This window comes from Hippoglossus hippoglossus, chromosome 18, assembly GCF_009819705.1.
Source record: "Hippoglossus hippoglossus isolate fHipHip1 chromosome 18, fHipHip1.pri, whole genome shotgun sequence".
Lineage (NCBI taxonomy): Eukaryota > Metazoa > Chordata > Actinopteri > Pleuronectiformes > Pleuronectidae > Hippoglossus > Hippoglossus hippoglossus.
This window is the reverse complement of record NC_047168.1, coordinates 495,523-609,316: the sequence shown is the minus strand read 5'-3', so window position 1 is coordinate 609,316 and position 113,794 is coordinate 495,523. Positions and strand designations below refer to the sequence as shown.

The following is a 113,794-nucleotide window of genomic DNA, read 5'->3' as shown; positions in this document are numbered from 1 at the left end:
CCCTCCGTGCCGCTTCAGCCGCTTCAGACTTTTGAGGAAACTCCTAAGGTCCTTTACCTCATATGACATATCTGTTGCAAAAGTGTGTGCATACTGCTACTGGAGTCGTCGCTCATAGCTAGACAACTTTGATTACTTTGCATTAGCAAGCCAATTGGCTTGTGTGGGAAAGCGAAAGATGGGAGGTGAGGTGTAGGTTGGGTTGTCGAGACTGGTTTGTCAACATCCCAAGTGGCCCGAATCCGACACTCCCAGCCAAGCACAAATAACATGGAATCTGCTTTGGGCCACTTCGATATGTGGTTTTTTAAATGTGACCTCAGTCTGAACAGCCATGTGACCCATATCGGAATACAATGCGACTTTTACGTCACTGTAGATCAACATTCCTCACAATTTTGAGTAGGAGAAGGGGCGAGGGGGAGTCACTTGGCGAAAACAAACATGGGACTCAGCTGCTACTGAGGTATTCAGTGGAGGGAGATATATATATATATTTGCAATAATCATAAAATATATATATATATATATATATATATATATATATATACACAACTTGTGCACTCCACATAGATGGATAGGGTGTGAACTGGACACAAATGATGTAAATTCTCAGGGGCAAAACTGTAGAGAGGTCAATGAGAGTGGACTTGAACCTGTCCGTAATTTTGATTTCCGGCTTATCAATGGGAGCCCTCTTTCCATCAAAGTCTGATGTTGTCAAGCATAGCTGAACGTCCTGGATATAGGCCTTGACGAGGTCTGCGAGGGCCGCTGGGAATCTGAAAAAGGCAGTCCAGAGGATGTTGGCAAGGTTCAGAAACACCACTTGAAGATCTGTCCTCTCCTTCCCGGGGACCTGGATCTGATGCCAGATGGTGCTAGTGTGTTCCAGACAGTCGGAAAAGCCTGAGACCCCTGCTTTCTGGATTCACGTGCCAATCAGATGTTTTTTTGGCAGGTTACGCCATAGTCTTTGAGCCACCACGCTGACGAAGATATTTCCCTCAACCTTACAGATGAGTCCTTTTCCTTGGGAATCAGGATTCCTCTTCCTCTGGCTCTCTGCCATGACACTGGGATCTCCTGCATTTCTGTTAAAACCTGTACGGAACTCCATTAGGACCTGGAGCTGATGAGGCCCTTGTTCTATGCACAGTTTCCATCTGGTATCTAGCTGGTGCTCTGGTGGGGGGATTGGAGGCATGGCAGGTGGGAGGGTGATCTTTCCGTGGCGTCTGTTATCTGCCTTTTTCAGATGTTTCTCCAGATCTGTCTTTGACATCAAGAGACTTCCACTCTTCTCCTTTGTTAAGAGTCCCTTTACAAATTTGAAGGGGACCTCCTTGACATTCAGCCTATGTCTGAGACATTAATATCTGTTTATGTTTTTAGGAGACAAAACAGCTCTCTTCTTCTGTAATATGTACCCAGAGAACAAGAAAAGCCTCTCTCACAGCACTCATGCATGACAGCAGGTTCCAATTCCAGCCAATACCCAGCAACTTGTCTTGGCCATTGAAGAGGAGTGGACCAATATTCCACAGGCCACAATCAATAACATGATCAACTATATGCAAAGGAGATGGGTTGCAATCTGTGAGGCAAATGGGGATAAGCCCCTTTGTTTGCATAGAGGAAATGTTACATCTTATTATCATATGGGCTCACTCTTGAGTTTTTATACCAGGGCAGCTGGCAGGGAAAACTCCAGAGAAAATACGAAGCCTCTGACTCTTTGATTTGCGTTCTTAAATTCATAATTTCAGGAGAGTATTTGGAGTTCAGCGCATGTCTGAAAGCAGTTTAAATCTACAATGAGAGATTGGCAGTTCTCACAAGAACACCCCTACTTCTTGAGTACTTGCCTGAAAATATTCAGTCCAGTCTATACTTGGAAATGTGTAGATAATTAAAAGAATACTAGAAAGGGATCAAAGGGTTACAGAGTGATGAGGAATCCAGATGATTTAGCTCAGCTCAGCAATAAGAGGAAGCTGTTTCAGCTCCGAAATGGCTCTGCGTTTAGTGTCACTTCTGGTTTTCATTTATACATCCAGATTCAGCAGTGTGTGATGGTGTGTGCACAAATATCATTTAGAATTATTCAAAAATACTATATACTAAAATATATAATTTACAGAATACATCTTATGTCATGTTCAGTATAAAAACATTAGTGTCAAACATCAAACACATGCATAACTTTATTTTTTACATTGAATATTGTATATTAGATAAACTAGTGCGAGTGCTTGTTTTTGGCCTGATGCCTGTTTGGAATGGGTTGTTTGCTTGGCCTGTGATAATGCATGTTCTTTCTGTAACTGTAAAAGCCCTGGAAATGATCTTATTGTTTTTGTTTATTGTATATCTATTTGTGAAAGTCAGACAGTGGTGGAGGCAGAATTCAAACATGTTCCTGTAGTAAAAGGACAAATAAATAGACAAACATATACTCAATTAAAAGTGACACACATCAACCTTTTTAGTTGAATAAAGGCCACTAAGCACTTGCTCCTAAACTTACTAGTAATAGAATTAAAAGTAAAAGTACTTGAGTACTGAGTGGAGCCTGTTCCCCAAAGGTCTACTCCATCGTTATGGCTGAGTGATGCTGCTGCAGGAGGCGGGGTCTAACGTTACCTGCCAACTTGGATTGGAGAAGTGGACCAGTTCCTCTCTTACAGCAAGCACTAAGTAGACTTCCTGTCCTGATCAGGTCCTGATAATTTGTGATGAGTGTCTGTGTTTATTAGTTAAAGTGACTGCATGTCAGCGGAGAGTGGAGGAGGACAAATGAAACTCCAGCTCGGTACAAACCAACCTTCTGATCATTACGCCGCTGTGGACCAGAGATAAACGGTATTTTAACTGTTTGTTTCCTATGGCAAGCCGTTTGAGCATTTATTCCATATCCTTGATATCAAATGTCAGTCCCCTCCACTAGTTCGGTCTTTGTCAGCACTAGTTGGACATTTGGTCGCACTAGTTCAGCATCTTACTGTACTAGTTGAACAAAAAATCTTACTAGTCACTCTTTTTCAGCAACTAGTGGCACTTTTGTTCAACTAGTTACAGCAGAAACTGTACTAGTAACACTGTGCGCCACACTAGTAGGCTCAAAATGTGTACTAGTTAACTAGTGGGGTCGAAATACCCACTAGTTTACTAGTAAACGCCTATTTTGACCAAACTAGTGAGGTGCAAAATAGTCTTTTACTAGTAAACTAGTGGGTATTTTTGCCTGCACTAGCTTACTAGTGTGCATTTTGGCTCCCACTAGTTCAACTAGTGCAGAAAAGGCCTAGTTTACTAGTGAGCTGAATCCATGTTTGACTAGCTTACATGTCAGAGCTTTTGCAGCTCACTAGTTAGCTAGTAACACTTTCAGCATTACTAGTTCAGTCCAGAGGGCCACTAGTGCGGCAATAAGCCAACTAGTAGGGACTTTGGTGCTACTAGTGCGGCGCACAGTGTTACTAGTACAGTTTCTGCTGTAACTAGTTGAACAAAAGTGCCACTAGTTGCTGAAAAAGAGTGACTAGTAAGATTTGTTCAACTAGTCCAGTAAGATGCTGAACTAGTGCGACCAAATGTCCAACTAGTGCTGACAAAGACCGAACTAGTGGAGGGGACTGACATTTGATGTCAAGGATATGGAATAAATGCTCAAACGGCTTGCCATAGTATCCACTGTTCTTCAACAGACCGGCTGCTTCACGTGAACGCTCCTCTGATCGCACTGTGTGCGGCTCTGAGCGTGTGAGTGGGGGCGGGGCCCCGGGGCCTGTGTGTGTGCGCGCGCGTTCCTCTCGCGTTTACAACCCTGCTCCCGGGATGTTAACACTCCTCTGTTTTTGGAAAGTCGCCTCTTGATTTATTCGCAATAACTTCGGTCGGTCAGACATGCTGCAGTTTCATCTCAAGACCTTTTGTTTTTCCTCTCAAAGCCAATCTGTGGACCTTCCTATGAGTCTGATATCCAGTGGAATTAAATGGAACCTGTCTCCTGAGAGCTGGGGGCGGGAGGTGGTGAACGAGGCGGCTGCAGGTGAACCGTGATTGACACGTTCATCAGCATTTGACACTTCGCCGCCCTAGTCAATTGTCTGGTGCGCCTATGGTCGCGCCGGCAGAGCAGAGCAACACAGACGGACGGAGCGTGTCCACGAACACACCGCTGGGACTTCACTACCGTCCGCACCGATGGCAATCAGCTCCAGGAGGTGAGTCCGCTCCACACCGTGAGCACATGCTGGGAACAGCACATTTACCTGGAAACAACGCGCCTTTCCACAACATTAAAAGTCGAAATTAAGTTGCGTCTGAAATGAGGGCAAGCTTAACTCATGCGTTTCCACTCAAAATAAGTCTTGATACAACTCATCACAAAACTGTTTGTGTAATAATGAAACGCCGAATTTAAACGAGGCTACACAAAGTCAGTGGAATTGTTACCATGAAATGCCAACCATGTCATTTACATGTAAATCAATAAAATAAGAGTAACACAAATATGACGAAAGAAAATTACATGTCCCTTACTGCTGTCCTTCATTTTTTTTCATCTAAATAATACTCAATAACTGAATATGATTTACTTTTTTCACCAGTTACTCGTAGTGAACACTAATGTAGCCTATAGGCCAACACAGGAGGGGTTTTGTTTGAATCACATAAAATGTGAGCCTGACTGTTACACTGACACCTATCCAGGAAGTACCACACCTCTTGCCCAATGTCAGCTGGGATTGGCTCCAGCTCCCCTGTGATCCTTAGGATAAGCAGTATAGATAATGGACGGCGGGCAGTTACACTGGCAAACGTTGGTTAGTACGTTTATCATTAATAAGACCGCATAGCATGCTGGTTGTTCAGGGCACAGTATAATATTTGCATGCAGCCTAGAAATTGATTAATCTCCTCTCCTCATGTTTTGCAAAAGCCAGACTACTTGGTTCTTAATTGCCATTGGCCTGTTTTTGTCTTCCTGTAAACCCAGTGGTATATTCTCAAGCACACAAAGCTCTTGTCGGCTTATTGTCCAGGCATTTGGTCCGACAGTTTGGAGTAATCTTGTTTGACTGATCCTTTTAGCATTAACCCGGTCTGACTGGACCAGGTTTTAGCCAATAGGTTACTGGATGAGGGCCCTAACGGGGGGGGGGGGTACAATCATAGGATCTGTCATTGGGAGTCACGTCTCTCATTGTGCTGGTGATAGTTAAGTTAAAAACAGTCAAACCTTTATGTAGGAAAGCACTTGAACACATCTCCACAACATTTAAAAAAAAAAAGCATGTTCATTTGGATATTTTTGGAGCAATCTTGCTTAAATCCTCATTAAGCTTTAAGAGAGTATAAATGTTAGCCTTTTACCTCAGGTACAGGCTCCACTGAAAACATTTACACAGTGCTTTTAAAAAAAAATGTATTCTGACTATATTTATTTACAATATAATTCAATTTTTCAAATGTTTGTTTTTCAAAAAATAGAGATAACTGTCTGGTGCTCTCAAATGCAAACAATATAGTGTCCCTTTTACTTGAGGTTTACCAGTCTGAAAAATAGAAAGGAAATAATCTCTAATATTTTATATATATATATATATATATATATATATATTTATATATCATTATATAACCTTTTGTCATCGGAAACGTTGTCTACCTAGTATCAGTTCGTAGACGCCTCCTCCTGGAAACTGTCTTTTTTTCATAATTTCAAAATGTGAGCTGAATGTTTGAGGGGACGTTTACTTTGCGTTGAGCGACTTTTTCCCTGGACACAGTGTTGTTGTAGTAACAGGTGGTGCCACTAGATGGTAGTGTCTCACCTGTTTGGTGGACATGGACGTATATTGATTGAATACTTTGCTTTCATTCATTATACACTACAGCAGAGAGTGATGAATAATAATTACATTAATTGATTTAATGTGAAATACATAATTAACACAATATATTTTTTTCAGTGATTCAGTGTTATTTAATTTTGTTATTGGTTTATTTATATATTTATTGAGACATTTATTTATTCATCAGCACACTCCGACACTATACAACCAGTTGGAAGTGCACACTTCTTCCTGTCTGCTGTGGTCTCACACCCAAACACACACCTGTCATTAGAATGTGTCACCTTTGAAGATTTGTTTGTTTTCTTGTGTGACTTTCAGCTGGATGATTCCATTATTTTTTGTGGGGGTTTGTGCATGAGCTGGATGATTCAATAACAATTTGGAGCGGATCTGGATAAAAGGGCAGATCCAGGAATATCTTTTACTTTAACATTAAAAAAGATAGTATGTTCGCCTTGCCTGAAGTATGTGTTCTCCGAGTGACCTTCTAGTTACTAAGGAGGTTACGTTTTGACTCTTGTCCATTGGTTTGTTTGCTGGTTGGTTGGTTTGTTTGTCAGCAGGATTTTGCAAAAACTACAGTTTTTTTTTTTTTGTGGATTTCCACCTAAATTTATGGAAGGATGGTTCATGGGCCAGAAAGAAGCCATTACATTTTGGTGGAGATCTGGACAAAAGGATGGATCAAGGAACTGTGGGAGTATGTTGATCTGTCTGGGGGTTATACACACTGCTTTTAATTTGTTGCATAGTAAGGAAAATTGGGCACAATACTCAGCAATTTTGAGGGTGCAGACCTAATTGCATCAGTTGAGATATACCCCGAAGCTGTTTTAGAGGGGCCTATAGAGACAGTAGATTTGCACACTACTATGTCATAGAGCATTCCATGCAACTGTGTGGTCAAATGGCTGCAGACAGTGTACATAGGAGATGGTGTGCAGGTTGGTGTGAGACCATGTGAAGAAGTAAGGAGAAGTGTATGGCAGGAATGGTCAGTGATATGGTTATATTGTTTGTTTTATTGCATCTTTTTCCTTGTTTTAGTTTAGCATCATGCTAAGTTAAATATTCAAATACATATTCCAGGTACAATATCTTGCAGCATATCTAATCTTTATTGTGTTTTGGTCCGATTTTTGCCCGAAGAGACAAAATTGTCACTGCTGTGAAAGATTCCAATGAAATCTGTGAAATGCTACCTTATTCTGTACAGAGTGTTTACGTTTGATGGTGGTTCTGTCCCCTCACTGGTACCTGCAGCAACACACCATGCAGCCCCTTGTTTTTTGGACACAGTGCTATTGTCTGAACTGGGCCATATGGAGGAGGGTGAGGAGGGGAGGAATAGGACACTGGTCTGGAGCAGCTGGTGCCGCCTCCTTGACAAAGGCAGTGTTTAACCAATTAGAAGATTTATTCTAAATTTAGAGCCAGAGCTGGCTCCTGCTCTACACACTGACTCTGAATCAGAGCTGTTCGGGTTTTTAAAGTTGTTTAAATTCTTTGCGATTCAGGTAAGCAACCTCAATTTTCATATGCCACCAGGACACATTAGAAGGGCCCCCTTTGGCAAAAGCCTTTTACCTGCAGCCATAGTATCACTTATTGAGAGATCCTGTCCCTAACTAACTAACTAACTAACTAACCCTAACCCTATTTACCCTCAGCAAAACTAAGGAAAAACTACAAAAAACTGAAGAACATTAAAAAAACTCTTCCCCAATCCACTGTCACTGGGGGCTTTGGATCGTTGTTCATGATTTTAGTTGAGGTAAGTCAGTTCTATCACATATTTGTCTCAGTTAGTCTCTCTGTACATCATTTTATCTTTAGAACCTCAGATTGTCAGTATTCCGCTCCATTGTGGGAGGCTGTGGCTCAGGAGTTACGGAACAGGGCGTCCACTGTCAACTGTCACCGTCCAGCGGTTGGCAGTCCGGTCCTAGTCTCCCCATTTCGTGTGCTGAAGTGTCCTTGGGCAAGATACTGAACCCCAAATTGCCAGTGACGGCTTTGTGTATGGTTGATGTGGGATAGAGAAGGAGCTATACATAGATGTACTGCATGGATGTGTGTGTAAAAACTGTAATTTAAAGCACTTTGCATGGTCATCAAGAGGAGTGCTATGTAAATACAGACCATTTACCATTGTTCATTCTCTTAACCCTGAGCAATGTCACAGTTGCTGCTGTCAGGAAGCTTCCTCCCCAGCATGCATCCCTGATGCCATTAGCATCGGCCAAAGACTTTCAATTTAGTGTCTCATAACCCCAAAGACAATTTTAGTAATATGCTCTGATGTCCCGGTTCTCCAGCAGTGTGGCATGTGGTCAGGCGACACCTTAAGGGCCTGATTCAGCATATTTACTTTTCAAATTTGGTTAATGGTTACCTGGACTGCAGGGAACCGTGTTAGATGGTTTCCTGTTTAAGAGCAGATTAAATTCTGAATATCCGTGACATTATTGGTGTAAAGAGAAAGAAGATGTAATTCAGAGGAAAGAAAATATTTTCTGATCACAAAGACAGGATTTTTAACTAAAAGTATTTCAAACAGAAAAAGGTTGTACCTATTTTGACAGGAATGTAGGAATATGGTGAGAAAAATCTGTACATGTACAGGAAAATGTATATTAATAATGAAATAGATTTAGTAAAATACTCTGTATACACATTGACTATACACTACCGTTCAAAAGTTTGGGGTCACCCAGACAATTTCGTGTTTTCCATGAAAACTCACACTTTTATTTATCAAATGAGTTGCAAAATGAATAGAAAATATAGTCAAGACATTGACAAGGTTAGAAATAATGATTTTTATTTGAAATATTAATTTTGTTCTTCAAACTTTGCTTTCGTCAAAGAATGCTCCATTTGCAGCAATTACAGCATTGCAGACCTTTGGCATTCTAGCTGTTAATTTGTTGAGGTAATCTGTAGAAATTTCACCCCACGCTTCCTGAAGCACCTCCCACAAGTTGGATTGGCTTGATGGGCACTTGTTGCGTACCATACGGTCAAGCTGCTCCCACAACAGCTCAATGGGGTTGAGATCTGGTGACTGCGCTGGCCACTCCATTACAGACAGCATACCAGCTGCCTGCTTCTTCCCTAAATAGTTCTTGCATAATTTGGAGGTGTGCTTTGCGTCATTGTCCTGTTGTAGGAGGAAATTGGCTCCAATCAAGCGCTGTCCACAGGGTATGGCATGGCGTTGCAAAATGGAGTGATAGCCTTCCTTATTTAAAATCCCTTTTACCTTGTACAAATCTCCCACTTCACCAGCACCAAAGCAGCCCCAGACCATCACATTACCTCCACCATGCTTGACAGATGGCGTCAGGCACTCTTCCAGCATCTTTTCACCTGTTCTGCGTCTCACAAATGTTCTTCTGTGTGATCCAAACACCTCAAACTTTGATTCGTCTGTCCATAACACTTTTTTTCCAATCTTCCTCTGTCCAATGTCTGTGTTCTTTTGCCCATATCAATCTTTTCTTTTTATTGGCCAGTCTCAGATATGGCTTTTTCTTTGCCACTCTGCCTAGAAGGCCAGCATCCCGGAGTCGCCTCTTCACTGTAGACGTTGACACTGGCGTTTTGCGGGTACCATTTAAAGAAGCTGCCAGTTGAGGACCTGTGAGGCGTCTATTTCTCAAACTAGAGACTCTAATATACTTGTCTTCTTGCTGAGTTGTGCACCGGGGCCTCCCACTTCTCTTTCTACTCTGGTAGAGCCTGTTTGTGCTGTTCTCTGAAGGGAGTAGTACACACTGTTGTAGGAAATTTTCAGTTTCTTCGCAATTTCTCGCATGGAATAGCCTTCATTTCTAAGAGCAAGAATAGACTGGCGAGTTTCACATGAAAGTTCTCTTCTTCTGGCCATTTTGAGAGTATAATCGAACCCACAAATGTGATGCTCCAGATACTCAACTAGCTCAAAGGAAGGCCAGTTTTATAGCTTCTCTCACCAGCAAAACAGTTTTCAGCTGTGCTAACATCATTGCACAAGGGTTTTCAAGGGTTTTCTAATCATCCATTAGTCTTCTAAGGCGATTAGCAAACACAATGTACCATTAGAACACTGGAGTGATAGTTGCTGGAAATGGGCCTCTATACACCTATGTAGATATTTCATTAAAAACCAGACGTTTCCACCTAGAATAGTAATTTACCACATTAACAATGTATAGAGTGTATTTCTGATTAATTTAATGTTATCTTCATTGAAAAAAACAGTGCTTTTCTTTGAAAAATAAGGACATTTCTAAGTGACCCCAAACTTTTGAACGGTAGTGTATATGCATACATTAGGTTGATTGTCATTGTCTTTCCAGATGCACTTTCGCTGCACATGAGTGAATCCATCCCACATACAATTCACACTGTTGAGCAGTAAGAACAGCTGAGTGGTAAATGAATGGTACTTGCAGGCTGCTGGTCTGTGAAAGACGGTGAGTTATTGGTGGATAGAGCTGATGTGTTTTTAACAGCTGCAGCACTGAGCGACTACTGAACAGCAGCGATGTCCTGCGGAGCTTGACTACATTTTCCAAATTAACAAGATAAAATAAAAACTTAGGAGCTCATGTTAAACTCATCATCTTAATTAATTCAGCTATCTGAAAGACTGATCATATTTTGTCACCTCCTTGGGGCTGTGGCTCAGAGGTGCACATAGTAACACTGTATGACTGTGTTGACAGAGTGACCTCTATTAGTGTTATAACTGACCCGACTGTGCAAACAGTCATGTAGCTGTTTTGTTTCACTCCCACCCCCCCACCACCACACGTCTTCAATGTCTGAATGTCAACTGCTGACGAGTAGCCAAGGTAGAAGAAGTGCTCCGATCCTTTACTTGACTGAATGTACAAGTATCAGGTTAGTGTACTGTATTTGACCTCTTTGGGCTTTCACCTTTCAACTGTTTTTTTTTTTTCTGTTGGAACCCTTGTTTGACAGAAGGGTAGAGGAGAAGTAAGTCAGATAGGACAGCTACAACTAGAGTGTTTTTGTGTGGGGATCACAAGTTGGGAACCACAACATGTTATCTTTGTTAAGTCTTAATTACTTAACAACTAGAGGCTATATTTGTCATATAAATGTAGTTGAGTAGAAGTAAAGGTGATATAAATCAGGAAAACACTTTTGGAGTCTCAGGGGTAAACAGTGTTTATGGAACCCCTTCTTCAGACATAATAAAACACGTGGTGTAAATGACACCGTTTCGAGTTGAATATGAAGGTCGGGGCTTGCGGATACTTGAAGCTGATAACAAGGAATTACAATAATCAAGTCTGGATGGAACTCTCTCTGCATCCTTTTGAGACAGGACATGTCTGATTTTTGAGATGTTGCGTAAGTGAAAGAAGGCGGTCCTAGAAATTTATTGTAAGTGAGAATCAAAGGACAAATCGGGAATCAAAGTTGACTCCCAAATTCCTGACTGTTTCATTAGAAGCACGGGTAATGTCATTGAGTGCAGCTATATCATTAGATAATGTATCTCTAAGGTGTTTAGGGCCAAGTATAACAAAATTGTGGGTCATCCAGTTTTGTATGTCCCTTTCAGCCTGGCTACAGTGCTTAAGAGGACCCTGTCTTCTTTTCTTCTCTTAATGTGGAGTAGTAGGCAGCTTTTGCTTTGTGGAGGGCCTTCTTATATGCGTTTAAACTATCCCTTTCCACCACTGACATAATTAGTTCATGGCACGGATAAATCTTTCGTTTATACATGTTGTTGGCACCTAAAACTGTTTTTCACAGTCAAATTATAAACATTATATTATCTTCCTTCCAAGAACAAGTCCCCATAATGTAAATCAATCAATTTTAAGTGAAGACATTTAGGTTTTGGTCAGGATAAGGGTCAGGTTTAATCAAAGAATAACTATAGTTAAGTAGTAAGTCTCCAAAACAACTGACACAACTGTGATTTGTGTGCGTTCGTGCGCGCGCGCGCTCACGTGTGCAGACCAGACTGGTTTTCCCTGAATGCCTTTCTGTCGGCATCGGAGGGTGACGTCAGATTCAGATACCCGTTTTTCAAGGTCGCAGAAGTGAACCAACCCAGACCGGAAACTTACCCATGTTACGTTAGAATAAAAGCACGGACTTGAACGCGCACACATACGTCTGTGAGATAAAAAAGTATGATGAACATTTTTTTGTTTGATTTACAATTTGTGCGATACGGGTTCCAGTTCCACAATAAAACATTGAGAAATAAGCTCATTACATAGTTTTGACTTTTAATTCTACCAACAAAAATAATATTAAAGTCAAGTTCTCTGGATTGATCTAATATACTATCATTTCTATCATGTTAGAGAGTGAGTCATTAAATATTCACCCTATCCTGTTTCCACTGTATTTGTAAAATCCTGGTTTGCCTTTCTGCGCGCCTGTCCAGTCGCTCTTATTTTGGACGTGTCCGGATGAAGAATTCCATGTCCTCGCTCTTTTTCTGCGCACCCCCCTGTTACAGTCTGTGCCTTGGCCATCAGCAGTTTAGGCGCTCTAGTTGTCGGTGCACAGAAAGGGGATTTGGTTAAAGACCCGGCCCGGGACCGAAGGACCGAGCAGTGTCCCAGGGAATGACCCAGGATCCGTGTCGGCGGGCCCGCTCCGGCTGCATGGCCTGATCTCCACCGGCGGCGGGGAAGCTGCGGTTGAAGCCTCCGAGATGCTCCGAGCTCTCCGCAGCTGCTCAACAACACCGTCACCGATACCGGCCCGGGGACTCAGCTATGCTTTTCAGACGGAGAGCCAGGTAACGTTAGCTCGCTAGCGGGGGCCGTCAGAGGGCGAGGGGGGGGAGAAGCGGCTCCGGGCGTACGTCGGAGGCGCCGAGCGGCGGCGGGGATGCGGTGGTTGTGTGGCGAATAAAAGGGCGGCGCTGGGCTGTGATCCTGCGGAGAGGGGAGAAGGTGTGGGTGGAGGAGCTCCTCCACACGCAGCGGCCTCTTTCTCTAACATTTATCCAGTCCAGCTGTGCGTGTGTGTGTGTGTGTGTGTGTGCGTGTGCGTGCGCGTGTGAGACATAGGCTCCTTTTGGGGACTTCCTTCAGTGTAAAGACCAGTTAAATTGAGGATAGTTTGTCCAGTAAGGGACAGAAGCTGTGTTTTTTGTTTTGTCCCGGTCTGGGTAAAATGAGTGAAATACAAGACAATGCAACGTCCTCAAAAAAAAAAAAGAACCATTACAACGTTTGTGTTATGAACTAAATTCTCCCTTTGTGTTGTGGGGGCTACAGATTCCTCTGCGTGGATCACTGCTCTCACTATCACGTAACCATTGTACGTCTGCTTTACTGTGTCCTCGCCACATGTTTGGTGTTAAATGGTGACGGACAGGAGGCTCACCGTGATCACTGTTACTGATTACCCCGAGGCCACGGTGGAGAGACCTGGAGAGAAACGCACTCAGAAGGACACACAGCTTGTGTGTCCTTCATACTCTGTTTCGGCTAGGACCACACTGTCAGCACATTGTCTCTTATGGCCACTCAGGTTTGGTTCCACAGCAAAGAAAGCCCTTCTTTTTTTTTTTTTTACAACACATTCCACTAACAATAAGTGGAAAACAACCCATCACAGGTTTCCAGAGCCTATAGAGCAGGGGTCTTCAACTCAAATTGCAAGAGGTCCAGACATCGACCCTCCTCCCCTTCTGGGGTCCGGATAATCAGAGACGTACAAATATGGCCTCTGACTGAATCGGCTTGGTTAACATTTTTATTGCACAAGGTTGCTTCTGTAACATTACAAAATCAAACACAAACTGGCAAAAATACAATGCCTATTCTGGACAAACATGAAACAACGCGCACTTCACATTCCGTCTTGGAATTTGCATATAGGCCTACATTCCTTTTAACCATAAAGATGTAACATCCTCAAAGACAAACGTATAAAGTGCTTTAGGTGGAACTGAGCTTAACCACCACTTAAAGATTGAAGCAAAAACTTCTTAGAAAAAGTAACAAGAAATAATTTTCATAGGTTCATTCACATTTCATTCGCCTGTTGTCTGTAGGCCTGCTTCCCTAATTCAGTGGGAGAAATTTGCTTTGGCTTTCTCTGCTAGTATTTTGAACCTTGGGAGGAATGGGGTCAGTGCCATTCTCAAACAGGAATATACATGTAAGAGAATGTCATTCTTGAACGGTATTTGGTCTTAAAAATGTTAAGTGTTGTGGAGCCAAACATTGTCACGGTTGTGTGTACTGCCACTTTAGTGAGACCAGGGACAACTTTCTCAGGTACAGTCTGTAGCCAGAAGCTGGCAGCATCACTAACTCCACACTGCTCTTTCAGTGCTACATTCGCTTGCAGATCAACAAGTTCCATCTGTAGAGATGCCATATCTACCCACTTGAGGGTAATTTTAGCCTCCTGTGAAAACGTGGTCACATTTTTGACCAGAAAAGGATTCTGAACGAAAAGAAGGACCTGTTCTCCCAGGCTGAAGTCCTCAAAACGATCACTGAAGTTTCCAATCAGTTTTTGTAATGAACTCAACGTGAGAGGAAATATCTCTCTCACCCTGAATTTGCTTCATTGCTGAAAAATGTGTAAAGTTCTCTTGGAGATCCACTTTGAAAATCTCCAACTTCCGCTGGAAAGACTGGACAGCTGCTACCAAATCACACACAGTTGTTCCTGCCCTGCAGTTTTAAGATGAGGTAATGTAGGTGTGGGGTTATGTCAACTAAGAAGGCCATAAAATCATTTTTTCTCTCATCTTCCAAAAACTGAGCAAACTGTCTGGCCTTGCGATTCTTCTGTTGTTCCAGGAACACTTCTATTTCATTTCGAATTGCCCAAACGCGTGCTCGAACTCTGCCTTTGCTCAACCGTCTAACATTGCAGTGCAGCAGTAGGTCATTTGAATTTGCACAACTTCAGTCAGGAATTCTCTAAGGAGGCGATGTTTATGTGATGACGATGCCCTGAGAAAGTTGATAAGTTTCATCACAGTATTCATAACCTCTGCATACTCTTCTGAAAGAGTAGAGCACAGAACAGACTGGTGGATAATGCAGTGATATGAGGAGAGGTCTGGGTTGTCCTCTCTCATTCGAGTTACTGCTCCTTTCTCTTTACCCATCATGGAGGGCGCTCCATCGGTGGTGATGGACACAACATCTTTCATACTGATACCTCTCTGTGTTAACATTTCTTTTATAGCTAAGTATATGTCTTCCCCTCTGGTGTGTGTTGTACGTGCTGTGATGCCTAAAATGTCCCCACAGAAATCTTTCCTCTCTGCGTGGTAAAATCTGACCAAAAGTTGAGCATTGTCACTAATATCAGTTGAGTCATCAACTGCTAAAGCTATGCACGGTGCACTCTTAATAGCAGCAGTGAGCTGTGACTGAACATCCTCTCATAATATTTCTGTGTGTCTTGTGGCTGAGAGGGGGGGGGATTTGTTTAATTTTTTCTGTCAGTTCACGTCTTTCTTTTCCATCCAGAAGTGTTTCGGACACAGCATTCATGCACTCTTTGACGATACTCCCATCTGCAAAGGGCTTTTTATGTTGTCCCAAAATCCACTGTATTCTCAGCGAACACTCGTATGTCCGCTATTGTCCGGAGAGGGAACGAGAGAGGACCTGCGTAGATCGCTCACACTGGGCTTTGAGCTCATTTATTTTCTGCGTCCTTACCTCGGACTGCTGCGGGTAGGAGTCTTCAAAGTGTCTGTGTTTGGTTTAATAATGGCGTTTTAAATTGCCGCTTTTGACAACCGCAACACACTCGGAGCAAATGAGACGCACCGGTCTTGTTGAGCTCACTGCAGAAAGAACAAACGCATACTTTTTCTGTCCACTCTGCTCGGAAGACTCGGTTTTCAACGTCAACTTTCCTAACTTTTGATAACGCCATATTTCGGGTCTGAACTCATTTGAGCTGTATATTGTAAAGCAGCCAGGAGCAGTGCATCAAAGTATAAAATATTTCACTTCCTGTCGCCAGCAGGTGGCGCTGTGATAATGAGTCAATATTGGCGTATGGATCTGTTCAGGCCCGGACTGTGATTGTGTGTAAGAGGTTTGAGGCTGATTGGACTATTCCCAGAGCCCGCTTCTCCTCGGTGAGAGACTGTAGTACGTGCTGTTCCAGCGGGTCTGCACGTCTTGCTGGAGTCTTCTTATAGGCATGTTAAGCTACACCTGAATATCTTCTGAAGCTTTTCCTCAAACGCACCTGCTGTGGCTTGGCTAGTGTGCGAACCCCGAAACTGCTTTGCTTGTAGAGCCACTCTCTGGAGAGTAAAATCCTCACCAATCCACTGTGCAGTTGAACTGATGCGAGACAGTGGGCTGACGCTGCTAGTCCACATATCAGTGGTGAAGCTGAAGGCTGAAATGTCCTGCAGCAGGCTGTTGACGTGCTTTTTCACCAAGTCATGCAGCTTTGGTAATGCGGTTTCTGTGATGTGGTGATGGCTGGGAATCTCATAGTTCGGCTCCAGTAAACTGAGAAGACAGCGAAATCCTGTATTATCTTCAACTGACAACGGCTGGTCATCAAGAGCAGTGAACTGGGTAAGAGCTTCTGTTATTGTTACTTCTCGTGGGTTGTCCCTGGACATTTTTTCTCGCTTCTCCAGCGTTTGCTGCAAAGTTGGTTGTTGCTGTTTGCCGCTGCTAGCATTACCAAACTCCTTCAACTCTGCGTTGTGTTGGTTCTTGAGACGCTTTATCAAATTGCTTCTGTTAAAGGAGCTACTTTTCACCCCTCCTCTTGACAATTTAGCAGAGCATAGTTTGCAGTCTGCTCTACTTTTGTCATCGTTTATCTTGAAGTATCTCCAAACTGCTGACATTGCACCTCCTCCGGCTACCTGCTCAACTGACATGAGGTTGATGTCAAGTTGCCGTAAAGTGGTATCAGGTGCGGTTGTATCGGTGTAGTTTTATGCATCCCTAGTCACCAGGGGGCGCTGTGATTTTTAAATCATGATTTCTGTGTAGATGTCATCAGGCCGGGACTCTTGTCATACATGTCCAGTTTGGAGTAGATTGGACCATGTATGTCCGAGATGCAACAACCTTGTGTTTTGATGGCGAATCATCTAAATTTGACGCCACGCCGTGTGACAAAAACTCACAATTTGAGTTAGTTTAAACTTCAAGGAGTCAAGATGACACTGAATTTGAAGTTGATCTGATTATCCAATTGGTGCCAGGGACCTCCCCCCCCGTCCGGTCATGATACACGTGTGTACCGAATATAAATTAACTTTCACAAATTTTTAATTAAGTGTTTAGTATAAAATATGACTGTGAATTCAGATCAACATGAAAACTGTTCTCACACCAAACTGAAATCAGAAGACTGAGATGATCTCAGCAGTGGGGCAAAACGCCAGCAGCTCTTTAATTTTTTTGCAGGAAATGTACCTATTGTGAGTTTAATGTCTTTTTGCTAAAGATGGCAGGTTAGAAAGTTTCAAAGCTTAGAAACTGACATAATGTACTTAGCTACTAGCTTTCATACTGTGACTACATTAGACAATACTGTGGTTTGCTTGTGGTTGAATGAGGTTGGTCATTGTAGCTGCATCCTTGTGTGTAAAATTAATTACAGCAGACTGTTCACAGTGACTATACTTACTAAATGTGATAACGGCTGTTGGTCTCTCATCATCAAATTTATTTCTGGACCACTGAGAACACTCCCAATTCAATTTCATTCCGCAAGTCTACCATCGATTAATTACAGATCTATTCAAGCAGATTGGAAACTTGATGATTCTGTAACTTTGGATAAATATTAAATTGAGTGCTCCTCAGAATTCATATCTTTAAGCCTACATGTGCAAAATGCTTGAGTGGGAATTATAATAAATAACAGCAACAGTTAAATGGGTCTCATCATTGATCTCCATCTTTCCGTCTGCCAGTCCGTCCGGGCTTTCCATCCATCCATTTATACTGCTTTTCCTTTGAGAGTCGCAGCGGGACCAGCCTATCCCAGCTGACACTGGACGAGAGTGATCATTGATATTCATAAAAACAATAAAAAAGACTTCTGTCTTATACCACTTACTGTCAGCAGCAGTTAAATCACTATCTACCATCTGTCATGGGGCTTGAATGAATCAGGGAGACGATGTTCTACTACAGCACCAGACTTCATCCTTATTTCAGGGTTTCCATGCGTCCTAAAAAGTTCTCCATTCACCTGAATTTTAAATTTCTTAAATATAAAAAGCAAAAGGTTGGCTTGTGAATATTATACTTTTATGACATTGCATTAACTTCAGTCTCACTTTTAAATGTATTTTCAGGAAAACTTTGCATTGACATGACTAACATAGATCTAGTGGTTGGCGGTTTGATCCCAGTCTCCTCCATTGCGCATGCCGTAGTGCAGTGGTCACCAACCTTTTCGAGCCCAAGAGCACTTTTTAATTCCAAACGTAAGCCGAGAGCTACCACCCTGATATCTTCCAAAAAACCCACTTAGGAGGGTCATATTCATTATTTTTTGCAATTTCTGTTAAATATTCAAATTAATATCAATTCATATTTACAATGCAAAATATGTAGCTTCTGTTCCACATCATGTTCTGCAGAGGAGATGCTACTGCAGCACAATGTTTTTACTAATAGGCTTTGATTTGAATATGGCCACAAATATGATTATTGCCTTGTATGAAAGAAGTCCCTTGTACTCAAATAAATACCAGTACTACACAGTATGAAGCCGTGCATCTTTCGGCTCCTGCAAATATTTCACAATAAAAAAAACTTTTTAAACAAGGGAATGGATATCATTAACAAACTCTGGAGTGCTTTTATTTTGAAAAGGCTTACAGAAAGTGTTGCAACCATTTGTTTGTGACATAAATTCATCAGATAAACATTAAAACTCAGGTGAAAGATAATTTTCTCTGTTTATACTGCTGTGAACCAAAATGTTTATCTGTCTATGACACAAATGTATTTACAACACTTTACGAACCCGTTTCAAAGTAAAAGCACTCCAGCGTTTCACCTTCTGAATCCACTCATTTGTTCCAACGGGGCTTTGATTGTTATCGACAGACCGAAAGATGCGCATCTTCATACCGCAGAGTCCTGACATCTAGTCTCGTACATAATCCAACTTGTATTGAAGGAAATGCAGGAGATAAACCAGCAGCTCAGACGCCAGTAGTGGACACACAGCGCGTGTGAAAAACAGACAACCGACACACAGACAACCGACACACAGCTGATCTGCGGCGCGACGACAGCCAGTGAGTCCAGAGAGTTCGGGGATCGACAGTGAAGACTGGCAGATCGACCGGTAGATCGCGATCGACGGGTTGGCGACCACTGCTCCACATTGTGCCGCTTTGCCGTCGCAACAGTTGCCCCGCAACTGAGACACACACATTTTTCTTTCACTGTCGTAAAAAAGAACTCTTCCTCCCAATCATTATGAAAATAGTATGTTTTCTTTCGCTTTTCTGCCATGTTTTCTTTAGTTTGGGGGTAAAAACCACATCTAGCTCGCCATCGTTGCTGCTCCCGCCAGCTTGTCTCAGCATAGAGTGAGATGGCGGTTTGACTTTTTTTTTAATTTCAAATTTCAGTTTCTTTTTTTTTCTTCATTTTAAAATTTTTTTTTCTTTTTCTTTTTTTTCTTCTTTAGAGCATGCCTTGCGGGCGACTTGCGGGGTCCCTGCGGGCGACCAGGTGCCCACGGGCACCGTGTTGGCTACCTCTGCCGTAGTGTCTTCGGGCAAGATACTGAACCCCAAATTTCCCCTTCTTATTGAGAAAGTGCTGCACATAGACGCACTGTATGAATGTGTGTGTGAATGACAAAAACTACTGTAAAGCGCTTTGAGTGTTCATCAAAACTAGAAAAGGACTATATAAATAGAGACCCTTTACAGACCATTTAACTAATAACAACTGACACAAACTATGCAGCTTGGCCACAATTTATCAGAGCACACTCGATTGAGTGTGTCACCAACATTGCATCTCCTGTCATCAAAAAGATATCTATCTATTCTAGAAGTAGAAGTTACATTGGTTTGTATTATCTTTCATATAGAGTTCAACCAGATCTAGGTTGAGAACATTGAGTGCTCGGCTGAAGCTCGATGAAAAGAATGAATTTGAAACTTGCTGCACCTCGTGCAAGAAAACACAATCATTAGAGTCACATGGGAGGAAAACCATACTGCAGCCTTAAAAGGTCACCAGAATGCAAACACACACGCACACACACACACACACACTATTATTCTGTTCACAATGTTCTGTGTAGTCATGCTCAAATGAATATGAAAACATAATTTACTGATACATTTGCTTTGTATGTAATTCTGGCACAATTTTCCCTATATCCTTTGTAGTTTTTTTGGGCCAGTATGGAAGTGAAAAGTGTTAAATCAGACTTAAAATGATCCTAAAATATCTAAATTGAACCCTTTTATTTGATTCATCACCTACTCTCTGTTCATGATGTACTAACTTAAAGAAAAAGTCTAGAAAATTTAATGTAACTATCAAATATATTGTATTGATCAGAAAATGTTATTCTGAAGTTAGTATTGATAAACAGCATCTTAATGATGAAGATGCCCTGTTGTCTCTGGATGTTTCCACGCTGCTCACGTGTCTGTAACGATGATGAGTATGATGCATTAGTCATTTTTGTTTTATGAGTCACTCCGTTGTCTCCCTCTCTCTGACTCTCTCCCTTGACCCATCCTCCCCCAGGATGTTGCGATGGCTGGTTTGTGGTCGCTTGGGTCCAGTGTGGATGTGGAAGGCATTGCTGCTCTTCGTGGCAATTGCCTTCGCCAGCCAGCTGTTGGGGGTCATCTTCAACAAGAGGTAAGTAGTTTCATTAATTGTATTTTATCAGGTTCTAATTGTAGCTGTGCCTCTAGTTCATACGACAAGACACAATCATTTTTGTGGAATCGCTACAAACAGCAGATTTGATCATGCGGCTGAGAAATCTTACCAAACCGAGTTTAGCCTTAGTGAACTTGGAAATGGGCCCAGTTTACCAATCATTGCACTTCCTGTGACTTCGGGCTGCTGCACACTAGAGGAATTTCAACTCATGACCTATTTTTAAAATGTGGGAGATCACAGAAAGACTGATTTAACCGTTTTTTAATCGTATAATCTTCAGAACGCACACACTAGATGATTTGGCCAGAACGTAAGACCACACACTTGCCATTTGTCGGAAACAATTTGACAGTCGGGATTCCAGAGACTTGGAATCACACAGAAACTCACAAGTTTTGTTTTCTTCTGTGTTTTTACTCACCGCTGTACAACTACGCAAACATCCGGTTGGTGGTGCTTCTCGGTCAGCTCGCTCTCATTGGCTACTGCGGGTTTCTGTCAGGGTCGATTATCGTGAATATCAGACATGTTTGATATTAACGATTAGAAATTGGGGAGACTATCTTTATAACCTCCCCACACTTTAGGACTATTGGGGCACTGACTCACCTCGAGTCGGGAATGCCCCCACGATTGTTGGAAGGGGCGAATTGGGTCGGTGTGCAGCAGCCTTTCTTCATATTTTAAGTCAACTATGGGTTCACCAGTTAAATGCTTCTAATGTGAAGCATAAAAGGAAATGATGTTTTCTGAGGATGTAATAATGGTCACATAACTGCAAATGTATTGTAAAACTTTGACCAGTGGGCCATGAATATATCAATATTCTATTGAAAAAGTTAGCACAAAGAAGCACATTTCTTTTTAAACCAACATTATGAGAATTTCCTAAATGTATTTCTTTTAGAAAATTGTGACCAGCATCTGTGGTTTTTGGACATTTGACAGAGTCTGTTTGTTCTGGACAAACCTCTTAATATTTTTGACAATTCTCTCCTGACATTAAGTGTTATTTATTGGGCATCATTCCCGGAGATACTAATATGGGCTGATATATCAGCTTGGGTGATGTGTTCTTTGGGCTGTACAAGATAATGGATTAAAATGATTAGTTCAGGAGATGTGTTTGTACCATCCATGTCTCAAACCCGCCATACTCCTACTAGCTCTATAAACAGATGCTACATGTTTATATGCCGATTCTGTAAGTGAGGGACATTTTAGGGACATAAGCTTCTGAGTTTCAGTTTCTAGTTTGACCAATCACGTTTGAGCAGTCTTTGATTGGCAGCAGGTAAACAGTCCATGTGGAGAGTGAAAGAGGAGAAACGCATTGACCAAAATACATTGGCTCCTGCCTTTTTAATGAATCTGCATTCATAGCTCGCTCTGCTCTCCTAAATAGCAAACAAAGAGTTAAGGAAATGTGATGGGGCTTTTCAGCATATAGTTACCATAGACACAAGTGTATGTTATGCAATTGAGGCACATGTTCGTCCATTCTACAAATCTACCATTTAAAGAAAACAGCGGAAGCTAGGGCTGCTGCTGCTGCTGCTTCCGTTTTTTGCTTCATAACTATAACCACAGCAACACATGTTGACTGATGTTCAGCATGCAGACGTCTGCAGCAACCACAAGACCCACACTGACAGACAGTGACTGACAGAACTACAGTGACCAAGTCCTATGACGCCTCTTCAGTGTGTTTTGGTGTGGGAAAACAGGCTGGGAGCAGCATTAGCTATAAAGCAGGATTGTTTTAGTTTATCAACTAATTGCATGTCCACTTCCAAACCATACTATTCTAGCTACAGCTTCAAGTAAAATAGGTGAAAGGCAGTGAGGTGAGAGATGAGTGTCGATGTAACACACAATGGTAGCCCCTGACTGTTACCACTGTCTCAGCAGTGTGGACAGGCACCATGTCTCTAGATGCCCAGTGTGTGCAATAATATTGTGTAATGTTTTTTCTTCTTCTGATAACCCTGCTAGAGCTACATTTGTGGAGTTTTTTTCTGGAAACAAATATGCAAAGCCACAAAGATTGTAACGGCCTAACAATTACAGTGACCCAAAACTACTAGGAGCAGGAATATGGAAACAAGCAAAATGCCAGTTTCAACATGTTTTGTCAAATGTTGGCTATTTGGTTTGATAAAAGTTACATGATCACATACACTGTCAGTTTATATATTTTAGATCAGTAATTTATCGTTGTCAGGGCTGCAAATAATAAATCTGTTCATATCAAAGATCAAGTTCGTTTGTCAAGTACAATGACATTTACTGCCTGATGATTTAGCAGGCGTACACGCAAACTAATTTATTATTCCAATAGTTTTTTTTATTAGGTGACTTTGAAAATATTAACAAGCATTTGTTTGCCTATTGACACAACCAGCATGTACAGAGCAACATTAGCATTTGTCCTTTTTTGTTTCCTTCTTTGACCTCTAGTTTTGTCTCCACCAACACCTGAGAAGATTTGTTTTTGTCTTTAGCTGCTCAGTGCTCCACTGTGTCCTGCTCTTTTCACTGCCTTCTGCAGCTGGGACTTTATACGATGGCAAAACCGCAGCAATGAGAGAGGCTATAAAAAACACACAGAGCTGAGGGAGAGTTGTTGAAAATTCTCTAAGGATCCATCACAAGTAACACCTTCCACATTACATAGATTGATTTCATCCATTGTTGATTTATACAGCTTTAAGGGACTAAGCTTTAGGATTATAAATGTGCACTGTTTGATCAAATGGTAAACATAGTTTTTTTTCCTCCACCTTTCCTCCAGCAGTGTCCACCCAGCTGCTCACTCCATCTTCTCGTCCCCTGATGCTCAGGGGCCCTCTTTGGGCTCCTGTCAGCCCCACACCCACATCATGTTCCTGAAGACCCACAAGACGGCCAGCAGCACTGTGCTCAACATGCTGTACCGATTTGGAGAAGAGCGCAACCTTCGCTTTGCCCTGCCAATGGGCTACCAGCTGGGCTATCCACTGCCCTTCAATGCTCACAGGGTCAAAGGTTATCGGGGTCCTGGAGCCATGGAGTTCCACATCATGGGAAATCACATGAGATTTCACAAGCTGGAGGTGAGTTATGCAGAATAGCAATGTAAGCTTGACATTTGGACAATGATGATGGGATATGTGATGTGGATGCATTGTGTTATAAAGAATGAAAGGTTAGATCGTGTATTTGCTTGGTTAGTGCATAGAAGGTATCAAAATTTGATGCGCTGAGGCACAAAACCGGACTGCTGTGGAAACTTCTATTGATCACGTATGTCCCAGGTCAAATTCATCCCTATGAGCAGTTGATTATGTAAAAGAAATGTGCAGCTTATTTATGATAGTCCCAGAACCTGAGGGAAAAGACGCACTGTCTCTCTCTCGCTCTCGCTCTCTCGTTTGTACTTCTATCTTAGTGAGGACACTCATTGACATAATACAATCCCTAGCCCCTCACCCTAACCTTAAACATCCACACTAAATGCCTTACCCTTACCCTTAATCTAACCTAAACCTAATTTTAACCCCAACTATAAAGCCAAGTCTTAACCTTCAAACAGCCCATTGAAAAAGTGAGGACTGTTAGAATGTCCTCACTTTCCGAAAATGTCCTCACTCTGTCGGGTCTATGCTTAAAATGGTCCTCACAAAGATATAAGTACAGGAACACACAGTGTGATTGGACACACGTGTAAACTGACTCACACTGTATGTATGGAGAGCTGGAGGAGATGGTGGAGATCGGTTTGGCTTGACGCGGTTGGGGAAGAGCACAGCGCGAATGATAGAGACACAGAGGGGAGCAGTAAATTACTGACAGTGCAGCTAAAACTGTAAATAAATAACTTTTCACTGTCCAAACATGAGCTCAAATTAACACTGTAACTGGACAACCTGGGTGTCTAACCCGGACTTGGTGGTGCTGTGGACAGGCTGTGTGCCCTCTCCATCGGGCTATGGAGCTGTCCGTGGTCCCTGCGTCAGGGATCGACAGATTTCTTCTTAAAGCGGTTGACTCGTATCTGGTGATCATTTGACAACTACGAAAGGATTCTGTGCAAGGCATCTGTTGCTCAGGGAAACCAATATACTACTGCTTTAGTTGAATTGCATCATATTAATTGCACATTTTTGTAACCACATGTCCCTCCTCTATCTCTTAGGTGGAGAAGGTGATGCCGGAAGACACCTTTTACTTTTCTATCATCAGAGACCCAGTTTCCCTGGCTGAGTCCTCCTTTGCTTATTACAAAGAGGTAGCACCTGCCTTTCGGAAAGCTAAAGGCTTGGGCGACTTTGCTGATGACCCGAAGAAATACTACGACCCTCGTCTACGCAATAATCACTATGCCCGTAACCTTCTGTGGTTTGACTTTGGAATGGACCACAATGCTAATTTCTCTATGGCACTGGCTCAGCGTGGTGAGGCCATGATCCGCCGGGCCTTCAAGCTGATTCTGGTGTCTGAGTACTTTGATCATTCCATGATCCTGTTGAGGCACGCCCTCTGCTGGCCACTGGACGCTGTTGTCTCGTTCAGCCTTAATGCCCGCCAGCAGAAGCCCAGTGGCATTGGGGTGATGAGTGGGAGCTGGGTGGGCAAAGCTGTGGCTGGTGTCGGTGTTAGAGGAGGACATTCTCAAGCCAAAATGCCGCCCAATCTGCCACTCACAGAGGAACAGCGCGAGAGGCTGCGGCAGTGGAACGCCTTAGACTGGTACTTATACAAAGCCGTCAACCAGACCTTCTGGGAGGAAATTCAGAGGTTTGGTCTCACTGAGATGGAGCAGGAAGTAGCTCTTCTCAGGACACGGCGGGAAGAACTGGCCCGGGTTTGTCTCAGGGATGGTGGGAAACCTGTGGAGGCATACCGGATCCGAGATAAAACCATCCGGCCATTTCAGAGTGGATTAGTAAAGATTCTTGGCTATGAGCTTCATCCGGGGCTGGACAACACCACCAGAACAGCCTGTCTGAGAATGATCAGGCCAGAGATCCAGTACAAAGACGTGCTTGATGCTAAACAGTTCCCACGGGATTCAGCAGCTCAAGTCCAGCCAGGGCAACAGGGCCAGGGACGGATGGTCTCAGCCGGTGGCTCTTTTTTAAGACAAGACTCCTCGAGAACAGGAGAGACGCTGGTGGTGGGAGAGGTTGGGGGGAGGACAGTGGAGGAAGGGGAGAGAGACTGGGATGCAAGCCATTCAATTCGGACCAACCAGACTTTGATGCGAGGAAAAGAAAAAGGAAGGTTGAGATAGTTTGAGGTGAGTCTCCTTCTCAAATATGGTACCTTTGGACTTTGGAGAAAACAGAAAGATCCTTCTTTGCACTTCAACTATTTGGTCATTTTCCTGTATTCTTATAAACTGTCCCTGCTCTTAGTTGGTGTAATCCTTTTGGACTTGACTTTGAACCACCGAGCGCCTGTGATGCTTTCATGGCTGCAGTAAGAAGCAAAAAAAAATTGAAAGGCCAACTTTGATTTTTTTTTTTTTTCTAAGGAGAAGCAGTTGTGGTGTTAGTGGGTACTGGCTGCTGTTCATCACACATCCATGTGACAGCAGACACACGGACGCTTGTTTTCTTCTCTCCTCATATTCATATTTTTTAAGAGTTGTGATTTCCATGTTGACCTCAGTGCCCGTGCTTGAAATTTCTCAACATAAAGGTAAGCGTGGCCCCAGTTTGTGCCTCTCATGCAGTTCCATTACAGTGCATGAGTGAACATCGTTTTTTTTTTTTTTTAGATAAATGCCTGATGGTCTTTCAAACATTTGGGTCATGTTTCCAGAAGCCCTCAGAGACTCTGGATGATGAAATATCCTCACTGCTGCTCAGTTTAAACGTGTTTAGCTTGTTTCTATAGTTGCTTAATCAATTTTCACATTTCCCAAAGGGGCACACAAAGGATGAATTTGACGTTCCTTTCAATTATTTTGTATTTTCATGCAAACTAATATCAATCAAATTTTATTTGTATAGCCCATATTCGCAGATTACAATTTGTCTCATAGGATTTACAATGATTCTGTATATAATCCACAAAATGAGCAGGGATATATTGGCCGTTTTCAGACATTTTTGTGAAGGATCTCCGGCGCATTGGGTTTGGACAACTCTACAGGTTTCCTTTCACACATGCACACCCCAGCGGGAGATTCTCTGCACAGACGTGTTCGCAACATCAAATTCTCCACAGGGTTCGGACGAGGGGTGGAGCAGTAGGCAGAATCTAATATATTAATTCTGCTGCAGAGATCACATGATTTTGTTTACAGCACATTGACACATCATCACAAACTCTCTTGACATCTTCTTCGTTGTCTTCTACATGTGTAGCAGCAGGAGGTCCCCTGCAGGGAATCCAGCTGGGGGATCTCCTGCTGTGTTCTCACATTGACGTCTGCTGACTTTTTTCTGATCTCATACTATGGGGTCTGGTGGAGAAGGTCTTCAGAAACTGCAGAGGCTCTCACCTGGACATTTGCATTCACACATACACCTCCTCTGGAGAAATTGCGTAGAATCTCTAAAGTTCATGCATGTCTGAAAGCAGCTATAGTACTGTGTGTAATTTCCATCCACCTGAAATATCATGTAGTGGATTTAAATGATTTTTATTCCGACGGTTGGAAGAGTCTTGTGACAACAGTTGCTAAACCCCCTTCTATGTCTAAGAGTATCTTTCAGAAAACCTCTTTGAATCCAATGTAAGAGTAACGCATCAGATTGCAAACTAGGGTCAGAGTATGTATCGAGCGAATTTTCCATGCCTGATATAGTTTCAAGTCCGTGCGGGTTGGTAGTTGTTCAGGGGTTCAGCCTCGGAGAGATAACCTGAATGTCTTATCAAATATCTCTGAATAATACATGAGTGGAAAAGGATCCGAGGCCTGCACTTCTGTTCTGAGCTGCTTGATACTCACCAGTCTCACCATCTCGGCACATTGGTTTCTTCCACTATCCGCTAAAATAGATGAAATGTATCCATTGTCTGATACATGCAGGCACATTCCCATAGAGAGCCCATTGTTTGGACATGATGTCATGAATGTCCTCTCTGATCACCGCCTATAATTTGATACAAAACCTTAATGTTTCAGCAGAATTTTAGTGATGTAGATAGGGTGCTGTGACTTGACCTTGTTTTAGATTACATGGTATTATTTCAACGGGACAACAGTGCTGCCCAGGAACTTGCCCAGCCTCTTAAAAAAAACCCAAAAGACACAATAGCTTTGGGCACAGGAGAACTCCAAAAGACCCGGTGTCCTGTAACTGGTCACGTGCTTGCTCATGTGAAGTGAGCTGACTGAATTAGTGAGAACTATAGTCCGAAGCTGTGCTGCAAAGCCAGCCTGGCTGTTAACTTGACTTTGCTTGTATGGAGGTCAGATCCAGTGATTTGCATTTGTGAGGTATCAGAACAATCAGAAAAACAGCAGCTTGATAAGTCAAGTTGTTGACATTACACAAAAAACATGGCGGCCGAAAGTAAATGTTGGTTGAGGGTTGGAACCTTTTTGATTAATGGTACAAATACGTGTAATGCATTTACATTTTTAACATTTAATTTGTACTTTAGAATTTGTGATCATTATCTGCTGTTCATGTAGAGTGACCTGGATTTGTTTGAAATTGTATTTATTAGCAGTAACACTGATAACGAGTCAGTTTCCGGGAAGGTATCGGTGCAGCAACAACTCTGGGGGGGAAAAAGTTGCATCTTTGTAGCATCCAGGTTTTTTCCACATTCCAACTTCAAAGCACATAAACACGCAGAAGTCAGATGAGTGACTTTGCAAGTCGGGGAAATGGGACCATCTGAGGAGCAGGTGGATGTGATATTACAGTGCGTTCCTTTTAAACCTGAAAGTGGCAGTGTGGATTTTAAAATCCATGATGGCTGCTTCCCACGTCACAATTAAATGACGTCTGTAGGAGCATACTGATTGTTTGTCATTCTCAAATCAGTCATGAAGTCACAGAACTGTCCCTCTTCTGTCTGTGTATTGTTTGAGTGTTTGTATATACTAAATAACTAAAAGAGTAAGCACAGCAAAGGGTTTTATGAGGCGTCCATCTCGGTTTTCTGACTACTTGAACGTGGTCAGCTCAGGTGTCATTCCCAGCTTTGACTTCTGTGGTTATTGGAACACATCATTAATTACATATGTCCTTGTCAAGTGATCTGCGAAAGCTGGCTGTAACGATAGAAACCAGGCCTGAAATGGTGGGTGTCATGACGTCGCTGATGTGGTTCACGTTTAGGTCTGTGACGTGAATATGTCAAGTAGGGCTGTCAACAGCATCCGATTTCCATTAAACATTTATCATGCCCAAAATCATAAGGATAACGTCACCATATCTATTGTAAGTTTGAAAAGCAATTATGAATATACTAATGATACTATCAGTCAATTTCTCAATCAAGTTCTTTTTCATTTTTGGCAAATTAATTATGGTCAAAATACTACAAAATAATAATTACCAATATATACCTCCCAGGATTGTGCTGATAAATGGTTTTCATCAATGATCAGAGTGATCACAATTTACCATTGATTTATTAAATCATTACTATTATATAATTATTATTACTTGGGGTAGTAGCATTAAATTGAAACATACTTGTGACTTAAAATGGACGGACACGTGCAGAGACCGAGCATATCAGTCCCTGCCTGATTTTCTTTTTTCGTAGCTGTAAATGAAGAACAGAATAAGTTCATTGTTTAGCATGTGACCAATCCAGAATGTAGGAGCAGTGGGAAACTGTTCTCCTTCTGTTAACTCGGTTGTCATGTGGTGTGGGAGTAAAGTCAAACACAGGGATTGAATGAATACACATGAATACACATGAATACGGGGAACTCGTGTGAGCTGCTGCTGGATAACAGACACACTGGTCTGTGTGTGACACTTCTGTGCCAGCACAACACAGTGGCTGCTGTGACACCACTCAAGTACTGTGGGCCGAGTCTTTTACAGCCATGCTGTCCAGTCTTTTGAGAATGATATTAAGTGATAAATATTTAACAGGTGAGGGGTCATGGTATGACAAGGGGTCATGTGTCCATCCTCAGCGAGCCATAAGCCATCCTCAGGTTATTCCATTTTCACGATTTACACGATTAAAGAGTGAATCATTGTGTTTACTCTACAGTGTTGTTTATTGATATTTCGGCACTCTACACTTATTTATTGTAAGTTGTACTCTACATGCAGTATTTGTGTTAGCCATCTTACAGGATATGATCGTTTTGAGGAGCTATAGACTAGTGACAGTCGAATTAGTATTAGAGACCTGGTAGACCACACTGTCTGACAACTCAGAGCTGGGTGTTCTCCATGGCGTGACAAACTTAACCAACATCCTGTATGAATAAATGCTGAAAAATAATTTGACACTGCAAGTGACGGGGTTAGTATAAGACAGACAGTGTAGGTGATGGTACACATACTACCAGAACAATATACATACACATAAAATATACACAAGATGCATGTCTGCGGTAGAGAGGATTGCCCCCCCAAAACAAGGTCATTTACACCATGTATTAAGCCTACATGTCCGCTGATCTCCTCCGATGAGGTAAGGTCAGGGACCGTCGGGCGTGCTAACATCCGCTGGCTTAGCCACTTCCTATTTACACATTTATCTTTAGAGACTTTAAATTTGCCTCTGTTACATTAAACATCATTACAGTGCTGTTTGTATGCAAAATGGAGCCTTACCGATACCTGATCCTGATCCTGGATGGTGATACGGTGCATCACATTCATATATATCTACTGAAATACTGTCTCAGTCACATCTCAATCATTAAAGAGGACGGGAGTGACTGCACAAATTACTTACTGGCTCCAAAAGGTATCTTCCATTATGGTTAATTGAAAGCATGTTAAATTATTTCTGCCTTTTTCACAGACTGAAGAGCTCCCGTGTCTTCAGTGCTACCTCCAGGATCACGGTACTTCAGCACCACTTCATATTACACTGCACCTGACTGTGCATCCTTTCCCACCATTTAATTTGCTTTTAGGATTGCCTTCTTTGTTATGAGCTGAGACTGAAATGTTCTCGGACATGATTTTTTTGAGGCCATTACGTTAAGAGGCGTTAACATTTGACAGTAAACATTGAACATATTTCTCTTTCTACTCAAACTTACAGTGTCAGATCAACATTATCGATATGGATTCCTGGATGTAGACCTTCTTTAGAAATGACCTTAAAAACGTCTGTAGCATTTCTGACCTGACATTTTGTTACTTATCAGCCAAAACTCACATCAATATATCTGTTTATAAATTGTCAGTGTATTGTTCAGGCTCCAATGCAACAGATGACAAACAAATATTTTTCGGAAAAACTTCAACTTTCCCTTCAGAGCCACCATCAGATATTGATATAATATATATAATTCTAATGGGCACATGTTCTTGACAGTTGGACTTTACATTCCCTAAATATTGGACAGTTCATTGTCTTTCTTTAGCGCCACCCTCAGTTCAACCCGTCAACTTTGGATATAGGAATGCAGATTGCTTTAAGATAAGCATACATATTTTGCCACCATCAAGATACACTTTACATGTGTAATTCCAATGCCGAGGCTCTAAGATCAGCTAGCTTGTCCAAACTATGGATACCATGTGCATCGATGCCCTCATTTTATTGTGATGAAAAGGCCCCACATACTTGTTTTACGGTGAAACTGATCCACATCTATCAGATGTTAGCCTTTCCATGACACCACTGTTTAATCAGCAGCAGGAGAAACACAAATTTCAAAACATTTTTTCATGCCTTAGGAAGTCATATAATGTACCAGGGCTTTAAAACCTTGTCCCTCTGTATTTAATATTCTATTTGCCATGTGTACATACTGTATTTATCAGGGCTTGTTCTCTGTAGGGGTTCGTGATGAGAGGAGGAGTGTGCCTGTTGCAGTATGATGGAATTTACTATTGATGTTGGGGGGAAAAAACATTGATCCAAATGTGCCAGTCAGTAACTCGGGCTGGGCCGTTATTCAATATTACCATTTCATTTCACTAGGATGGTTGCATCAGTCACATCATGTTTTTCACATAGTTTAATCACAGAAGTTTAGATTTTCAGCAGATTGCAGCTTTAAAAAGAAACAAAGTTAGTTGTTAGTGATGTTTAGGTGTGAAGAGGGCAATCTCACTATACATGATTATGAAAAATATTCATTACACTGAACAGAAGTTTGATTATTTCATGTGTACACATGATTTCATGATGAATACAAAAATGGTTCTGTGACCACTTTGTATACACTACTATGTTTAATTCCCACTTACATTCACAATTATACAAATCCATTATGTGCTGATAGCTAACAGCAACTAAAGTGTGCATAATTTTCAATTTCTTCAATTGTATTTACATGGCTGTCTTCCCAAGCTCTGTTTTTGCTTCAAACATTTTTACTGATATGGTACTGTGACTTATTTTGTAGCTTGTTACAAGTATTAAAGGTTTCCTTTATGAACATGGTGTATGTTATATTGTGTGTAAGAATGATGCAGAATATAAAATGTACATCTTTTGTCAAACCTCTTTAATTTTTCAAGGGAAAATGAGCACATGCTCCAATTCATTTTGTTCATCTCTGATAATGCACATTTTATTCCAACAGCTTCCATCTCCGCCTGCTATCCTCACATCCTGGATTACAATTGACAGGAAGTACTTGAATATTCTCAAATTATTACAGATTTGACTGAAGTGGAAGTGCAAATGTTCATTCAGAATGCAATGGTGTACCCTGGCTTGGATTTTACTTGAAACTGCATATATATTTGTGGGAAATTGTAATAGACCATGCTCTTTGTGTGCATCCACTGAGTTGTTTCTTTTCTGGTACTGAATAAAACATTTCTTTAATGTCATTAGTTGTTATCCTGGTCTTAACTTTCATGTTTATTCATTCAGCTGGATAATAAACTGTTTGATTGCATCAACACTTGTCAATCAAATTAATTTGAGTTTTGATGTTTTAAGTGTCATTTGGGAAAGAGAACAGTAAGTCATACATAGAACATATAGTTTTCATTAGGATACACTGGTCAACTGGTTGTAGCTGATAAATACTCCAAATAAGATGTGCATCTATTTTACTCATCACTCTAGCTATTTAGCTATTTAGAAGATTCAGGTTGTACATATGATTAGCTCAAAAGAAAGCGTTACCTTGTAAGGGATTATCTGCCAAACAAATAAACCACTGGTTTATAGTTTACAGTTATATAATCTATAATTAATTCAGGTTGAACTTCAATCAACTGAGATTCAATAAAGAATGTGGTCATTCATCAGTAATGATAATCTAATCTAAAATTTGCATCATAAAATGGGCCATTGTTAATTATGACCACTTTTAACAAGTTTGTTTAATAAAAGTCAGAAGGTTTTACTTATTTATCAACTGTGTTCTGCTTAAATTGTGTTATATATTTTAAAGGTTCAGTGTGTAGGATTTAGTGACATCTAGTGGTGAAGTTGCATGTTGCAAATGAATATCCCTCACCTCACCCTCTTCTAAACATGAAAGAGAACCTGTGATAGCCTTCAGTTGTCATGTAAACACAAAAGGTGTTTAGTTGTCCAGTTTGGGCTACTGTAAAAAAACATGGCGGCCTCTGTAGAATGGATCCACTCCTGATGTAAATATAAAGTAGTTAATTATAAAAGCTAAAGAAAAAAAACAATTTGTACAATTAAGATGATTATACAGTAGTGAAAACATCACCAGGATTATTATATAATTCAGTTTCTGCCTATGGAGGTTGAAAAATGGATAAAGAAATAAAGAAATGTATAAAGAAAAATACATACATCAATAAATAAAAGAATAGATAAATCAATAAAAGCTGAAATATTGCATAAATAAATAAATGCATAAACTAAAAGGGTTTTTTTTTAGTAGTTTTTCCTTCCTCTTGTTGAAGGTTAAGAGCAGAGGATGTCACACCTTGTTAAAGCCCTATGAGACAAATTGTGATTTGTGAATATGGGCTATACAAATAAAATGTGATTGATTGATTGATTGATAAATAAATAAATAAATAAATGCATGAATAAATAAATAAATGCTGAAATAAATAAATAAATACAGAAATAAATGAATAAATGTCTTAAATTTATTTATGTATGTCTGTGTCCATATGTAAATGTCCTAGCCTCAGTCCCGAGCAGGATTGGTCAACTGAGCGATCCAGACAGAAGCAATCTCTTCCGAGCGAATCTTCCCTGTAGTGTAGTTGGCAAACTGAGTGAATCACGTTCACGTACATTTTTTGAATCATCATCGTATCAGGCCATCATGTGAAATACCAGGAGCGAGAGAAAATGTGTGTGTGTGTGTGTGTGTGTGTGCTCCCAGACAGCGCACACACACAGGCCCCGGGCTCTGACACCCTGCCCCCACTCACTCACTCACTCAGGGCGACACACACAGTGAGATCAGAGCTCGTTCACGTGAAGTAACTTACAGTTTGGTTATTTCGTGTTTATTAGACTGCATTTAAACATCATGAAAAATTACTCATCAACATTTTGTCCTCATGACGTAACACGCAATCAGAACTCAGTGTTAACATGACCGGAGCAACATGCAAACATGACACCATATTAATTACTAAACACATGATCGTAAGTTTGTCACCTAAATCATCCCAATAAAAAAATGGAATAAATGAACATGAACTAGTTCTTTATAAGTTTGAACTGGCACAACACTGCAAATGGCAACTCTACTGGGCAACAGTCAGCATTGAAAGGCAGAAGTAGCAGAACTGGATCATCACACTGCTGTGATGAATCCTGCATGAGACTGAGGTTAGGACCGCCTTTCTCATTAGCATACGGACACAGAAATACAGAAATAAATAAATGTGGAAATAAATTTAAGACATTTGATTATTTATATCCTATTAAATTACAAACTCTTATTTATTTATGTATGTATTTATGTCCTTATATATTTATGCATTTATGTATTTATTTAATACATTTATTTATACCTAAGTCATTTTTCATCGTCCATATATGCCAATAGATGCTTTTACCTAAATCTTACACACTGGACCATTAATTGAAATGATTTTGGCTATCTGCTGCTTTGGTCTTCGTGCCCAGCTTTGTGGATGCTCTGTCTTCTGGGGATAGATTAGTTTGGTCTGGTGGTCGCTCTGTTTTGGTAATCTACTAACCGTCCTGTTTGTGGTGGGACTAGTAAAAGAGTTAAAGGAAGTGAAGCGGGGGGGGGGACGCTGGATGCTGATCGCTTGAATGTGACTTTAATTATGTTTCCTACGGAGTTTGGATGTTAGACGGTTTCAGGCACATTGTCGTGCGCTTTTGTTTTCCCGCAGGAAAGTATCGCGACAGCACTGGTTTGTTTACAATGCAGCAGGTGGTTCACAGTTAGCTGATGTTGGCGGACATTACTTGGCGGCTGCTGTGATGGAACCACTTTGCGAGTATTTCATGTACTTTCCGGCCGCTCCGATACCGAGTCCCTTGGACCCGGCGGAGTACGCAACTCTCCCGCGGCGAAATCACGTCTACCTCGGCGAGACCGTCCAGTTCCTGCTGGTGCTGCGGTTCCGGGAGGAGCGCTCCGGTGCGGTACCCTGGAGGGACCAGCTGGGATCCCTGTCCGCTGTGGCGAGTGTGTGCGTCGCTGAGAGCCGGCAGCAGGGGCACGGCGAGGGGCAGCCGGACCTCCGGAGCAGCTGCAGCGGGGACGACGAGGACAAGGGTCCGGGGGAGAGGGAGCCCGGATGCACCGACAGCAACCGGACCTTCACAGCGTGCAACACGTTCCTCGTTCACCGGAACCCGGCGTCTGATGGGCGGCTGGATGGGAAGGAACCGGTTAAGGTAAGGTGGATTCAATACAGATTTTAAGATGGGTTGCCATAAAAAAACAATTGCATGTACATTTATCGTAAATTCATCGGGGGATATTTAATTGAACTTAAACTACAAACTCACTGTCATCACCAAACGTGACCTACTGACCTACCGACCGTGTGAGAGGAAGCAGCCTTCAGAGTGTCTCCTCTCTACACACACCGTGCTCCTTATTCTTCTGTTTGAGTTGTTTGTCTCTCTCAGACACAAACGCCTTCAAACTTTGTTCTGCTCGTTGCAGTGAACTTTGTGTTTCAGATGTGTCCAGACTTGAAAGTGCAGTTAGGCCTCCAGGGACTTAAAGGGATAGTTCACAGGAAAAAATGAATATTCACTTTTGGAGTTTCAGGGGGTAAACGGTGTTGTAGCCAAATCAACACAATTCAAGTAAATGATGTCCACTTCTTCAAACGTAAAGAAACATGGTCGCTGGGGGGCTGGGCTGGGCTGGTGACTTCTGTGCAGTGGTGTTGTTTTCGTGCATCGAAACGTGCAAAGAAGCTGTTCAGTCGGTTCAGCAGAGAGATGTGGTTGTCACAGGCTTGTGGTGGAGGTTTAATATTAATAATACTTATAATAATACATTTTATTTATAGGCGCCTTTCAGAGCACTCAAGGTCAACTTACACGGCAGATAAAAAACACAACATAAGAAACAATGTATCAAAAACATCAATAAAATAAATGTCGACGTGCGGGAGTTCAGAAAGGTATGGCGGAGCGAGTTTGTGGATGGCCTTAAAGGAATCTTAAAAACAATGCGGTATTTGACAGTAGGTGTTTAGTTTAAAAAGGCATAGAGGTAATGATGTCTAATCTACTTTCATAGTACTGCCATACATGCCAGTAGCCAGTCAGACTTCCCTTTAGCCTCAGCGTACCGCTTGTAACGCTGTTGCAATTAAAACCCTGTAACACCTGATGACGCAATGGTACACAACTGAAGATATGTCCCTAACATCCCCTGGTTGTTGCTAACATCTGCTTACATCAACTGGTGGATGGCATCTTAATAAGTGCAGTAGACCTTCAAACATGCAAGGGATATTCATCTTGTCCAATGTTTGCAATGTAGACATAAATAACTTCCTTTTGATAAGAAGAAACCTGTGTGCAGATAGAAGCACACACTGACAATTATGTCAATTATGAACCAACTCCTAATCTTCACCCTTCACTCAAGTTTTTCCTAATTACTCCTGCATTTGAAAGAACACCCCTCTATAAATTGTGTTTAAAACTGATTAAAATGTGACATGATATTAAAACATCCGTTACTACAGTTTTTAATTTACCTACACTACACCTGCTATTCTATTGGTTTGTGAATTTTTACAGACTTATTGCACAAATAAATCCACGAGCAGAGGAAAAATCTGGGGTTAGATGTTTCATACACACACAGAAGCTGTATGACTCTTATATACTCTTTTATACTTTTATACTCTAAGGAGTAAACCCTTATTTAAAAAATTCACATTAAAGGGCCCATATTGTGAAAGATAAATTTCCTGGGCTTTTACTATGTGTAATTACTTGAAGGGGGTCAGTAGGTTCCCTCAAAGTATGAAAACAGTCACTCCGCAGACTTTTTCACTCAGTCCATTCTAAGAAATATCTTATTGAAACATACTTCCTTCCCGTATGATGTCATCATGGAATCGCACTCTTCTCTCAGCCCCACCCAGCCGGTACCAGTCCAGCCTCCGAACCATAGACTGTATAGCTCCCACCGACCCTGCTCCCCACCACCACCACCACCACCACCACCACCACCACTGCTTGTTAGCTACCACAGGCTAACCACAACAAACACTGAAGAAACACAGCAGTGTGAAGGGATGCAAGGAAGAGAATGTGTCCGTGCAAGAACGTTACTATTCGAGACCAGCTTTATTTCCTCTGACGTGCCGTGTCGGTGTGCTCAGCTCATTTCACCACAGACTCTCAACCTACAGCAACACCTCAAGGATACAGCTCTTCCACACTGCTCACCGCATGCTCTACATGCAGCAGTATGGAGTAACGTAGACGTTACTCGGTATTGAAACTCCGTACTGAAACTCTGGACTTACTCCTACATTGGCCGACTGTCCTTTTAAAACTTGAACAAACATGAGGACGGTGTAACTTACCGTTCAGAAACATCCTGTTGTAAGCGACTGTGAATTTGTGGCTGGTCTTCTATAGATGTATCCAAACATAACAACGTGACTTTCAGCTGTGTTTACCAGAGAGATCGTCAATGCGCCAGAATGAGACCGGTGATAGGCCTGGTCGCGTGTCACTCAAAGTGCAGTCAGCCAATCAGAGGAGGGGCTCATAAATTATTAAAGAGGCAGGCGAAAACAGCCTGCTCTCTCTGGAGCACCAGGAGGACATTTTTCGACTTTAAACCACTGATAGATCATCTTAGGGGACCAATACCTCAAATGAAGTCCCAGAAAGGTGTAATATATGGGCCCTTTAATTGCACTGATGAGCTAATATTTTCATAGTAGTCAATTTATGCTGTTATTGCATAAGATCAAACACCCTACAAAAAAATTATTTGACAACAGTTATCAATACAGTAATTTGTATTTGCAGTCCCTCTATGCTTTAAGGTTCAGTGTTTATGATTTAGGTGAAAAGGATCTATAGCAGAAATTGTATATACAATAATCCTAGTGATGTTTTCACTAGGGATGCACCGATATGGAAATTCTTGGCCGATACCGATACCGATATTTGTTTATTACTTGAATAATATGAAAAACAGAAAAAGTGACAAGTGTAACTTTAGATGCCATGGTGTCGGGGGTAAATGACGTATTCTCCAAGCAAGCCTTTAGCCCCCCCCCTCTCTTTTTATCTATATGACTGCTTGTGTGGCTGTAGTGGATGGGCAGAGGGAGACATTTAATTATGTGATTGGGAAAATTAAAACTCCAGGACAACTGAAGGGGAATACAAAGTATGGGATGCGTATTTGATCATTTATATCATATAAAATATGTAATTTATATGGTTTAAAATCATTTTTCAGTCTGTTTCCTGGCGCAATACGCTCGCTCGCACGCTGAAACCATCGGTGAAGGGCGCTGGCGCGGCGCGGCGCAGCCCATGTGAACCGCACAAAGGTTTAACAGGGGGGGGGGGGATGGGAGGCGCCTGGCTTTCCTTGGCGCTGCGCGGCACGGCGCTTCAGCACCCGGTGTAAACCCGGCGTCAGTGTACCATAATCTGGATGCCAGATTGGCAGGCTGCAGAAAACATACCAATGAACATCGGCCAATGTTATCGGTGAAAGTCAAGTTTATTACCGATACGCCGATGGCAGTAAACGAGGCGAATATCGGCCGCTACCGATATACGGCCGATACATCGGTGCACCACTAGTTTTCACTAGTGTGTAATAGGAATGTCACAATATGAAATTTTGGTGCCACGATTATTGTCAGAGGAAATATCACGGCTTCAGGATTATCTTTACTATAGAAAGGAAAAGGACACACAACAAGCAATATATAACTAAAATATTTATTATTATCATCAACAATATCCAGTTAGTTTTGTCATGTTTGAAAGGGGAGGGTGAGGTGAGGGGTATTCAGTTTCAATTTGCAACTTCACCACTAGATGTCACTAAATTCTACACACTGAACCTTTAATTATTTGTAGGCTTAAATTCACTTATTGTCTCCACACTCTCTCTAATGTTGAACATTGTGTCCTCTTTCTTGTCCCCCTGCAGTCTGCTCTGGTGTTGGATGACCAGGTTATCTTCTGCCTCACAGTCTCTTTGGACAAGCTGCCAGTGAACACACTCAAAGCCAAGGTAAGACACATGGATGATATGACCATGTAAACTGTGAGACATTACATGTTTCACAGCTCTTCTCTTTGTACTGTGTATAAATTGACTTTATTCCAATGTTGTTGGCATCGGCTCATCTTGGGCGATGATGGTGAACCATGATGGTAGTTAGTTAGTAACCACTTCTCAGATTGGTTAAGGAGTCCCAAGTTGGGATGTCTATCTCAATAGTTCACTTCTCCACACGCAGGGCTGTTCGGGCATTTTTTCCGTAGGATTAAATTTGGCAGATTTATGTCTACTAGCTTCCAGTCGTGCTTGTAGTCATCCTCGATGCAAAGGTGCAGGCATTCAATGTAGCCTCCTGTGCCTTCACTGAGCTCATTGTAAATCACATCTTTGAATATGTGGCCCATTCACATGTGTCTCTGGCAGCCAGCAAGGGGGACCTTGGTGCTGGGAACTCTGTCTTGTAAGGGGAAGCACAGGGTGTGTCTCAGGCGGCTCTTCTTCTTAACTTTCACATGTTGGTCAGCTTTCTGAGCACACAGAACTGGCAGACATACAGCCTGGTGCTTTCTGATGGTTGTTGCTCTACAACCTCTGGTTGTGTCTGGACATGAGCAAGCCCTAAGAATCCTTTTGCTCCCTTTAGCACTAATGGTGCACATTGAACGCAACGCAAACATTTGGCGTCAGATTCACATCGAATGCATGGCGGACCACACCAAACGCGATGCCAAGGTCAAGAGACGCAAATTTCTTGTCTAATCGCGTAAACCTTATATGTAATCTGGACGTGCGAAAAATCGGTGTTGCGTTTGATGTGATAGTGAGCAGTGCTGTGCAAAAAAGACATTTTGATATCCTGATGGGTACATTCATATCCAGATAGTGATACATAACTTTAAAGTTGTGGTTTGGCTTCCAAACTTTGAGTGTTTGTATCATTGTACAGTCCCTGCAAGGCCACAGCATATTTTACTTGTCAATCAGTCTCAATCCACACAGGAGAGGTGAGAAACATGCCCTAACTAACCCTTTTGCTTAACTGTGATGATTGACTGAAAATATTATATAATAAAAGATCAAAACAAGCTATGGGTAGACTTGTACTGTTACTGATTTGTGAGTCAACATTAACTAACCAACCAACTTATCTTTGTCAGGCATCCGTTTTCTCACACAGTGATTAAAAACACATTACTGATAACATTGCTGCGCCAAAAGAGTACACTGTTAGTGCACGGGTAGACAAGACAGAATAGCACAGAGAAAAAGCAGCAGCAGGGAGTAAACAGTACCATTGGTTAGTTGTATTACTTTAACTGCCAATAACCTTTTTTGTCTTTTCAATGATGAATAATAATAATAATTATGATGATGTAATTGTTATTTCATTATAACCAGTCTGACAGAGCTTAGATCTAATGGTTACACAGCTGTTCATTCCATTTTAGGCTACGTTTACATTGTTTAAACGCCTCTGTGCCCGCAGCTGGTCGAGTATTATTTTTGCCAGCTTTAAAATATAATAAATTCACCTTTGTCTAATGCTGTTATGATAAGTTTAGCCTGATATCTTAATATACAGTAACATTTGTTCATCTGAATTGCAGCCAGGCTGCACACTGACACTGGACAAGGTCAATTCTGAATATTTCCACTGTTTATTTCGTCATTAGGGTTCAGGGTTATCAATAATCATCACCATCACCATCAATAACAGTGACACTATTCCCACGAAGTGAATACACGACATTGGGATCATAATGATAAATCTGATCAGACAGGTTTTAAACAAACCTGTGTGTTCTCCTCTTCAACATTTCCATGCTTTAAAAAAAAAAAAAAATTATAACATGCACTGAAACTTGTAAGTCTTTTTTTAAGATACAAATGATAAAATATTATTGTAATTAAAATATTATTATACAACTGTAAAATATAAAGTAAAAAAACTGATTGTTTCAGTTGTCAAGAGTGCGTGAGAGTGCTCTTCAGTTTTAATAGATTTTGTTCTTACACGAGAACAAAAATAGGAACGGTTGGTGAATCAGGCCCGTTGCCCTCAGGTGCACATGGTTTTATAAATAACAATATATTTTTGTGTAAGCCATTGTCTGCCTTCGCATGTACAATTTTAGAATGAATCCTTCGCACTGTTTCATAAATGAGGCCCCTGGTCTTTTTGTGTTTGTGTGCCTCTTTGTGCTCTCAGATCATAGTGACTGTGTGGAAGCAGGAGGAAGAAAATGTGGAAGTGAGGGAACATGGCTACCTGACTCTTCTGCAGCTCAGGAGCCCAACGCACACCTTCAGACAGGACCTGAACACCTTCAAGGCACAGGGTACAAACAATGATTTATCTGTCAACACCGGACATGAACTTGCCCCAAAGAATTCAAGAGTTTGTGGACTTCCGACCTGGAACCACAGATTTCAGTGAGGTTGCCATGCAAAGTCAGTCGTAATGGCATTCGTGTCATTAAATGTGTCCTATGTGACTGCTGAATAACTGTAGTTATGTAAAGTGTCTGTTTTTTTTGTATTTGTCTTGTATCTTTACTGCCAGTCAACACCACCCTGAATGTTCTGCCACCTCCCAGCGTCCAGTGTCAGCAGATGACCGTGTCTGGAAAACACTTGACTGTTCTGAAAGGTAAACCATTCATATTCACAGATACAATCCCCAGATCTCCTCCAAGTAAGCTAGTGCCATACCGCCCTCAGCTAGAGAACAACGCCTTGAACATAAAACATACTGTCCACTCTGGTTTTAAATTCCAGCAAGAAAAAGAGTAGGTTGTCCATCTAGCATACAGTACAACCCCATAGTCATTGTTTTGGCAGCTATATATGAGTAACCCATTTGTGTGTGTGGTCCCAAGGCTCTTTGTCATAGTAGGAGAAGCACATGTGTTACGAACCATGTTAACATGGTTGTATTCCAGTGAGCCAGCAGGAATATTACCAAGACCCTGAAACTGACGCAGTCAAATAGAATGAAGTCACCATGACTGGGCAATCAGCTGCTGTTCCTTCCTCTTGTATCCTAAGTGGTGAACTGCAGCTCTCAGGAGGAGGTGTGTGTAAGAGACATGAAGATCGTTCCCAACTACAACTCGTCCTATCTCCCCATGATGCCAGATGGTTCCGTGCTCATAGTTGACAATGTGTGGTAAGTATGTGCCCATAATGTATACTGTCAGATTAAAGAAAACTTCAATCACAATATTTGCAGTGGCGGTTCTGGAGAACAGGGTGATGTGATCTCAGTAGTGAGTGTGGGTTAGCAGACAGGTAACAGAGTTCTGGATGGACGGATGTTTGTTGAGGACTTTGGAAGATGTATTATAGAGGATTATACACTCACCGGCCACTTTATTAGGTACACCTTGCTTGTACCGGGTTGGACCCCCTTCTGCCTTCAGAACTGCCTTAATTCTTCATAGCATAGATTCAACAAGGTGTGGCGTTTAAACGATGCTCAATTGGTACCAAGGGGCCCAAAGTGTGCCAAGAAATTATCCCCCACACCATTACACCACCACCAGCAGCCTGAACCGTTGATACAAGGCAGGATGGATACAAGGCAGGATGGATCCATGCTTTTCATTTTGTTTACGCCAAATTCTGACCCTACCATCTGAATGTCGCAGCTGAAATCGAGACTCATCAGACCAGGCAACGTTTTTCCAATCTTCTATTGTCCAATTTTGGTGAGCCCGTGCGAATTGTAGCCTCAGTTTCCTGTTCTTAGCTGACAGGAGTGGCACCCGGTGGGGTCTTCTGCTGCTGTAGCCCATCTGCTGCAAGGTTCGACGTGTTGTGCGTTCAGAGATGGTATTCTGCAAACCTTGGTTGTAACGAGTGGTTATTTGAGTTACTGTTGCCTTTCTATCATCTCGAACCACTCTGCCCATTCTCCTCTGACCTCTGACATCAACAAGGCATTTTCGTCCACACATCTGCCGCTCACTGGATATTTTCTCTTTTAGGAGTAATAATCTATCCTACTTTATGTATATCAGTGAAAAATGTTTATCTTTGAAAAAAATATTGATGCAATTATGACCCATATGTATTTATCCCACCAGCCACCAATCAGCTGAGCTCACCATGGCGTCATTCTATCGGATCGATAGTGAGTCATCACGCTTACCGAGCACGCTCAGTGCGCTGGAGCAACAGAACTTTCTATTTCAGCTGCAGCTTCAAAACAAACCAGAAGAGGACTCCAGTGAGGTGAGGAGACAGCTCCTTTACTTCGAGTTTTTAACAAACACAGGATGAAATAGAAAATTAGCTGGGGACTGTATGACGTATGAAATTGTGTTGCAGTGAGTTTATTCTCTCTTTTTAAACATAGGGTTTGGAAATCCCTTTGGTGGCTGTGTTACAATGGTATACTCCAGCACTTCCTCTCACAAGGTAACTGGTCATCTTTTGTTCAACATGTAGCAAATCTCTACTGACATTTCCGAGTGCTATGAAAACAATGTAGGAGTATTATCTTTTATTGTTTAAAGAATTACCCTTTGATTTTACAAACCTGAGTCATTCAGTCAGTTTTTTCACACGTCTTGTGGCCTGGGCACTGGACAACATGCTACACACTCAATGCTACAACTACGCTTTTGTGTATTTTGAAATCATAAAGAAAAACAACAATAGAAAAATATGTTTTGACAGATCTGTGACAGACCGTGTCCACAGCAGGCTTTCTGACTTATTTTTCATCAAAAGATAATTAATATATAGTAACTTTTTGCATTGATTTTTTTTTTGGTAATTTTATAATATTACCTAATATTCAAATGTTATAACAGAATTTGAGTATTCCAACTGTTTGATCATTTCATTATGCTTTTGCATGTAGTGCATTACCTTAAACAACTGCCAGCCTATAGTTGGACTTAGATTATATTAGCATTCATGTTGCTGTTGCCTCTCAGTGATGTTCTGTCAACTTGAACCACTTGAATGCCAAGCATACTGTGTTTATGACCATACACCAGTAGTCGGAAAAACCACAGCAATCTAATTATGTGAGCTAGTTCCATGATCCACCTTTTGTACATTCTGACTCACTAGCATTACTAAGTTGCAAAACCAGTTTCACTTGTAACAAGTCAAAATGTTTGCCATGTGATAGGAAATAAAAATACTTGTTTCCTTTTTTCCCAGATATATCTCTAGTTGTTACTCGTTGCCCAGTATCCGCTTGGATCGTCCTCAGCTGGTGATGACAGCTTCCTGTCCAAGGGCCGTCAGGCCTCTGGAGCACTTCTGGGTTAAATACACCCTCCTGAACAACTTGCAGGACTTTGCCGTTCATCTGATCTGGAATTCTGAAGGTGAGAAGCAGACTTGAAACACTGTTCCAACTTCATCAGAAAGATAAAGACGTCCACATGATAAGATGTCATTATTCAACACGAGCATCGACAATTAATTCATTCATCTTTGCCTTACTCATGGTTTGGCTATTCGAACGCCACTTTAATCAGCTTAAATGAGCTGAAAAGTCATGTAATGACAAAAGCAATTAATCAAAACGTTATCTATACAGCACATCTCATTCCATGTGGACACACAATGTGCTGCACAGATTGTGAGCTACGACAAAAGTAGCAGCTACAAAACCAGGTGGATAAAATAGTAAGATAAGAAGATAGTAAGATATAAAATAAAAGGAGGATTTTGTTAAAAAAAACAATCAAAAGAGGGTTTTTTTCTAGTTAAAACTCTAGCGTCAGGATCCTTGAGCTGATCAAGATGCTTTTTACAGGTTCCTGTGAGCAGTAGTCTAGCCGACTGAAAATAAAAGCATGGACACATTTTTCCCTGTCTTCTTGGAACGCTCCTTTCTTTTGAAATATTTCTAATAGGATAAAATCCAATTTTAACTATGTTGTTGATATGGCTCTGGAAAGCGAGGTCGGTGTCCAAGATGACACCAAGGTTCCTGACAGTGTGACACTATCCAGAGATAGTGATGATAAGAGGTCTGCTGTCTATTTCTTTTTCCCCCGACAACCTGGACTTCTATCTTATCTTTATTTAACTTAAAAAAATTGCTAGACATCCAGATGCGAATATCTTTGATGCATTATGGCAATGTGTCTATGGGGCTCCGTTCATTGGGGGAATATATAATTGCATGTCATCAGCATAGTGCTTCTTAATAATTTGGCCAAAAGGCAGCAAGTATAAATTTAACAGTAATGGGCCTAAAATAGATCCCTGGGCTACACCCAAGTTAAACTACACACTGTTAAACATTTTAAATGCAAGAGCAGTTTCTGTTCCTCCAGCCTTTGGACTTTACTCTTACAGTAAACAGACGACTACATTAAGTGCTGTAAGATTTATATGAAATACGTCTTTACTATTGTGCTTTCTCAATTCTTACATTTCTACTGTAAATTAAAGTCACTCCCAGGTTAATCTTTCTACAGTGAAGATCATGTTCGCCTTTATCCACAACTGTATACATTTTTTTTTGCTGGATTATAACTGCATTCATGTAGTTTTGTGTAGATGTAGAAGATGTATTTTCGCAGAACAACCTCACAGTACAGTGATGTACAGATTTCCCAAGAGAGGCCTAATATCTGTGTTGGTGGGAACTAACAGAGGTTTGTTTTATCAGTTCCAGCAGCCACACAGGCCGCTTGGGGCCCAGCATAGTTTGCTGTTACTGTATGATAAGATAAAAAAAATGCACTTCATAAATTGCTGTTTGACTCCAGGAGTGAAATAGAGATAATCAACGCAGGTCAAGGTCACAGTGATTTCATGTTCTTGTGAAAGGGATTTAGAACACCCATTTCAATGGCACAAACATTCACCTGAACTCAAGGATGACCTGATTAGAATTGGGAGGCTAAAGGTCAAAGTCACCGTGAACACTTTATCTTAAGGATAGGCCGAGGCATATAATCGTAGGGCAGAAATTCTAGCTTGAAAGATAAAGCACCTCAGCAATGTGAGTCTTAGAGTTCTGTCTTGATCTAACTTTGTATGCTTTGTCCTACCTATGCTTGTTACTCCCTCCCCCCACTTGGTCCCTATTCCTCCATCCGTCTTTTCCTCAGCTCATAGTCATCAGCAGGACCCCAGGGATGAAGCGGTGGTGTGCCAGTCTCCCATCAACAACCTGGGACAGTGTAGCAAGGGCTCCACCCTCTCCTTCACTGTGGCCTTCCAGATCCTCAGAACTGGACTCTTTGAGGTACCAAACATTTGCGAGGTCGCACACTGAGTAACATACTTAGTACACTGCAAGTATTCCTGTGGTACAGAACAACTTTGACTTCAACCAATCAAATTGTATTTGTATAGCCCATATTCACAAATCAAGGTGCAACATCTCTCTCCTTAACCCTCAACAAGAGTAAGGAAAACTACATTGATTAACGGAAACAGTTTGTAACATAATGGAAAACTGTGTCTATGTTTCAAGTATTTATACATAAGAAAATGTCTAATAGAGATGAAGGGAGCGGCAATGACAAATTAATTGAGAAGTTATCATCAGTATGTGAGTAGGCGTATTGTTTTTTTAAGCAGTCTTGTTGTAATCATAGTCCACAATCAGATGCCACCACTATCTACGATCTATCATCTTGATCCACCATCATGATCCACGATCAGCTGCCAACACGATCATGATCCACGATCTCCATCACGATGTGGGATTCGTGATCCACCATAATGATCTATGGTCCATGATCACAGTCTACGACCCACCATCATGATCCAGGATGTGGCCGCAGCTGCGGTCCTGGATCTGCAAACGATAAAGCCCAATGACTCCGGGAAAGAAGTCCAGTCAGTAACATGTATTGATAAGATATTAATGAGGGAGAAGAGGAAAGAGAAGCTCCACCTGTCATGTGACCCCTGACATTCTAGACCTAAAGCAGCATAACTTGGATCTGGTCCAAGACAAACCTGAACCAGCTCTAAATAACGGCTCAATAAAAAGGAAGGTTTTAAGCCTACTCTTAAATGTAGAGAGGTATGATGGTGCATATTATTAAGGGCCTTGTAAGTGAGAAGGAGAATTTAAAATTCTATTCGAAATTTTTTTGATTCTATTCCCAAAATGTTAAATTCAATTCGAAAACTCGAAAGCAGTCAAAAAATTGATACAGTGAAGTTACTAACATTTTACCCAACTAATACCCAGTGCTTAGACTGATGAATTTCTCACCTCAGAGGGCTTAAATAAAGGGACACCCCACATGGGTTCGTAGCTGCCTAAAGAATTAAGTTTGCACATACTAAATATGGACTTTGTAACTGTTATATGCTAAACCTGCTGACAGGCGTATAGTAACCTCTGTGATAAAACTTAAGCTGCTTGCAGACATGCTCTGAACTCTGGATAATCTCATGACATTCTCCGGAGGGGCTGTGTGTGATAACGCAACTGCCTGAATGAGAGGCTCCGGACTTTCTCCGGGGGTTTCTTCGCCCAGCCCCTTTGTTAAAACTCTGGATAATTCCTGAATGAGCCAAAGTAAGAATATAGCAGATGCACTGGGGGATTCACTACAAGCGACTGGGCGTATTGATTTGAGGTTTCGGACATGAAACAGACGCAAACATAAAAAAACCCCCCAAAAGAATACATCTCAGGAGGAAAAGGCAGTGCCAAACACGTAGAAGACACAGATGAAGATGTCAAGAGAGCTTTTGATGATACGCCTTTGCTGATGTGCTGTAAACAAATGCATGTGATCTCCACAGCTGAAGATTACATCCACCCCTTACCTGAACGCTGTGGAGATTTCTGTGTTGTTGTGAATGCGTCTGAGTGGAGAATCACCTGCCCCCATGTTTATGTGTGAAAGGCAAACTCCTGAGAAAGTATGGACCCAACTGTGCTGTCTGAAAATGACTTTAAAGTGGATAAGTTGGGAATAGACATATTTTTGTTTTACAATATAAACATGGCTGAATACAATAATTGAATTAATGAAGTGCTCTTCCATCTTGTCTCCTCTTATCCTGCTCCATGTTAACACTACAGTTAAGCCAGCATATGAAACTGAAGCTTCAGCTCACAGCTACTGTGTCCACTCCTCCTCCTCGATCGCTACTGAAGAAATCTCCACTATCATCAAGCTTGGTAGCCGGTGAGCTTCTAGAGACACGTACCCTGGGCCGATCTCAGAGCTTCTCCCACCAACAGTCGGCCAGATCAAACCATGTTAGGTACAGAGGCTACATTTTTTTCCCCCAATTTTCTGGATTATAATCCCGGTTCAGCCTTTCTATGTTTTCGTTTCACTGCTTTGTGTTGTAAAACTCTGATTATAGCCTTTACAGTATCCGGTGGCCCCGCTGGCCCCCTCTTGGCAGCACCACTGCATTGATGTGCATTACACCGTACTGGTCAACAAGTGACTCTGCTCTTTTCTAATCACTCACTCGTAGAACTGATCTTTATAATAACCTGCTGAATTTATGTGTTACTGGATAAGCGGGGCGTCGCTTCTTCTGCTACAATGAAGTTAACACACTGCGTTGCTTCAAAATCTGTGGGAGGAAATTCTCTCCTCTCTGAGTGTGTGCGTGCGTGTGTGTCTGCTCGTCTCTGTCGCTCTTTACACAAACTGACGATCACATTTATTTTGTTATTAATGATGGTGTCAGATCCTGGATTTCACAACGTCTCGTGTTGTATGTGTCAGGTGAACTGTGTGCTAGCAAAATTTGTTTTCAATGTGGATAAATACTTGCTTCATAAACTCTGGAGCGAATCAAACAAATATTTGGTGAACTGGACACTTTTTACCATGAGCTTTACACCGTGGTAATCATCCGCAGTTTTAATGATAATTTAAATTTCATATAGTAATACTATCCGTCGGGAATTTGCCTGTGGTTAATCATGATACCAGTAACCGTTTCATCCCTACACCTAACCATTCCTGTGTCAGCATGTCCATGACACGGTGTCTCTGTTTGTTTCAGGACAGGCAGTGTGATGGAGCATCGGGCAATCACACCACTTCTGGGACCTTCAATGGGCAGAGCCACCCACCCTCCCCCTGACCACACCCTCATTTCACTGGACAAAATAGCCAAGAGAAAGTGTAAAGTGTTGGTGCTGGAACATATCCAAGAGGCATACTGCAGGTAAGACAACAGCTTTAACAATATGAGTTTCTAATAAGCTCTCCATGATGACATAGCCTCTTATAATTAACTTAAATTTGTATCTAAATGTAAAAATACAATGGTCAGGAGTATATAAAACTAGGCTTAAAGGTTCAGTGGGTACAATTTAGTGACAGTGGTGAAGTTGCATTTTGCAGCTGAACACCCCTCCCCTTTCAAACATGAAAGAGAACCTGTGGTAACGGTCAGTTGTCATAAAAACACAAACGGACCCACTCCCGATGTACAGTAAATATAAAGTATTTATTAATAAAGGCCCATTCTAGGGTAAGGAAAACAACAATTTAGATGATTAGAGACTAGTGAAAACACGACTGGGATTATTTGATTATTATTATTATTATTTTATATTCAATTTCTGCCAACATTTCCCTTTCTCAAAAGGGGTAGGATGCAGAGGTCACCAACAAGAAACCATTGTGGTAGTGTAGCTAGACTCAGTTCTTCCTTTAGTTCCTTGATTGATATTTTCTAAACATCAGAAGTTGTAGTCACAAAATATCCTTAGGCTTGAAAAAATGTAAATGAAACATTTGATTTAATAAGATTTGATAAACAGGTAGATAGGTTACACTTGTGATCTGATTTCTGGTATTAACCCCAAGGTGTAAGCAGGATCCATGAATTATTCCCTGAGATTTATTCCACAAAATGTCATGGTTATCCGTCCAGTAATGTTTGTGCAACCAAACATGCAAAACAACCAACAAACAAACGTATAGGAATTAAAACAACCATAAACTAGGGCTGCAAGCAGCACTGTCGGGCCCTTACACCTGTGCACGATGGGGCCTGATCCGGCCGCGGGGCGACGGTCGAACAAGGACTGGGAAAAACGGCTCCGTGTTGCGTACATTCTGGGCAACGCAAGAAGGATAAACGCGTCACTTCCTGTCTTTAGTTACAAAAAACGTCCATTTCACGGCAAATCAGTAGGTGGTGCTATGACCCTGAGTTAATTTGACACATGTTTCTTTCAGGCTGAGACTCTTATGTGAGAATTTTGGTCCTGATTCGACAGTTGCTCTCAGTGGGCACCACACTTTTGTCAACACAAAATAAAGTCTCTCACGGCTCATTTTACTCTTAAACATGAACTAAAGTTGTCTCTCAACATTGTTTGACACACATCAGTAAGTTTAATATGGTTTTCAACACATTTTCAACCTGAAATACAGGAAAGAATTAATTCTTTATAGCTCTCAGCAGGAAGCTCTATTACACTTGGGCAAACCATGGACTCACACTTCCCTCTAGCGATTTAAACTTGCAACTACAGCTCAATCATCCTGATTTGAAATCATTAAGCATCAACCTTCGCCGCACCGCTGTGGTTAAACAGTTTGAGGAAAAGTCACAATTCTGACCATGAAGTATGATGAAGGTCATATGACTATTCTGAGCACATTTGATGTGTATATTGCAAACCAGCCAGGAGCACGGTGTCTAAAGTAAAAAAAACGTCACTTCCTGTCGCCAGCAGGTGGCGCTGTGACGACGAGTCAATATTGACATATGGATCTGATCAGGCCAGGACTGTGATCGTGTGGAAGAGTTTTGAGGCTGATTGGACAATGCACAGAGGAGTAACAAATCCCTCTTTTTTGGCGAATCATCAAACTTTGACGCCACGCCACAGTCACACCGTGTGAAGTACACTAAAACTTTTAATAACTTTGAATTTCCATGGAGTTAAGATGACCCTCACTAAATTTTAAGTTGATCTGATGAAAGCTCTTGGAGGAGTTTGTTCAAATACAACATGTGTAAACTGCCAAAAACTTCCTGTTTGGCCTGTCTAATTGCTCTAAAAGGCTTTTTTGTTCTAAATGATATGTCACATGTCCCTACCAATTTTTGTACATGCCGGTCAATCGTGGTGCCGAGGCTGTTCTTTAGTGGGCGCTTATCTGCTATTTGGCCAAGCCCATTCTTAAATACCATATGAATGTCTTCGGGGGGGGGGGGGCTGTTGTCACATACATAATGTTTAAGGGAGATTGAACAATGTACACTGAAGTTACAGCAATTTCGTGTGTCGCAGCGACATGTTGTCCATAGGACTTCATCATCAATGTCTTGAGGTCCTTCTGACAAAGTTTGACATGTATGTGGTCAATGGAAGAGGAGGAGTACATCAAAGTGTAAGACGTGCAAAAAAACAAGACATTTCCTGTTGCCACCAGGGGGTGCTGTGATTTTAAGTCATGATTTATGTGTAGATGTCATCAGGCAGGGCCTCTTGTCATATATCTCCAGTTTGGAGTAGATTGGACCATGTATGTCCAAGATACAACAACCTTGTGTTATGATGGCGATTCATCAAAATTTGACGCCACGCCACCTTCAGACCATGTGACGAAAACTCAAACTTTTCAGTAAATTTATACCAGACCTGACGTGCCCGCGAAATTTTGTGAGTTTTCGGGTATGATAAGGCCCCCAAAAAGGCAATTCATTTCTAGGAGAAAGAAGAAGAATCAACCCAGTTTCAATAGGGTCCTTCCACTGTCGTGCTCGGGCCCTAATGTGTGATAGAGAAGTAGAAATGGAGCCAGGACGGGCAGCGAATCAATGTGTTTGGGTGTAGCTTTTTAATGAAACTAATTTTAACAATTTGCAAAACAAATCGCATTAGTGTTAGTCTTGATGACCACACTTTACAGTACAGTCAATCATTCAATCAATCAAACTTTATTTGTATAGCCCATATTCACAAATCACAATTTTTGTCTCATAGGGCTTTAACAAGGTGTGACATCCTCTGCCCTTAACCCTCAACAAGAGTAAGGAAAAACTACTAAAAACCCTTTTAACAGGGTAAAAAGAAGGTAGAAACATCAGAGAGAGCCACATGTGAGGGATCCCTCTCCCAGGACGGACAGAAGTGCAATAGATGTCAAGTGTAAAGGAGAACATCAGAAAGATAAGAGTATTTATAGCATTGATTAGAATAAACACTTTGTAGCATAATGGAAGGTCAATGAATTGATGGATTATCGTCAGTAATGGTCGAGTATCTGAGGAGAAATGTTATGTATCAAGCAGTCTTGTTGTAATCATAGTCCATGGTCAGCAGCCACCACGGCACTTCGGCGTGCAGATGGGAAGACTTGGATCGAACCACCGACCATCTGGTGGGAGGATGACCGCTCTACTGCTCAGCCACAGCCGCCCATTTACATTGTTGGATTTATTTCAATTGTGTGTCTGGTTGTGTTCACACTTGTCCTTAGAGCTTTCCACTTGAGATTTGATAACCTGAGATAGAGCAGCAGTTAGCAGGAGGAGCAGTTGTTTTCAACACAATATGTCGCTATGTTTTCCGCAACGTCATATTGATTCTGACCCCTAGCATAGCAAACTGTAAAGTGTAACATGTCTCAAGCCTGTAACATAGGATGATAAAGAAAAAAACCTTACTTTTAGATTTGTGCACAAAAAAAGATGTGTGAGGCCAAAAAGCCCTGATACAGTTCTGTTGTTCTTAACTGGAAGCAGTCAAAGCATGTTATGCCAATCCCTACTCTGTCTGTCCTGTCAGATGACGTGGAGAGGAATGTTGTACTGAAGATACAAACATCAGTGTTGATCCATCAGTCCAGCCTCCATGGAAGGAGGAGCAGAGAGGAGTGGAATCAAAGGCCAGGAGGAGTGGCGGTGACGTGGTGAGGGGTGAGGGGGGGGGGGGGGTGGAAAGATGCTGCAGTGCAGAGATGATGAAAGGAAAAGCCCTCGTGGAGCCACAGCGGTTCTTCATTTCACTGGTTTATCATTTCAATGGATTAGGTACTTATTCTCCTTCAAATCAACATTTCATTCCATCAGAGTTATTATTTTTGGTTAAACATTTTCTTCAAGCCTACATTTAATTTAATTCTGTGGGTTATTTTTTTTACTCTCCTATGTCTGGGGGGGATTTTGTTGATATTTACATATGAAGGTTTTATTAAAGCATCATTGACTGTTTTTTTTTGTATATGGCAGCTCACGTGTCATTTTGGATTTTCAGTCAGGAAACCTCAGATTGGCTACATTTGTGTGTACACTTGTTTGCCATCCCAGTTCCACCTTGTGCAAACAGTCTGTTTATCTGTTTCACACGACCTCCTTGCAAATAGCCCTGAGCCCAGCTGCAGCAAACACCTTCAGGATAAACTGGACCACTGGCTATTACACAGACTGAAGAGCAGCACATTAATCAAATGTTCAACAATCACATATACATTACTATTACATTACACATATCACATACTGCTGGAATGTTTGGCCGTCTATACCTTGGGCCATGTAAAAAAAAACTAGAAAGCTTGTCCCCAAAGCCAGCTAGGTTCTGGTCAGAAAGAGTATGTGCTAAGCTAAGCTAAACGTGTGCAGAAACTAATTTAGTTCTGTGCTGAAAATCTAAACTGATATTAATCTACAGTCAGATTCTGGGTAATGAAGCAATAACAGAGTCCCCACAAGCTCCGACTGCTCCTTTAAATAATCGTGGACATATGCTGCTCTACATTCTGACTGGGTAGTGCCTATGGTTTTTAACTGCAAACTTTTTTTTGTCCATAAAATCCTGAAACATGCTACTGTGTTAGGATAATGTAGCCATGGTGATATACTAATGCAAATGTAATTGTCTGTGTTTTGTAACTGGACCACAAACGTGTTATAGTCAGTTTACAAACGTTGACAGCCAACTCGAGGAAGTGATGTGCACTCAGATTGACATTCATCTGAAAAAAGTTATTTTTAAAATCGGGCAGAATTTCAATGTGAGTGTATTGCAGCTTCATAAACTAGTCCTTACACTGACTGATTTGATCTATTTATTGTGAATGTTTAATTTTTTCTTGTAAGTTCTGTAGAATCTAGTTTTAAATGGATGCTTTTATAGTCTTTAGTATGAACTGTCTGCAGTCGATCAGTGCATCGATGCACCAACAACTGTGCAGCACATGATATATAATCTGAATGAAAGCTGTCATGAATAATGTGAAGTGCAGTGGGAGCAGGGTGGAGGTAATGGGGTTCCACTGGCATTTAGTTTCTTTTACATTTCTAACATTTACATTTCTAGATTTAAGTTGTCCCAGTGGAGAACAATATTGGTCTTATGGGACCATTAAAGTATCTGCTCAGTAAAGACTTTCAGGCAGCTGTTTAATGCAGGTGAAAAGATTTTGATCAGTTTACAAACTGAAACCTTTCTTCTTCCGTTGATATATATTTTTGTCTTACTGTGTCAAAGCCACTTAATAATTTCCTAGTTTGATCATTTCATTGTCAATAGTTTGGGTGCAGCTAGCAGTGGTTTTGGTGATACGCTGTGTGTGCAGAATCACCTGCTAAATAAGCAAAGGGATAAGATGCCACAGAGACTCAGGTTGTGTCTGAAAGCCTTCCCCCTCCTCACTGCTTGGACAGCTCTATGTAGAGTCTATGCAGTGAGCTCATCACTGCTCATTTTCTCTGTAATACAATTGCAATGTGCCACGTCAATAAATATCTGAAGCATTTTAGAGATAAATATACATACATATTTTACTGAGCGTATTTTCAACACAAATATTTAGTGTCTGCTACAACTTTCAATTCTCTTAAATCGAGGCTTTTTCTGTTTTTCAGCTGCTTTTTATTGAGTCACATCTGAGGTTTTTGTTCATCTTTGTCTATGTTTACTCTCTACATTCATTTATTATATGAAACTGTATCGGGGGAAAAACTAACCTCATAGCCTCATGGTGTTTAAAAAGTTTTAATCAGATGAGACTTGATGTGACATCAGAAAGGCTGCTTCATCAGGGCTGAACTAGCAACCCTGGAAAATACTGTATCGACTGTTGTGATTCAACCCACTGACACAAAGTGTTGGTCAACGTAATTTGCTCACCATTCCAAGAGAATGTGGTCATTTAAATCCCACTGGTGTCCCTGCCCTTTTCAACAAAAAGCTTTCTCCTGCAGCTCGTTAACAGATGTGAATCGCAGGGATTCCAAACACATCTGGGGAGTTCATCTAAAGAGTAGGATTAAAAAGCCCAGCTACTAAATCCTCGAGGTTAAAATGCTCACTCTACAAGTTCATTGTTGGAAAGACTCAGTTAATGTTATAATGTAACAATTACCATGAGGACCCAGAGATGAGATGTTTTGGAGAGAAGTTGCAGGGTTTATCATTCAGAGAACATTACTGTGCTGTGTCAATTCTTTCAATGTTTCATTTGGGTATACAAATGGATTTCAGAAAATGAACTTTGTAGACCACACATGATGGTCATGGACCAAAGTACTGGTTTTAAACCAGAATAGTAATGTCAAAGCAAGCCACTTGCCGTTTGTACCATTCTGCAAAAAGGGGAATGAAATATATTCTACACAGCAGCAATGTCAGAATTAACTCTTACTGTAATTTCAACAATTTCTTCAGTGATTGTATTAGAATAGCATATAATGTTGGGAATAATAATCTCTCTAATAATTTCATTTCTGGAGCAGAACTCAATCAGGTAGAGAACGAGTGCATTTTAATGCTTTCTTGTTTTGTCTATTTAAATTAAGAAACTAATAAAACTTTCATTTTACATTTTAACGTCTGTCTGGCAAATGTTTCCATTCAATCGGCAAATCCAACTGGGCTTTTGTCCCTTTCTGTCTGACCTGTGATTCCCTCTGATCTCCATTTCAAGTATTTGGTGCCCGAAAATGTTTCCCTGCTAAAAGAAAAGATCATCGCTCTTATTCGGAGTCATCCTATTGGAATGTCCGTGCCGAAAGTTACATGCAGGTGTGGCTAAAAACCTCTGTCATGTGTGAAACAAAAAATGTAGCTGTGGATGTGTTGTAGGTGTTTTCACAAAGACAAACACAGTTTCTTTACCCCCTCATATTTCATTGACAAAAAAACTTCGTACATTACATTAACAGGGTTCTTAATCTTCTGTTAAATGTTCACATATGAGCAAAATTACATCTTCAAAAGCATAAGTTATGAAAAAAGTAACACGAATGATATCTATAATATTTTTCTTTGGAGACCCAATTAAAAAGCTCCAGAAGAGACTAAACAACAACATTCAGGTGAACAGGTTAAACAGTTTGTCATCACATGGAGGTCACTCTTTCATTACTTTGGTCATTTGTATGCATGGTATATGGAACATCTGCAAGACATAAAAAAGGGATAAATATTAGTGCCGCACAGATAATCACAATCAGGACTGAAGCTGTGATATGGATTCATAGTGTTTTTCTCATGGAAAATCTGTTAGCAAGCATACAGTGAAAAGGAACACTTCACTGTCCGTCAGACATGATGGCAGATAAATGTTCACTGTGGTTGATCATCTATCTGAGATAGTGTGAGATTTGTCAGCTAGCTCCTGTTTAGATTATTCTTACTTGTTGACTTGATGCTGAATTTTTTCTTCCTAAGGAGAGAAAGAACAACGGTGAGAGACTCAAACATGAAGATAAAGAACTATTGCATGAGCACGAAAAGAATGGAGGAGACATAGGCAGAGATTAATAGTTATTGTAGAATAAAGAATGAAACCCTTTCCAGTGCGGATCCGGTTTGCGCTCAGATAAATATGCTTCTGAATTACATAAACCTGTGACCTGAAATTACAATTAAACTTTTGTCCTGGTTACATCCCGGCTGCAAGTCAAAATCAGAGGAAACAACTGAAAAAAGCCATATCGTCATCCCCTCCTTGAAAAATACGAAAAGAAAACGATGGAAGGGCCCATGCCTACCCTGCATGCATGCTGTATATAGACCCTAATCAGGCAATTCTACATTTTTATATTGTAATAAAGCCATTTAATAATGACATCATCATGAGGTCATCTATTCCATTTGAATAGAAATGATCAATCTAGGTTTGCTGTATAAAGTGTCTCTAATCTGATGTCATTTTCCGCGTTCACAATGATGTCATGACGACATCATTCCAACCATATGTTAATAAATTATTTTTCAATCGAGATAAGCTTTCGGTTGGCTATAGGCCTAAAGGAGGAATAGGAAAAAGGAGGCTATATAAGCTTTAGATTGTCTCTAGATTATTTGCAAATTATTATTATTATTTGGAAAATTAGTTTTTCTGACCATATTTTCGCAATCTTGAGCTTTAAATGATCAGCTGAAAGTTACTCATCTGGAGATACACTCACAACTGCAATATATTCCCACCAAGTCACACACACACACGCACACACGCACACACGCACACACAGGGGCGAAAAAACCAAACCCTGCTGGAGCATCTCTTTTTCGACTCGCTCACACCCACACCCTTCCCCTATCCCAAAACAGTTAGGAACATTGACCTGGACAGTAATTCCATTAGATCAGCACAAAGAACAAAAGTCATTAACAGGTTGTTTTCAGAGGAGGAAACAAAGCTGTCCTGCCGCAGTGGACACAGGTAAGAGGGACAGGGGTAGTGACAGTAACAGTCAGATGTTTGCACCACAGAAGCACTTGAAACTCACTTGGCTTGGCATATACAAACACACGCAATGGTGACCACGATGATAATCATAGCGACTGAGACCAGAACCGCAATCAGGATTATCTCCTTGGTTTCTGCAACAAATAATGGGTTAAATTACAAAAACAAACTTTGACCCTTTCTATCAGCCGAAAATGGATGAAATTGTAGAAATAAGAATAAGACAGCTATAAAGTTAAGTCCTTACATGAGTGCATTTATATAAGTCTTAATTCTTCATGCAGATTTTTTTCCTGCCATTAACTTTGTTGATTTGCAGGTAAAAAAAAGGCCTCTGGCCTCTATCAGAGTCATTCTGCTGAGTAGTTGAGCAGAGTAAGTCGGATGAAGATGTTCAACTGTCATGAAAATACCATAGAATGACTCAAGTCATCATGAGAGGAAACGTTAACCCCCTGCAGAGTGAGGCAGACGTGTGATCAGGCCTTACCCAGTCCTCCTGTCTGGGTTTTCTCCACCTCACAGTTGGAGCCCTCGAAGCTTTCTGCACACTGACAGGTGTAGGTGTTGTTGCTTCCTGCTTCACATGTTCCTCCATTCAGACAGGGGTAACCGAGACAGGGACTCGCTGTAACACAGGACAAAACATCACTGACATTTTCCTTTGCTTCCCTTGCACTCATTCTAACTTCTATGTTTTTTACACTAATTACATGAAAATGTCAGTGTTAAGGCACTAAAAAATAAAGAAAGACAGCAGGTTGTTTGCTGTTGTTATTTTTACATTTGTGTTATGTATTCAGGTTATCAGTGAAGACCTCCTTAGAGTACGACAAGAGACAAGTCTACAGCAAAGCTGCTCTTATTTGATGACCAGGGCCACATAGCACAGTTAGTTGCTAATGGTAAAAGGACGGCATCTAAATATTTTTTTCACACATATACACACATGTTCATACAATGCTTTTACATCTAGCGCTGAGCCAGGAACTGTACCTTCCTGCAGAATTAAAGTGCATATTAATATTCAATTTATAATTAGTTAATTTATATTTATATATTATATGTATCCACCATCACGATCTACGATCCGCCATCACAAGGTGATTACGATTTTGGCAAATGAGTGGCAGAACAAGCATGGCACATGTGTATGAATATATATATATATATATATATATATATATATATATATATATATATATATCGGGATTGTGATGGCGGATAGTGGATCGTGATTGACTGATCAGGATTATATGATTGCTTTGATATACATTATGCTGTCACATATACTATTGGCAATACATCTGTCAGTACAATTTTCATTACTGCTCCCTTCATCCTGTTGGAAATTGTCTTTAGTTTAAATGCTTTTAGCATTGATAAACATCTCCATTTATGTTAGACACTGACACTGTTGTGGTCTTTAGATGTGGCTCTACACAAGGTTTATACATTTTTATCCCTTTTAATAGGGTTTTTGTTATCATCATATACATCATATAAAGCAAATTTTATTTTGGAGAACTCTTCCCATAGAAGCGCACACACACACACACACACACACACACACCTCTGTAGCAGTCACGTTTGAAGTCATAGATGGTGCAGACGTAACTGTCCTGGCAGGTCTTGGACCGGCACACGGCGCCAGTGCTGGTGCATTCACAGACCTGAGAACAATCCTCAGTCACAAATGTCTCCTTCAGCTGCAGGATGGAGGGAGAGAAGAGACATGGAGAGTAGCATGAGATCATATCATCTCACACACACACACACACACACATATTTTTAAATGATGTAGTTTTGGTCTTGTTAAAGGTGTTAATATTATAAATATCGTTCATGTTACTTTTTTTTGCTTTTGAAGATGTCATTTTGCTCATATGTGAACATTTAATTAACAGAAAAGTAAGCACCCTATTAATGTCATGTAATAAAATGCCTGTTGAGCGTTCCACACAATAACACCCATGCCTTCCATCTTCATCGATACATCCACATTATTGCTGTAAGTGTTTGATACGGCTACTCACAGGGTAGTATCTGTTGAGGAAGGTGCAGCCGCACTCTGAGTATGGCACACAGATTCCCTCACTCATGACGAAGCCCCTGGCACACTGGCACCCCTCCACACAGGAAGTGGTGTCACACTCAGAAGGGGCTGCCAGGTCGGCGCAGGAGGGTGGGCAAGGTGACATACAGGTGGAGTAGGTGCTGTTGGCACCACATGAGAGAACTGGGGGGGGGGGGGGGGGGGGGGGGGGTGGAGAGAGAGAGAGAGAGAGAGAGAAGCTACAACATCATCTGATGTGGATAATGGCTGATAAGTTTTACTGAGCTCATCTTTAACAGTCAGCAACAATGACTTCATTTGTCTCTGCTAATCTGATGATTTATAATGGTTCAACAACCTACCACAGTCCAGCTGCTGCCTCCAGGATCCCAGTTTGATACCTGCTTCCTGACAAACTGCAGCATACGCCTCATAACTGGCACAACGCAGCGCTGTGCTACCTTGCTCGGCACACAGGTCGAACACACAGTCACTGAGGGAGACACACACAATAAATACGGTGACAACTTGCTGAGTAGAGTTAGCAGCATACTAACTCTCTCCAGAATACAGATGTGCACACTCCCAGGCACACACAGGCAGAGTACTCACTCCTGGAAGGATTTGGGTGACAGGGTGGCATGGCAGGCAGCAAACGGTCCGTTGGAATTAGACAGTGCTCCACACTGAGTCACACTGTTGTAATCATTGATCTGAGACTGAGAGCAGTCTGATGTCTCAAATCCCGAGTCTGGGTCAGTCTCAATCTCTCGCCTGGAGCCAGAGGGGAAGGAGGGAAGGAGGGAGGGAAGGAGAGAGGAAACAGAGCTTTAACGAAGCTGCTATGTCGAAACCAACGTTTAACTGAAAGTGTGAACGAGGAGGTTGAAGGAACAGAGCTATGAAATGTATACAGTTATTGTTATGTATACAGACTTTAACTAGTAAGAGTTATTACTCTAACAGCTGTTAGCACAGGCATCAGGGTCAGCAATGTCTATACATGATCATACATATCCTACAGCATTCTTCAGTAGGAAAGACAGATGTGTTAGTTCTGTAGGTCACAAACAAAGGTTCAGAGTTTTTCCAAGGTCAAATATGAATCTCCACACACGAATATGAATATTTCTAATGAGGACTGACCTTGACCCAACATTAAAAAGTGTAAAAACTGTTCTTTACAGTGTATGCATTGTCGATTGTAAAGTTGTGCATGTTAAAAACTAACAGCAACATTTCATTTTTTACCAGATTTTATAGCAGTATTTGTGAACTGTCATATTTAACTATTATATGAAAGACAACATCAATGTCAAATCTAAATATTAAAATGTTAATGTTAAATCTAAATATCAATAGAAATCTCAATGTTAAATCTAAATGCCAAACATTATATCTAAATTTAAATGTCGAATCTAAATCTAACTGTTAAATATAAATATAAATGGTAAATAAATATAAATGTTAAATGTAAATGTTTCTAATCTTTAATACACTATGAAAAAAGTAAACATGACAATGTCCACATATATTGCTGTTAACCTGGTAAAAAAGTTACTTTAAAAATAAACACATTTTTAAACGTTTTGGGGGTAATTTGGTGAAATGTTGCTGTTATTTTCAGCATGCATAGCTTTACAATCAGCTCCCATAATAGTGACTCTAGTTTGTGGTCCTACCTATGGACATGGACTGTGTGAGGAAGATCGTATGTCCTTAGTCCATCAGCCTGTCGGTCACTGACTCTCCAGCTATCTCCGAACGCATTCAGGCTCCTGATCACCGTCCCATCTGGCTTCATGTACTCATTTCTGGTGCTGCCATCGAAGTTTCCACATAAGCCTCTGACAGAGTTCTTGTAGGTGCTGGGCAGTATGACCTCTGATACACAAACAGAGATAGAATGAAATGAATGAATTAACAAACAAGCCAAAGAAGGGCTCAATAAGTGAGTGGTACGTTTTTTTTTTTTTACCTCCGCGAATTTTGCCATCAAAGCGTACTGTAAGGCCAAAGACAGTGGTAAGCTGGACCTGCCTGGAGTTCCTTGTGATAGTCAAACCATCAACTGGACTGAAAGGAGGCACGATACGCTCCCCGTTCACCTACAGGAGATACAACATTTTATTTCTTCTACAAGACACAACAACAAATAAATGGGGCTTTCATCAGACAAACTACTGACCAAGATGATATTCTTCTGCAGGAAGCGAATATTGACACCGTCAACATCAATGTACATCTGATCCAGGAATGTCACCCTCCTGTTGCCCCCACGTCTGATGTTCTTCCCCCTTACCACCAGGGGCGACAGAGAGGAGTGGCGGTTGTGGTCCTGAGTCAGGATGTAGGTGTAGGGGCCCTGGAAGTGATGGGTGAAACCATCAAATGTGCGGTAGTGAGGATCCCCAGCGATGCTACACTTCTTGAAACCTACAGAGAATGAGAGGTGAATTGGAATGATTAAAAAACATCGAAACAAGATATAGCAGCAGCAACTGTTTATTATTCTTTTAAAGTTCAAAGTCTCTGAGCTGCACACTGCCCAGCAGTTACAATGTCAGTCAATGTGGTGAACTCACTGCTGGGTTTGCAGGATAGGTCTCCATATTTATCCAGGGCGCACACTGAGTTGGAGTTACAGCTGTGGGCCTTACAAGTGATGCTGCCACCAGGGTTACAGATGCATGAGTCAGCACATTTCTCTGTAAGCCACGAGTCTCCCATCTAAAAAACAACACACACACACACACACACACACACACACACACACAATAAGGCTGTGGCTAAGGAGGTAGAGTCGCTGTCCTTCAAGAGGATAGGCAGTTGAACCCTGTCTTCCCCATTCTACATGCATCATCGAGTGAGATACTGCAAAATTAGAGAAAGCATTGCACATAGATGCACTGTATGAATGTGTGTGTGAATGACTGTGAAGAGAAAAGTGCAATATAAATACAGACCAATTACCATTTACCATTCTGTGGCCTTTACGAGGTGCATTGGATCCAATGATGTTTTGCCGTGTGACTTTGAGCCAATGAAATTTAAACACGGGAAGTGACCGTTGTAAATCAGTTTAAGTGTAACAGATGTATATTGCGATTTAAAAAAAGTGTCTTTTCACATGTCTTTAATACCTGTTGCGGAAGAAGGAGAAGAAAGAAGAAAATTGTGAAGAGAATTGTGTGGACATTTTGCACCTGAAGTAAATGAGTATTATCTTAATTTATTTCTTAATGGTGCCATTCCTCTGTGAACTTTCACAGTTGTCGACACTTCAGTGGGTCCTGAACCCAGGCTTGAAACCACTGGTTCCTACCTTCTGCCTAGTTCTCTAGTAAGAGTTATTAACTAACAAAACTCTGACTGCCATTATAACCTGCATGTGTTTGTGATGAAGGGTGTTCCTGTTTCAACTGATCTGTCGGCATCGGTGTGGAATCTGCCTCACTCACATCATGGTAGTCTCCATCTGAGTCCAGACAGCCGCATCTGTCCAGAGGGACACACTTGTTGTCACTGAGCACATATCCGGCGTCACACTGGCAGCCTTCAACACAGGTGGTTGGAGGCAGGTGGCAGACGATGGGGAAGAGGTCAGAGCAGGTTGGTGGGCATGGGGCGGTACAATCTGAGTAGTGGCTGTTGGGAGGGCAAGGCAGGGCTGCGGGACGGAAGGAGAATTAACTCTCAAAATAACAAAACTGTATATTTTACTTGAAGTGTTGAGTAGATGAATGGAACTCACGACAGAAGGTATTGTTCCTCCAGCTGATGGTGACTCCAGCACTCTGACAGGCCTGAGCGTATGCCTGCACGTTGTCACAGAGCATTGCCTGCATGCCGTCGTACTCACACATGTCATAGATGCAGTTACCCAGAAACGCTTCAGGGGGCACCAGAGAATGGCAGGGCTTGAAGACATTAGAGAGGATGACCTCAGCACACTGACTCTCGAAACGTTTCTCTTCATCTGCAGTGCAGTTGGGGTGGATGTCTGGACGAGTGTCTGGCTGACAGCTAGAGAGGACAATGTTTGGATGAGACGCTCAGGCTCTTGGCATTTTGCAGTGTTACTTGTTACCATATATATATATATACTGTATATATACTGTATATATTCATCATTCCGCATGTTGAAGCGTCCTTGAGCAAGATATTACAAGTAAACCATGTTGTATCCACTAACCCAGGATCACTGTCTCCATCTGATTTCCAGCTGTTGCCGAGTTCAATCACATCTTTGCTGGGCTTCTTGTTGGGCATCAGGTTTTCGTCAGTGGAATTGTGGTTGTAGTTTCCACACATGCCACAAAGCTGGAGAGTGGGGAGGTGGAATTAGAGTGTGCCTTGCAGTATTCATAATCCAGTAAAAGAAAATAATAATGATTACAAGCCACTACAATTAGAATCTCCTATTCCTTCTGTGTTTGACTGTCTGACTCGGCACTGAGGAATCGATTGGAGGGACAGTACAGCTGATGGGACGTCTTCATACCTTGTTGAAGTATTCTCCGGGAACACTTATCTCCAGGTGATGGACTCCATCAAACTTCACCTGTAGACCAAAGTCTGTGTCCAGCAGATTGTAGGACCCACTGCTTATCACCTTGGCCATGTTAGTGGCCACTGGGGTGCGTACCCGACGTCCGTTCAGCTAAGACAAGACAGAGAAAATACTACTGATCATTTCATTCTGTTTTAGACAGTTATGATCTAATATCCACGGTTGAAAAAAACCTTTCTTACCAGAACTCTGCGGCTCTTCTGCAGTTCAATCACAGTATCATGCGGCAGATAGACTTTGACAGAGCGAACATAGGAGGCGTCCGGCTGACCACGCTCCTCATTCTTAGCGACTATTTTAAAGGGAGTGACGTTGGTGGTGTTACAGACCTAAAGTATTCAAAATAACCAATATCAGACCAGTCTCATAGTTTAAGAATGATTTACAACTGACACATTGCACATAGCAGACAAACCAGTGATGGGCACAACCTCGAAAAATGTGTGTCACGTTGAAATAGAAATGTGAAATACAGGTCAAATGAATCTCATACCTCCACCAGGGTGTAAGTGCAAGTGCCCATGAATGTGTGCATCACACCGTCAAAGGTGTAGTAGTGAGGGTCTCCAGACACTTGACACACTCCTTTACCTGTGGGAGGGCAATTTAAAAATGCATCAGTGATTGGCTCGAGTACAAAAGACGAACACAAAACTACAAACATAAGACACAGAGTATAGTAAACCTATGGTTGTTTTCCAGCCTGGGTGTGTATTTTAAGATGGAAAATGATCACATTATTCTAAAAATATTGACACTTTATACAAAAATACTGACTTCAGGTTTAGTGACCCTTAGGTCATCTAGTGTGTTGTTAGGTTTACCAGTGGAGTGACAGTCGAGTACTCCCTCCATCACTTTACACTCCTGTGCAGGGCTGCACTGCCACGGCTCGCAGGTGATGTTGTTGTTGCTGTTACACTTGCAGCGCTCTGAGCAGTCCGTCTCTGTGAACCAAGTGTCTCCCGTCTGCACACAAGTACGCACACACACACACACACACACACACACACACACACACACACACACACACACGCACACACATATATTTTCTTGTAACAAAACTCAAGAAGAAAAATATTATTGCTTCGCGTTCCACGTAAAATAAAACCTACCGGCTTGTACATTCCCTCTTCATCAGTACATCCACACTCACTGAGTGGGACACATTTGTCTCCACTGAGGACAAAATCTTTGTTACAGCTGCATCCCTCCACACAGGGCTGGTTGCAGAAGACACCGGGGCCTGCAGGGTCCTGGCAGCTGGGCTGGGGACAGGCAGGGCCACATGGGGTGTATTGACTGTTTGGGGGGCACTTGAGAGCTGGAGGGGGGAAGACAAAAAGATGGATACTTTATATACTCAATCAAAACAAAACTTGACAGCAGCTATCTAAGTACTACAGCAGCTAGATCATGAGATTGTGAAACCAGTGGTTCTTTGTGCACATTAATTACTTTTTGAGTCTTACTGACAAGTGTAGTAAATGTAAAAAGAAAACCTCTCAACACTCATTTTGTGCATTGCCACCAAAACAAACATTTTACACAGTTTTGGGAAGTTGTTTTGCTTAAAGAGTTTAGAAAATGCTGGTCAAAAAACGCTGTTGTGTATTTACTTGATCAAAGTTTTCTTTTCTCTTTTGCAGGGAAGTGTAATTGCCGATGAATTTGCGTTAGCGCAGGAAACTATTTTCTTTGTCTGTGCCTTGTGACTGTTAGGTTTTTGCAGACAAAGAAAAATCACACACATCTCCTCGACGTCAGCCATAGGTTTCATATAACTAGTGTGCCTGTTTCTGCTGTAATCTGCAGTCCCAGTTATAGGTGATGTTCCCTCATAGCCTGATCAAAAGTTGTGCAAATCTCTGACATGCTGTCGAATGAAAAGTCTTTGTACAACACAACACACAGACACACACAGAGACTTACGACAGAAGGTTCGGTTTCTCCACGCGATGGGGACTCCTGCAGCAGCACACATATCAGCGTAGCTCTCTACGGACTGGCACAGAGCCACGGTCTGACCTCCAGTCGCACACAAGTCATACACACAGTTCTCAAAGTATGGACCCGGGGGCACAACAGAGTGGCAAGGCTTGAAGATACCTGAGGTGTAGATTGAAAACACAGAGGTGTAGATGAGGTGAATGCCAGGCAAATATTAAGTTCATCATTATTTTCAGCATGGTACCAGGCTACTCTATTACTAATATTAGTCACAGTATCAAGGGCCGGCCTTTATCATGTCCTAGGTAAACAATATTAAATTAGTTATGTATTGAACATTTTGTTTGATATCTACCATATTCATTTTTTTTGTCTCCATAGGTTGGCCCTGGCTCTAGCTCCTACATAAGCGGTATAGATAATTGGGGGATACTGTAGGTGGACCTATCTTAACTTTACACCCAGTTAATTATAAAACCATAAACTATGATGTGCTAAAATAATCACCTTGCCATACCATCCCAATCTGAATCTCTTCTCATCTTTCAGGCTGTGTGTGTGTGTGAGTGTGTGAGAGTGCATGTGCGTGTGTGTGTTACCATTTGGATCAGTGATCATGCCACAGCTGGTGGGCTTCTTGGCCTCCTCCTCTATTTCTTTATCACAGTCTTCATGTTCTCCTCCATTAGTGCAGCTGGAAAAGATGTGGAGGATGCATTCAAACTGAATGAAGTGATTAGGGTGGAATTCTCATTCAGAGAGGAGACGATGAACGTGTCATCAGTGCAATTTGGTATCAGATTATGAGTTTATGATGTAATTTGTGTCCTGGATCAAGGAATGAATGTGTTCATTTACAAAGATTCTACTTTTCTCTGGTGCTGAATGGGATTTCTTGCTAAGTGTTATGCTTTTGTAGAACACACTGAGCCGACCTTTGTGTGTCAAATTTCAATTCATGTATTCAAATGTCTTCTGATATCCTCCTCAGGAGCGTGGCTCACAGAGGACATCTAGGCTAAAAACCTGGTGTAAATGATGCTGTTTCGAGTTGAATTTGAATGTCAGCGCGTATGGACACTTGGATGACACCACAGGAGCGATATTGATACATTTTCTTATTTTTTTCTGTATATTTTTGTACGTTTGATGAATCGGTCACCATTTACTTCAATTGTATTGGATTTGGCTGCAACGTTGTTTACCCCTGAAACTCCAAAAGTGTCCATCGGCATAGTGGTGAGTAGATAATAAGTGAATTTTCATTTTTGGGTGAACTATCCCTTTAAAGCTTTCATGATGTTAAGGATTTCAAGAAAGCTGGCAAATTGGTTATGTAAGGTGGAGGTTTTAACTTTGAAAAATGTCAATATTAGAAACATATCCATTTTCAATTTTGCGATAGAATAAAACCACATAATTTAAGGGGGGCTAATTAATTATTAAATATTGACTTATTTAAAATATATTGAAATCATACTTTATCACTGCGTCTACCTATTTGAGTGAATTCATTTATGCGTATGTGACTTAGGTAGACATTGGGTGCATTCAGGTTTCTTTCCCCTCATTCTGACATCCTGAAATGTTCTCTTCTTGCACTAGAAATAGAAAAACTACATGTGCTGGATCTATGACTCATTCCTCACTGGAGTGAGATGCTGAGTTAGCCTAAGGGGCGGCTGTGGCTGACGGGTAGAGCGGTCGTCCTCCAACCTGAAGGTCGGCAGTTCAATCCCCATCTACATGCCAAAGTGTCCTTGGGCAAGATGCTGAACCCAGAATTGCCCCTCATAGAACAAGAAAGTGCTGCTAATAGATGCACTGTATGGATGTGTGTGAATGGGTGAATGTAAAACTGTACTGTAAAGAGCTTTGAGTGATCATCAAGACTAGAAAAGTGCTATATAAAGTGTGCTGTCACTAATCTTTACCCCTTGAAAATTCTGAATGTGTTGGTGGATGTAAACGGTCTTCTCTGCAGTTGGTTATACAGAAAATACTATGAACACGCAACAGTGAAAAGTAAGAGCAGGGATTTCTCTTACTGACGACGAGGTGGACCTGTTACTGAAAATAAGAGTTAGCGACACGTTGCATTCACCGTTGACTGATAAGATCTTATCAGGTAGCATGTGTGCATCATTTGTTTCCAAAAGTCTCAGTTTTAGGGACTTGTAAATTCTGCAGTAATGTCAGACGTAAACATAGCAACAGCGAGTTCTAAAGGCTGTCTCTGATACGAGAGTGCAAGTCTGTATTAATAAATGTAAACTGTGACTCACTCAGGCCGCAGGTCAGGAACTTGCCAGCTGTCTCCCAATTCATTGGTGTTAGCAGCCGGTTTATTGTCTGGTTTCAAGTTGTCATCCTTTGGATTTTTATTGAAATTTCCTGCGGAGGGAACAAGTATACAGACTCACTACAGAGTGATCGATCAACATAGTTATGCTTGCGATAGTATTTTGGTTGGACAAAATTCTGGCCGGAATTTGTTGTTTAAACAGGCTTATAAAACGTATAACTCTCACCGCACATGCCACAGAGCAGGCCATTGTAGGCGTTTGGCACAGTGACATCAGCGTGGTGGTTTCCATCGAAACGCACCCTCAGGCCAAAGTCTGTCTCCAGAACAACAAACTTCCCACTCAGAAAGATTTGAACACCACTGATAGAGCTGACAGGTGGGACAACCACTGTGCCGTTGACCTGAAGAGTAGAAAGGTAATCATTGTGACGGCTTAATTATTTTGAATCTCATTAAGTGATGCTGCTATCCTTGCTACTGTAATTAGTATCATTATTACATCCATAAGTATCACTGTTATTATTGTAATTATAACCATTAGGCAACATAAGTAACACAAACTGATTCCATTTTATCAAGTTATCTTTCCTTTCTCCCAAGTAAAATTGCATTTTCACAATTGCGTATTAAAGTAACCATTGCATACAGCTATAAATCTTAAGCAGCATTCTTTATTATTATTCTCATGCTTCCAATGACATGACCACTGGGAACCATATATATTCGAAAGAGAAAATAGCTTTAAATAGTCTCTTCAAGTGTCCTTTGTCATATTTTGTTATTGTAATGAGATGTCAGCACAGTTTTGTTTTCACAATTGTGTGTGCATGGATGGATTTTCACCAAACGTGTTATGGAGATTGCTTGGGATCTTATCTTAAAATAACTGTTTGAACTGAATGGTTGGCTGCTGGTGATGACACCCCTACAGTGAAGAAATGAATGCGCACAGCTTGTCTAGTGAGTTTATGCTGAATCCTGCCTGCCTGCCGGAGATGGTAAAATCTTTATGGATGGCCACTGACCATCGGCCATCGGGAGAAAACTCATTATGGGATGTTCACCCGCAGACTCAAATTCTCTATCTGCAGATGCATCTCTCTCTGTCTTAGGGGATGGTTGAGAGGGGATAGGAGAATTGGTAGGTTATCAAGGGGGATGTTTTTTTTTGTCATTTTGGTTTAAAGGGGGATGACAACCCCCACCTCATCACCTACATATTACCTAGTGATTATAACACATTATAACAACGAGTCTGATGATGATTAAATGATTTCACAACTGTTCCTGGTCTCTCGCTGTACTCTCTTCCCATCTCTTCTCTCTTCCATCTCTCCCCTCTCACCTGAGTGTGAGTTTTTTCTCTCCACTGTGTTTGCTCATTGTGGGAGCTGTTGTGTTTCTCTACAATATTTTAAGGTCTTTGCCTAATTATGTATAGTGCTGTAAGATAATGTATGTTGTGATTGGACAGTATACAAACAAATTTGAGCTAATTATTGTTTTCTTTATTAATTGATCACCAGAGTTGTGGCTGATATATTTTCTGACTTCTGTTTTGAAGCAAGTTCTTCCGACAGATGTGACAGATGCAGTGGGGGAAAGTAGAGATGACGACTGTATCAAGCAGAATCCCACCTCTGAAAGAATCATGCCTGTCAGGTAACCTACCTGGACTTTGCGGCCCTTGCCGAGGATGATAGTCACACCATTCACATTGATGACCACAGCCCTGACGTAGGAGACCCTCTTATTACTTCCTCTGTGCTCATTCTGGGTGTCCACAGTGAAGTACGGCAAGTCGGAGGAAATGTTGCAGGGTTTGGTCAAGGTGTAGGAGCAGGCTCCCATATAATTGTGGGTGAATTTGTCAAATGTGATGTAGTGAGGATCTCCAGATACTGAGCAGATGCCAAATCCTAAAAAAGAGACGTAAGTGTAATTTAAGACCTACGGTGAAATAGTTAGACGGTTTGTGTGTGTTAGTGTGTGTGTGTGTGTGTGTGTGTGTGTGTGTGTGTGTGTGTGTGTGTGTGTGTGTGTGTGTGTGTGTGTGTGTGTGTAGCATACCCTGAGGGTGGCATTTATATTCTCCATCTTGTAGCTGGCAGCTCTCAGTGGTTGGTTTACAGCTGCTGTTGTGACACTGGATGAAACCTCCACTTTGACATTCACACTTCTGCCCACAACCCTCTACGTACCAGTCATCATCCACCTTATGAACACACATAATAATGCAAATAATACATTAAGAATCCACAAACAAATAATTGCTCATTAACTGACCAGCATGATATTTTCAAGATCAAAACATCTTTGTGCAGAAGCTTCCACCTGTAGCTCGTATTTTGTGTAATACTCAAACCATCCTAGTATAGTAGTATAGTATAGTTTATGCACGTATAATATTTATATTTTCAGCTGCCCTCTCCAAAACTATTTACGTTCGACCATGTCTAATTGAGTTTCTACAAAAGTAACCTACAATGGTAAATGTGTTTTGTAGGAAATGTAATGACAAATTAATGAAGTTCTATGTTTATTAATGATGGCAGAATCACTTGCAGGAATAGGGAATGGGCTATGAGACAATTCTTTGGAAATAACGTAAAAAAAATAAACATATAACAGTAGACTAACGTTTTCTATCCTGCTGTTTGTCTGTCAGGTCACAAAACACACACAAAGCTGTTATGTGTCATTGCTGACCAACATCGATGACTGTCAAGAAACGAGAAGTAGACTGTGAAATATTCGACTTTCCAGGAGGAGTGGACAAATCCTTTTTTTCCTCTTTGTTGAAATAAAAAAGTAGCCAGTGGGGGAATGGGCTAAAGGGGATTTCAAACACCAATCTCAATATTATTACAGCTGGAAACATGCAGCATAACTGCATAAGTACCAAGGACAAATGCTATTGGATAAAGTTAGTGCTCTTTGCTTTCACAAGACCGCACTGTAACAGAGACAATGTTATGCTGGCAAGATTTGTGATGAGCAAGCTGAAAGCCAAGAGGCTGAAACCTCATTCAGAGGGAGAATTTGCAAAACAGAGTCAGTTGGTTTTGAGGACCGATTATTATATGTTGTTCATCTGTTGCCGTTTGAATGCTTTGAATGAAGTACAAGCAGATACTGTAACACAGTAAGGTCTACTACCTACACCTATCTCTGTCAGCTTTATCACATTTGCTCCTTTTGGCCACTTTTCCAACTCATTCATTTATGAGCAGATGACGGTGGCCCCAGCTCCTCCAGTTCAAGATATGTCTTGGATACATAGCCCATAATCGCCCCTGATGTCTGTGTCAGCAGTGTGTGGATAGGATGTATGATGAGTTGCACTATATGGTGCCGAATGGGTGAATGTGACTTGTTACTGCTACTACTGGAGAAGTGCTATATAAATGCATTCAAACAAGATATTTGTTGGCTTTTCTGTATTGCTCTTACTTAACTTATATAAAGCACGTGTTCATGTTTGACCTGGAGGAGCCTACAGCAATAGCACAGACAGTTATCAATCATTTGGTAAATGAACAAAGGTGAACTTGTCAGGAGAAAATTGAGTTGGTGTCAAAAGAGGGTAAGGTCAAACAAAGAAAACATATTTCAGTGGAGTGTGGTTGATAAAGTGAATTTTTCTTTCTTTACACCGTTGAAATGAGTCATCGTTAGACGACTTTTTTGCATTTCCAACACTCTTGATGTGATGAGAAGTATGAAGTTGTGGGTTCAAAAATAAGGAGGTGTTAGGTTCAGATCAAGTCATTTCAAGTTATGCAGTAGACTGATTGACAGTTTCTTTCTCACGTCAACAACATCATTAAATATTCCTCGTTCACTGTGCTGTAATCATTATTTGCTTGGTTTCTGATACCTTGTATCTTGTTCTGATCATGTTATGTAATATTTCCAAAGTTCTCTATGAAGCCATCCAGGTTTCATTATATAACCTCAAAATACTTTAAAGTGAGAGGGTTTGTATAGATCTAGTTCAGGATGTGTTGTCGCCACTTACAGGGTGATAGGTTCCGCTGGTGTCCACACAGCCACAGTCTTTCAGTGCCACACACTTGTCATTGCTGAGGATAAAGCCTGGTTTACACTGGCAGCCCTCGACACACACATCCTCACAGCCCGGAGGTCCAACCACACCCAGACACGTCTCTGGACACGAACTGGCACACAGAGAGTAGGAGCTGTTGGGGGGACAGTCCAGGGCTGCATGGACAAAGGCAGGGTGGAAGAGTTGCATGAATTCAATGTGGGTAGGATAGAGACAAGGATAGATCAAATTGACAGAAGAAATAGGACAGGGATGTAAAGATAAATGTCACATGACGGTAGATTGTTGGAGCTTTTTAAGATCATTGCTGAGGTGGTGCAGTGGTTAGGCTGTATGGTACAAAGGGATTTACTAAATGATTTACACATGGTTACTATTGCAGCCTCACTGAATGGAAGTGTGTGAATGTTGAGATCAGCATTGAACTTTCAGATATTGTGGATGTTCAGTTGACCTTATTCATACAATTGTTAACAGAAATTAATAGTCTACAGCTAAAGCTAGTGGCACTGCTTGCAACACTTTGTCGTCCCTCTGTGCTTATGTAATAAAAGACAGTGAATACATTTGTAATGGCTCTATTGACGCTGCCTTAACGTGCCCCAACCTGGAGCTAAAGAGCCTCTTTTGAAAAAACAAATGTAAGTTTGTCGCATTAAGCTACTGAAGACTTACGGCAGAAGGCTGGAGTCCTCCACGGGTGGACTTTGGCACCGGCGTTCTGGCAGGCATCAGTGTAGGCTTGGAGCTGGTCACACAACACATGCTGCTGACCATTGAACTGACACATGTCATACACACAGCTCTGGAAGAATGGAGTGGGATTCACCACACTGATACACTCCCTGGAAAACAGACAAAGACTAATCCAGTTTGGGGTGGAGAAGGCAGATGTTTCAAACGCTGCCAAAATCTCAGGGGATGACAGAAAGAAACCAAAGACAGAAAAGAGGTGCAGAACAGCAAATGACGTGTGGTTTTACATACCATCCCATTATTGTCACTCAACTCTTTCCTTGTAAAGATTACAGCTGTAAACATTTACAGGAATGCATGAAACCATCCTGAATGACCCAAGATTGTGTGCTCTCAAATTTTCATAGGTTCAGAGTCCATTGACTTTCTTGTGATATTCCGAGAAGAAGCTATAAATGCAATCTAAAATATGATAGTGAACCAGATAATCTTTGTAAAGATACCACAATGTGTCCAACTGAATTGTTTTTAGACACATCTTTCAAAATAAAACACATGTTGTCTGGGCAGCTGTAAAGCTGGTACAAAAACAAGTATACAATCTGGTACACACCCAGTGCTGACACTGCTCATAAAAGGGCGCTTTCGTTCTTCTGATATCGATTTAAGGTGAAAAGCTAAAGTTTATACAATAAAATAAACAGATCTGATTATGAAAGATTTTCTTGAAACCTATGTTAATATACTGTATATATAAATGGACCTTACAAGAATAATCATCGACTTTAACATGAAGAAATTGAAATTGGAGGGATTTGTAATTTCAGTGATTTCTGAGTTTAACTAGGTAAATGTAGGACATAACACTAAGATTCAATTTATTGTCAGAAATATGTACATTCCTTCAAAATAAATGCTTTCTATATTAATGTTTTATTAAAGGGTCAAGCAACCAATATATAAACTAGAAATCTCTGTCTGCCTGTCTATCTGTCTGTCCTTTGATTATCTCAATTCCCCGTGGGAGGACCCAAACAAATGCAGTGTCAACTGTGATAGTTTTGGACGAGCAGCTCTTGAGATTTACTGAACTGAACTGCACACCTCATCAGTGCCATCAGTGCATTTTTTGTCACACACACATATTGATGGTTTACAGCTTTACATAATAGCAGGTTTTTTTATTTTCTCACCTAAAGGGTCCAGCAGGGTCTTTAATTTTGCCACATTTGTCTGGTTTCACCACCTCAGCCTGTAGTTCTGGATCACAGTCTGGGTCAGGTTTAGTACCTGGAACACACCTGAACAAAAGAAAAAGAAAAAGCCAACAGGCTCATTAAATTATAAAATCAACAACAAATTCTGTTTCATTTATCCCTAAAAATGATAACACAAAGAGTTTAGACAGTTGGTGTTTGGTAATTGAAAACATGATATTTTTTAGCAAAAAAACATCTGCTGTAATAGTATTATTTCTCATCTTCTGCTGTGGCTCAAATGGCTGTTAGCTGGAGGGAGCTAGAAATGTGACACTTAACTTTCCATAATTGGAAATTATATATATATGGGCTTTCCCTGGAACTCAAGCCCAATCGGCCAACTGCGTTGTCTTTGCTTAAACACGCTCATTGCTGCTTCTTCCTTAAATTCTTTTTTCAATTGAGCTGCTTCCATTTGCTGAGCACAAAGAGATTAGAACCTGCAAAATGCTGCTTGTAACTATGTTAGATATTTGTTTTTATTGATACAGCAGAGAGTTTAGGAACACTTGACATGTAAGTCTGCAAAGAAGACCGTTAACTGCAAATGTAAAAAGCTGATTTCGCAAGAAACAGCAGCAAACATCACCGTGGTATGAACCTGAAGAGAAAACATGTTGGTCGGAATATACATATCTGAAACTGGGATTGTCATCACACACATAGAAAGAGCATTTCAAATAAACTGTAAAGGGTCAAATGTAGCTTTTGTCATTTTATCCAATTAATAATCGATCAATCGAAAAAATAATCCACGGATTAATCGGTTATCAAAATAATCATTTCAGTCAGACAACTCACGTTCAAACGTTGATGCAACAGTACAACAGGTTAGTGTTTGGCGTCTACTTAATCACTGCCCCCGATATGATTACATAGATATAATGGGAGTGATGATCCAATACTTGTAACCCCCCGTCGGAGCCTACAGGTGGATGCTGGGGTGAGGGAGGGGCTGAAGCAACTGGTAGCAATACTGACGCAGAAGCGGGGCAAGCAAAGGGGGTGATGGGAAATTCCCTCTGCTTAAATAGACCGCCTAATAAGGTGGGTGTGTATTATAGATGATTGTGGAGAGTGCGGTATGTCATGTGGTGTATGTCACATGATTGGAGAAGCGCAGCTCCAGTCGGCTGCCTGAACGAGCTCGCGGGCGTCGCTCCATTAGTTGCAGCCCTAAAGTGAAGTCCATTCTCAGAAATGTTCCGGTTACATTGAAAAGATGGACGTGTGCTAACTCACGATTCATCCTCATCCTCTTCAGTCTGCCAGCTGTTCCCGAAGTCATTGGCGTTTCCTACCAGAGTGCCATCTGGTTTGGTGAAGTCATTGCCTGGGTTGTCATCGTAGTCACCACAGAGACCACACATCTGGGCATTGTAGGAGCTGAAGGGCCGAAGACACAGATAACAGGGGATTAAAAGATGAAGAGGAATGTTGTAAGAAGACTTACAAGGACAAATACCGTTTAGCCCTTTAATGGATTTCAAGAAACAAATAGATAGAACATAGAAATCTCTGCTCCTATCAATCAGGGCATTATCAATAGAGTCTGCAAAATACAGCCAAAGTATTAGGAATTAGGCATGTTGCAAGGATTTACTAAAAATAACAGATTTGCATGACCTTTAAACTACATCTTGCACAGATGTTCATCTGATTTCTTAAGCAGTTTTCATAAAATATACCTCTGCAGCTGTAACAGCATAAACTGATATTAAACTCTGATTTTCAACAGTTAAAATCAGATTAATATTGAAGAAAGTAGAAGTAGAATTCCACTTGGTGGAATTTGAGTGAAACAAGGTCAAGATTTTCATTATTTCAGAAAAAAATGTGGAGTGAAAAAGAATCCACAGTTATGTAAAATTATGCTTGTATGTGTTGTGTGAAATTATCTTAAGTGTCTTTAAGTGTTAAGATACAACTGTTTTAAAGGTATTTTTCCATAAACCCTAAACACTGCTGGGAAAAATGTATTGGCTTTTTGACGCCATGCTTGATAGATTTAGTAAACTAAATGAGTTACATTTAGTTACTTAGTTCCTACTTTAGTGTTACTGGTTATTACATAGTGTTTGTCTGTGTCGCTTATTACTTCTTAAACAAATCTCTATACCAACCTGGGAACTGAGATCTGGGCGTAATGGTTTCCATCCCAACGCACCCGAAGACCAAAGGGTGTCTGCAGGGTGATGTACTGACCAGCAAGGCTGATAGTCATGAGAGGGGAGGGGGAGTGAGGGAGGGCCACCCGCACTCCATTTACCTGCCGGAGGGATACAGGACGTATGATATAAAACACCATGTTAAACAGAAGCTATAGCTACAGGTAATGTTTGCTACAAATTTAATTAAGAGTCTTGTCAGCTTTTCAAATTTGATACATAACAGGTCATATGGCAAGTGGATTAAAGAAAACAGCCTGCAGGGATTAGGATCCTTGGATGTCTTGTAGGATAAGACGAGAAAACAATGACACTGACAAGACTTGTTTGATCTGTGGAAGGATCAATCAAAAAAGGATATGTAGGAAGACGGAAGATGGATTTGGATTTCTAGGATTATGGAATAAAGAGAATAAAGAGATAAAATTCAAAGAACAAGGATCATTTCTAATAAAAAAGGTGATGACATCAAGGGATGAGCGCTTAAAGTTGTAATTTCACTAGAGCAGAGGATGAAGATGGATATAGAGAGAGTGCTACAGATGGTGCGTTTGTTTGTGTGCGTGTGTGTGTGTTTGTGTGAGTGTGTGTGTGCGAGCCCAGTCATCCTCTCGTGATAAAGGATAGGTACACTTCCATACACAGACGTCATTGTGTAAATGTTACTGACCAGCGTCTTTCTGGCCTTCATCAGTGTCACAGTAATTCCATTCACAGTGACATAGAGTTTCCTCAGGTACGACACACTTGACACTCCTCTCGCCTCATTCTTCCCCTCCACTGAGAACCAAGGACCTGCAAAGGTAGCACAACACCATATTTATAAAGATCGAGTAAAATCCAGCACGGCTTCGGCTCTACCAGGTTGCCCTGCAGTGTAGACTACACAAGGTTTCTCTGACGTGTGCAGTAAAGGCAAAACAATTCAGTTCACAGTCTGATTTTTGCAGCAATTAGATTTCATAAACATTATGTACATAAAAAACCTATGCAATTATATGAATGTAAAATGTCCCAAGACCCCACAAGCCTTTAAGATAGATGCCACATTTCTCAGAGAAGTCAGAGTAATGACCACAGAAATATGACAAAAATACAGTTGGTGGGTAGTAATTGAAAACATCAGCCACATTATATTTGTGCAGATAATACAAACGTTTTAGCACTTGTGCTTGTATTATGAGGTTGTCATTTTCTATGGTTATTTGAATTGATCATTTACTCGTAGTTGTACATCAAACTTTACATGATCATGTGAAGTACACCTGCGTGTATCATCATGTTCAGAACTTTGCAATAATTACAGGAGGTTACATTGGGGGGATAACCAGAATATGTTCTGTGCTCGTGTATATTTGGTTCTTTGGTGAATACTGGGTGAGTCTCTGGGCCTGAAGGAAAAAAAGGGTTAAAAAGACGCTGAGGTGCAATGGAAGGAACATGTCCCTACCTGTCTTGTTCTTGCATGTTCTCGCCAATGTGTAGGTGCATGTTCCCATAAAGCTGAAGAACTTCTTGTCAAATGTGTTGTAATGAGGATCTCCAGAGACTACACAATCCTGAGAGCCTGACAGGGGGGGGGGGGGGGGGCAAAAGAACAGAGCATTAGACTACAACACCGAGTCAGCATTCAGTTAACACAGTATCACCCATATCCATCCAACACATGTGTATAAGGACAATAGTTTTAAACGTACCAGTGGGATAGCAGCCCAACTCGCCATCTTGGAGTTTACACTCATTCATTGGGGGGCATTCAGAGGTCACACAGGTAACATTTTGAGCATCACACCTACACTTCAGCTTACAGTCCTGCTCATAAAACTCCTCTCCAGGCTGAGACGATCACAAATTGAAACTGGGTTAGCAGGAGGAGGCTTAAAACAAAGGTTGTCAATTAGCAATGAGAAATATAATGAGTTCAGTATGGTAAATGCAGAGCAGGCAGCTTTCTGTTTTTAATATTGCAAATGTGTATTTAAGAAAACTGCATGTCACATTGTTACAGACTAAAATATCATTAAAAAAGGTTTAAGGACACATCCACATACAAATGCACATGCACAAGCACTTCACTGTGTACCTCATAATACTGGTCGTTGGTGTATTGGCAGCCACATGCACTATTTTTGACACATTTTCCGGCACTCAGGACATAGCCAGGATCACACACACAGGCTTCAGAGCAGGGCCCGTCACAGGAAGGAGGCTTCCCAGTGCACGTCTCCTGACAGGGGTCTGCACAGGGCTCATAGTGGCTGTTGGGGGGGCAACTCAGGGCTAGGGGGAGGATTGGAGATTGAAGTCAGTGAGCAGATTGGAATATAGGCATAAAGCTGTTTTTCCTTGATGGCAGTAAAACTTTCATGAACAGAAATTTATTTTTAGGTTTGTTTGAAAAGGTGCTGAGAGGCACCTAACAATTGGGGATGAGTGAACTTACTATTTCTACACTGACTGGTTTTCATTTAAGGATAAATAAACTATTCATCAATACACATATTAGACAGGAATCAAACACCTTCTGCATGTGGGATACATTTACCTGCGGACTAAGCTGGTCTGAGAAGCAGAGGCATTTAAAAAAAATAATTTATGTATTCTATAATGTTGTTCTCTTATCTGTTTTGCAATGAGTATGGTCTGCCTTTTCATTATTTGCTAACTTTGGTTATTATTATTACTATTATTATTAGTATGAGTTAGATGGCTGTCAGACAAGTATTTGCTCATCACTCCCATCATATCTGTGTAATCATATGGGGGAGTGATTAGGTTCGAGCCTAGATGCCAAACACTAAACCTGTTCTACGGCTGCAATAAACGTTTGAGGTGAGTTGTCTGACTGAAATGTTATAGTCAGAGTTGGAGAGGCAAAGTAAAATAACTTGGTTGCATTTTAGACAGGCCCTTATTTGGTGCAAATATGGCTTTAAAATCCCTAACCGAGAAAAATGAAAGAGTTAAGTTAATGCTGCCATCTCCTGGTACACCTTCTTATCACAACACCATAAAATCAAATGACAAAAGCATCATAACAAAGTGATAAGATTTATATCACACCCTGCACATTCCAGACTCATTTACATAAATATGTTACTTGCATACAAAATTGTCAAAAATATGGTACCTAAACACTACAATAATCTGAGTGGGAAACTCAGCCCTCTTTCACCCTTTGTGAAACCGCAGGCAAGGAACCTTAGAGTCATTTTTGACTCTGCATTCAATTTGACAAACAAAACTCTGTTGTGACAGGCATCCATTTCCAACTTTGAGCCTTAGCATAGGCAAACGCCTTATTTTCATTCAAAGACTGTGAGAAAGTTATCCATGCTTTTACTCCCTGTCAGTCAGTCTTCCCTGTCACACCTGCAGTATGTGCAGAACGCTGCTGCAAGGTTGCTGACTAGCTTCCAAAAGCATGAGCATATTTCCCCTGCACTCGCCTTCCGCCAATGGCTCCCTGTCAGTTTTAGAGTTCATTTTTAAAATTGTGCTATTTATTTATTAAGCTCTTAATGACTTGGCTCCCTCCCACCTGTCTGAAGTTTTAATTCCCTATAACCCACCAAGGTCACTCAGGTCCTCTGACTAGTCACCAGTCACTTCTGGTCGCAACTAGGGCTCGTCGGAAAGTCAGGGTCGACCAGTTTGTGGAACAAACTGCCCCACCACATCAGAACTGCCGTCTCCATCGAGACATTCAGAACACAGCTCAAGACCCACCTCTTCTCTTTGGCATTTGTTTTTCGCCTTGATCTCTGCCTGTATGTGTTTGTACGTGTTTGTTGTTTTAAAAATGTTAAAAGCTGTCCTGGCTCCTAAATGGTGGAATGAACAACCCACTGGCATCAGGACAGCAGAAAGTCTACACATCTTCCACCGCAGGCTAAGGACATATCTCTTTATACTACACCTTGACTAAGAAAATTATGTCTAATAACCAATAAAAAAATAAAAAAATAAATTTAGTTGCACTTACAAGTCGCACTTGTGGTTTGGCTTTTGAAATGAATGTACTTACATGATTCTTGCTGTTCTAGGTTTGTACCCTCATAGTTAAATGCACTTATTGTAAGTCGCTTTGGATAAAAGCGTCAGCTAAATGAATTGTAATGTAAAAATGTGCTATATAAATAAATTGACTTGACTTGACTAAGTAGTATTAAGCTGCTATTTATTAGCTATGTCTCTGTTGATGTATTGTCTTTGGTCACTGTCTTGTTTTTCTGTTTTTTATCTTGTGATGTGTTAAATGTCATTCTAGAGGACAACAATGGAAATAACACTTCAGCCTTTAATGTGTTTTATCCTCAGTGAGTTTTAATGTATGCAATAACTGCAGTGCGGTAACTGTTTTTCCCATCTTAAAATAAATTCAATGAATCAAGCATTTTTTGGGTTTCAGCACTAAGATTTCTTTCCTTTTTCACAGGAGACTTGAGAGTCATCTCCTGTGTTGCTGGGTTGTTTCAATTTTGTTCCTGAACTGATTTAATCCTTATTAAATAGATGTATAAGTATCATTTTTCTTTTTAAAAAGTACTGACACAAAAGCTGCAGCTGAAGGACTTTGGTTGTTTTCAATCCGTCCAATCCTATTCTTCCGAATGCCTAAGTATCCTTGGGCAAGATAGTGAACCCTCAAATTGCCCTTTCTTATAAAGAAAAGTGCTGCACAAATATGCATTAATGCGTGTGTAAATGGGTAAATGTCAAGAACTGTACTGTAAAGGGCTTTGAGTGGACTAGACTAAACAAACATATCCATTCATTTAATACTCACGGCAAAAGGTTTCATTCCTCCAGGGTCCAATGTTGACTCCCCGGTCCTGGCATTCATTGACGTAGGCTTCAATTGCTTCACACAGAATGGGCTTGGCTCCATCCAGCTCACACAGGTCAAAGATACAGTCTTTAAAATAATTCTAAAGACACATGAAGCTTTGAGTTAATTCTGTTTCCCCATTTTATCTTAGAAATGTAATCCGTCAATTTTGTGACTTTACATTCATTTGTGTTGCAGAAGGTTGAGCCAAGGATCGCCATTCATTTCATTTTACAAATTATTGTAATAACTTATGGTATGCCATTAGTGACTGGTCCATTCTGTATTACATGCAATAATCTTTATCAAGAGTTTTGTAGCAGGGTATCTACATTTTTCTTGTGGAATTTATATTACACAAATCCACTTTGCTAGTTGTTAGTTAGGTGGATTTCCTGTGGTTGGAATAAAAGAAAATGTAATTGTTGCTTGCTTTGGTCCACAGAGGGATACCATCTCAAACTGAGCACTAGAAAATGTCTCAGCTATTTTAATGATATTAGTCTTCTTGTTTTTTATCATATATGTACAAAATAATTCTCCAAAAAAAATCATCAGAGGGAACAACTTCACATCTGTGTGTACTGCATATGTTTGTGCATTTGTGGTGTGAATGAGTGTGCAGTTACATTGGGGATGACTCTGGGGTGGCATACAGCAAAAGGACCGTCTTTGTCCAGCAGGATGCCACAGTATGTAGAGCTCTCATATTGCTCCTGCTCTTCATCACACCCTGGAATGGTGGTGTTGGGTTTCGTATTACACCTGTTAACCCAGACAGTCTGTTAGAGAAGCTCTGTGTCTAGTTCGTTAGTAATGGATGCTCACCAAAATGCTTTTTATTGAGAACCGTTATGATGTTTGGACTTCTCAGTTATCCAGGTCATGGTATCTTCAGTCGTACGTGTGTACATAGGCAACTGGACTTGCTTAAGTTTCTTGAAGATGATTCACCTCTCATCCAAGAGGCTTCTCTACTTTGAAGTGACGAGTGGGAGCTTCGTCAGTTAGAACTGAAGTTACCATACGTACACATGTCTTCATTGTGCAATATTTATGTAACCAAAACCCTAAGCCTGAGAATTTAACTTTCTTTGTTCGCCTGTCACTAAATGGGAGAACTTAAAAGCATGAGGAGGGAGTTAGAAATCCCAGAAAGCATTATCATTGGACACAAACTGAGTAAATGACCCTGAGTGCAAAATGAGACATCAAACAGTTTGAACGGTTTTACTGGGAGAAAAAAAGGAAGGTTTAGATGTTAAAATACTGTGATATTTTTTTTTTTACATATATTTAGCACATAACACGAAATAATCTAGAAAATTCCTCCCGAGAAATTTTGAATGTGTGCCTAGTGCTTGCTGCCGGCTAGAGAGAGACATTTTATAAAAGCTGCATGTTTATAACATGATCCAGGTTGGTGAGAGAGAGAGACTGTGCCAATTTGAGAGAGAGAGAGAGAGAGAGAGAGAGAGAGAGAGAGAGAGAGAGAGAGAGAGAGAAAGAAACTGTGCCAGCTTCCTTTCGGGTTTCCTGGTAACTTCCTATAACTATCTGGGGGGTTTTATTTTGAAAATCCAGCCTCAAAGCATAAAAGATGTCACTTCCTGTCGCCAGCAGGTGGCACTGTAACGATAAATATTGACATATGGATCTGATCAGGGCGGGACTGTGATCGTGTGAAAGAAGTTTGAGGCTGATTGGACAAATCACAGAGGAGTTAAAAATAACTTCATTTTTACGCTGATCATTAGGTGGCGCTATCACCTTCACTACGTACAGAGAAATAGATCTGTTCAGGTCGGGGCTCTGATGAAGTGTGAGCAATTTGGGGTCAATTGGACAATGCACAGTGGAGTTACAACAACTTCATTTTCACGCTGATCAGTAGGTGGCGCTATGACCCTGGGCCGCTGTGACTATTAAAGTATATTTGCATATAGAACTCTTCAGGGCAGGTTCCTTATCACAAAAATGAAGTTTGACAGTGATTGAGCGGAAACATGGAAGTTACAGCTACTTGAAGCCTCTTGGCGAGTCATCAAGATTCGCCACCATGCCAATCAGTGTGGCACCACTAGGCATAATTAACTATTAACACAGACATTCAAACTGGGACCTTTAGCTCCAGTAAAAGTATGAATGTATGCTTCTATCCCTGCAATACTCACTTTGGGTCAATGTTCCAGCTGTGTCCAAAGGAATTGACATTGTTGGTCAATGATCCATTTGGCTTACGGAAGTCATCTTTGGCATCTCCATTATAATCTCCACAGAGTCCACACAGTTTATTCTGAAAGCTATTGATTACAAGAAAACCAGATACCTAGTGATTTGTGGAAGTGAAGGCAACAATTTGTTTAAAACTGTAATTTGCTATTTCTCAACCATTGTTTGTCAATTCAACCAAGCACTAGCATTGTCACTGATTATCCATTCATTTAGAAACATCCATTAACAAAAGGATTCACTCACTCTTTGATCACTTTGATGTCCATGAAGTGATTTCCATCATAGCGAACGGTCACACCAAAGTTTAAGGACACAGTGTAATGCTTTCCTGACTTGAACACAGACACACCAGGGGCCAGAGTCACCGGCAGATTTACATTGGTCCCATTCACCTGTATAGGGAAAGCATTGCCCTAATGAGCGATTACTGAGGAAAAATTGAGGAGCATTTTTTTTTAACTCTGTGTATAGAATTTACAATTACGAATTATACTCCAATGATATCAGTAGCTGGAGAGGTATTGTTGATATGTTTATATGACAATAGTGATTGTTTTCAATATGAGGGTTAAGGGCAGAGGATGTCACACCCTGTTAAAGCCCTATGAGACAAATTGTGATTTGTGAATATGGGCTATACAAATAAAATGTGATTGATTCATTGATTGAATATATGATCCTGTTTAAGAGTGTTAGTTCCTCTCATTTCTTACCTGCACAGTGCCCCCTTTGAGAATGGAGATCTTCACCATGTACACATATACATGTACGGCCTTTATATAGGAGATGGTGGGTGAGTTATAGCGATTTTCATTGTCAGCATGGACCTCAAAGTATGGCAGAGCTGTTTTGTTGCAGGGTTTAGACATCAGATAGCTGCAGTTGCCCATGAAGTTGTACCTGCGTTTGTCAAATGTGGTGTAGTGGGGATCACCAGATGCAATGCATGTGGATGTAGCTAAAGGAAAAAACAATAAGAAACTTAGATGACACATTTCAAGTTGCAAGCACCAAGTACTGTAGCAATTTATGAGGCATTACCTTTGGGATAGCAGCTTCCAACACCATCAATGTTGCGACACTCCTCAGTTGGGTCACAGGAGTTATCAACACACTGTAAAGTATAGTTTCCTGCACAGCGACACAGCTTTGAGCAGTCATCTCCAAATAAGATCTCGCCAGGCTAAAACAAAATTGAATGAAGGATCAATATTGGTGATGTGAACTGTATCAGTAAAAGTACATTGTACAACCTTCTTGTTTACTATTTATTACTTTGTCATTAAATGTTTTTAGCCTAAAAAGCACAAGCATATTGTAATATAAACTCCAACATATAACCTCATAGTAGTTATTCTGGTCATCCAGACAGCCACATTTCTCCAGTGGCACACAGCGCCGCCCCTTGAAGACAAACCCTGGTTTGCAGAAGCAGCCGCTGATACAGGATCCAGAACAGTTGGTGGAGGGCTCAATACAAGTGGGGATACAAGATGGGCCACATTCTATATACTCTGCATCAGGTGGGCATGGGTCTGTACAGCAGAAAGAAAATGAACGGGTTGCTTGACAAGAAAGATTGAAACAAAGAAACAAATGTCAGTAGAAAACTTTCAAAAAGACATGTCATACTTGGTGGCTTTGTAGTTGGTTTTGGTGTAGTTGGTCCTGGAGTTGTTGGTTTTTGTGTAGTTGGTCTTGGAGTTGTAGGTTTCGGCGTAGTTGGTCCTGGAGTTGTTGGTTTTGGTGTACTTGGTCCTGGAGTTGTTGATTTCGGTGTAGTTGGTCCTGGAGTTGTTGGTTTTGGTGTACTTGGTCCTGGAGTTGTTGATTTCGGTGTAGTTGGTCCTGGAGTTGTTGGTTTTGGTGTACTTGGTCCTGGAGTTGTTGGTTTCGGTGAAGTTGGTCCTGGAGTTGTTGGTTTTGGTGTAGTTGGTCCTGGAGTTGTTGGTTTTTGTGTAGTTGGTCTTGGAGTTGTAGGTTTCGGCGTAGTTGGTCCTGGAGTTGTTGGTTTTGGTGTACTTGGTCCTGGAGTTGTTGGTTTCAGTGAAGTTGGTCCTGGAGTTGTTGGTTTTGGTGTAGATGGTCCTTGAGTTGTTGGTTTTTGTGTAGTTGGTCTTGGAGTTGTAGGTTTCGGCGTAGTTGGTCCTGGAGTTGTTGGTTTTGGGGTAGTTGGTCTTTGAGTTGTTGGTTGTGGTGTAGTTGGTCCGGGAGTTGTTGATTTCGGTGTAGTTGGACCTGGAGTTGTTGGTTTTGCTGTAGTTGGTCTGGGAGTTGTTGATTTCGGTGTAGTTTGTCCAGGAGTTGTTGGTTTTGGTGTAGTTAGGCCTGGAGTTGTTGGTTTTGGCGTAGTGGGTCCAGGAATTGTTGGTTTTGGTGTAGTTGGCCCTGGAGTTGTTGGTTTTGCCGTAGTTTGTCCTATAGTTGTTGGTTTTGCCGTAGTTGGTGGAAGAGGAGTTGTTGGCTGAGCTATAAATGAAAAATAAATATAAATATAAAAATCTGTTGACCAATTTGTGTTTCTGGTGGTGCAGAGAGTAACTTGAATTCTCTGGTCAGTTTCTCACCTTTGCAGGCCATGATACACACAGCATCAATGGCAATATCTGTCTCAGGAGTTTCTCCAAAGGTACCCACAATTACAAACTGGAATACATGTACAAAAAATGTATTCATTTATTAGTTAGTTGGTGTAAACCTGTGTGGACACACATACAGATATAATGAGACAAACTTAGCACTAATATTTACCTGAATAGCAGCAGTTCCCAGGTACTGGACTTCTGCAGGCTTCCAGCCTTGACCCTGGTTGCCCGTCCTGGTAAAAAGAGTTGGTCCAACGTTTCCATCTGTGTATAAAGAAAAACGTTCATGCTTTTCTTGTTTTTATTTCTTTCTATCTATGCAAATAATGATAAATGTTGTCTTTTACTTTCGGTGATGGTGTGGACAGTGAGCTGCATGGTGGTGCTGGTGCCATACAGGTAGTAGTGGAAGAAGAGTTCCACACATCCTGAGTAGGGGGTCAATAGAGGACTTCTGATCTGCGAACTGACTTGAGGGATGGCCTCGGAAGAATCCATCAACATGTAGGCACCAACTACAAATTGAATGTTCAAAAAATAAATGCCATTCAGAATAAAATAACAAAATAAAAAGATTGCAATAATGTACGTAAATTGCATTTAACAACCAAAGGGCAAAAATTGAGAATGGTAAATTTAACCTTTTTTTTTTTCTTCAGTTGTCTTATTCTATGTATTACGGCAGAAAGTAACACATCACAATTAGATTTTTGCCCAACTTTATTTTAGTACAAGATGGTTTTGAGACTAGAATTACCACCGAATGCTTGAAAGCATCTACAGCTTTTCATATTACAGGAAAACAAATTCACAATCTCCCCTTCTGTTCTGTTTGAATAATGGAAAGAAATATGTTTTGCAAAATATGTTTACCATCCCTTATGTTCATATATAAATTACCTGTTATTGCTATTGCAAATACCTATTACGACAGTATGACAACAAAGCAATTGTCAATATCAAGGTTTCATTTAAGTGTAGTGCAAATTTTAAACAATTTCCACATTTCCAAAAAACTGGCAAAAAGAAAATGTGAATGAGAAAGAGCTGGACCTGTTTTATCTAAACTATAATCACTATCATTCTATCCAATTAGAGATTTTTCGGAGCATTAATTCTTGAGTTATGGCCAGAAACATGTTTGGCTACAGTAATTTTGACTTCCAAAATCAAGTGTTTGAATCCGAGTGAAAGTGTATGCCATATTGAAGATAGACTCTTGAGACATTCCAGAGATATTCAGGTATTGAATTCATGAGAATGAAATGGACAGACAGATAACCTGAAGATATATTGCGTGTGGTCACAGCTGCCGTGTTCGACAAGACATAAATACCATGTAAACATGCAGGAGAAAATTAAAAATTGATTTTCTGCATTTTCTTTTCAATAAATATAAAGATATCTGTACTTTAGTCTTCAATGACTGCTGCTGCTCTGGAGTATTTAAAAAAAAGAAGGGTTTTCCAAACAGACTTATAAAAGAACCCCTTACTTCCAGGTTTGGAGAAGTCATCATCAGGTCCGGTGCCAGGAGTGTCTGTTGGTCCAACCCACTGCTCAAAGCCAAACACATCATTATTCTCAGTTTGTGTTGTCCACCCACACAGGTCACCAAGAGAGTCGAAATCGCAGCCAGAAACACAAGCTGTGGACAAAACGATCAATCGGTGAGACAGCAATATTTGTTGTGTGTGCATGTGTGTGTGCGTGTGTGAAAACTCACAGGGACATGCTCCTTCAGTAATAACAATGTTGTCCAAAGCTGAATCACAGGAAGAGGAGAAGCCTCTCTGAGCTTCTAACACGATCTAGAGACACAGAGAGAAAATAAATCACCCTAAAGCCACAAGATTAATGCTCATAGTCACTTCTCAGGTTGCAAACCTGTGTGGAAGGAGCACCTTGAACATGCCTTCATTCACATTTTCTTTTTGCCAGTTTTTGGGAAATGTGGAAATTGTTTAAAATTTGCACTACACTTAGATGAAACCTTGACTATTGTCAATTGCTTTGTTGTCATACTGTTGTAATATGTATTATCAATAGCAATAACAAGTATTTTTACATATGAACATAAGAGATGGTAAATGGTAAGTTGACTGTTTTATATTCCACTCTTCTAGTCTAACCCTAACCCTAGACTAAGGAGACTGGGATCAAACCACATATTAATTGTGTATTGGACTGGCATTACAGTGGATGTGGAAAAGGTTTTTGTTATTCTGTAGCTGTATCTCAATGTTTAAATTCTGATGACAGAATTTGTATTTTATACCAGTGTCAGAATATAATGAAAAAGCAACTGTACGCATGAGAATTAATGCTACAAGATATTTCAGTAAAATATTTGTTTCCCTCCAATTCTCCAAATTATTTAGGAAAATAAACAATTCAGTTTCTGTCAAAGCACTGCAGATGTGTGATTCTCGATGTTAGCACAACTGCAAACAATTGAATATAGGAAAAGTATATATTTTTTTAAGTTGATGTAATGATAAACAGTTTCAGACTTAAATGAAGTGCATCTGTCTATAGACTGTATGCTATTTAGGAACTTTGTCAAGATTCCACACTTTAATAGTAAATTCTAAATGAACTATAACATTTTTCAACTAATTTTTCTTCTCGACCAAATAACCTTACGGATGTTAGTTGCCCCCTTTGCCACCGTCAGCTATACTGTAAGTCTCCATTCTTTATTTTTAAAGCAACATCTACAATGACACTTACAGTGACGCTCTGACTACCAGGTTTGGACACAGTGATGGAGCTCTTCAGCCAAGACGGACTCTGGATTCCGGTCTTTTTCCAGACCTCTTCCTCTGCATTGAGCCTCTTGACCAGAACCCTTAACACATTCTGATCATCTGAGCCGTACATGTAGTATCGAAACTGGACACAGATCTGAGAGGCCGATGATGAGAGGGCTGGGCTCAGCAGACGAGCTTTCTGCATATTTGCAACATTGTCACACTCATGGTAGATGAAGAATCCATCTGCAGACAGAAATAGACAGCATCTGTGACATTTGATCCCAAATCAGAATTCAGTGTATCCACCCTAGAAATCGAAATTCACCTTAATCATGGCCTAGTCAATAAAGTAAATGTACAGAAAGGAAATATTTGTTTTAAACCACAAGTTCAGGACTGACTTCCATCAGGGTAGTCTCCGCTTGGTCCGGTTCCCTCTGTTGGGGTTCGACCTTTATGTCGGGTCCAGTCACTATTGTCTGCGGTGTCCTGTATGAACCTGCAGAATGGGTGACTGTCCTGGTTAAAGTCACAGGAAGTCAGCACTTCAGCTGGAGAAACACAAACACAACACACAGACACAGACAAATGGATATTACAGGCTTAGGGGTGAAGAGCAGCAATTCCATGTCATGTCGATGCAATATCATGTCGTTTACCACTAATTGGTGGTTATTGTGATGTGAAAGTGATACATGTGTGTTTTCTCTGTGATATGGGGCTTGGTCAGAGTGTACCCTTCCGGTCAAACAGTGTATTCAGGTAACCTGAGACACATTTATAGCTATATCTGTATCTACATCTACATCTCTCGCTGTCTCTCTGTCTCTATAAATATATATGTATATACATATATGAAATATATTTTATATACATATATAAACACACACACATAGCAAATTGTGAAAGTGTTTGTTTATCATGGATAGTGAAGATAAGGAGCTGTACAGAGGTAAAGTCCACATCATCTCAATGACAATGTAATAGAAACAGTGCATTCCCAGCTTAAATCAAAATAACTTAACTTAACTATTAAATTAGTCAGCCATTTAATAAGTGTGTCTAAGTCTTTTACTTATTTGTTTTTAGCCTGTTTTGCCTATTGTATGCCAAAGGGTTTGATTTGTGGACTCATCTTAAGCTTACTGGGTGGCTCTTACTATTCTTTCATTTTGGATGTATCTTCTCTTATTCTATTGTTGTTTTATTGGTTCTGATTTGGGTTTGATTTGAATGTGTTTTGAAGAGTCAAACAATTTCTTGGATGATCAACACAACCTACCATCTTCTCTTTGTGGGTTCTGCAGACTGTAAAAGATAAGAAGACATAGGGCAAGATTCAAGTTAAAGGTGAGTTCAAAGTTATAGTAAGGTGCAGACACGTAAAATGGCCATGAAAACAAATGGTAAACCAACTTGTAAAGACTTATCTGGTCTATCTAACCAAGGCCACATACTATTTCACATTGTGACCCTGTAACCTTTCTCTAAAAGTAAGTACAGTTAAGACTTATCTAGTCTTAATAACCACTCAAAGTGATTTTCACAAATTTACAGAGCACTTCTCTATGCATTGCTTTTTCTATTACACATAATTCGCATTCTGACACGACAGTGATCAGTGTCTTGCTTAAGGACACATCGGCATGCATACTGGAGGAGCAGGGATCAAACCATCAACCTTTTGGTTCATGAATAACCTGCTCATCATCCTGCGCCACAAGTTGCTCACTTTAGACATCAATATATAAATATTACCACGGTTGAATTTATTTGAAAAAGTTTAAGAATCGAGTTAAGTCCAGAGTATAAGAATATAAATTTACATGAAATATAAAGTGTAGATTTACATGAACTACTGTTAGATGACATAACAATGAATGATATTACGTAATTAAAAAAGATGTGATCCTGTGTTTACCAACCAAGACCACATACTACATCACATTGTGACCCTGTAACCTTTCTCTAAAAGTAAGTACAGTTAAGTCTCCAAAAACTAAAAAAAGCAAAAAAAATTGACATTAAGTAAGTCTAAGAAATAGTTTACATAATTAGATTTATCTTAAATTATGAATTAATTTAGTATTTATTTATTATACCATCCTAGGGGACTGACTTACCTGTGCTGTGCCCAGCCTGCTCTGCAGCCACACATCCATAAGAGCAAAATTTGAAATGGTAATGTGTCCATGGCTAACCATTAGTTAGATGAGAAAAAGACAGCAGAGACAAGAACAGAGCTCTATATAGAGGGCTCGGATGGGTCAGGGGAGTGCTGTGTGGAAAACAAGGTGGATGTGTTGGGTGGGTGGTGTGGATGCTGAATTGCTGCCTCACTTGATGTTGCAAAAATGTGTAAATGAGTAACTATGAGTGATAGGGACAGGGTGTGTTCTCTGTGGATGTGACTTTGTGGATGCATATCTGAGCCTGTGTGTGTGTGTGTGTGCCTTCTGACCTCTCAGCAGTTCACAGGTTGGGTGGGGATGCCCATCAAACACTTTATTCTGAATAAAAACTTGTACTTTAAGACATAATAAAGTTTATTGTGTTATAAACAGAATACTTTGATCACATGGACACACCTTTTCAGCATGTACTGTACATTGAAAAGGTTTTGCCGTAATCATGCAAAACCAATATTACCGTCTGACTAAACATACAGTGACTCAAGCCTTTTATTAGGCATCCGTGTCTTCTGTAGACCATCAAAATTAATGGACTGTCATCGATGGACTCCAAGCAAAGGCATATCACACGTATACAAGTATGACCTGACAGCCCTTACTGTCATTCTGTATTAGGCACAGTTGACCTACTGCAGCCTAGCAGTGCTAGTTTAAATGATCCTTACACACAATGACAGGACAAAAACATCAGTTGACATTCATTTTTATTGTGGGGATAAATGTTAGCTAATATGTGGTTGTTCAAAATCAAAATATGACCATCAGTCCAGGCAAAAAATGCCTCCCAAAGCAAATTAAGACATTAGATATGTGACAGCTGAGCTCAACTATTTAGAATGTCCAGTAATAAATAAATAAATAAATAACTCCTACATGTGGGTCATTAAGACATTTACATTATTTAGCCACAGCTTGTTCGGTTTATTTGTTTGTCAACATCAGCAGCCTGAGCAACACAGACATACAGACAGGTGAGCTTTTATGTCACAGACAGGTGAACCACGTGTACCTATAAAAAAGGAAAAAACAGACAGGATGACAAAAGAGATTAATGTGCACATATACGAGACTAGAAAAGTAAAATTTAAATTTCATCCGTTTACCATTTACATCCAACCAAATGTCCACCTTAGCAGATGGGACATGGAGCAAACTAGAAAGACAAAATTCACATCATAGAAGTTTTTCTCAAATAAGGTTTCTGTCACGTTTTTTATTGTTATGTATATGTTATTATAGGTATAGTTGCTATTTTTAATTACTTTTTCAATATAATAAAAATGGGGAGAAACATCATGATGACAGATGAGAATCACTCTGGCTCCAAATTACAAGATCACAGCATTCGTATCTGAGATATTTTGGCTTTATTTCAGAATAGTAGACGTTACTCCGTATTGAAACTTCGTTGTGAAACTCCGTGCTGTAACTCGGGACGTTACTCCTACATTGGCCGACTGTTGTAACCGACTGTAAATATGTGGCTGGTCTTCTATAGCGGTATCCAAACATAACGTGACTTTCAGCTGTGTTTACCAGAGAGATTGTAAATGGACCAGAATGAGACCGGTGAAAGACCCCAATTCTACCACATTTATTAAAACAAATGACTGAGTAGGTTAAATTGGGATTCCCCGAAAAAGGAAGTTGTAGTAAAAGACAACTTGAAAATGTAAAAAAGAAAGTAAACCATTTCAAGCAAAAAGAAAGCTTACAGTATGTGTGTGCAGAGGACAGAGTAACGGAATAGAGTATGTGTTCTTGTCAGGACACGTGCTGCAGCATTTTGGACAAGCTGCAGAGTACAGTATGTGTGTGCGGGGGGCAGAGAAAAGGGAAAGATAGAGACTGAGAGTACAACAAACACAGAGCACACAAGAAACTCAACAAGTACATACACAAACACAATAGTATCCCTGTCTTTCTGTGTAAAAAAAAAGAAAAAAAGAAAAAATATGTGAATCTGGATCTGGACTCCGCTCCTCCTCCTCCTCCCTATGCTCCAGTACCAGTGCAACAACAACATCAATCTCCACCAGATCAAGGAGGACAGCCATCAGTCCCCCCACCTCCACAACCATCTCACCAGGCGGAAGGAGGCGCTAGCGATGATGAGCGATGAGGTGGACAACACCCTGATTCCACCACAGGTAGTAAGACGCAGACATCAATCAATCAATCAATAACATTTTATTTGTATAGCCCATATTCACAAATCACAAATTGCCTCATAGGTCTTTAACCAGATGTGACATCCTCTGCTCTTAACCCTCAACAAGAGTAAGGGAAACCTACTAAAAAACCCTTTTAACAGGGTAAAAAGAACATAGAAACCTCAGAGAGAGCCACATGTGAGGGATCCCTCTCCCAGGACGGACAGAAGTGCAATGGATGTCAAGTGTAAAGTAGAACTGTCAGGATGCGCAAAATGGCAAACGTGAACCCAAAAGCACGACACTTGAGCAGGTTTAGGGAATAACAAGAGTTCTGGTTTAATGGAATGATCAGGGGTAAAAAACCAGGCAGACAGTCAGAGATAGCAAGCAAATCCGATAGGGAGCAGGCAAAAGGGAATCCAGGGTCCAAAAGGTAGGTCAGAGCAGTGATCAGGTAGAAGAGTGAAACAAGGGATAACGCTGGCAAGCTAGGAAAAACACACTAGACGATCTGATAAAGAACAGAGGAAATGGGCCGGTATATATTCACTGGGTGACTGATGACTGATGGAAAGCAGGTGAGTCAGGGGGTGGGGCAGGTAATGAGATCCGTGGGAAGAGGTGATGCAGAGCAGGGGGGAGTGGCTGAATTCTGAAATGACATGAGAATTAGTACATGAAAAACAAGATAACAGAAAATGAAAATGTTATGAGCTGACTGAGGTTGTGACAAGAACATCAGCAAGATAAGGGTATTTGCAGCATTGATTAGAATAAACACTTTGTAGCATAACTGAAGGTCAATGAATTGATGGATTATTGTCAGTAATAGTCGAGTATCTGAGGAGAAATATTATATATCAAGCAGTCTTGTTGTAATCATAGTCTATGGTCAGCAGCCACCACAATCGTGATCTACCATCAAGATCGGATGCCACTATAGTCCACAGTCATTGTCCACTGCCGCCATTAGGATCCATCATCAGCTGCCACCTCGATCGTGGTCCACCACCATTATCAGATGCCAACACGATAAAGGATCCGCCATTATTATCACAATCAGCCAGCACGATACAGAATCCGCTATACTGGATCCACCATTACGATCTCTGATACACGATCCACAGATCATAATCCACGATGTGGCCACAGCTGCGGCCCTGGATCTGTGGACGATAAGGCAAAGGGACTCCAGGGAAGAAGTCAAGTCAGTAACATGTATTGATGAGATATGAATTTCTTTGATGTGATAACGATTGAGAAGAGGAAGGAGAAGCTGGAAAGAGAAGCTCTGTGTGTCATGTGTCCCCCGACCTTCTAGACCTATAGCAGCATAACTAAGAGCAGGTCTAAGACAAGCCTGGACCGGCTCTAACTATAAGCTTTATCAAAAAGGAAGGTTTTAACTACTCTTAAACGTACAGATGGTGTCTGCCTCCCGAACTGAAAGTGGGAGATGATTCCACAGGAGAGGAGCTTGATAGCTGAAAGCTCTGGCTCCTACTCTACTTTTAGAGACTTTAGGGATGACAAGTAAGCCTGAATTCTGGGAGCGCAGTGCTCTAGTGGGTTGATAATGTACTATCAGCTCTTTGAGGTATAATGGTGCCATATTGTTAAGGGCCTTGAAGGTGAGGAGGAGAATTTTAAATTCTATTCTAGATTTAACCGGAAGCCAGTGTAGCGAAGCTAATACAGGAGAAATGTGGTCTCTTTTCTTTGTTCTTGTCAGGACACGTGCTGCAGCATTTTGGACAAGCTGCAGAGTCTTTAACGACTTACTGCTGGAGCCTGATAATAAGGAATTACAATAATCAAGTCTGGATGTAACAAAGACGTGGACTAGTTTTTCTGCATCTTTTTGAGAAAGGACATGTCTGATTTTTGAGATATTACGCAAGTGGAAAAAGGCGGTCCTAGAGATTTATTTTAAGTGAGAATTAAAGGCACAAATTGGAATCGATCTGAAAAATAGGATTTAAACCAGTTCAGGGCGGTTCCTTTAATGCTAATTAACTGTTCTAGTCTCTGTAATAAAATATTATGGTCAATTGTGTCAAATGCTGCACTAAGATCTAACAGAACGAGGACAGACACAAATCCCTGATCTGAAGCTATTAGAAGGTCATTAGTGACTTTTGCCGAGGCTGTCTCCGTGCTGTGATTAGCTCTAAACCCAGACTGAAAGTCTTCATATACATTACTTTCCTGGAGAAACTCACACAGCTGATTGGCTACAAATTTTTCAAGGATTTTAGACAGGAAGGGGAGGTTGGATATTTGTCTGTAATTGGCTAAAACCTCCGGGTCCAGGGTGGATCTTTTGAGAAGGGGTTTGATTACAGCTAGTTTAAAGGACTGTGGTACATATCCTGATGATAATGACAGATTGATTGTGTTCAGTAACGTACTATCAATTAGGGGCAGAATTTCTTTCAGTCATTTTGTAGGAATGGGATCTAAGATACAAGTTGTTGGTTTAGAACATGAGATTATTTTGGTCAGCTGATCAAGGGTGATCAGAGAGAAGCTGTCTAAATAATTGGTAGGATTCTCAGCTGTTTCTGAGATTTCTGTTCTTGATAGGGTATTAGTGCCAATTGAGGGCAGGAGATGGTTGATTTGATTTCTAATAGTTATCATTAAAGAAGGTCATAAAGATATTGCTATTTAGGGATTGAGGAATACTGGGTTTGGTGGAGGTGTGACTCTCTGTCAGCCTGGCTACAGTGCTGAAGAGAAACCTGGGGTTGTTTTTATTTTCTTCTATTAGAGTGGAGTAGTAGGCAGCTCTTGATTTGTGGAGGGTCTTCTTATATGCTTTAACACTATTCTTCCAGTCTAGGAGATATTCAACACGGTTGCTGGAGCGCCACTTCCTTTCTAGCTTTCTTGATCAGCAGCAGAATCATCACCAGGACAAGACTGACAACGCCCAGCTGACAATGTTATCAGCTTTCACAGGTCCAAGTCAGAGGGGAGGCAGAGGAAAAGGACAAGGTCGTGGCCATGGAGGAAAAGGGAGAGGAGGTCAGTATGACCCATATCTATAATAATTATAATAATAATAAAAAAATTATTTAGAGCACTTTTCATGATACTCAAAGACATTTTACAACATTAAAAGTTTAGCATAAAAAGTAGCACAATATAAACATAGAGCACATATCAAACATTCACATTGAAAGCAATTCTAAAATGGTGAGTTTTGATTCGAGTTTTGAACATGGTAAGGTCAGTGCAGTCACGGATGGCGGTTTGGCAAGAGAGTTCCAGAGGGAGGGGGCGGCTACGGAGAAGGCTCTGTCGCCCCACGTACGGTGCTTGGTCCTTAGTGGATGGGAGAGGAGTTTGGCGAGGAGCGGACCTGACGAGATGGAGTGTGGTGATGGAGGAGGTCGGTGAGGTAGGAGGGGGCCTGATTATGGAGGGCTTTGTGGGTGAGGAGAAGGACTTTGTTTTCGATGCGATGTTGGACAGGGAGTCAGTGGAGATTCTGGAGAACAGGGGTGATGTGGTCATGGGATTGGGAGTGGGTGAGCAGGTGAGCAGCGGAGTTCTGGATGTGCTGTAGTTTATCAAGTATTTTGGATGATGTGCCATAGAGAATGCTATTGCAATAGTCAATTCTGGAGGTGATGAAGGCATGGATCAGAGTTTCAGCAGCAGAGGAGGAGAGTGAGGGTGGAGACAGGCTATGTTTTTAAGGTGGAAAAAGGAAGTTCTGGTGATTTGGTTAACGTGATGTTCAAAAGAGAGGTTGCTGTCAAACAAGACTTCGAGGTTGCGGATGTGTGGGGAGGGAGAGAGTGGAGTTGTCGATAGTGAGGCAGAAGCTGTGACTGTTTTTAGTGAAGGATTTGGGACCAATGAGGATTATGTCCAATTTGTCACAGTTTAATGTCAGTGAGGCTGTTTGTCAGGGGGGAGTGAGTAGCAGTGATGATGGATTTACTGTATTGGAGATGTAGAGCTGGACGTCATCGGTGTAGCAATGAAAGCTCTTTATACCTTAAAGAGCTGATAGTACCTTATCAACCCACTAGAGCACTGCGCTCCCAGAATTCAGGCTTACTTGTCGTCCCTAAAGTCTCTAAAAGTAGAGTAGGAGCCAGAGCTTTCAGCTATCAAGCTCCTCTCCTGTGGAATCATCTCCCACTTTCAGTTCGGGAGGCAGACACCATCTGTACGTTTAAGAGTAGGCTTAAAACCTTCCTTTACGATAAAGCTTATAGTTAGAGCCGGTCCAGGTTTGTCTTAGACCTGCTCTTAGTTATGCTGCTATAGGTCTAGAAGGTCGGGGGACACATGACACACAGAGCTTCTCTTTCCAGCTTCTCCTTCCTCTTCTCAATCCTTATCACATCAAAGTAATTCATATCTCATCAATACATGTTACTGACTTGACTTCTTCCCCGGAGTCCCTTTGCCTTATCGTCCGCAGATCCAGGGCCGCAGCTGTGGCCACATTGTGGATTATGATGGTGGATCACGTATCAGAGATCGTAATGGTGGATCCAGTATGGCGGATTCTGTATCGTGCTGGCTGATCGTGATAATAATGGTGGATCCTGTATCGTGTTGGCATCTGATAATGGTAGTGAACCACGATCGAGGTGGCCGCTGATGGTGGATCCTGATGGCGGCAGTGGACAGTTTGTCTAGCACCTGGCTGATAAGGGCACAAGGTTTGTGGATATTTTATTTCTTATTGTGGTTAATATAGAGTGAATTTAAAACGTACTTTGGCAGTTTTGCTGAGTTTAAGGACAACTGAGTGAGCTGTGCTAACAAGATCACTGTGTGTGAGCTGTATTTGCCCTAATGCCAGCATGTAAACATGCCATTAGCATGCCCTGGCTTTGTTACACATGGGTAAAAATGGTCGCTCATTACCACGTGTGTGTGTGTAATTTTACATAATGAGACTGTGTATCATTCACAATATTCATTTTTCTGTTCTCCTTTACACTTGACATCTATTGCACTTCAGTCCGTCCTGGGAGAGGGATCCCTCACATGTGGCTCTCTCTGAGGTTTCTACCTTCTTTTTACCCTGTTAAAAGGGTTTTTTAGTAGTTTTTCCTTACTCTTGTTGAGGGTTAAGGGCAGAGGATGTCACACCTTGTTAATATGATTTGTGAATATGGGCTATACAAATATTTGAAGACAAACATGAAGGAGGGCCGACATTGTGTGTACTGTTTTGCAGCAACAAACTCTCTGGTTTACCTGTTAGGTCCCTGACAGTAAATATCAAACATGTTTGATTCAAGACCAGGGAGCCTCTACCTATACCTTTAATTGAAAAGATATAAAAACATAATTATATAAAAATATGAAATATTTGATGTTTACTTAAACTGTACCCATATGTATACTATTTCATGCACAGACATTTACTGTGCAATGTGCACTTATTCTAAAATAATGAATTGAATTCTTGAATTCAGGTCAGTGCAGCTTGTCTGCTGTGAGTGACAGAGACTATTGTGACAGACAGACACACCTCTGCTCACACAGACAGCAGGACAAGCAGTTTTAACTTTCCTTAACCGAGTTTGATTATTCAGATTTAACTTTACAATATCAACGTCATTTTGAAAATAATTTTTGTATAAGATGTATATAACATAATTCTGACTTGTCTAAACAACATCCTTGATTCTTTAGCTACTCAAAACTACAAAGACATATCACAATTCAAACTATTTTGTCATTCATGTGTGTGTTGTTTCTCATTAAAGATATCTACAATTCAATTCAAACTTTTATATTATATTATAATCTTTAATTCCAGTTTCAGATTTAATTCTGTCTGGTCATAATTCAAATGTATCATATCTACAACAAAATACTAAATAGTTGAAACTTAATATAAGGAATTTAGGCGGTTTTAAGATATCTTCAACTTGGATTGTGACTAGTCAGAATTAAATTGTAGATATCTGAAGCTGCAGATACAGGATGTATGTCATACATAGAGTAAAGTTGCTTTTCGAATACACTGCTGGAGAGGGTAAAATTGAAAGGGAAAACAGAAAAGGAAGAACCGCCAAAGACAACATCCTGCGTTTTTTAGAAGACATCCATAGGAACTTTTGACAGGGTGAGGCATAATGGACTCAAATACGGACTTCTGGATTCCAACTTCAATCTCCCAAAACCCACCCAGTCTGTCATCTCAAGCCTTCTCAACCACCACCCAATAAAAGTTTAAGTTGCCTCCACCATCTCAACATCTTTCATCCCCCCAATAAAGAGGCACAGTTTTAAGTCCCTGGCCACCATAAGCCAAAGTCTATCACAATCAATCACCAATCACATACGTGAACACACACACACCAATGTAAATTTCAAATGACACACTTTACACTAACAATGTGTGTTTCCTTTGTCCTTTCTCTTTCTCTTTCTCTCTCTCTCTCTCTCTCTCTCTCTCTCTCTCTCTCTCTCTCTCTCTCTCTCTCTCTCTCTCTCTCTCTCTCTCTCTCTCTCTCTCTCTCTCTTTTTCTCTTATGCCTATGGTAAAATCAGACCTCACGCCTACAAAAAAACACTCTTTCCTTGATCCACCAAAGGGCAATTATCGGTGTGGTGCATGCACCCAATGTAATTTTACATATAAGTGTACTACATACACCCATCCGATAACAGGTCAAACTATGAAAGTGAGAGGCACCATTTCTTGTTCTACAAAAAATGTGATTTACCTCATATCAAGTGCCCATGTGGTTTAGCATATGTAGGAAAAACACAAAGAGCTTTAAAAACAAGGATAGCAAAACGTAGAAGCTGCATCCAGACGCAGGACCAACGTAACCCAGTGGCAGTACATTTTGGAAAGGCAAACCACCCTGTGGCCTTTTCGGAGATGTGCTGGCATTGAACACGTTAAAGCTCCAAGAAGAGGGGGGATTTATATACCCTCGTACTAAAAAGAGAAAGCTTCTATATTTTCACTCTTGAGACCCTAGCTCCAAAAGTTCTGAACCAAAAATATGAAATTAAACATTTTCTCTAAAAAGCTATAAAAAGCGGCATTGCAAAATGTCATGCATATATGCACTGGTAAACGTCCATATGCATTTACATATTTTTTCAATGAATCTACTCTAAATTCTGAACTGATTGTATTAAAAATGCTTCAGACTTATTCTTTGCTTAGGATGATCTAGGCCTTTTTTGTACATAACCAATAGTTAACATATATTGCATAATTAGATGCTGATATGTTTGTATATGAGCAGACTATATGAATGATTTTTTTAAAGCTATGTGTGGATAATGTATTATAAAAAATCTTTTTTTAAATGTACAATGGAGTCTTGATGACACAAACACAAACACGTGCACACAGACACACTGGCTGTGAAGACAGGGCTCGCAGTTTTTTATATATGTGGTTATGACATCAAATCTGAGATGTTTTTTCCGCCCACGCCAGTCACACCTAAACACAATGACCTTAGCAACGGCTTTATCGTAAGTACTAAAAAAACCTTCGTCACGCATTCCAGGATCAGGTGAAGGGTGGAGAAAGAGTCCAACAGATTTAACAGAAAAGACAAAATGTTACAGATTAGAAAGACGTCTCAGATGTCAGGGGTCACCTGAGACTAAGAATCACACTCTCAGACAGGTTGCTACAGAACATGTGATCATTTTTGTTCTGTGACTTAAAGTTGAGTTACATCACAACTCAACCCTTCTGGTAAGTCAGATCTTATCAGGTCATCTAGAATGTTATTTATTCATACATTTCTAATATAAATCAGAATCATCTTTAACTATCAGTTTTTGAGTAAAAATAAAAATGACCTTTAAACTCAGTTGATATCTACGTGGTGACTTGACTCAAATAATAAAAAGATAATATCAACATGAGTCATCATGCATCATGTGTGTGTGTGTGTGTGTGTTTGTGTGTGTGTGTGTGCGCTCGCGTGCGTACTGACATACTGATACTGAGACAAGTGGAAACGCCACAAAAGATAATATTTTGCACTGGTTATCAATACAGTACATATCCCAACCTGGTGATGATACGCTTTGTGCTAACATTTCTATGAAGGACAAAGCTTTGAAAAATAAATTTTGACAATTATATTCAATTTTATTTGTATAGCACCAAATCACAACATACATTATCTCAATGCACTTTACATAGTAAGGTGAAGACCTTACAATATTATACAGGAAGAAACCTCTAGCATAACCAGAATCAATGTGGGCGGCCATTTGCTTTGACCGGTTAATTTCTGTATTTCTACAACTATTTATTGGGCTGGATTTAAAAATCGATTTTCAGTGTGTTTTCTGGCCCAATTCGCCTGCGACGACCGGAAAAAATAGAACAGACGCTGAAACCATCGCGGCAGATCGCGAGCCGGCCGTGGCTCCGCTGCGCTTTGCTGCCGATGTGAACAGACCAATTGATTAATCAATTGGGCTTGAGATCAATGTTGTTGATCACAAGAGTAAGATAACTATTCAGAACAAGTTTTTTATAAACTTCGGTGAATCAATGAACACAACACATGCAGTATTAAGATGTATTAAGGAAAATGCAGGTTTTCCTTAATACATTCAAATACAATTTTTACACAGTACATTGAGTACAATGTACTGTGTAAAAATTGTATTTGAATTTATTTGAATGTTACTTAAAACAAGGTTTGACTTCTTCTGACAAGAGTCAGTTATAAAAAACTTTTAACAGAGGAAAAAAACCCTCAGAGATAGCTGTTACTAACTGAGGGATCCCACTCCCAGGATGGACAGAAATGCAATAAATGGTTTGTGTAACAGAGAATTAAAAAAAATAACCAGATATTCTACATTCATGAGAGAAGACAGTGTCTAACATAAGAGAGGAGGAAAGAGACTTCCAATGTGTCAAATGTCCCCCGACAATTGACACATGTTAATTTACTAACATACCAAACAAAAGGGTCTGCTGAACAGTATGTGGCAGTGCAAGAGAATCTACAGAGCCGCCAAACAGGGCAACCAGTGCGTCAGGTTCAATCTGTATTGATGAGATATTCATTTCTTTGATGTGATAACGATTGAGAAGAGGAAGGAGAAGCTGGAAAGAGAAGCTCCGAGTGTCATGTGTCCCCCGACCTTCTAGACCTATAGCAGCATAACTAAGAGCAGGTCTAAGATAAGCCTGGACCGGCTCTAACTATAAGCTTTATCGTAAAGGAAGGTTTTAACTACTCTTAAACGTACAGATGGTGTCTGCCTCCCGAACTGAAAGTGGGAGATGATTCCACAGGAGAGGGGCTTGATAGCTGAAAGCTCTGGCCCCTACTCTACTTTTAGAGACTTTAGGGACGACAAGTAAGCCTGAATTCTGGGAGCGCAGTGCTTTAGTGGGTTGATAAGGTACTATCAGCTCTTATAATGGTGCCATATTATTAAGGGCCTTGAAGATGAGGAGGAGAATTTTAAATTCTATTCTAGATTTAACCGGAAGCCAGTGTAGCGAAGCTAATACTGGAGAAATGTGGTCTCTTTTCTTTGTTCTTGTCAGGACACGTGCTGCAGCATTTTGGACAAGCTGCAGAGTCTTTAACGACTTACTGCTGGAGCCTGATAATAAGGAATTACAATAATCCAGTCTGGATGTAACAAAGGCGTGGACTAGTTTTTCTGCATCTTTTTGAGAAAGGACATGTCTGATTTTTGAGATATTACGCAAGTGGAAAAAGGCGGTCCTAGAAATTTATTTTAAGTGAGAATTAAAGGACAAATCAGGATCGAAGATCACTCCCAAGTTTCTGACTGTTTCATTGGAAGCAAGGGCAATGTCGTCTAGCGCAGCTGTATCATTAGATAATGTATCTCTAAGGTGTTTAGGGCCAAGTATTAGAACCTCTGTTTCATCTGAGTTTAATAAGAGAAAACTGCGGGTCATCCAGGTTTTTATGTCCTTGAGACATGCTTGGAGTTTAGTTAATTGATTACATTGTTCAGGTTTTATTGACAAGTATAACTGGGTGTCATCCGCATAGCAGTGGAAATTTACCGAGTGTGTCCAGATAATGTTTCCTAGTGGAAGCATATATAATGAGAATAAAATTGGGCCGAGCACAAAGCCCTGTGGAACACCGTGGTTAACTTTGGTGCGCACAGATGACTCATCATTAATTTGCACGAATTGGAATCGATCTGAAAAATATGATTTAAACCAGTTCAGGGCGGTTCCTTTAATGCTAATTAACTGTTCTAGTCTCTGTAATAAAATGTGATGATTAATAGTGTTGAATGCTGCACTAAGATCTAACAGAACGAGGACAGACACAAATCCCTGATCTGAAGCTATTAGAAGGTCATTAGTGACTTTTGCCGAGGCTGTCTCCGTGCTGTGATGAGCTCTAAACCCTGACTGAAAGTCTTCATATACATAACTTTCCTGGAGAAACTCGCACAGCTGATTGGCTATAACTTTTTCAAGGACTGGAAGGGGAGAGTAGATATCGGTCTGTAATTGGCTAAAACCTCCGGGTCTAGGGTGGAGTTTTTGAGAAGGGGTTTGATTACAGCTAGTTTAAAGAGATTTCTATTCTTGATAGGGTATTAGTGCCAACTGAGGGCAGGAGATGGTTGATTTTATTTCTAATCGTTAAAGAAATTTATAAAGATATTGCTATTTAGGGATTGAGGAATACTGGGTTCGGTGGAGGTGTGACTCTCTGTCAGCCTGGCTACAGTGCTGAAGAGAAACCTGGGGTTGTTTTTATTTTCTTCTATTAGTGTGGAGTAGTAGGCAGCTCTTGCTTTGTGGAGGGCCTTCTTATAAACTTTAACACAATTTTTCCAGGCTAGGAGATATTCAACAGTGTTGCTGGAGCGCCACTTCCTTTCTAGTTTTCTTGACGCTTGTTTTAATTCATGTGTCTTGGAATTAAACCAGGGAGATAATTTACTATGTTTTACACGTTTCTTTTTTAGAGGCGCTATGGAGTCTAATGTTAATCGTAATGACTTTACAGAGCTATCGACGAGATGGTCAATCTCAGTGGAGCTAGGGTTTTTAAAGAATTTGTTGGTTATATCGACGGATAATACGGGTTTAAATGTAATTGGAATTATTTCCTTAAATGTAGCTACAGCACTATCAGGTAGACATCTAGAAAATGAGTTTTTTATTAGTGGCATATATTCTGATCATGAGAAATCTAAGGTTATTAAATTATGGTCTGATAGAATTGGATTACGCGGAAGTACCGTTAGATGTTCAATTTTGACACCGTATGATAATACAAGGTCAAGTGTGTGGTTACAACAATGAGTAGGTTGGTGTACACACTGACTGAAACCAATTGAGTCTAGTACTGAAATAAATGCTACGCTAAGGCTATCATTATTATCGTCAACATGAATATTAAAGTCACCAACAATAATAATTTTATCTGTCTTTTGGACTAGGTTTGATAAAAACCTCAGGGAATTCCGTTAAAAATTCAGAATAAAACCCCATGAGCACTGTAAACTACAGCAAATATGATTGGCTGTTGGTATTTCTTGGATGGGTGTGGAAGTCCAAGAACAAGACTTTCAAATGAGTTGTAGCTTAGTTTAGGTTTAGGATTAATTGATAGACTGGAGTTAAAAACAGCAGCAACTCCACCTCCTCGGCCAAATTCTCGGGGAACGTGTGTATTTACATAACTGGGGGGGGGAGTAGTTGTGCCTTTGCGCCCCACCAGTGGCACAACAGGTGGGGCGCGCGACCGGGAGGGGAAATGTGAGGCGGAACTAATGTTTTGACGTCCGCATCTCTTTAACGGTGGAACAGTAAACAAATCGTTCTTTCGCCGTAGCCAGGGGTCGCAACCCGCGGCTCTGCAGCGGCTCCTGTACAGTGTTGTGCATGTCGCGCATATTTTTCGCGAACAGTGAACTCACGTTCACGTTAATTTGTTAAATCATCATCGTATCAGGCCAGCATGAAATACCAGGAGCGGGAAATGTGTGTGTGTGTGTGTGTGTGTGTGTGTGTGTGTGTGTGTGTGTGTGCCCCCAGACAGCGCACAAACACACTCACAGGCCCCGGGGCTCCGCCCCCCCACACTCACAGGCCCCGGGGCTCCGCCCCCCCACACTCACAGGCCCCGGGGCTCCGCCCCCCCACACTCACAGGCCCCGGGGCTCCGCCCCCCCACACTCACAGGCCCCGGGGCTGGCAGCTGACAGTATGAGACCCAACAAATTAAGAAGACACTTAGAAACATTACACCCCAGTCACATGCATGTGTTCTTTTTGGTTGAGCTTTATCATCGTTGTAACAAAGTGATTATAATTTAATTTATTTTTTCTCTGTTTTTGAAAAAGTACAGACTGATGGAGGAATGTAGTGATAAATGTCACCAAAAGTACTTCAATTAAATTGAATTTAAGCAAAGTTATTGCACTATTCTTTGAAAAAAGTGGCAAATGTCACAAAAAGTTGTTTGAAAAAGGTTTTTTATTTGCACATCAGAAATTCCTGAAAGTAATGTGAATTTAATGTTCATGTGTATGTTATGTAAATACACATGTTAAACTTGGCCAATTTTGTCATAATTTTGTTTGGGCAGGGGAGCGGGTGGGGCATGACAGAAAAAGTTTGAGAACCACTGATTTAGGCTGACATATTCATCGGGATGCAGCCAGGTCTCAGTGAGGGACGATAAATCTATTTTTTGATCTGAGACTAGTTCATTAACTAAAATAACCTTTGATGATAACGATCTTATGTTTAAAAGACCACATTTAAAAGTTTTTGTTTCTTGAGTTGTTGCAGAGGTTGTGTTAATTTGTATTAGATTTTTGTGTAGAATTCTCCCTCTGTTATTGTTTGATTTACATAATTTAATGGAACGGTGGACAGACACAGTCTCTATGGGTTTGTGGTTGTGTGACTGATCCAGAGGGAGCGCAGAGAAGTGTTTAGCTCTTTGTATTCACTCATCTCCCTCAGGGTTATTTGATGTCATCAAACTCTGTATTACATCTGTCCTGGGTCTATGAAGGTGTTTCAGGGTGGATTTTGGAAACTTGCTGATTTCAGAATGTCTGCTTTCACAGCCGGGTCATTCAGGTCCAGAGGAGTCCTGCAGCTTCACTTCAAGAACGAGGAGAGAAAGAAGGTCTGTCTCCTCCGCCCCTCTCTCTCCTCTTTTCCACCCACCTCTCCGCCCTTCCACCATTTTTCTCCGCTCACCCAACCGGTCGAGGCAGATGTTGCCCACACTCAGTCTGGTTCTAGAGGTTTCTTCCAGTTAATGAGGGAGTTTTTTTTCTCCACAGTCGTCAGTGCTGCTCATAGTGGGAGCTATTGGGTTTAGCTACAATGTTATAAGGTCTCAGTCTTCCTTTGTAAAATGCCAAGAGATAATATAAAGTTAAATTCAATTTAATTATATTTGTATAGGTCCATATCACAGCATACATTATCTGGAGGCTCTTTACATAGTGAGGACATGTTGTGATTTGACGCAATACAAATACAAATAAATTGAATTGAATTGAATTTGAATTGAATTAGAAATAGAACGTGAAATAGGGCGTTTGGCAACAATTCAGTTCATTTCTGAGGGAAATGATTCATGGGTCTTGATGAAAAACAGACATGTTTAGGGGACTGATATTTATGAATGTGTGCAATTTGGTGCAGTTTAGTTCAATTTATGGGGACAGATAGGCCTTGGTGGAGGTTTGCACTCTACTGAGTGTCATTGTAGTGTTCACAAGCTGGACAGAGTGGCCATCCTGTTTACTTTGACCTCTGCATCTTGCAGGGCCAATATTTGTTTCCTTTGCTCAGTGTTGCATCTTGAAGACTAACCTCTGCAGCCCTGCTGCCTCTCTGGCTTGGCCTTTGTGTACTGTGGGGCTTTGACCTGGTTGGTATGAAAATAGTGTGCATTTGTAAATTGTGCATTTGTCAAATACCGGCTTGTGGGATGTATCGTCTCTTTGCAAGGTGTCTAAAAGAGTTGCCCCTTCATATGGAAAATGTTTTAGAGATAATCTAGATACAACAGAGGATGCTCGGTTACGTTGTAACCTTGGTTCTCTGAGTGAAGAGACTTTCTCTCCCACTCTAAGGCCTCTCTGAGACATGTGTCAATCAAACTATCAATGGATATCACGGCAAAACAGGTGTTTTATAGGTGAACTGCAGGGCGTGGCCGGGCAAGCTGGTGTATATAAAAGAAATGTCTACACACCTTGAGAGCAGGGGGATCATTCCCCATACATATAGAATATGTAATAGAGTGGAGAGGTAGTCTCTTCACTCAGAGAACCAACACTACAATATAACCAAGTGTTCTGTTTACTTTATGTTTCTGTACCTCAGGTGTTTTCTAATGAGCAGTGAAACATTATTGTTACATAGATTTTTTTATTGTATTCATTTCCAAAGCAATCCAACATTATCATTTTAATTTTAATGATTAAATAAATAGCCTGCCCCTTGCAAATATGATGATCAATACTGCCGTGGCCAATTGATTTGTCCATTATGACCTCATGTCACGGTTTACCAAGAAGGAAAATGTCCATTAAAAGTTAGAATTAGCTGGTCATGTTTGTAGATACAAGGAATTTGGTAACATGTAGCGACCTCTGCTGGTCACTATATTTAATGAAGCTAATAATGTGTGCTGCTTATATCAAAAAGAAAATAGAAGAACATATAAGTCATTTATTTATGTTGCATATACATATATTTATTGATGCATTTATTAATTGACACATTTTTTCTCTATCTACTTAATCTTACCAATCTATTTTCTATAAGACAGGGGTTTCCATAAAACCAAAACCAGTGAATTTGAAAGTTTTTTTGGTAATTTTGATTTTAAATCTGACAAAAATAACTGCTGAGATCTAAGAGCTGAAATCTCAGTCACTAGGAGAATTAGTGAAGGAGTCTGAAACCAGACAGAGTCAGAATGTTCCAAAGTGTCAGTTTGTCTTGAAGAACCATCACAGAGCAGATTAATGACGTGATAACATACAAGTACATCACAAGACATTTCTAGTTTCTCTCACTGTAAAGAAACAATAGACAGAACAAACATCATCCAAATATTCATGAATGCATTAATGTTATAAGAATCACTATTGAGACAATAACTGTTTTTCTAATGTCAGGATGTGTTCTCTCTCTTTCACTCAAGGAAGCACCATCCACGCATGCTGTAGCAGACAAATGGTTTTCTTTCTTCACAGGAAAATAACCTCCAGTTTCCTCCCTTCTCCAAATCTGCAACACCACATACGACTTTCATCGAGCCAAGTTCGTGTTTACCCTGATACCAGGAGCTGAATGAGTAGTTACTCCCGTCGGACCAGTAAATCTGAGGATCTCTGTACAAACCGATCCATGCCCATCTGAGAGGTTTTATCAAGTTCTTTATATTGTTCTTTATCTTGTCTCTGTCAACGTCGTTCCTCACAGTGACCAGATCTGTGTAGTGTTCTCTGCAGTGCCTCTGAGCCTCAGTCCAATTCTTTTCTATATCCACCAGCACAAAGTCAGAATCCTCTAATGTTCCTGCAGTTAAGTTTGAGAACAAAAGAAGAGGGATTGTTGAGATCACACAATGGTTTTCAAAATCATATCTTATACATTATGTTGTGTAGTAAAGATCAATATAAAGCACATCATTACCATTGTAGCAGACAAATGGATTCTGTTTATTGCAGTGATCATCAAACCATTTTCCATGTTCATCCATGGCCACACAGAGCTCATTGGCTTCATGATTGTTTGGGTCAGTAGGACCCCACTTCCTATATTCAGCTCCACTCTGGTTGAACCCATCTGACCACTTCCAGTCAATATGACTGTACAGGCCAATCCAAACCTCAGAGCTTTTACCAGCAGCGGAAACTGTGTCTTTAAGTTTCTTCATTTCTTCAGTGTTTTCAATAGTGGCCAGGTCTGTGTACGTCTCTCTGCAGTAGCTCTGAGCTTCAGTCCAATTCATTCTATCAGACACAAAGTGGTACTGATGGAGGAGGCATGTGGAGAAGGTGAGGCACCCTGAGGATGAAACCAGTTATTTTTGTTATGTATGAGGACTCAAATGAATCTCTATATTCAGATTTCCTGTTAAACATCATACAAACAGTGAAATTCACTGACCTGAGAGACACAAGACACCAATGAAGATCCCTTCCATCCTGATGCTGCTCTGTGGACTGTCTGTGCCAGTGTTCACCACTAACACCAAACTGAACTAGTTCTAGTGCAGCTTTAGGGAAATGTAACACCAGCTCCTCCTCTTCTACTGAAAATACTCAGTGTTCTGTTGAACTCTTTATGCAAAAAGGCAAAGATGCAAACAACATCTAATTCCATCCAATATGTAGATCAGATGAAAATAAGGATGAAGAGAGAAGAAAAAGAAATGATGATGATGAGTATTATTATTATCATTATTAATAATAATAATAATAATTGTATTATTATTATTATTATTATTATTACACTGCTATCATCTATAAATTGTTTTCATTATAACAACCATTCTGAAAATGTAACCCCACTGGATATTGAAGCCTGCCTTCAGGTATCCAGTGTTCATCTTTACAACATGGATGTGTTCATGGAGACACAATTTGCACCACATGTCTCAGATCCAGTCCTTCTAGGCCCGAGCACCAACTCAGCTCCAGCATGTTGTGTGTTTCCTGATCTCAACCAAAAACAGCAGCTCTACAGCAGGAAGAATTATTCGACATCCTAAAATAATTCAGAGGAGTCAACATGATCTGGCTGCTTTGCATTGTAAATCCTCTCTGGCAGGAGTTCTTTGTATTCACTCATCTCCCTCAGGGTTATTTGATGTCATCAAACTCTGTATTATATCTGTCCTGGGTCTATGAATGTGTTTCAGGGTGGATTTTGGAAACTTGCTGATTTCAGAATGTCTGCTTTCACAGCAGGGTCATTCAGGTCCAGAGGAGTCCTGCAGCTTCACTTCAAGAACGAGGAGAGAAGGAAAACACAAGTTTACAGTGGTACTAGCTTTGTGAAGAAGTACTTGGATCTTTTATTCACAACACAGTGAGGAACCTCTGGTCTCCAGGCTGCTTGTTGTCCACAAGACAGTTTGATCAGGCCTGTCAGACAATTCACAAAACCAAGCAACTCAGAAATAAACTTTCACCCTGTGGTTGTTTGTCACCTTCAACCTCTGCAGTTTATTTCTGCATACATTTTTTTTCTGGACTCATATGAGGTCACCCTGACCTTTGACCACTGAAATCTAATCTGTTCATCTGTGAGTCTATGGCTAGGATTTAAATAAGTAAAAAATTGAAATCACAGGCTGACTAACTTGTGTTAAATTCATCACAGCAACTGATATGTGACTCAGTAGTGTGTATGGCCTCTGCTTGCGTTTTATGCACTCCCGACAATGTCTGGGCATGCTCCTGATGAGTCGGCAGATGGTGTCCTGGGTGATCTCCTTCCAGACCTGGATCAGGGCATCAGAGAGCTCCTGGTCAGTTTGTGGCGGTACTTGGCGGCGTCGGATGCACTGATGCATCACGTCCCACAGGTGCTCAATTGGATTTTAGTCAGGGGAACATGAGGGCCAGTCAGCATCAAAGCCTTCATCATCCAGGAACTGGCTAAACACTCTGGCAACATGAGGCCGGGCATTGTCCTGCACCAGGAGGAACTCAGGGTCCACTTAACCAGTGTAAACTCTGACAATCGCCCTGAGGATTTAATCCCAGTACCAGCAGTCAGGGTACTGTTGGCTATGACATGGAGGTCTGTGCGAAACCTCCAAGGATATGCCTCCCCAGACCATCACTGACCCACTGCTTAACCGGTCATGCTGGATGATGTTACAGGCAGCATAACGTAAGTGTCAGCCTGTTCTCATCTGTGAAGAGAACGGGGCGCCAGTGGCGGACCTGCCAATCCAGGTGTTCTCTGGCTAATGCCAATCGAGCAGCTGGGCTGTGAGCACAGGTCCCACTAGAGCAGTGGTTCTCAACCTTTTTTCAGTGATGTACCCCCTGTGAAATATTTTTTCAGCCAAGTACCCCCGAACCAGCGCAAAGTATTTTTGGTTGAAAAAAAGATGTAATACACAGTGCTGTGCCATCAGTGTCTGATTTATTAAACACTTATATTTTATTGAATATTTATTAAAAAACAATTTTTAAAGGATTTTTGAATGGATGCTAATTTTAAATATATATTTTTTTAAATCTCACGTACCCCCTGGAGTACCTTCACGTAACCCCAGGGTACTAGTACCCCCATTTGAGAACCACTGCACTAGAGGATGTTAGGCCCTCATGCCAACTTCATCAAGTCTGTTTCGGACAGTTTGGTCAGAAATATGCTCACCAGTAGCCTGCTGGATGTCATTTTGTAGGGCTCTGGCACTTCTCCTCCTTTTCCTCCTTGCGCAAAGGAGCTGCTGGGTTGATGCCCTTTTACGGCCCTGTTGAGCTCTCCTCTTGTAATGGCCGGTCTCCTGGTAGCTCCTCCATGCTCTTGGGACTGTGCTGGGAGACACAGCAAACTTCCTATGACTGCACGTAGGGATATGCCTTCCTGGAGGAGCTGGACTACCTGTGCAATCTGATTGGGCTGCCTCATACCACCAGTGGTGACAAGGACACTAGCAGAACACAAAAATAGAGAAGAATCAGTCAGGAAGGATAAGGAGAGAGCAATTGTCTGTGGCCATCACATGAAAAACCATTCCCTTTTTGGGGGTTGTCTTGCTTTTGCCTTGGGCCTCTCGCTTTTGTGAAATTGATTCACAATAACTTGTGATCCTAAATGGACTTGGTGTTTTACTGTGACGATTAAAGGGATAGTTATCCAAAAATGTATATGTACTCATTATCTACTCACCCCTATGCCGATGGAGGGGTGGTGAAGTGTTTGACTTCACAAAACACTTCTGGAGTCTCAGGGGGTAAACTTTGTTAGAGCAGAATCCAGTACCATTGAAGTCAATGGTGAGTCCTTCTTCAGACGTAATAAAACAATATTAACCATAACAAGCCTCCATACTGCTCCTGTGGTGTCATTCAAGTGTCTGGAAGCCCCGTCATTCATATTCGACTCGAAACAGCATCATTTACATCAAGTTTTAAGCCGAAATGTCTGCTGATATCTTCAGACGAGGTGCATTCAGGAACTGTCGGAAGATATCAGCAGACATTTCGGCCTTGAAAAGGTCGTAGCCAATCAGCTGTGTGAGTTTCTCCAGGAAAGTAATGTATATGAAGACTTTCAGTCAGGGTTTAGAGCTAATCACAGCACAGAGACAGCCTTGGCAAAAGTCACTAAGGACCTTCTAATAGCTTCAGATCAAGGGTTTGTGTCTGTCCTTGTTCCGTTAGATCTTAGCGCAGCATTCTTTGTAGTTTTTCCTTCCTCAGGGCAGAGGATATCACACCTTGTTAAAGCCCTGTGAGACAAATTGTGATTTGTGAATATGGGCTATACAAATAAAATTTGATTGATTAATACCAGGTCTGAACAGGGTCCCTTACTTGTAGTACTAGTAGTCAAAAACTCTCAATTGTGTTGTTTTTGCCAAGCAATGGGAAATCTACAATAGGGTCAGGAAGTATCCATGCTGCTACCAGCAACTTGATTGATAATCTAATAATATGTTGATTGTTACTTGATTATTAATTGATTTTTAAAAAAGGCACATTTTACCTTTCCAGCTGTTTATTTACCTGTCCTCTTGTAGAATCCTCTTTCTTTATTACAGATATAATTTC

The 113,794-nt window shown here is 40.9% G+C and overlaps 4 protein-coding genes across 15 annotated transcripts; 2 read left to right on the top strand and 2 right to left on the bottom strand.

The window, feature by feature from the left end:
• The first annotated feature begins 4,144 nt into the window (after nucleotides 1–4,144).
• gal3st4 (galactose-3-O-sulfotransferase 4) lies at nucleotides 4,145–32,697 on the top strand. Of its 11 annotated transcripts, none has more exons than XR_004616998.1 (6): nucleotides 12,340–12,645; nucleotides 20,612–20,728; nucleotides 23,550–23,850; nucleotides 24,933–26,036; nucleotides 30,704–31,294; nucleotides 31,405–32,697. XR_004616998.1 is itself a non-coding variant. In XM_034615510.1 (6 exons), the coding sequence occupies exons 1-5, from the start codon at nucleotides 12,623–12,625 to the stop codon at nucleotides 26,028–26,030; spliced, it is 1,506 nt and encodes a 501-aa protein (XP_034471401.1). In that variant the 5' UTR covers nucleotides 12,340–12,622; the 3' UTR covers nucleotides 26,031–26,036; nucleotides 30,704–32,697. The 11 variants fall into 11 exon arrangements, 9 of the variants coding, with proteins under 9 accessions (XP_034471397.1, XP_034471401.1, XP_034471400.1 ...); XR_004616999.1 differs by lacking the exons at nucleotides 30,704–31,294; nucleotides 31,405–32,697 and adding exons at nucleotides 26,397–26,513; nucleotides 27,000–27,031 and having other exon boundaries at nucleotides 24,933–26,000; XM_034615510.1 differs by having other exon boundaries at nucleotides 23,550–23,575; nucleotides 23,609–23,850; nucleotides 30,704–32,697.
• Nucleotides 32,698–34,991: 2,294 nt separating this feature from the next.
• On the top strand, nucleotides 34,992–55,643 carry map11 (microtubule associated protein 1). 2 transcript variants are annotated; one of them, XM_034615502.1, is made up of 12 exons: nucleotides 34,992–35,692; nucleotides 39,462–39,545; nucleotides 41,746–41,875; nucleotides 42,100–42,186; nucleotides 42,585–42,705; nucleotides 43,625–43,772; nucleotides 43,897–43,958; nucleotides 44,715–44,884; nucleotides 46,628–46,764; nucleotides 48,571–48,755; nucleotides 49,518–49,682; nucleotides 53,269–55,643. In XM_034615502.1, exons 1-12 carry the CDS (start codon nucleotides 35,273–35,275, stop codon nucleotides 53,270–53,272), a joined length of 1,713 nt encoding a protein of 570 aa, XP_034471393.1. In that variant the 5' UTR covers nucleotides 34,992–35,272; the 3' UTR covers nucleotides 53,273–55,643. The 2 variants fall into 2 exon arrangements, 1 of the variants encoding a protein (XP_034471393.1); XR_004616997.1 differs by lacking the exon at nucleotides 48,571–48,755 and having other exon boundaries at nucleotides 35,047–35,692.
• Nucleotides 55,644–56,023: 380 nt separating this feature from the next.
• zanl (zonadhesin, like) lies at nucleotides 56,024–97,614 on the bottom strand. Its single transcript, XM_034569344.1, has 52 exons — nucleotides 97,331–97,614; nucleotides 90,946–90,971; nucleotides 90,065–90,214; nucleotides 89,641–89,906; nucleotides 88,634–88,718; nucleotides 88,403–88,555; nucleotides 87,255–87,422; nucleotides 87,074–87,171; nucleotides 86,896–86,968; nucleotides 85,955–86,650; nucleotides 85,664–85,857; nucleotides 85,364–85,505; nucleotides 85,036–85,280; nucleotides 84,566–84,714; nucleotides 84,262–84,390; nucleotides 82,717–82,852; nucleotides 82,046–82,187; nucleotides 79,340–79,536; nucleotides 78,954–79,092; nucleotides 78,707–78,823; nucleotides 77,927–78,051; nucleotides 77,212–77,357; nucleotides 76,331–76,474; nucleotides 75,023–75,130; nucleotides 73,809–73,978; nucleotides 73,086–73,288; nucleotides 71,135–71,279; nucleotides 70,736–70,983; nucleotides 69,288–69,465; nucleotides 69,042–69,150; nucleotides 67,356–67,450; nucleotides 66,739–66,915; nucleotides 65,922–66,130; nucleotides 65,631–65,775; nucleotides 65,300–65,397; nucleotides 64,989–65,135; nucleotides 64,738–64,896; nucleotides 64,429–64,556; nucleotides 63,988–64,259; nucleotides 63,695–63,903; nucleotides 62,819–62,963; nucleotides 62,422–62,669; nucleotides 62,212–62,341; nucleotides 61,916–62,117; nucleotides 60,846–61,007; nucleotides 60,596–60,726; nucleotides 60,214–60,416; nucleotides 59,751–59,886; nucleotides 58,668–58,805; nucleotides 58,214–58,311; nucleotides 57,120–57,148; nucleotides 56,024–56,881 (listed from the first exon to the last, which is right to left on the bottom strand). Exons 1-50 carry the CDS (start codon nucleotides 97,612–97,614, stop codon nucleotides 58,214–58,216), a joined length of 8,397 nt encoding a protein of 2,798 aa, XP_034425235.1. The 3' UTR covers nucleotides 56,024–56,881; nucleotides 57,120–57,148.
• An 11,116-nt stretch (nucleotides 97,615–108,730) lies between these two features.
• On the bottom strand, nucleotides 108,731–110,301 carry LOC117751748 (lymphocyte antigen 75-like). The gene is made up of 3 exons (XM_034568629.1): nucleotides 110,166–110,301; nucleotides 109,689–110,063; nucleotides 108,731–109,571 (listed from the first exon to the last, which is right to left on the bottom strand). Exons 1-3 carry the CDS (start codon nucleotides 110,200–110,202, stop codon nucleotides 109,186–109,188), a joined length of 798 nt encoding a protein of 265 aa, XP_034424520.1. The 5' UTR covers nucleotides 110,203–110,301; the 3' UTR covers nucleotides 108,731–109,185.
• Nucleotides 110,302–113,794: the final 3,493 nt, after the last annotated feature.

Bases quoted from the DNA above. Each gene is read 5' to 3' on its own strand.
- gal3st4 (XM_034615505.1), top strand. From the start codon at position 12,623: ATGCTTTTCAGACGGAGAGCCAG. The intron at 12,646-20,611 runs GTAACGTTAGCT...ATCCTCCCCCAG, and splicing joins CTTTTCAGACGGAGAGCCAG to GATGTTGCGATGGCTGGTTT. The intron at 23,851-24,932 runs GTGAGTTATGCA...TCTATCTCTTAG, and splicing joins TGAGATTTCACAAGCTGGAG to GTGGAGAAGGTGATGCCGGA.
- map11 (XM_034615502.1), top strand. From the start codon at position 35,273: ATGGAACCACTTTGCGAGTATTTCATGTACTTTCCGGCCGCTCCGATA. The intron at 35,693-39,461 runs GTAAGGTGGATT...GTCCCCCTGCAG, and splicing joins ATGGGAAGGAACCGGTTAAG to TCTGCTCTGGTGTTGGATGA. The intron at 42,706-43,624 runs GTAAGTATGTGC...TTATCCCACCAG, and splicing joins CTCATAGTTGACAATGTGTG to CCACCAATCAGCTGAGCTCA.
- zanl (XM_034569344.1), bottom strand. From the start codon at position 97,614: ATGGCACATCATCCAAAATACTTGATAAACTACAGCACATCCAGAACT. The intron at 67,451-69,041 runs GTGAGTCACAGT...CATCTTTTCCAG, and splicing joins GTTCCTGACCTGCGGCCTGA to CTGCACTAATGGAGGAGAAC. The intron at 63,904-63,987 runs GTGAGTTCCATT...TCCGTCCCGCAG, and splicing joins GAGGAACAATACCTTCTGTC to CCCTGCCTTGCCCTCCCAAC.
- LOC117751748 (XM_034568629.1), bottom strand. From the start codon at position 110,202: ATGGAAGGGATCTTCATTGGTGTCTTGTGTCTCTCAG. The intron at 110,064-110,165 runs GTCAGTGAATTT...TTTCATCCTCAG, and splicing joins TGGTGTCTTGTGTCTCTCAG to GGTGCCTCACCTTCTCCACA. The intron at 109,572-109,688 runs GTAATGATGTGC...ACTTAACTGCAG, and splicing joins TCCATTTGTCTGCTACAATG to GAACATTAGAGGATTCTGAC.